Here is a 144,179-nt window from a genome sequence, read left to right as displayed (position 1 = left end):
CCTGTAATAAGGGTCTGAGAACAGAGATTGTCGTACACTGCACATATTGTGAAGTCCCCCGAGGCATCATGATTTTTGAGCTATATTAATAAAATTGACCATTGAATCGACGACAGGCTTTTACGACACCACTATAGTCGTAGTAGACAACAGATTGCTCCACAAAATTTGACGATGTGGCAGACTCTCTTTTCTTCCCCTCGTTCCCTGATTTTCCTGCTTTCTTTCACATTTCTTTCAATTCGTCTGAATCACATCTGTTTGTCTTCTTTCCAACCCATTTCTCTTTCCCTTCTCCCACCCCCAAAGAGTCGAGCTTCATTAGCAACAGCAGTTGGATGTCTGTGTCCCATATTCAATCATTAAAATAGACTTCCTTCGGAGAGATTTGGCCACAGCGAACGGGAAGATTCTCTATACTGCAGTACGATATAGGAATGAAACAGTAGGGATGCAGGATTAAAAATACATCCTTATTAAGTAAGTATAAACTGGCACGGGAGTACCCTCTGCTGCTAAATTCAAATCATGAGTGTTAATTCCACTCTGACATGTAAAAATAAACACTTCAGCAGTGTTTGTATCGGTCCATGCCATCAGAGTTAATTTAACTTTTTCCGTTTTGAATAGCGGCCCTTGAGCCAAATCAAATCAGCTCTAAATGGACTCTCCAATCAACATAAAATGATTGTTATAGAAACAATAAAAATACAAGCAAATTTGCCTTTTTGGAGCACCGGCCTAAAAGTGTTTGGTTTATTTCTAATTTGCTGCAGAATGAATTGATTGCGTTCAATGAAACAACCACAACATTTTCAGGGAAATTAATCTCGAGTCCAGGTCGAGAGGCTCTCAGTATTTAATAATACTGAGTTTGAAATATCACATCAGCAAGTATTTATTAGTGTACAAGACAGGGAATATATATATATTTTATGTAGTGTTGCAGTCAATTCTCCAGTGCTCCATTCAATTCTCAAACCTCATTAAAGCCCGGGTTCTGTTTATTTTTATTGCTTTCCTGATTTGTTGGTTCTTTGGACATTTTAGATTTAAAACTATTGTAAATGGCGGTTCTATGCATCCAAGAGTATTCAAGTACTCATGGGCTTATGATACACGGGCCTATGTAAAGCACAGATCCATGTGATACACAGTGAGACAAATGCGTGTATCAATAGTATAAGTGGCCTCATAAAATGCGTTCTGTTATCTTCTATAAATATAATGTATCTCAGGATCTCAGGCCATTTAAACACATAGAATCCAACTCCCATGTGTCCAGGTTTTAATGTTGAACAAGTCCAGCAGCTCATCAGGAGCAAGTGTGCAAGGGAAAGTGATTTGTATGGGTACTGGATACTCGGCTTAATACATCAATTTTGTACTTGAAAGTAATGTGCTTTTGGGCCCTATTAGAATAAATGTGCATACTTTAATGAAATTAAGATCATGACAGATTTGAAGATTTACTTGAGTAATGCAATATCTAATGTCTGATATTCAATCTTATTCGGATAGTCCTGTGATGATACTCAGCCGTAAATGAGTGTAATATGTCATTTAAAAGTGTGATAATTGTGCAGCATTGCCCATAATCGTCTGCTAGGTCACTTGTTCTGTCACTGTAGGAGTACGGTCCAGTTATCTGGTCATGTGCTGCAGGGGAATATTGAAAGCAAACTTTAAAACTGCACCGCACAGAGCAGCCAGATTAATTGTTTTGACTGTACTGGCTTGTGTGGGATGATTTTAAGACTGTGGAGGAAGTTAAAATGCTAATTATGAAACTCATGAGAAAAGAAACACTTAACTTCTTTTGTAAAAAAACAAAATAAACAACAACTGGTGTATGCTGGTTGCTGTTGTGGGTATGGGATGAGACAGGTGAGTGCTGGCAGGCTGGTGGTGCCTCGTTCCAGAACAAATTGTTTGAGGAAATCTGTGCAGAAGTTCTTCTGCCTGGAGCAAATTTGTCCAACAACATCAACAAAAATGAATTTGATTACAAGAAGTCAATCAAAACCAGACCTGCAAACATCGCCGCCAAGTCTTCGCAGATTCACAAAACCTACCTGTTGAGTCTTAACGCCAAAGACTTTCTTACAGGACTCATTAGCACTTATCATCTGCTGTAATAAACATTTTCTTCACTTCATTCATTTGTATCTCCTGACTGAAATATATTCGATCGTTGATAACACAGTAGGGATCATTGCAAAAAATTAGTGTAAACATCTGTATCGGCATCGGCCCTAAAAATCAAGCATAGATCGGGTTCTACTTTTTTGGTATTGTTGACAGTGCGCTATTTTATTTCGTATTTTTGTGCTTTTAATTGTCTGAAAAGTTGCCCATGAAATATCAGAAGGTTTCTCAGAGTTAGAGGAGTATTATAATCTTGGATGATCACATCTAAAACTAAATATGAACATGGTGGAGATGTAAGTATTTCACGCTTAAAGGGGAACGCCACGATTTTATCAAAGTGCGTTTACAGGCTTTGGGAAGTACTGCTGCATGTGTGCAAAAAGTCATATAGAGAAATAGAAATAGCAATAGAAAGCATCCTGATGTGAAATACTCAAACTGGCATGGTTCGAGCACGGCTCAGAACATTTATGGTGCCCTTCTTTTCTCGCATCAGTGATATCTGTGAGGTGAGGTGCCTGTTTATTGTTAATTCACTTGAATATTTGACCTTCACTGTGCATAATGATGTAAGCAGAGTTTGACACTAAAACCGTTTTCACATTCATTAGCCGAGGGGAGGAAATTGTATCCGTGCTCACCTTAGATATGAGTTTAAAACATACGGGCGAGAGTTTGTGACTATTTCGGAAGCCATTAATGGTCTTTAAACAAGTGGAAACCTGAATCCAGTGCACATATACATTTAAACTTATTATTCATATATTCTGGATGTTCAGATGCTGGAGGAAGAGTAGATGTGGTTTTAAAAATAATTAACCATATCAGACTCTAATTGTCATTCAAGGCGTGGTGTTTGTAAATGTCTTAAAACATTCCTGAAGTGGATCTTTACGCATCCACTTCTCGGTACCTGACAGTTGAGCATCAGCCGTTCGAAAAAAAAAAAAAAGTGCTTCTCGTGTGTAAAAACAAACAGATCGTCTCATCCATTTATTCATGACATCCACACCTCCTGTCAACAGTTATTTCCTATCAAAATAAGATCTGCAGTTATGCAACATAATAAAGCGAATAATTATCTCCGAATCATCATGTTCAACTCCGGTGTGTGAAATCTTCCAGCCGAAAGTGCTCTTTTTCCTGGTTCTGATGTCAACACGGGTCAGCCACCATCTGTCCATCGAGTCACTCATCTGCCAAATGTTGTTTAGTATTATCTACTTACTGGTGGCTCTGGCAGGTAGCCAGCCATTGTTTGGGGATTGTATTTCATGATTAAAACTGGTTGGTGGGTAAAACAATCAAAGTCTTTACGATATATCAGCCTCTGTAACACATCCTGATCATACATTTATATATTCTCTTTGACAGTAATATGGCCTTTTGCTCATGAACTATAGCACTTGCTTGTATTGATAAAGAGGTGAAAAGGGTCATCAGGGAACATGTTTCGGATTTCAATCAATGTCAAGTCTCTCAGTTCGTCTGCCGCACATTAGCTTCCTTTATCTTCCATCCGATTCTACTAATAGATTCGTTTGTTATGCTCCTGTTCACCTTTCCTGAGAAATATTAGATTGTGTGCGATGCTCAGTCCTGTTTTTTTTCCCGGTGTGTTAGATTCATTTAATTGCAATCGTATTTTTTCCTTCACCCTCCCATGTGTCTCTCCAGCATCTCTGCATCGCTGCTATAAAATACTTGCTTCTCTTCTAGTTATCAGCTCTTGTGAGGCTAATTTCTTTTCTTGACCAGACGAGCTGTGCCTATTTCCAGTTAATGCTGCGTTAGCCTCACCTAAGCAAAATGGATGCAACGCAGAGACATTAATAACTCGTCTCCGTCTCGCTCTCCAGCTCACCTTGCCATGATAGGTCATACGCAGAGATGATGGACAGGTGATCTGCGCCGGGCCGCCATGACCTCTACAACCTTTTAGTGACCTTTCGCGACCATCTGACCAGCCGATTAGTGTCTACCCCGTCCCTCTCTGATTAGCCTGAAAATTGGAGCTATTTGGACGACCTTTTCAGCCAAAAGGTCCACTTCCTGCTCCCTCTTCATACACCCTGACTGCTTTTCCACCGCCTTCATTTGCAGCAGTGCAACACACACACACACACACACAGAATCCAACACTCAACCTCAAGCAGCCCATCTCCCGTCTCCCCTTTTTGCTTCTGAAGGGTAACATGATGAGGCTTATCGACCACCACGTTGTTAACCACAGCAAATTTGTAGTTGCGTTCTCCTACATTTCACTGTGTCCTCACTGTGGACTGAGCCTGAGTAGGTTCTTCAATTACTCTTCAGTTCCTGTAGCTGCTCCCACTTCTTACAAACTCCTCCACTTGCTTCTATATGTCTTTCCTTGTTTCTTCCGTTTTCCTCCGACCCAATCACCAGAATAAATGTTGACCATGTACGTTTCTGCAAACCATATATGTATTGAAACTTCACGTTTTATTATGTTGCAATTGTATGTTTCTTTGGGTCCTATTTTCAATTTTATGTTGTTGCAAAACTGTGCTTAGGGTCTTGTTAGGTTTAGCTACATTAGGGTTAGGAAATCATGTTTTTGTTTACAATTGTGGTGGTTTTGTTTTTCAGTTTAGACATTTCCTGTTTCATTTTGAAGAATTTATCCTCATGCGTCCTGTTGTGACATTCCACTTCCTGTCTTTGTCTTTTCCCACCCTTTTTCTGTGCAAACTTTTGGTTCATGTCTGCATTCGCCCTTTATTTATTCTCCCGTGTTCCCTGTGTTCCTGATTTGTTCCCCATGGTTTGTCCTCTATCATTGTATTGCTCTTTAGTTTTCTTGTTACCTGCCTTTCTGTTACTTGCTTGGATTAAGATTTTTGGACTCCAGCTTATGTTATTAACGATGGCTTTTGTCTGAATTTGGATACTTACCTTTTTGCAACTATGACAAAATACCTGGCTTTGTCACTAGGAGATAAGCTGGAAATGTCATGATGTCTCGTTGAAAAAAAACAGTAGTCTCTGTCATGGTTTGGATTTTTGGTTTGGTGTCTTCCTGTTTTATTTTGTAGTATCCTCATGTGTCATGTTTCACTTTCTACTTCCTCCTTTTTCTACTTGTCCTTCTGTTTTCCCGCCCTTTTTGCTCCTCACCTGTGTCCCATTAGTTAATCGCTCCCCGTGTGTTTGAGCCTGTGTTTTCTCCTCACTCTTCGTTGGCTCATCTGCTTGTCTTATCTGTCCCCCAGTCCTGTGTGGTTCTTGTGTCAACCTGCGTCTCCCTGGTTTGTTTAGTTTTTCCCTCACTGATGTATGTTTTGTTGCCTGAGTTTTCACTGCCTTTGCTTTTTGGACTTTTGTCTGTCTGCCTTTGTTGCTTACCTTTTGGATTATTGGATTTAGTTTTGTTTTTTTGTTTTTTTTCTTTCTGACTATCAGCTTCATTAAAGCTCTGCCTGTCTCCTTATCTGCATTTTTGTCCTCACCATTTTGCTACAGTGACAGGGACGGTCTCTGGCTTGGCAGGCATTTTGCCCAGCCGTAACACCACGGTATCTGTTATTGACATGTTGGTGGTGTTATTAGAGCATCATAGTTAATGTTGTTCCAGGGCCCTCATTTCATCTCTGGAGCAACCCATTGTGACTAAATGGGTTGAGTTTAAGACTCTCACTCAGTGGACCAGGGTTTATATCCTGTTTGAAACATATTGTTACATACCTTTTTATTTTCCATTTCTTTTCAGTTTTCTGTGGCTGTTTAGAAAATAAATCGAACGTTAAATATGTGTTTGAAAGGATAACTTCTCCCATGTGCACATTGTTCTGGCCTTTGTCCCAGAGTCTCAAATGATGAGTCAGTTTCAATGATGGTACTGGAGCAAAACCAACATGGCAGTATTACATTGTGTCACCACCATCCCCTCCACCTCACGACTCATATATGTATTGCGAATATGCACTCAAACATATTGTTATAATATCAATACGGTACATATGACAGGTACATATTTGAGCGTATCCGTGGTTTTCAAAAACGTAAAATGAAGTAATGTCATTCTGGCGACTGAGCTGACGACCCACAGAGCTCAGAAAGTAACTTTGCCCTCTACAGCCAATCGACTGCTCAGTTGGACTTACTTTCAGAAGGGAACAATGCCACAGCAGCAGATGGAAATGTTCAATATATAATATAAAGCGGTGACTATAGGCTAGATTGTAAACCGCCAGCAGCGCCTGCCCACACACTGCATTTACTCCTCTGAGACTGAACCCAAATGAAGGAGTTATTTTATCTCCCCAATCCATATCTTTCACTTGTCCTGTCGTTTATCTTTCTCTCCCTGTTGTATTTTATCGCTGTCTATCTTGTTTTACAGGGTTATGGGAAATGAGATACAGAGAGAGAGAGCGAGACAGGGAGCGGGGAAGACAAAGATGTGTGTTTACTGCGGAGCTTTGCAGCAATATTCATGTGTTGGTCCCTGTGGGAGAGCCCGTTGGCCTTCACCTTGAAGTGTGCACATACAGACAAACATGCTCCAGCTCATATACACAGAAACATGCACAGGAGATTTAAGTAGTTGTGCGAGACACATGGGGGCATGCACAACGTAAACCTCATTCTTAAAGGGCTAGAGACATACTTTTTTATTTTTTTAATTAACATTGAGCTGTTCTTTTAGCGATATTTGTATAATGTGTGTAATGTGAAAGAAGTTGCTTCTATAGATGCTAGCCAAATGTACAAACTTTATTTCTTTATGTTTCAATTTTACATTTTATGTTGTGCTTCTGATCTGTTAGGGTTAGACACAAAAAACACTTCATTTGGGTTAGGAAAAAGATCGTGTTTTGGCTTTGAATACTTGCTTTTGTCACCAGAGATAAGGCTGTAAAACATCTTGTTTTCTTGCCACAAAGTTGGCTGCAGAAAGTCCCAAAAGTCACTAGAATTACCCAGTTTTGTTGGTTTAAACTTTTGTCATTTGTCTTAAACTTTTCTCTCACTTGGAGAAATAAATAGTCTCGACGATCCGCCTCCCGTTAAGAAATTCAGCTCATAAACATGTACTCTGAATGTAATATACGTACAGTGTAGAAATGATAAAGAAAATGATGATGATATGATATGAAATTTTAAATTTAAAGTATTCATGGTTTGTAGAAACGCACAATGCCAACATTTAATTCTGGTGACTGGCCTGAGTGATGAAACGACTTATCACCTGAATCCTCAGCTCCACTAAGCTTTATGGAGCTTTATAGTGAGTTTCGGCTAACTTCTTGGCTGTCTGGCCCACAACTTTATTGTTCTGGTTCACTCTCACTACTCTCATAGCATCGTTTCATGCCATGAAACAGCAGAAAGACACAGTTAGCACCTGGTGGGCGGACACAGTGGTACTTTTCTTATAGTTTCAGTTTTAAAAAAGGCCAAGTAATACAGCAGGGTACTTGTGTTTTTTTTGCAAATGTCACTCAAACAAGACTAAATTCTGAAATTGTTGAGAACTATTTTCAGCTGTGAATTGGAACACACTACTCTCAAAATAAACAACAGTGCCACAGTATGAATAACTAATATGTTTTTAAACAGCTATAAAGGTTTGTGACACACAATACTGATTACCCTGATGTGTTCATTGTTTTCTTTGATCTTTCAATGCAATTTTCTAGAATATATGTTGATGATGTACATTTCTGCAAACCACCAGTATGTTTCAACTTTACATTTATATAGGTTAAATTTTCAATTTTATGTTTAGGCACAAAACCACTTGGTTAGGTTTAGGAAAAGATCATGTTTTGGCTTCAGATACCTCTTTTGGTCCACAAAACACAGTTGGAGATGCCTGAGGTAACACCCAGTTTTGTTGCAACAAACACACTGCCCGCTGGAAGGGGTCCAGTGGACAAAACGTGGTGTAGTGCCCTCTCTTCACTCTAAATATATCATGACTTTCTGCACACTGGTGCCCCTCCCATAAATATAGTGGCCTTTTTATTTTTTTCGCCCCTGCCCCACATATGTACTGAGTCTGCCCTTGGAAATGTCACTATCGTACATAGCCTTTGACATTCACATGAAACATGAAACTGCCAACATTTTATTCTGCTGACTGGGCTGTGACTTCATGGGATTTGTTGACAATTAGTAAATTAGACTACTACCAGTCTTATAATTTGAATATTTTAATTGAAAGTATTTAATATCTTTCATGAAAGTGATTATATCATATGTGGCTCAGTGTTTGAAAATAGTTGTGTATTGAGGCTCATGCAGACTCATTTGAGTTTTTGTTTGTAATATCCCCACTCGTCCTGTTTTATGGGCACATGTTGCTACATTTGTTACAGTCTCTCTGTAGTTCTTGGTAAAAACACTGCAGGCCAACAGTGTCACCATTAAAGAGGAAGCTGAAAAAAAGACTGCTGGACAGCGCAATTATCTTCCTGATACGAAAACTGCAAGAAAACATTTGTAAGCTTAGTACATCACCCAACCAATGAGTGCAGCACTCTCTTTGCCGAGCCACCATTCGGCCCCTCACTGCTTCATGCATTTATTCTGCTCGTAAACAGCGAAATACCACAGACCAGAGCAAACAAATATAATTCACACAACTCCCATCTCCCTCCAGTAATTAGCCTCCCCCACCATCTCCACCTCTTCATGTACTTAATATTTCTAGAATACAGCACTGTCTCACAAATTGTTTTAAATAGCGCATCTCATTCTTAACATTTAGCGTTTTTAAATGTCGTTTTCAAACTTCCCACATAATAAGATAATAGTCTTCACTTAAACATTAGCAATAATAAGCCTCATGAATAATTCACACGCAGAGAGACATATAAATCACGTTTAATTGAATACCGCAGGGAAATTAACAGCCAACAATACCAAACAAAACACACAATAACCTCCCTGATAACCTTTGTTTCCATCCCACATTCTTTCGTTATTTTATGCATTAACATTTTCTAGAATTTGGGTTTTAGCTGAAAAACCTGATGATTTTAATAAACAGTGATATACATAAATGTTTTTTTTCTTACAAGAAAAAATAAAACAAACAACAATGTATTCCCAAAAAGGCAGAAAATGTTTTGGTTGTGCATAAAACATGATTGGTACAAAAACTAGCACATTTACATATTACCTTGTGAAGTTTAAGCTGCCATAAGCTGTTAAAACCTCCCCTGCCTCTTCCATGGCTCTTTTTTTAGGCATTGCTTTGTTCCAGCTTTTATCCTTATTTTTTATTTAGGGGGATATTGGAGAGGACAGTTGTTAGCTTAATAGTAAAAAAAAAAAGATCTGATAATCATACACAAAGTAAGATGGAGCTACTCATGAGAGAGATCTGAATTGTAAACAGAAACATAATTTTCTTTTCAGCCATTTGTTTGACACGTTTGAAAATGTATTTGCTTTTCTTGCCGAGAGTTAAATGAGAAGACTGAAACCACTCTCATGTCTGCACTGTGTTGTAAAAAGTACCCAGGGGTCATACCCAAGTAGAAGTAAAGATATTGTAATAAAAAATTACTTTGGTAAAAATGACAGTCATCCATATGAATAGTACTCGAGCAAAGGTCTCTGATATTAAATGTAGCTAAGAATCAGATGTAATTTATGGCAATAAATGTATGAACTTATCAAAAGTACAAGTAAAAGTAAATTATACATATATTAACATGTATGTACTAGATAAGGGTCGACTGCTTATTGGCCTGAACCATTATTGGATCTAACATTCAGCATTTTACCGATTATCTGAATATTGTTTTTATTCAATAGGCAATGACAGAAAATAAATTAAAGGTGTGCTGCTTTGGCTCTGATGCTGATGTGGCATGAAATTGGCAAAGTAACTGGTTTCTAAAGTAATGTAATACATGTAGGGGAGTATAAGAACAGTTTGCCTCAAAAATCTACTCAAAGGAGTAGAAGTATAAAGAAGCAGAAAGTACCTCAAACTTATACTTAAGTACAGTACAATTCATTTCCCCTCAGGGATCAATAAAGTATGTCTGATTCTTATTGAGTAAATGTAATTAGTTACATTGTATCACTGTGTTTGCAGAGTAGAAGAAGTGAAGCTAAAGTCAGGAGTCAATTAGTTCACCTGAGCATAAAGACTTGAAACAGGGGAACAGCTAACTTTCCACCAGCAACTGCACAGCTCAGTAGTCAACAGGTTAAATCTCTTTGTTTGTTTGTATTGAAAACAAAGTTTTGGTATTAAGCAGGATTGTGTGCTGGAGGATTTCTTTGGACAGAGCTGCTCCCAGGCTTTATGCTGAGCTACATTACCAATCTCCTGGTTTGTAGCTTCATATTTAACAGGCATGAAATTGTATTGTAGCGGTGTTGGTAATGCAAATATTGAAATATCCAATATGCAATCAGAAAACGGGCTCTCCACGCACCTTCCAGCAAACTGCAGCTGAATCTGGTGATTCTCAGCTCGAGGATAGCAAACTTTCAAAGGAAAAAAACAGGACTGAAGCGAAGAGTAGACATGAGGCAAACAATTATAGTCAACCTCGAGTAAACTTGATATGAAATTTTAGATTACAAAAAGTACAAGCGCCCCTGTGATAAATATAAGAAAATACAGTAATTAAAAGCAAAAAGACCAACATAACAAAAAACAACAGAAGCCTGACCTCTATTAGAGTTACAAGGTTGAAAGTACAGAACAGTAACAAAACAGACAACATGCAATTTTGCTATCACAGTGTTTATATGTTATCCATTAATTGTAATTTATTCTACTACAAGTCTACATTTCTTTTTTTATTTATCTGTATACACAGTATACTGTGTATACAGTACAGTACATTGGCAATATAAACATGTGTGTTGTGACAATAAAGCCCCTTTGAATTGAAAACATCGATCTCCTCATCTAACTCTCGGCCCTGAAGCAAATAAGCCTGTTTCCTAAAATGTCTCAGCCATTTTAGTTAACTCGATCTATCATATCCTAATGACGGCATACTATTTGTTTACTGTCACTCTGATTCATGTCATTATAAGGACATCAACATAATGCATGAAAAAAACATCTGTCTGTCAGAGAGACTCTTTAAAGTTGACTGTAAAGAGGATAAGAGTAAAAAGCGGCATGTGGTGGTGTTTTATGTAAAAGACACATTTGTAGAAATGGGTAAATAGGAAAAATTCTAATATCAAATGTAGTTGCAGTAAGAGAGACTGGCAGTGAGAAATACAGTGTGGAGACGACATATCAGGAGTAATTAAGTAAGGAGAGGAGTGCTGAGTGAGCTAAAAACACGCTGTCTTTAGCCTTCTCTCTTATTGACCCAGTGGCACCGGCACCAAGATCTGTATCACATTTAATGTAATCAACACTGTGTTTTCTGTCCAGAGTGCACAGTGAATACAGATAAATACCAAGTGGAGTCCAGAGATGTTGGAGAGTAGCAGTTAAAACCCTCCCGGCTGAGGAGTATGTCCTTATATTCCCTCTCCTCATTCTTATTTTAAAAGTTTTAAAGTGAACTGCAATGTCTCTTTTGAAAGAATAAAACCAGGCAATTCTAGGCCAGAACAGGGAAATAGCCTGTAGGGAGCATTGTTTGTCACAAATTCAAACTTTTGACTCATGACTTTTTGCACAATAACAGCACTGGCCTCTCTTAAAAACCACAGTAGGCTGAAGAAGAGGCTGGATGGATTGATGCTTAGAGGCCAGTTCATTTCAGGTGCCAAGTAGTTTGACACAAGTCCAAATCAAGTCACATGTCCTCATAAGGAAAGAATAAAACATGTATTTTTCTGGGATTAAAGCAGATCCCACACTGAAGTAAAAGCTGCCATAACACAACATAAAAAGACAATATTATTATGCTTAATATTTTGTTGGATTGTAATAATAAATGTGCATAAATGCTTATACTGTAGCATGTTGAGATGTGGCTAAACTAATTGTGTGTACAGGTCTTGTGGGGTAAAACTATATGTGAAAAAGCGTTCTTTTCAAAACCTGGTGCCTACATCGCCCACAATGCAACTTCGTCACTGAGTGACATCACTAGAGGCAATTTACCAGAGTACATGCAGCTTCATCTGGAGCCACAAAAGGCTTTATACTACTTTATACAAGCTGTAAACACAAAACTGACATCATTGTGTCACCTTATAAAGGCATTACAGCAAACCTAGAGCAACATCTTTCAGCTCTCTTTTAAGAGGGAAATATCTGGCTCTGTAGCTGCTAAATGCTCCAAGTTTACTAGGTAGTCACTAATGAAGTCTGCCAAGCAAGTAGTGTAGGCTACAGTGGGTTTTAAGAGCTTTAAGGTTAAAAACACACACATAAAAAACAACTACCTCCTACGACTGGGAATTAAGTTAATGAAAGTGAACTAAAAAATAAAAAAATTAAAAACCCACATAAAACTAAAACAATGGGCTGCAAGACACTAACGCGCTTCACAGAGCTGAGGGAAGCTGCATCACTGCAAGCAATTCCATTCACTTTACACGTGTATTTTTTCCATGGTTAATTAAAAATATTAATAAAGGTAGCTTTAAGTACAAGACACATCTTAAGAGTGCAATCTAAAACGGGAAGTGTGGGATGAAATCAGCATGCAACGTGGATAAGGATGACATCCTTCTATCCGAAGGTACCTTAAAACACACATATCACATCTCATTGTGCTAATTAGTGATAAACATTGGCCAGCTCCCACACTGTTCATCTATTCAGGCAGCTCATCAATATCAACACTTACTCTGCAGCCAAACCAAGACTAGGTCAGCTAATTCATCCGTGTGACTGGAAGCCAAGGCAGGCGAAAAAAGAAATGTTTAACCTACCAACAGATACAAGAGAAGCTTCATTTTCAAAGCAGAGAGCTCACATTACCTCTATAATATACTGGTGTCTCCTCTTTCTTTTCCTCACTGCCTGTGTCACCCCGTCTCAATATGTTTCACACTGTTGGAAAAAAAAAGTGAAAATTATTCATGAAAAACCCAGTCAGCAAAATCTTTACTGTATGCAGTCATATAATGCGTAGCCAGAACTTCACTGCAACAGCAGCTCGCAGAAAAAGATATAATACAGAAACCAATACAGTAAAAAATCTTGTTTTTGAGAGCCAAGATGCCTCAGAAAAAAAGGGGGGGGGATTAAGAAAGCATACCTCCTCACATGACTCACATAAATCAAGGCCTCTTATTCATTTCCAAAGACAAACAGCACAACATCTGATGAGACATTGGAAGCTGCAATCATGTTATTTAATGACAAATTCTTGAATCTTGAAGTTGTTAATAATTTTTAATGCTACGAGGCCAGTGGTAATGCGTTGGTTCAAGCGGAGATAGTTTTCCGCTTAAAGGATAATTATGCTTTATTCCAAGTTGGATCCCATTTGCAGTTTTAATCACCATTCCTACCAGCAAGAATAACATCTCATCAACTTCAGCGCTGAGATTTGAGAGGCCGGCGACGTTGCCAAAATGAACCTTATAATTGCCGTCGTACTACGTATTTTTATTCAAGGACCCTTTTCACAGTGAGGTACCTCTAACTTTATTTAAAAAGGAAACCTCTTCCAACACTTAAACAGCCAGACATGTCATTATGCACCATGTCTGCGCATCACTGCCATTAACAGTGAAAGGAAAAAGGGAATGTGCTCCAATGCGTCTCTCTGTCTCCCTCGCTCTCTTTTGTTTTATAACCATCTAACCCGATCTGATAGCAACTAATGAGTGTGATTACTTTAGAAGCTGCTAATAGCTGTAGCTAATCCCCCCCCTCTGCCCTCTTTCATTTCATCTCACTCCGCTCCTCCTGCATCACTCCACGCATCTCTCAGCCCACTGACTCTGCATGCCATTATTATTAGATGTGGGGCCCCTGAATTTCCCCCCTCCTCATCACCTATTATCCGTCACTAACGACAGGAGACAATGTTGTAAATGTCCTACCTGAAGTGGAATCAGCTGCTGTGTGTATGTGTGTGTGTTTGTTGTGACAGTAAGTGTGTTAATGCTCAGCCCAGTTGCCAGGATAACATGTAGGCGGGTAGCATTTCTGCAAACCACTGATGCGCTCACATTTGTGCCATGGACATTTCCACAAAACCTGTCAAGTCATGTTCACATTACATATTTATGACCTGACTTTCATGTTATGAAGTGGATGGGACGGGGGTGGAGTTAATGCTCATTTATGGTCGCCGTAAGAGCCGATGCATTAACCTACATTAGTGGCCTATGCTGTAGTGAGCAGTCATACATGTGTGCTTGCATGTCTGCGTTGCTGATGGCGGTGAGCAGCTTTAAACACGCGACACCTTTGGCTTGCAGCTGTGTCTCTGGGCTAGGCAGATTCGGCAGGCCGAGCTTGAATGACTCGGTTTGGAAAGGCAGAGTTTGCTTGTGGAGGGGCAGCCCGCCCTACAGACATTAGGTCTGTCAGCTCTCCAAAGCCCTGAGACACTCCTGCAGCGAAGAGCCGCTCAGCAGCAGCTGGCTAGTCAGGAGGGACTGCAACAGACAAGGAGTGTGGTGTGTTTACTGGGGAAACTACAGGTCACAATCCCTCGTATTACCACCACTAGGGCTAGGGCGTAGACTACGGCGTAAGGCATGCATTTACTCAGAGGTGGTATAACGAAGATGAATAAATCATCCCTTACAGGCGAGAAGGCTGCCAAATCAGTGACAGACTGTAAAACCACTGCATTTTTTTGAGGAGACCTCAGGACAATTACCAGCTGCATTTGTGGCGACCAAAGCAGGTATTTTAATCCAAAACATGGTCTTTTCCTAACTAAGTGGTTTCTGTGGCAATAACTGACTAGACAAGAAGTGCTGTCACAACATAAAATAGAAAACTGAACTTGGCAATTGGGTTTTAATGTGCTGTTCTCTGACTGGGATTCAGGACGGCAGACTTGTAAAAATAACAACGTCCTGCATCACGGCACCTAAACGGACGTTTCACTTCTTCGGAACTTTTTCACCTTTTCTGTCAAACTTAAAGAGAGGTCCATCTTTCTTTACACGGCCAACATTCATTCCCTCTCTCTCGACTGCATACAAGCAAAATGGGTCTGGGAAATACCTGCTGCGAGTTTTAGATGAGGTGTTCAAAATAAAGGTTAAAAGGTGTTGCTGACTAGAGGTCCCCAGAGCAGCCCGCGGAAATGAGTCGCAATAGAGTCATGTACACTAAAAATGTAAATGTTCTGCCAAAGTCAAAGATCAATTGATCCCATGGTTCTCGGTATTCTCATTAATTGAGATCAGGAGGAGAGTCCCATTTGCGCACACCAATACCAATATTTCTTTTTGAAATATAATCTATATTATTTTGTGTTAATTAAAATCCTGGAAATGGCAGAGGCTCTCATGGTGGAGCACACTTGGAGCTTATAAGTAATGTGTATGAGAGCAATGTATCACTAAGCCTATAGCAAAACAGCTGGTGTACAGTACATGAGCCTGAGGCAGAGGTATGTACGTATGTATGTATGTTTGTCGGTAGGGTGTTAGGTGAGATATGTGTAGGTGCATGAATGAATGTGATAAGGGTGTGGGAGAGGGGTCGCAGAGCAATACTTCAAAGAGGAAAAGCATGGAGAGTCACGACGAAGAACCTTGTCTCAAGGTTATCAGTCATTCCCTTTCTCTCTGCGCATGTTGCACTGTGATAAGGTTAATTAAAGCCACATAACGAGCAACGGAGACATGTGCATGCAACTGTACCGACGCATGTAGAGCACAAGCTGAGCCTCGCGTGTAGGCTGAACTCTGCAGAGAAGAGTCGCAGCTCTCACTCACAAACGCAAAAGAAAGTCTCAAATAGAGAAACTCAATTTTTAGTCTACGTCTGACCTATAAAGTGACTGATTTTCAAATGCAAAGGGACACTGAGTCGAGTCATCACTGTGAAAATCCATTAAGTAGACTCCAACCTTTACAGCATAGGAGAAAGGCAAAGACGATGCATTTAAATATCCTGGTGGTATCCCTATTACTTCATTTGTGTGAGAAAGCATTTGCACAGGGACGCATGGAAATTGCAAAGGCATACAGGAGTGGTGTGTAGGCGACTGTAGAGCAGGAGCAGCATGTGTTCTTGTAAGTGTCCACTTGTTGTTTTGATGAAGCTTCCTGTCAGGTTTGGGCTTCTATCAATTGTGCCTGACTTGTTTGTCTTAGACACACATACACGCACACTTAACACCTCCTTACTCCCCTCCCCTCTTGCTCCCATTTCTCAGATTTGCAGCAGGAATATTATAATATTTCTGTTCCTCATAAATCACTGTGACAGCGAGGGCCGACGTTACACCTGAGTACAGGAACTCCCCACTTTCTTTCCTCTTCCCTACCTTTTTATCACACCCGCTTCTTATTTGCACTCTCTTTCCCTGTGCCTCCCTCGGGGACCGACACATGGCTCCTCATCAGTGCGGGAGAACGTCAACAGCAGCCTTGTCCCCCGGGTCTGTTTTTTAACTCTCCCTAATTGGCATGTGCATCACGACGCAACAGTCGGCCTGTGTGCGCTTTCACGGCAACAAAAGACCTTTAGTGAACGTAACTAGCAGAGCCTATATGTGACACCTATCTCAAACCAGCATCACATCCTTGAGGATGAAAGATAGAAAAAGAAAACAATAACTGACACGCTGAGAGGAGACAGGGGAGCTGAAAACACTTTTATTTGGGAGCTGCCTTGAAGCAGGTCCAGAGACCACACCTATTAAGCAGTTGGTGTCACCCCAGCCTAACTACCAGGTCCCAGCTGGGCTCTTTGATAACATGTAGATGCTCACAAGACTCCTGCAGGACACAGCTGTGTGGGCAGTGATGTCTCTCTTTAAAGGCACAGGCATTAACTATTCATTCTGGCTATGGAAGCCTGTTGAGGGGAAATCAGATGTGTAAGGTGACATGTATTTAACACTCAGCAGATGATTTTCTTTACATGGGCTAAAGGTCCGGAGTGTAAGACTTTGTGGAATCAAGTGGTGAAGTTGCAGATTGAAACCAATCAAATTCCCTATTTTGTTAAAGAGGATTCACATTGCTGACTATATCAAGCAATTGGGGTGTTTTAAGAATAGCCAAAGAGATTCGGATGCATGTTATGATAGACTGTGCAGCTGTGTATGTACAGCATTGACTAAATGTGGAGGAAATTTAGTAGCAATAAAGGTTTGAAAAAAATCGTACAAACCCTACTGGAGTCAGGTTTTGCAGACTTTATAGGACGAGCTAACATCAGCAAATGTAAGAACAAAAACCTTAGGAATGGGCTATGGACAGAATTCAGGAGGAGGCAAACAAAATTTGAGTGAAACGCATCTTTAATAGAGATATTTCACTGCATTTGATTGCTTATAAAATTATAATCCCCAGCAGTTTGGGAATGAGAGTAACAGATTGGGTTCCAGAAAGTCAAGGGAGGTATAACTATGGTGAGCGTAGCTCCGTTTTAGGGGTTGTATTACGAGTAATACAGTCTTGTATTATGAGAAAAGTATATGTCAGATGTGTTTTCTGGTTGCAACGGTTCATTTGATGATGTTATTGAAGAAAATAACTAGTAAAAGAGGTAATTAAGTCTGAAAAGAAAGCTGATGTTAATGTTTTTGGGTGCAATTTTTTTCAATAAAGGAAGTAAAAAATGGAATGGGTAAATGCAAACTCAAAGAAAGCTACAGGAACTGACATTACATTTGAAGTGTTGAAGTCGCCACAGTTGTTTGATGCATTATATGAGCTGTTTCAGTCTTGTTTTGATGGCGGCGTTATTCCTACACAGTGGCACAAGGTCGTTCTTCATGGCCGTTCCAAACTTCATTCTCTGTTTGTCATTACAAACTGGTGCTTTCACATGTTTGTTTAATCAACAAGTCCTCCGAGTCAGTTCTTGCTTTAATCCTTATGTTTCTTATGTATTTCTTTTTTATATTGTGCACTTTTAAGGCAAATTCCTTGTATTTTCCTTTGTATTTGTAATTGGCATAAGCCTGATTCTGATTTTGATCCTGAAAACAAATCACTTTCGGGAAAATAATCTGTGTATTGATCTGACAACACACAGGTTCAGGTGTGGTGAGGTTTAGGAATCTTCACCTGGGCTAAAAGGACCAGTTTGTTAAGGCTATGTAATCTTTGCAATCACAGTGATAATGGTTAGAAAACCACATTGAGTGTGGGTTGGAGTCAGTAAACACACAGTTGCCTTCCATGGCAATGTCCCATGTTTTGTTGACCTATGCGTCGACCTCAACTTCCTCCATCTATAGACTCCACAATAACATCACTCGACCTTGCTCAGATGGACGGGAGTCATAATTACTGCAGCTGCTAGATGGCCTTGTCGATGGCACATAAACAAATGTTTTGTTGAAGGACTGACATCTTATTTTATTCTGTATTAATAGAACAATATTGATCAGTGAAGCGGCCTTTTAGATACAATAAAATCAGCAAAATCATGTGACCTTTTCTGACCACAGAAACATGAACCAGAACATGGTTTACACCATTTACACCAAAATAATTTTGACCAAAGTAAAGGTGGTGAAATGTTCATTGATGATGGGTATCTTATCTCAAGCATGATTCAGGTCTCTGCAAGTTGATTTGCATACAGTAGCAGAAGGAACATTATTGGCTGTCAGGGAAGGTACAATCAGCAGGATTTGTCTGGTGAATGAACACATGTTGGTCCTGGCAAAGATATATATTGAAGAGAAGACGACCGCCCACTCAGTTCAAACAGTCTTGTTGACATGTATAAGAGACCGCACTTGGTCTCTCTCAAGGCAAGGTCAATACAACAGATACAGCCTTGTTGAGAGAGAATGAGTACTTTCACTTTTGATACTTCAGGCACATAAGTTAAAGCCAAAAAATAAGTTTCTGATGCCGGTTTAACTGAAAGATCTGAATGTTCTACCACTGCTTATAATATAGTCAGAGTTCTGATTACAATTTCTGTGAGAAAAATCATTCTACAAATATATGGTTAGCTTTGGGAAGAAAAAAAAATACATATATATATATAACGATGGGTATGGTCCTTCATTGTTACAACTGAGAATCCATCTGCAGACTTTAATAAAAAAGAAAATGTCTAGCCTGTTGATGGTGAAACTCTCTGAAAGGATCTCTGACAAGGTCCCATGAAATTGTGAGAAAGTACAATCCGTAACTTTTTCTCTCCTCTCCATTCCTGCCAGCCTCCATTATGTTACCAATTTGCTCAAGGCAAATGAAATACCAGAAGCCCTTTCAGGAGACGTTAGACAGGGATGTCTTTCTCCATTGTCTCTCTGAGAGCACTAATACAGTACCTCTCTGTTCATCTCTTCAATCTTCATCCTCAGAGTGTCTCCTCTTCTCCCTCCCTCTGGACACTCTTCCTGCTGCAGCCTCCTCCGTTGCGAGCTGGTAAGACTTCTCTACACAACCCAAATGTCCTAATATACAATTCTGAACAAGTTTGGGGTCATTTGTCTCTCTGAATGTTCGGACCAAAAACAACAGATATACTTTTGTTCTTTTTTGGGGGGAGAAGATCAGCAACACTATGCTCGAGTCATTGCTTTACTGCTGACGGAGGAGTTGGACTGGGTTCATGTTTTATAACATATGCAGTGGTTTGCCTTTAATTACTTGATCTTGAAATATCTGAAACATTAAATTAAATAATTGAGCAGCATGTGAAGCGGATGATGGTGTGTGAAAAGAGTGGGATTTCCCATGTTCAATGTTTGATTCCCGTGCGTCTGATCATGAAATTTAATTTCTGGTGGCGACACGGTTTATCCCCCCTTCTAGACTTTTATCAATTCAATCTCTTTGATCTATTTCTTAATGAAAGCCCGCAGCCAAAAGCATCAGGACCACTTGCAATCCACTGAAGTTCTGCGAGCTCTGCAGCAGGCAATGGACTGTGAATTTGAACAGTGATGTATCAGTGCATCATTTTGAAAAATACACCAGAGAATAGTGTTGGGTAGCGCTTCACAACGAAGAAGAGATTTTTTCCCAAATGCGGGAACGAATAATTTGAGGCTACAGTATGTTTTTCTCTTTTCTGATCCCCCTAAAAGATTCTTTCGCTTTTGTTTTAGTCTATCTCAATACAATACTCATGCACATGCTCATATCATCATTGAAGCTTTTATTATAATATTTCATATTATTAGATTGCTAAAGGTGCAAGAGTCTTGACATTATGATGTCATGACTTTATTACAGAGATATCTAATGACTTCGCCCAGGCCTGTATGGGTCCAAAGCTCTTCTGCTGGTCCCCAAGCTCCCAGTCCGTAACTCTAGCTGCACGGTTAACTGAGCTAACTGAGCTAACTAGCTAACGGCAGCTACAGTAAACAGCAGCTATTTGTTTTAAGTATGAGTTCGACAGGTGGCCATTCTTACATATTGCACCTTTAAGACTGAAGCATTATTTTACAAGCAGCTGGAGGTCACTTTACCTGTTTTCTGTACTGTTGGATGTCTCAATCTATAAGAATGCATCATATTTTAGAGTAGAGAGTACAGCTGTCAAATGTACTGAAGCAAAAAGTGCAATATTTAGGTGTAGAAGTATGAGGTTGCATAAAGGTGACTCAACAATTAACTACACCTACACACAGACGCCCGTACCGATGCATTCACTGACGTTCTATTAAAAAAGGTTTCCAGAGTCCAGATATCTGTGTCCATAGCTGCCATGATGGAAATGTCCATACAGGCAGAAATGGTCCTTTAAAAAGTAGTTCCAATTAATTACATTAAACCACACATAAACCAACATACACTACTTAGTTACAGGCAAGTCAAGTTGCTTTCTGATATAATCAATAAAGGGACCTCAGATCTTCATAAACTTACATGTGAGGTATTGTTTTAAGACATGTGTGCAAAGAACGCTCGTATATGACTGAGTGAACTGATATGTTACTGACATTCCTACCAGTTGAGTCATATACTGTGGTTCGTTTTCAGAGATCACAAGGAGTCCCTCTCATGTGAGTCAATCAGAATCGTACTCAGAGCTTTAAATAAATACAGTAGCTTTCAGGTTTCTGGGCTGCTAAGGAGGAATAGTCAGTGAGTCAATGGGTAAACTCATCTTTGAATCAGCAAGGTGTGAGCCTGCTCATTCAGAGCACCAAACACAGCATCCAAAGGAAGAGATGAGACGCTCTGTAACAGAAAGTACCTCGACTCAATAGAGCAACATTATATATTACAGGGGTATTTATAGAGGGTCTACAGATGAGCTCTAAGTCTGTCCATCATCCACACACATTATCTTACATACCACTGATAGGATTTTAATGATGTATCTCCCCCGCTTTATGCTTGATTTTTATTTTATTTTTTTTGCACTGATTATAATAACTGGGGTACTACCATACCTGTTTGCTTTGCCAAAACAATCCAGTCATAGATAAGCCCAATGGGAAAGCAGAGCCTTGTGTGGCTCCAACGTGGTATGATGAATAAAAACATGTGAACACAAGGATCAAAACGTGATAAAAACGTGGGGAGGGGCACATTTTCTGCAAACGGGATTCTGCCTGAAATCACAAACACATAGGAAACTTCAGCTGTCTGAGACATCTATCTTACCATTTAACCAAATAATGATAATGGAGTCACACTGCTGACATTTTCAGCCTCCGACTTCTGCTGCCTCACCTGTCACCTTTGTCTCATGATGACATCCGTCAGCTGCCAACAATACAACAACAAAACAGCCTTTTATCACACTTTTTTCGCACTATGCTTGTCTTGATAGGAATCACAGAGGTGTCTTCCTGAATGCAACGCAGCACTTGAAGATAAACACTTTGAATAGGAATAAAGATGCTCTTTTCTCCCCACGTCTATCTGCTTTTCTTCCAGGGCATTCACATTGTGTATGGCCTACATTGCCAGCTCCAGTGAGGATGCGGAGCAGACAGGACATTCGTCATACTCTTCTCTGTCCTCCTTTATGAGCACACAGACTTCACAGATCACATGGCAGAATGACAGGGACTCTAATAACGTCGCAGCAGAGGACAGCAGCACAGATCCTCGACTGGAGGACACCACCTGCAGGCCACTCTGACCTCTATGAACCCAACTGCTCCCCCTATTTTAGTTCTTGGCTCTGGCTGCGAAGCTTAACCTGCGTGTCCTCGTGCTCCTGCTGTACCATCACACTTCAGCAGCTGGCTTTACAGTGAAAATACATTCAGGATTGTCTCATCGCAGATATTGTAATTCTCACTCTGCGGGGGGATCGGCTGCTTTTAATTTGAATGGTTCAATCTTGAATCACAGCGTTTTCTGAGTTTCATAATTAGAATATTATGCATGACTCCACTCTTGATCATTATTCTGTGCAATTATTTGCTGTGGGTTTGTTCTCTTGTATGCTCGTACCTGTAGGTAGGTTCAGCTTGCTGGGAGCAATGTGCTGCCAGGGAGCTGTGAGGTTTGCTACAGCAGTACATCCTGCGATCATGGTGCACCACTGCCCCCCTGTGGACTGCAGTGAAACAAGAAGGGAGACCTCATTTCACCTCGTAGTCATAATTGGTAACTTCTTTAAGTCTTCTTCAAAGGCAGATTTGCCACAGTGTCTACATCTGCCTGTAGACATTCTACAATTACTAAAGCACATCACACAAAAACGTGACAGCAATCTCAATCTTTTACACAATCCCACTCGTATGGGTTTGTTTTGTGTTTTAGTCTCTCAAATATTACTAAAGATTACATCTAATTTTTCATTTAGAAAGTTATGGGGAGTGCTACGCTGGGTCAGGAACAATAATGAAGTGATATCTGAGAAAACAATCTTGTGTGGCAATGGTCGAGTGAAAGAAAAAACAGTGTCCAGTGTTGTATTGGATGGCAGGCTGACAAGAAATCAGAGACGCTCTGATAATAATTAGAAAAATCTGTCATTTAATCACGGGTATAACAACAGATTTGAACTCAGAGGAGTCTGCCTCAGAGCATTAGGCACAATGAGATCAGTTGATCTGTATTAAACTCTGGACAGTCGCTGTTTTCTGATAAGATATTTCTTCAAAAATCTGTATAATGGGTGGCCAAAAATCTTCACTTCAAGGGCAAAAACTTATTGGTGGGCCACAGACCAAAAGCAAACACTTGATATATGCAAAATAGTACTAAGATCCAAATTTTCCTTAATTCATTGACTTCCTGCACAAAATGTCACTCTACCTGCAGTGCTCAGATTATGTAAAATAATTCAAGGAGACCTGTTATGATTTGTTTTGTTTGTTTTTTCTCCTTTCATTCAGTGTTTAATGTTCTTGTGCATGTAAAAGTTCTTGAAAGTTAAAAAGGTCAAAGTCTGCGCCAACAGAAGCTCCTCTATCCCACAGAAAACACTGCTCTTAAATGCCTCATCAGAAGTCCCGCCTTTAATTAGGTGTCTCTGTGACATCACACTATGCCACCAAAAATTTACATAATTTTTGCCTAGTGGCTAGTTTGGCACGTAAGAATTGATTTAGCACAGCTGCTCTGTTGTTGTTGTTGTTAGCCATGCTGGCTCAGGCGTGTGTGAGCTGACCAATCAGAGGAGAGTGGGTATTCGGGAGTGCGGGCCTTAAAGGGACAGGAGCTAAAACAGAGGGTTTCAAGACAGAGGGGGAATACAGATCTGCAGCACTGGACAATATGAGAAAACTGAGGTATTTTAATGTTTCCTTTTATAGTTAGGGATCTTAAGTATTGATAGAGTATTCTTACCCCAAAAGAGTAAACCAGACATTTATATGATTTTTTTCTTTCTAATTTTTAGTTGTTGTTTTTTTTACTAGAAAATATGGCGGACCTGTTCTAGAATAATCAAAGAAACCACATTGATTTACAAATTGAGTGTAGGACAATTCTAAAATAGATATAATATTTTTCTTTTTACCAAGAAATTATTAAAATATTCCTCACTGATTTCTAAATAGGATAAATCAAACAGAAAAAAGTAATGAACTTATTTAAACTGCTATTATAGATGTGCCAGCTCATTAGTGAACTTATGGTTTTAGTTATAGTGTATCCTGATTCACATTATGCCCTCATGTTATATTTATAGACTCATTATGCACATTATATTATGTTACCATTACCATTATACCTAATGTTGTATATCATATTGTGCTGTAGTTTAGATAATTAGCATAATGATAGTGGGTCATGATGAAACCCTCATTTTAATAGGCTGCTATTTATTTTTTTAACATGATTGTTGTGTTGTCATCAACATTAGTGCTCGGGATGCTGAGTTTTGAATAACAGGAAATATCTAAGTGTGGAGAGTAATGTGTTGCAGCAGCCATTTCTGGAAGGAATTAAAAGTTAAAAAAAATTAAACAGAGGATCAGTTTGTCTACACCAGCGCTCTCTCTCTCTCTCTCTCTCTCTCTCTCTCTCTCTCTCTCTCTCTCTCTCTCTCTCTCTCTCTCTCTCTCTCTCTCTCTCTCTCTCTCTCTCTAAGGGATTGACACATGGCTCCTCACCAGCACTCGAGAACATCAACAGCAGCCTTGTCCCTCAGGTGTATTGTTTTTTTTCCTTTTCACTCCTCCTAATTAGCATGCATGTGCGTCATGGCCAGGCAACACGTGCTCTTTCTCAGCAACAACAAAAGACCTTTACTAAAACCAGTAGACAGAGCCTGTAGATACTGTAGATGAGAGCGTTCCAAAAACTAAAACAAAACATCCTTAGAGAAAACAATCGCTTGTTGACGGAGACCCGGAGAGGACACAGAAGCAGGAGAGAAGACTCTCCCTTGCCTTGCCTTAAGGCCACACCTACGAAACAATCAGTTTCCTTCCTGTTCAATTACAAAGTCCCAGCTGGGTAAACCCTGATCAGGGCTCTTTCATAACACACAAATGCTCATAAGACATCTCAGTAATCATCTAGTGGGTTGGCCCTGGAGCCACGTGTTTTTAGTGTTAAAGATAAGTTAACAGAAACTGACACGCCAGCACTACATTGATTTTAAGTCTAGTGAAAGTCTCAATTTGTTCTATCAACGAAGAAATGGACACAGCCTGTATTCAGAGACTGAGTCTTCAAACAAGTCACCACGATTTCCAAATGGGTGTGATGTCACAGCTATACAGTAATAGATAGATAGATAGATAGATAGACCTAAGGATGCAGAAACACCAGCAGAGCTGTCGTAAAAACATGGTGAACGTTGCTTGTCACGGCGTGTGAGAGCTGACCAATCAGAGCACATTGGGCTCTTCTAGATAGGGGGGCTTTAAAGAGACAGGCACCAAAATGAATCGTTCTAACAGAGGGTGAATAGAGGTGCTGCAGCAATGGACAGTATCAGAAAAATAATGTTATGTTTTTTTACATTAAAGCATTCAAACTTGTTCTAGTCAAAAAGGTATAGACCTCAAAATTAGCATAATATGGGACCTGGGAAAATGTGTGCATATTGGATGCCTAGAAGGTGTGCTGTACTAATGCATCCATGCAGGGCAAACTTAATTAAAGCCTTTCATTTTTCATCCATCATCCATTTTCCCTCTTTGAGTGCTGGGCTTTTATAGCTGTCACTGCTTTGGGCCGTCCCCAAACCCTTAGGAGGACTGGCTAAATGCCAACTCCTGGATATCACTGCTGAAGTGATAATGTGGTGTTGGGGATATTGGCTTCATATGTTTGTCAAAAGAGAATCTGGATCAAAGATAATGTCTGTATTTTTTCTGACAGAGTCCTTCGGGAGAACTGTGCTGGCGCTGAAGTTGAAAGCGAGTCTGATAAGCGAGTTCCTGTGGCCTAGAATTAGCATTTCACTTTTATGTGTGTTGAAAATGAAGTTCTTTGTCGGGGTATTTTTGTCTGTGTTTTTGCAGAGAGATGAAAGATTTAATTGCTCAAAGATTTCATGATTTTTACAGTAGCTGCGTTGTATCACCTGGCTTGTCTGCGATGTCACAGCGAGAAACGTTTTCATCTGTGTCTTTAGGGGTCAGCCTCCCACCAGCTAGCAAAGAGTCCATTATTCTGCCCCAAAAATGCAAGCACACACTGTATCCATTAGTCCTGCATCAGTCAGACAGTAGGGGGAAGACTTTTGTTGTTGTTGTTGTTGTTGTTGTTGTTTGCTTGAATGATTTTCCATCGCTCACAGACAAATAGTAAAGATAGAATGAATTAAGTTTTGGTTCCAATAATCAACTTTCTTAGAAAAGTATGTTGCAAAAGCCCCAGGACGTCTTCAACCAAGCTATCACAAAGTCTGACAGACTTTCTCTACAGAAATGTGTTGGGCTCTACCATGCAATAGCCACACTATCAATTTATCAGCAAAATTCGATCAATCAATTAATCATATGAAAAGTAGTAGACAGAGTAGAGAAGAATATTCAGTGCTTAAGTACAGAAATACTCCAAAGAATCTCCCTCTTATCATGTCAGAGATTTCAGAAGATCTCAGAAGTTCAATTTTGGAGCATTCATTGACAATTTTAGCGCTGTATGTTATAAAAAAGGACATGAGGCATATAAAAAACATGCCAGATTAAATATCCCGGTGAGAACACCTTCTGAAGATCTTTTGTTCAAGCCCCATGAAGTCACCACAAAATGTGTAGCAGGTCATGTAGTTGGTGTGAATGGTTGCAGCATCATCAGTATTTGTAATCATGGTGTTAATCAGAGCTGATGCTGAAGGAAAGCAGAGCAGACAGGCAGTGGTGCACAGGAAACAGGTTTGATGTTAACAGCTGTCAAAATGCAGCCAGATACTGCTGTTTCATCTGATGAAAAATGACTGATGATGTCTGAATGAATGTCTGATGAGTTCTTCTACGCTCTGGTAAACACCTCTAAAGCTACAAGTCCAACACAGAGAGACTATACAGCTTATTTACTCCATCGCAAGGGTGAACTCCGACCTCTGTATATCCTTTGCTCCCTTCTGCATATTTGTACAAAAAGTTTATTGTACATATGTATTGCAATTATTACATATGTACATTTAACATTACTGAAAAATTGCACAGCCCATCTACACATGCATAGATGCATTTCAATACCTACAATACAAATATTTATAATTTCTAACCTTTAAATCTGTATCCTATATTTCTTTAACCTCATATATATCTTTACTCTTAGTCTAATTATAATAATCATATGCACACCACTTTCTTAAGAGTTTCCATCCTGCATTTCACCATATATTTTGTTTGTGTATGCAACAAATAAAACCTTTGAATTAAAGCATCAAGGCCTAACTGAAATTAATTTTATTTATTTGAATTGTATTTAATAGGGACATAAGTTTACAGAGATCATAACTGATGTTCTGCACAGAGAGTTTATAGCTATTGCTAATTTTTTTTTATTCTTATCCCTTGTTGGGCTTTTACATATAAGACAAAAATTAAAACAGGTTTCAATGGTCAGTATTATGAAATTAAAATACAATAAAAATACACTACATCAATAAGATAACAGTGGTACAGCTTTGGTTTGCTTTTAGCCAGCACACCTTGGTTGTAAAAGCTTTTATATCTGAAATGAGTTTGTTTCAGATGGTAATGTGTCAGAGAGATGACAGCCTTTTGTTTTGTTTTTACAGTGGCCTTTCACCATTAACACAAAAGATATTTACAGTAACAAAATATCTTTACTTTTACTCAAGTATGACTTTATAAAACACTGCATTTTATATAATGTATTCTCCCTTTTTACTGTGCAGACGACAGACAACAATCATTATAATCTTAGCAAATTCATACTGAATTTATTTATTTGTATTTACCAACAAGGATTTTAATTTGAAAAGAATAAACGGAAGTGCTGTTCCTTCCTTCCGGCTGGTCTCGTGAGCAGCTATCCTCCAAATGTGTTGAACTTTCGCTACCTTTAACAGCTAACCAACCCTTCCGTGTCGTTTAAATCTCCTGCTGTATTATAGCAGTGTATTTTATCTGACCAGTCCAAGTGTTGCACTTCATGAAAACGAGTTGTTATTCCTTTCTTTCCTCGGAGCTACAGTTGAAACTAACTTCTCCGGCTAGCGTTAGCTAAGTTAGCTAGGCTTACCTCTGAATGGCGCCCCTCCGGGTCCTGTGCATCCACGGGTACCGTCAGACCGGCAGCTCGTTCCGGGAGAAGACGGGAGCTCTGCGGAAGCTGCTGAAGAAACAGGTGGAGCTCGTTTACATGACTGCACCGCACGTTGTGCAGCAAGCCAGCAGTGAAGGTGGGTCCTCAACCTCACACCTGCCCCCACAACACTGACGGGAGGAGGGACAGCTAGCTAGTGACTTTATGTTATTGAAGGTATAGTGGTGACATATGAAGCCTGCTCTCACTTTATTCTACTGACTTCTCATCGAGGGGTTTGGATGTAGTGAAGAAAGTAAACACTTAAACAAGTGAGCAAACTCTGGCGTAAACAGTACTTAATTAATACTTGAATATACTCATGATTATTTTACCAAATTTAGCTCTTTGATGTTTATTAGTTGACTTTTTTCAAAAATGACATTATCATCGGTCTCTTATTATTGACCTTTTAGACCAAGTAATATATTCATCACCTTGATCACCTATAATTAGGGGTAGACCAATAGTGATTATCAGAAATCAAGGAGACTGAAATCTGATATTTGGGACCGATATTAAAATAAAATGACAATCTTTGTGTCAAAAGTAATGTTGTTGTGTAATGTAAAAGTACTGTTGTTAAGTACAATTTTGCAGTACTTTACTTGAGTATTTCCATTTTCTGCACGCTTAGTTACTAGTTGCTTTGCAGATTCAGATTAGCTATTAGATATAGGCTATTAATTGTGACATGTAACCTCTCAGATATTGTTGTAGGCGGGACATTGTGTGAGAGGATGCTGCATCAGAGCCAAAGAAGGACATTTTTAAATTAGTTTATTTTATCTGCAATCTGCCAGGGTCGATAATCAGTCTATCCCTACCTATAGTACATTATGCACATGGTCAATCTGAAAATAACTTCCTTCTTGTATGCAAACTATGTTTAATACTATAAATCCCAGACTTCAGTATGTCACAGGCAGCACTCACAACACAGAAAACAAAGTTTTCATGTTTTCATGCACCAATAACCAGTAATAATGTTGTAAATCAAACAATAAATGTTTGTATTTGTATCCAGATGTAAAGATTCAATTTCAGAGGTGCCTCCCTTTTGGATTTAAATTTAATAGAGTAGAATAACCACTTTCTTCTTCTTTCCTAAGCTCCGGACAAGGAGAATGGTTCAGGTCCTGGACCTGGAGGCGATGAGGACCAGAAGGGTTGGTGGTTTTCTGATGTCCAGGCTCGGAGTTTCAGCGCACAGCAGCAGTGTGAGGAAAGCTTGGGAATCGACGAGAGCCTGATGGCTGTAAGAGAAGCTGTGAAGGTCCAAGGCCCATTTGACGGCATCCTGGGCTTTAGTCAGGGAGCTGCTTTTGTGGCCATGCTGTGCTCTCTTCAGGAGCAGAAACTGGAGCCAGAGTTCAACTTCCGCTTTGCCATACTTGTCGCTGGTTTTCGCAGCGCATGTAAGGAACACCAGACGTTCTACAGTACTCCCCTCTTGATCCCGTCCCTGCATGTGTTTGGACTGGAGGACCGAGTCATACCTGACAACATGAGCAGGGAGCTTCTCCCCTCCTTCCAAGACCTGCAGGTTCTGACCCATCCGGGTGGCCATTTTGTTCCAGCTGCTTCTGCTCACAGACAAACCTACCAGGAATTTCTTAAGAAATTCCAGTAAAAATTGACACAGGCAATAGCCAAAGACACATGCACTTCAATATTCCCAGAGGACCTTGAGTATTTAATATTCTTGTGATAACGTAAGTGATTACAGAGGCAGTTTGGGTAAAAATACCAAGTTCAGTCTAAGAGCTGTTTTTGTTTCTCCTCTGGTGTGATCCATCCAAAACGGTTGAATGACTGGTGTCCTTCTCAGGGAAGATGTCTTCTGACAGATAATAAATTAAGTGATAATTGTTTATCAAATCTTCTCTGGTCTCTGTTTCTGTTTCTGTTGGAGGGTTTGAAATGTTTTTTTTATTGTTTTTAAACATTATTTTTGGCATTTTTTGCCTTTATTGGACAGTGACAGGTGAGGAGTCAGAGGGGAAACGGGAGAGAAGAGGGGTATGACATGCAACAAAGGTTATCGGTGACAGTTGCAGCCATGCGGCATACATTTTAATCATACAGCTACCAAGGTGCTCCTCTGTGCAATATCTTTCAAGTTACCTTTATTGAGACTCCAAGTCTTTGCTAGTTCATGATATTCGAAAGTTTGGAATCGCCTGTATGTATATATGTATACGTGTGTGTGTGTGTGTGTGTGTGTGTGTGTGTGTATATATATATATATATATATATATATATATGTATGTGTGTGTGTGTGTGTGTGTATATTACAAATAGATATTATTTAGTATGAATTGTTTGCATAAAAGGGACAGAGCAGAAATGGACAAAGATACTTCTGAGCAACAGTTAAATAATGATATATATAATCACTTCATTGGTAAAAGAAATAGGAAGATTTAATTATGAATATGTTTCTGTTTCAGTGTCATGTATTTTTTAAACTTAAAAATAGAAATAGAGGGTTACAGTCTAGGGTTAGCACTATTGAAACTAGATTAACAAATATCAGCTTAACATACAGTGAACTTACAAATCACAGTTTAAACCTACTCAGTCTAACCACTGAGTAGACTGCAGAGGGCCCAAAGAAAAACAGGTTAATACATTTATTCAGAGCCAAATGGTACCATTGTGGTTTAGTAAACATTTAGGGTCACTTTGCTTTTCTGGATTGGAAAACCAATTCAAAATATTTTGTAGTTTGGGAGACAGTGACTCAACAGTAATTTCCCCTCACATGCAATAGTGTTGGGACATCGACTAAATGGAAGTTTATTTAATACTTTTTCGGGCCAAAATGTTCAAATTTTAATGATAGATTTGGTATTCTGTTCTTATCGATGTTTGTTGTTCACTGAAGAAAAGAAGAAAAACACAAATACAACAGGTCATTCCAAACTTTTATAAGTGGAATATATTTTAATTCATCATAGCAGGAGAAGCACAAGTTTAACTACTAACATTCACAAAGGCTGTGTTCCAATAAAATGTTTTTAAAAACTTTTGTTTTCCTGCTGTTAACACATCTGTTATGAGAAGATCACATTTAAACCAACTTTTTACCTCTCCCATCCTCTCACAAATGGACATGAGAAGTAACAAAATAACTGATTGCACCATGACATTCTCAGGAATTCTGTGTTGAAAGGAAACTAAATCGAGATGATTTAAAGGCTTCAGTATGCTTCCAAAAAAACAAATGTCTAGTTGCCAAAGTATCTCCACCTGTGTCTGAATGGTCACAAAAGAGGGCAGGACTTCTACGTCTTAGCCTCCTCATGGCTGCATCCTTCAGCCTACTCACTTAGCGCTGTGTGTTTTGCGTGCGCTGGTACTCTTGCACAACTAATCGGACACATCTTAGCAAAGGCATGCACGGTGTTCACTTTCTGTTGCACACAAGGAAACTGACAGAAATTGTTGTGTTTTGAAGAATGAAAACAGCAGACGTGGCTAGCTGCCGCCTAAAGTTAGCTTGATTGCTTCAGAAAGTTAAAACATCGTAATTCGATCCAACCCGCACTTTGTTTGAAGTGTACTGAGGCCTTTACACAGATCGTCAGATGGAAGCAATCATGGAAATTTTAAAAATTTGTTTGGGAACTCGATGAATATTAGGAACACATTATAAATCACTCGTTTTCCAAGAATCAACGAGTATGTTTTTCCATTTTTCCCTGCAGTAATTTCAAAAGTAAAAGCTAGAAAGTGTTTTCCCGTTCATAAAAACAGCACTGCGCCAGGATGGCACTGACATTTCTAGGTTCTGGGAACACTCCGCCATGATTGTGGAAAGTTATGAGAAGAATTTTACATCAGAGCCACAGTGGAAACCTTGATTTAATAAGCTTGAGTAATAATTTGCGTAACATTTTGCAAACTGGTCTTGAGTATTGTGACAGCTGTGTAACAGAACCTCAACAAATAGTCACAAAAAAATTGTCTTTGCACGAAAATCTTTACACACAATTATGTGGTTAGTGAGTCACTTTCCCTCACAGTGAATCTGCACTGCGATGTATGGGAGAACAGTTGCTCTGCCATCAGAGGCGATGTACAGTATCTCCGTGCTTGCTTTTAGGTGTTCCCTCATATACAGGCAGGTTAATGCACTCGCTCGAACGCACAAAGTTCAAGGACATGTTGTTCTTTTGTAGCTGAAAGCATGTGCACGTCAGACTGCGCTCATTCGATTGTTTCCAGATGTGTGCTCTCTCGTCTCTACCTCTTTCTCTCTCTCTTCTTTCCCCTCCCTTTTTGCTTTCATCTCCCACCGGCCTCCACCTCGCTCCGAACTCTCCTCGACATCCTCCTCCCTTCCACATCCTGTGTGTCATCAGCTTTGGGCGCAACGTACCCTCTCGCATGTCCGCTGCATTTATGACAAGGACGGAAATAGTTTTGTTGGTCTGGATTGCTCAAAAGAGCTCACGCTTGATCTAAAGACTGCAGACAACCGTGGGCTGCTTGTGGGTGGTTATTTGCCTTGCTGAGAACAAATTCCTTCTTACAGACCTCCTAATCAATCTGCCTGAATGTTTACATCATGCCACCTGTTTCGACATCTAATGAGCTTCCACTGCCACTCGCATGGACACGCACGCATCATGGCTTCGCGGTCCCGTTTCACCGTCACAGCCATCGCATTCGTTCTCTCCTGTGCTCCCCTGTGGCCCTTGTGTCCCTCCAAGACCTCACAGCAGACACACACACACACACTCACACACATGGTTTTGATAACAACTAAAGACGAACGGAGAGAGTGAGCGAGCAGGGGGAAACAGTAAAAGAAAAACACAGAGGGTCACTCCTGCCAGTAAGTTTTACAACAGAGCCGTGACTCTCTTCTCAGGAATCCATTCCCCCTGTTGCACAACAACCGGGAAATAATGGAATGAGAGACAGAGACAGATGAGGGTGGAGTTACCCTCCCTCCTTCCTCCCCTCTCTCCATCTCCCCTCTCCCTCTCTCTGGCTGTTGCGGTTTAAAAAGGGAGAGTTAAGGGCGCATTCAAGTTCTTCACCGCGATTGAGGGATCACTTTTTCCCTCTTCTTGGAGTGTGGGGGAATGGAGCAGGGGGCAGAGGGGTGTGTCACGGCCCAGATGGGCTCTATTTTGATTATGGAGCGTTTGTTGTTATGGGAGACGGAAGGAGGGGAGGGGCCGCGTGGTGCGTGTGTCTATAAAAGACTTGCACTTAAACTCCAAAGAGCCCGGTCATCCCAGGGCCCAGACTGGGTCCAGACACTGATGACCAACTCCTGCCTTCAGCTTCCAGCTCTGACAGCTCTCACTGGAATAACCTGTGATTACAAGGACTTGAGATTTTATCACCTGACCTACGACTTGTGGATTTACGTGCTTTTTCTGCAGCTTTTTCACCTTTTGTTTTGTACTTTTTTTCATTATTCTAATCTGCAATGTAGGAGAAGATGCCGAGGAAAGAGGGACTGTTGTGTTTGGGTTTATAAGGATTTTCACACCTCTGTGAAACTGAATTCATTTTTAATATCAGTTCATTTAAGTCTACACATCTGTGTATGTGTGCGCTTGCACCTTTAAGTTTGGTGGGTGTGATGTAACTTGGACGCGCTCCAGAGGTATGGCCTGCGTCCAGTATCACATGGGGATTCAGCCATGCCTCTCTGCTTCCTGTTTTTGTTTGTGTGAGTGTATTTGAAGTTGAATTTGCTATTTAAAGAACAGTTAAAGTTAGCTAATGTCATGGAGCTACACGGCGAAGACATCCACGCTGCAGCATTAGTGTGATACCTCGGCCCAAACAGCAGGCAGTGTGTGTTTGTGCGTGTGCCTGCGTGCGTGGGTGTGTGTCTGCATATTTTTCCCCCCATATGGGTGTGATTTGGTCATTTGTTATTCCATGCTTGCATACTCACACACTTCTGGTTTTGCTCCACTTTGTGGTTTTCTTGTTTGTGTGGACAAAGTGTACTCTGGCTCGGGCCAAAGCTTGGCCTGTTTTTTTTTTCGCCCTCTCCCAGTCATCAGGCGATTTATTCTCTATATCCATCCTGTTTGGTCCTGTCACTTGGAAAGCGTCAGAGATTTGATCTCCTGCAGCATCCTGTCTCTGATTGGCCACTCGACCTGCTAAACGTGGGTGTGTCTGCTTCGCCAGATGTGAATATGTTCAGAGGTTGCTGTCGAGTGAGGAGGTACCGAGGTGAAACGAGGACACAGATGAGGCCATCTGAATTCGGGGCAGAGGCCATTTGATGTATGAGGTCATCCGCAGTCGTTTGTCTGCGCGTGTACTTTACTGTTTTAGAGGCCGTGGCTGGGCGCTGGCGAGGAGAACTGTGGTTTGGCTCTTCTGAAGGTGCCTAACTGACACTACTGGGGTAAATATTAGTCATCAGGACTACGGAGGAGGACTGTGGTAGAGTCCAGAGAGAGAGAGAGAGAGAGAGAGAGGCATGGCTTGGCTCACAGATCCAAAAAATGTGAACACTTGCGCAATCTTGTTTGGTTTCAGACAATTATTAGGAGGTTTGGATGGTGAAAAAGGGACATTACATTCATACCGTCAAGAGACTTGGCTCTGCTTGTGTAGCTGAATAATATTTGTAGTTGAACACTGTGCAGGCCAAAGAAAGTGAGGATGTTTTTAACAGTCAAATAGCTCCTGAAGTGATAAAAGTCACAAAACCTCGATTCATTTTCTTTATGGATTTGTGTACGTGTAAGTGCGTATTACGGAAGCTCTGAGGGGCAAGTGAATTTTTTGGTTTTTTTGGTGATCCATTTTCTGATCTGATCTTAATTGTTTTCTCCCGTGTGTTTATGTCTTACAATATGGTGGGGAAAGAAAACGTTTGTGTAAAGTAGAAGGAGTCTTACAAAGAAAAAGTTTTTGTTCTTTTCTTTCTATGAAATGTTGTTTTTCACTGTTTCACACAGCACAAAAATAAGGAATTTAGAAAGATTATGTTGGCAAAACATTTTTTTTTTCCACCAGATCACATCAAGTCATAAACACAGGAGAGAAAATAATTTAGATCAGACTTAGAAAAGGGATCACCAGGAAGAAATCTCACTTGTCCCTCAGGGCTTCCGTTGTATATCAGTGTATATGTACAGTATACACTTTTTTGTCTTGTTATATTTTGGTCCTTTCAGAGTGGGAGAAAGGAGGAGAAACTCAATAACAAGACCATGCCAATAAAGCTATTTAGAATCTTATTGCATATTATGGATGTTTATGATGTAGGATGGATGGATTAATGGTCCGGAGGGAGGGTCGGATGGAGGGATTAGGGAAGAGGGATGAAGGGAAGAGAGAAAGGGAAACTGGGGTTGTGGAAGGATGGCTGATGCACCAGGGGAGTTGAGAATCAGAGTGGGGGAGCCATCTCTTCATACGCTTGGAATTTTATTCAGATAGTTAGTGCCCCCAGTGGTTTCTGTTTTCAGATGAGAGCGAGAGAAAAGAAAAAGGGGTTTGGTGCGGAGGGATGTGTAAACTGAGTCAATGGGGAAGGAAACCGATCATCAATCTTTGTTCCTCAACCTAGTTATAAAACTTAGGATAAACAAGAGTGCTGTGGTTGTTCTCTTAGGTTAAAATGATCAGTGTCAAGTATAATATGTCTATGTAAAGGCTGTTGATTTGCTTTAATACTCGACCTAACCTCCAGTATTGAAAAATAACGTTTGATCACAAAAAACCTAATAGATGTTCACCGGACTTTTCATCTTTGACTTGGGACCTAATGTGCGATGCTGGAAGTGTAGACAGGGTCTGAGGCTGATATACTGATATTTATTTTATATCAAAGGCTTATAGGTTTTGACATTTACGACTATTATTTTGAAATTTTAGCCACATCAACGTTAAACTGTATAAACTATTTACTGAGAAATCCAAAGCAACAATGGGTAATTAGTGGAGTGCTCCTTTAAATGTAGTTTGACCTGTGTGTATACAGTGTGTGTGTGTGTGTGTGTGTGTGTGTGTGTGTGTGTGTGTGTGTGTGTCAATGACCCAGTTAATTAGTTAATTGAGGATGGCTGATACAATTGTTGACTAAAGCTTCATCCCCAATTTGAAAACAGATGATTTTCGAGTTAGTCTGCGGGAAATCGACGTAAGTCTGTAATTTCCCCAAAAGTGACCTAAGTTTGTGTTGGTGTGTGTGTGTGTGAGAGAGAGAGAGAGAGAGAGAGAGAGAGAGAGAGAAGTTTCCCTCTCAGCCCTGAACAGTAAGAGTTTATGTGCTGTTGTTTCTCTGTCAGCACATGAGCTCTTACGGTGCAGGGAGGCAGAGGATAAACAGCTGTTCATCCAACTTATCTCTCCACGTTTTGCTCTTTCTTATCTTTTCTTTGCTCCAGTCAGCCAGCACACAGCAAATGCTGCAATGTATTTTGCCATTTTGGACTAAGAAGATGATGTGTGGTTGAAATGTGATGTTCAAGGTCGCAGTGTAAGGAGAGTGAAATATTTTATTTACTACTGTAAATCTGTAGTTAGTGTGCTTTGTGACAAATAGTGGTAAAGATGTGCTCCTCATGTGATGTTACCAATCATCGAAGTGATCACAAATTCTTATGTTAAGTATGAAGAAACAGGGATTTTAACTATTCTAACTACATTTATATTTCCCATCAAATTCTGTTATATAAGTTTAATATAAAGTGACACATTTAATGTAGAGTTCCTCTTTCACGTTGAGTCAATGTGTATAAAATAGAAAACGTAGTCTGATTAAATTTAATTTAATTCAATTAATACAGACTTATAAATAAACCTCGTGTGTTTAACTTAAACATAAACATTTGAAACATAAAAAACTCTACAATAAACCTGACACTTTATATAAAACTGGTAGTTGAACTAGATGGAAAATTCATATGTAATTAAAATACTTAAAGTCATGTTTTACGCTTTTTTTTTTCTTTCTTTTTTTAGTGTGTAGTAACTTTTTGTTTCACTTTGAAAAACTCCACCATCAAGGATATCTGAGACACACACCGGCCAACTGCCACGCATAATTTAAATTAATAGATTAGATGAATTTAGATTCATTAATATGGACTTATAAATAAAACATATGTGTCCGTTTAACTTAAAGATTTTTTTAATGTAAAGATTTATTATTCATGTTAAACACAAAAGTAATGCATTTTATATTGTTATTCTCCAGTAACATAATCACAAAGCTAGTTTTTTTTATACACATTAACTCAACATTATAGAAAAACTTTGCATTAAATCTGACCCTTTATATTGAACTTTTCTAGTTGAATAAGGTGGAAAATTAACGTTTAGTTAAAATACAAATAAAGTCTTGTTTTAGTGTGTGCTAACTTTTTGTTTTACTTTGAAAAACTGCACCATAAAGGATGTCTGAGACTTCGGACAGCTGCCACACATAATTTAAATTAAATTGATACAGACTTATACATAAACCTTATGTGTTCATTCAATTATTACATATAGAGTTAGGGGAATTTCCAACATGAACACAATATGTTTTATATATTTATAAGTATTATAAATAAACATAAGCATTTCATGTTATGTTATGTTATTATCCTGTAACATAATAGCACATCTAGTTATTTAATTTATACACACTGACTCAAAAGCTTTGCAATACATTTGACCCTTTACATTGAACTTAAGTTATAGAATTAGATAGAAAATGTACATATAATTAAACAACTTAAGGTGTGTTCTAACTTTTTGTTTTACTTTGAAAAACTCCACCATCAAGGTTATCTGACAGTGCAGGCAGCTGCCACGCATAATTTGATTGCGAAATCCACCTTTCTATCATGCTGGAATCTGGAGTCACTTAAAAAGTGTTTGTCTTGTTTTAACCAACTTTTCTACTCAGACGTTAAACGACAACACCATCTGTCACATTCATTACAACTAAAAAAACAGCTACCTTAGCAAGAATAATAAAAAAAAAAACACTGGCAAATGTTTCATGTTTATTTAATTAAATCAGATACACGTTCTGCTCCAAAATACAGGGAAAACTTTAGTGCCTCTGTTTTCAGCAGGTGACACAGACACATCCTGACCTGTAGAGGGCAGAGTAGCTCCGGATATTAGAGAGCAGTGTTTGAGGAAGACTGACCAAGATCTGGCCCATTGTTTGTGTATGTGTTTGTTGTCAGCAAACTGCATGTGTGTGTGCATGCATGAATGTGGGTTAGCCTAGCTGTGTAGGACCCAGTGTGTGGTTTGTGTCTGCCTGCAGGTTACAGCGCAACCTACTGGGAATTCCTGGCTGTGCTGCTTTGAAGTAAGGCTACTTAACAGAGAGAGGAACAGGTGTTGTATGTGGCTGACTCATCCGTTCAGCCCGTGCTCTTTGCATTTAATACTGTACTCAAACCATAAAGATACACATTATGGCCAATAAAGTACAAGTGAAAAGCAATATGTGTCTGAGTGTGTCATTGTGTACTTGGTTATTAGTTAAACATTTTAGTTAATGGATATAAAAGTATAAACTTTATTTTCAAAAAACTAATGAAAAGGACACTGTGTACTTATTGTACTTCTACAGGAAATGTCTTTTTAGTTTTTGTCAAGTTGGTCAAATGGGTCAACACAACAAGCATGAGGAGGAATCGGTGTGTATGTTTATTGAAAATGGGTTGTCTACATGACTGTGAGTCAAAGTGTTGTGTTTGTATAGTAAAAGCTTTTCTGAGCTTAAATCTTTCCCCTGACAAATACCCCCCATTTTATAATAATAAAAAACCTTAAAGGTGCAAGATCTTCACTGACTGATTTTTTTTTTGTTGCAGAAATAGACGAAATATACAAACTCTCTTTGTTTTCATGACTGAGTAAACTAATAAACAAACTGACCTTTAAGGACAACACAGTTTCATACTGTTTTACTTTGTTTATATTTGGCGGACCCTGCCACCTTTCTACCTTTAAACAGTGTTCTGGGGACCTTTTTTTCCCTCTGAGACCAGCTTGTTTATTCAGTTATAAAAGATAAAATATTTCTGAGTTTGTATTAATACCTCATTAATGTTGTAAATATGAGTTTGAATATCTCCAAAACTACATAGTGACCCTTCAAACTAATACTGAAAGTAATAAAAACTTGAAAACCAAACTAAAACTAGCAAATCTGCTTTGGAGACGAACTGTAACAAATTATACTATAATAATACTCTTCTACTTGATTGTTAAATCTGTTTGTCGTATCAGATCGATTAAGTTATGTGTATAGTTGTGATTACACAATATAAAATCAAACAAAAACAGCAATTTTGGTGTCTTATCGAGGGCTTCACACAGAAACTTGCAGCCATGAAGAAGTCAAACTGACACCTACGTGGATGAGTGACCCACTTTCTAAACAAACTTAATTTAAAGCTACGACTTAACTTTTTCCTTCTTCCTTTTCTTTCCTGCCTGATGACACCTGCCCCTAACGACCATGGCTGTAGACTGTTACCATGGTGCTACTGCTAGAGTAACAATCTAAAGCCACGGTTGCCATGGAGACAGCAGGGTGGAGGAGGCGGGGCCGGAGTTGGCATGGTAACTGGAAAAACTGCGAGGTCTCATTGGCTGGAGCGTGGATGTTACGCACTTAGACGACTGCAGGACTCCCCCAATGCAAGCCCACACAGGTTTCCTTCCTGAGCAGGAGAGAGGAGAGAAATCTCCAACATGCATCAGCTATCATGTCAACCATTTTAAAAGAAGTGAGCAGGATTTCCATGGTCTCCAGCGAGCTGTTTGGTGCATTACCAGGCTTCAGTAGCCATGACTGTAGACTGTTACTGTACTGTGACACTGTATAAGCAGTAAGCAGTCTAAAGCCAAGGTGCTGATGCTCTGGCCAAGGCAGGAGGAGAGGGGAGAGAGAAGGAGAGACACTCCTCTTGTGGAGACCTGCATCAACACAAAGAGGAGAAGATACAGGTGTAATCAAACCTGATACAATTCCCAAGAGGTGCTGGTCAATAATACAGTGTTTGACAACCAGGGACATCCCAGTGACCTGAATTGAAGATTATACTGCTACTGCTTTAACCATCACAGTAATATTTCCTCTGAGTTGGGGCTTTAGGTGTAGTTTTAGCACCGACTCTGCATTTTTATTCCTGTGCAGTGAGTTTACAACAACATGTTGCTGACTTAAGTTAAAGACGGTCCAAAATGAGCTTTTGCTGCCTGAGTAAGAATGTAAAACAAGCATACATCAGTGGAGGGGTTTTGACAAGTCAAATGTTCAGTCCTGTGTTATTTCGAAGCTGTAGTGATACACTGATTCTCAAATATGGTCGTCCGCAATCTGGCAGGACAGGAAAACAACAGGAGCAGGTCTGAGAAACAGCATCCAGGGTGGCAACAACTGGGATTTCTGTTTGTTTGTTTGTATTTACACATGATGCCATCATTAACACTACATCTGCAATGTCCAAATTACAACATAGGTCCTTCAATTAATTTAATTATCTAAGCACTTTAGTGATCGGTCAATCAGTCCAGCAAAGGAAAAGAGGGTAAGGTTATTTGTAATAAAATTGTAAAAAATCAACAAGTAATCTCAAACTTTGTGAATATTTATGTGGAAACTCCTGCCAGGATTGGTATTAGGTGTCATCCACCCATTGTTTTTTCCTGTCTCTGACCTAGTTAGTGTTCATATGTATGCATGAAAGGATAAGAGAGCGTGAGACAGAGGAACAACAGATGTAGTAAAGTGTGTGACTATTTTTACATCAGTAAACAGTCTATCAGCTCTCCCTGAGAACAATAAGAACTTTGTTGGGAATTAATTGAATAGTCTTATGATTATGATGATGATGGCTGCCATATCTTCAAACAAGCCAGTGTTAAACATGAATTTTTGAACACTGACCACTGGCTTACGTGTTTACTAAAACTTCAAACAGCTTGGAAACTTTAAAAACCAGCTTCCTTTCTCTTTCTTGCCCTCAACATCCCTACACTTGTGTGTTTTGGGCCCTTTAACACGGAGATGTACCTGATTATGAGATATCTCAGCTAAGTGACTCACGGGGGACTTTTAAAAGCTGTGCATTCATGGTAAAGTATGCTCAAGACGACTAATGTTTGTTTAGTCTGTAAAAACTTTTTCTATCAAGAAAAATCATCAGTTTCACTCACAAAGTTTAATTTAATTCTAAATCAGATAACATTATTGGGGTTTTTTTTATGAGCACATCTCTTAATAGATTCAGAAGGTGTCTCTGCAACAGGTCCCCCTCCACCCCTGTTTCAGCACCACAGCTGCTGGACAGAGACACAGCCGTCGCGGTGGCTCGGAGCTGTCCGCGGTGCTGAACAGCAGAGAGGCAGCTTATGGCTCATGTTTACAGCAGGTTGGAAACAGTCACACGTGATATATTTCAGTTTGCTGTGCTTTTTCAAACACTCGAGTGCATTTTAACCCAACAAGACGTATTAAATCTACTAAGTGTAAACACTAGATTACACATCGTGCCCTAGATTCTCCAGCGTGGCCGTGTCTGAAGTGGAGCCCCGGGCTCTGCGGTCTCTGCTCTCATTACTGACTACATGTCGGTCAGGTGACGCGGAGGCTGCCGTCACGCGTCTCGGAGCTCGACGAGTCACGTGCCCGAGGGGTACGGGCGTGTGACGTCACTTGGCGAGCGAACCAATGGGCTCTCGTCTCATTCTGCCGCCTGGCTTATCAGAGCGCGTGGGCAGCGGCTTGGTCTGGCTCGGTTTCCATGGCACCGGGGAGAAACCGCTCCGTGTCGATTGAGTCGACGGACGGAGATCATAAAAGAGCGAGCCGTGACTTAATAAGTGATCTTCTCTGTTCGTACGTCACAGAAAGACTACGTCACAAGAAGAAGACGTAAGCACTTGGCTGTTAGAGAAGTGAACTGTACTGAGCCACAGAATTAACAGCAATCGGAGTCATGGTGTACTATTATTTCATTTATATATATATATATATATATATATATATATATATATATATTATATAATATATAACATATATATATGTATATATATATATGTATATATATATATACATATATATATATGTATATATGTATATACATATATATATATAACAGTATATACTAATTATACTAAAATATATGTTCTTATATAACAAATATATTAATTACAAACACACAATTAACATTGTCTGATCAAAGTCAGTGCAACAGTAGCAACAACAACGAGTTGTGAATGAACAAGGGGCTTTCATTGACTCGCTCCACCCACTCCTCCCTCGTGTTGTCCGTGCACGAGCCTCTCACACTGCGCATTCACACCCCCGCACGCCGGAGGATCACACTGCGGTGTGCGCGTCAGTGCGCGTGTGCGTGCCTGCGTGCGTGCGTGCGCGCAACGCCTTAAAAGGGTTATAGTAGGTGACTGCGTATCATCTGCAAAGTGCGCAAGAATGACGCAGGGCTGACTTCACCGGCTGACGACGTCACAGAAGTTGGAAAAAAGAAAAAGTTAAAGGAAAACGCCGACCGGAAGTGCATGAGGGGGAGAGAGAGGGAGAGACAGAGAGAGAGAGGGAGGGAGAGAGAGAGAGAGAGAGAGAGAGAGAGAGAGGAGGGGGTGTGAGGTGGGGGCGGAGGCGAGGAGTGGACCGCCACACCGGAAGAAAGTGATGGCAGTAATGACATCACTATCACCGGAAACCTCCGGTGCCACGCGCTCCCGAGAACGAAGAGGGGTTGGCGAGGAGCGCTCACCCACCTCCACACTCCCCCACCCCTCCACCCCCCGTGACACGCACACACTCCCACAGAAACCCGCGTACACACACGTCGCGGCACAAGAGACGTGTCTATGTCTGCGCACGTGTCAGTTTTCACCAGAGGCTCCAAAACAGCGTCCACCTGTTCAGCACTGAACCCGCTGCAACCTGTGTGACAGGTGAACAGCATCACACAACACGCACGGTGCCATATGTGTGGATATACATCTGCACCGTGCGTAATTGGATCAGAGAGCCAGATTCTGACAGCAAAGACGCATTTTAAGGCGATTTTTTTTTTATTTCCGACACATACGAGATTTTCTTTTTTCTTTTTTTTTTCAGGTGGCTGCTGCCCACATGGGAGGGAAAATGAGTCACACTGCAGCAACTTCCAACCGAGTCCAGATGAGAACCGTGTCAGTCAAAGCACTCTATCAGTCTATATGAGGCATCTTAATGGAGGGGGGGGGGTGGCCCTGTGGACCCATATTAGAAGTGATATTTCCTCCCAAGGTTTGGATGAGCTGACACAAAATCTAGCCGGTCGAAACAGAAAATATAACTTACCTCAGTCAAAGTTCCCCGTGTGGCCATGGCTGCGGCTCCTCGCTGTAGAAATATGTCTGTCCTATCTCTAAAACTCGCTGTCTTCGCCAACACGAGACTGTGAGCGCGAAATCTGTGCCACGCTGCCTCCATCGCGCACAGACGCCGCCGTCGTCCCTCTTCTCCCAAAGTCTCTTCCCATACAGACCGGGCTCTCCCATCAACCGTAGGCTTTTTATAGAGATCCCGTAGTAACTAGTAGAGGGAACGGAGGAGGGGGAGGGAGGGGATGGGAGGAGGAGGGTGCGCGGGGGGGGGAGGGCGGGTGGTGGTGTTGGTGAGGGAGAAGCTCATTCAAAGATTCACCTACACATGTACGTGCGTATCCCACGTCATTGAGCGGAGTGCAGCTATTTATAAAGGGGAGGAAAAGTATAGCCTGAATCACTGTGCGGGTCTTAAAAAGGGAGGATGAAAATAGCATGTTTGTTGTGTGTGAGCTCCGTAACAGCAGAGATGTTAAATATTAAAAGCATCGAGCGGGACAGTTCCTGTAATATAAAGACATTCAGGGTCTCAGTGGTGCTCATTAGTGAGTTACAACGCACCTCCGTCTCCCAGTTTTCCTATACCAGCCTGTTTATTACATAATTATCTGCTGTTAAATTTCGCAGGGGGGATGCGTTTTCAGCTTCTCGTTGTCTGATTTTTTTTTTTTTTTTCGCAGAACATGCTGTAATTTCTCCTGTCAGAGGATGTATCTGTTGCTGCGGTGACAGCATCATCCGAGGCATCAACAGTTATTATTTTTTTTTTGCACGCTGGAAATCAGATCAGATAATCATGAGACAATCTCACACTTCGATTCTCTTTCGATGCACTTTATTTATGAGAGAATATTGAAAGAGGCTGGAAATAAGCATCTTGTGGTCGCATATGTTTAAAAAATGTTTTTTATTTTTTATTTTTTTTTACCAAGTGATGAGCAAATCGTGATGTTGAGATTAGGCGATGAATCACTGCAGCTGCCTGCTGAGATTGACTGAAAATATTTGCTGCAGTGCACTGATTTTTTTTTTGATTTTTTTTTTAAATATTGATGTATGAAAAAAAAAAAGTGATCCAAATATCCAGCCCAGATTCTACGTATCCCTCGAAGCGTAGAAGAGGAGATGTGACAGGAGTCGTGCGTAAATCAACCCAGACGCTGTTTGAACTCACAACACATTCAGGGAGATTTGGGGGAGACCCTCGTGCGTAAAGAAGTGTGTCAGACATGCGTAGGCAGGCGCGTGCGGTGAGAGACTCTTGTAAATTAGACGCACTTCGGACACAGGAGGAGGAAGAAGATGCCCGTGGAGTTGAGAAGGCGCGGAGTGGAAGTTGAGATGAGACTTAGATTGGCTCCTGCAGGGGAGGGCAGTAGGCCAGGTGTGGAGTAGTGATCAGTCTCCCGCACAGCACCACCTCCACCTACACCTCCACCTCCGCACGCCTCCCTTGTTCAGGCATTACTGAATGAATTGGAGATGATTCTCCTCTTAATCACTGCGGATTTCAAAAGAAAAGTTTCATAGATTATCAATTAGTTTGCAGCCAGATGCCACAGGTGTAAGAATAAGATCTCCTCTCACTCCATGGTGTAATTTCAAACTTTTTTTTAAATGAATATCCCCTCAATCACATTGAAAATATGACACAATTTGAGGATGTATGTGTCCCAGCACCATTCAGCACTCTTAAAGGAAAGATACACCCAAAATTCATAGTCTCACGTACTGAATTTAAATGAGCTGGAGAGGCAGGGACACAGCCTGTAGTGATGATGAGCTGTTTTGAGCTCCCCCTCCTTCATCACCTTCACTGCTACTTCTCTCTGTTTCTCAAGGTCGCTCTGATTGGGCCTCAACCTTCACCTGGAGGCTGCCAGAGCTCCAAAAGCAAAGAGTTGAGAGGCTGAGTTTTAACCTTGAGAACACATATGTGCGCTAAAATATTCAATACCAGAGATTTATTTTGCTTTTTCTGGAGTTTTCAAACACGTCCCTCAGCATTTCTTCAGTGGATATAAGAAGGCTTTAACAAGAGACATTTACCATCACTTGCTGTAGTTGTTGAAGAAGTACATGATATGTGATCATAAGCTAAACTTTAGGAACATTTTACTGCAGTCCAGAGTGTTGATTTTCCTGCAGAATTGGGACATTTTCTGATTCACACAGCTGAAACGTTACAATCAAATCAAAATCTATGAGCCCACAGGGTAAGACATCAATTAAATGTAAATTGACTTAAACCAAATAGGTACACCTTATGACAAGTGGAGGAAGCTGTCATTGTGATTCAAGAACAAAGCTCCCTCAGAGCTCTGCCTGGATGAACATTTATTTTTATATTAAACAACGAGTGACGTGGGGCTTAAAGGATAAGTTCACCCAAAAGTAAAAATTCAGTCATTATCTACTCACCCCCATGCTGATGGAGAGTCGGGTCAAGTTTCATAGTCCACAGAACATTTCTGGCCCTTCACAGCAAAACAGTGCTGCAGCATTCTCCGAAACAACTGAAGTAGATGGGGACTTGACCATGAAAATAAAAACACATCAACAACAACAAAAATAAAAAACGAAACAGCTCCATACTCTCCAGGTGCCCAGAAATCACAAATTGATTTACACCCATGATATGCGGTTGAGCTCCTGCACCCACTTCAGAGGCTTTTAGCTTAGCAGATACAGTGAAGGTTTTGGCTTTAAAGGATGTAAATTAAGTCTTTTCAAATCAATTTAGGATGTCGGGGCTTCTGGAGACTTGGATTGTGCTGGGCAAGAGGCATGGAGCCATTTAATGTTTTAAAACAAGTCCCCATCTAGTTCAGTTGTTGAGAAGGAAGCTCCAGCGCCATTTTGCTGTTTAGATCCAAAACTTTTTTTGTGGATTACTAAACATCACCAGACTTTTCATGGGCATGAGGGTGAGTAGATAATGACTGAATTATCATTTTTGGGTGACCTTATCCTTTAAGGGCCACACCATGTATCTAGAGTGCCCTGTTTATTTCCCATCAGAGATCAGTGTCACCCCCCCCCCACCCCCCACCTCTCTCCCTTTGTTTCCTATCTGAAAACATCAAGACACCGTGCATCTGAGGATAGCACTAAGCATTCTGGGACTCAATTTTCTTAGATCACGGGCAGTCAATTCAAACACTTGAGATTGGCTTTGAATTGTTGCATAACTGACACACTTTGTAGTATCACAATAGTAAGGTCAAGAATACAGTTGTTTGTTCAAATGTGGAAATCTCTTTGTGGGATTTGTGACATCGGTTCAGAACAATCATATATACAGTGTGCATAGGCGCAGTTTGTTGAGGTGTGTCTTTACTCGCATTGACGCGATATGAATACACGTACTGACCATTGCTCACTTTCAAATCTACATTCATATCCCCGCCAGAGGCAGCCCACTGGGGTGCATGCTTATCACTTCACAGAAAAAGAAACATCCTTGCAGCATGATAAGAAATCAGGACAACAATACACCCACAGAAGAGGCAAGTGCAACATTAGATGTTCTTACATTTTTGTATTTTTCTTCTTTTTTTAGACTGAATTCACCTCAGAAACGACTGCAGAAGAGGAGGAGTGTGAATCTCTCAGAAATGTAGAATCTCCACTCACTGCAACCAAACAGCGAATGTGCTGACGTGTGGAAGAGGGTAAGCATTGTGTGCGTGTGTGTGCACAAGCGTGCACAATCCCATTTCGTCATACTACATCCCACATAAATATTTAAGTGTGTGTGTGTGTGTGTGTGTGTGTGTGTGTGTGTCAGGTGGATGAATGATTGGAATAGTGTGAATGAACTAATTCCTCATTTACTCCTTCCTAAATTTAAAGCTTTCTGTCATTACTGGAACCATGGCACCATACGCACAACACACACTGCTATGGTGTCATGTTTTCGTTATTTTATCTTTTCATCAAATTTTTTGTAGTTCTAGATTATGTATCCAGTTTGTAAACCTTTTGCTCCTTGTGTTGACTCCGAGTGATCAGCCCCCAGGCCGTCAACCGCTTCTCAATATTCAACTTCAATCTCAAAGCTTGTTTGTGAATCAGGATGCAGATTATATCCTGTTCAAAATCCCTTATCTGTCTGTCAAGCCCGGTTGTTGGCTATCTTTTTTATCTCCTCATCTGTATTCCAAACAGAGAATGCAGTCAGATAAGAGAGAAAGAAAGAAAGAAAGAAAGAAAGAAAGAAAAACTCTTCCCTCCCATACACTCTTCTCTCTCCTCACAACCGCCTACCTTGCCTTCCCACCTCCCCTTCTCCCATTCTGACTCATACTGAAATCCCAGTGAGCCTCCTCTCTCTCCCTCTCCCTCTCCCTCCCCCACCCCACCCCTCCGCTCTCATTTGTGTTTTCTCTCCCTTTGATTGCCAAGCTGGCTCGAAACGCAATGAGCTAGGGCGAGAGAGAGAATGAGCAAATGAAAAAGGATAGAGAGAGAGAGAGAGAGAGAGAGAGAGAGAGAGAAGAGAGAGGAGCGGAGGGATGGAGACATGGAGGAAGAGGAGGAGGAGGAAGACTCTGTGCTGCCAAAACGTGCCCGTAATGAGGATTCTGTCAAAGGAGAGCTGAGGAGGAGGTGTGTGTGTGTGTGTGTGTGTGTGTGTGTGTGTGTGTGTGTGTGTGTGTGTGTGTGGTGATGGTGGGGGTGTGTGTCAGAGTGAGACGAGGTTTAGAAAGAGTGGGTGTGTATTGGTGAAACCCCTCTCGCCCCCACGTCGTTCCCTCCACTGTCTCTGTGCTCCTCTTGCCTACAAGATTTGTGAGATCGCAAACCCACATTCACACACAGCAGCAGCTCCACATCCACCCACTCACACACACACACTCACACACACACATGCTTCAGAAGAAACAGATATTGTGAACCCGTCTCTCCTCAGAAACTTTGAATATGTGTGTCTTTTTGAGGTTGCGTGACGGAGGCGGAGGAGGAAGCATGTAATGGCGCGTGTTCCTCCTCGGTGACATGCGTTCGTCAGCCACTGGAGCCAATTAGATGGCTCCAGGAAAATTGCCTTACCTGAGATGGCATGATGAGGTTATTACTGTGATTTCATTACATTTACAGAGCATCTGTGGCAAAGGATGCCTAGACGGGCTGTCCTTTTGCAAAGTCATATGCCATCTCTTCTCGTCTGCTGTAACTAAAACAGTGACTCACGCGAAACTTCACAACATTATGCCAAAGTCATATGCTGAATGTAATTAACGCGCGATGCCAGCTGTATGTGTGTGTGTGTGAGTGTGTGTGTGTAAGCGTGGGCAGTCATTTGTGCATGCGCATGTGTTGGAGGGGGCGTCAGTGTTAGGGTGACTGAGTGAGCGAGTGAGTGAGTGCATCTGTTTGCATGAGTTCAGCATGGGGATCATTTAAATTTTCAGCGCAGATCGCCTGCGATATTTGAAGCAGCATATGTGTTTGTGTTTATGTGTCAAAGCCCACCGCATGACCTGATATCATGTGTACTGTATATCAGCATATGTATATGTTCACGAAGCAGGAGTTTGAAATCAGCAGTAAACTCACTGACCTCCTGCAAGTGGGCCAGTTGTTACAAACTCATACTGCATTTCAATATCAACCAAATGACGTCACCCACCTGTTTGTGGAATACCACTGGGCATCACAGTCATCACCATCTTTTTTCCTCTTTTTTTTGGAGCCAGAAGTGACCATATTTGGACAAGAGGGTGGAGCCTGGGAGGATATCCTGATTGGCTCTGACTGAGAACCCGGCTTCACGCTGTAGTAGTGACCTGTGAATCACAAGGTGGCCCCGCCCTAAAGCTTTATTGCCTTTATTACTCTAAATAGGACCATAATTTACTAAATGAACATCGTGCTGTATTTAAAAGGGTTCAAACAAGCGATTGAGACCTTAAACCCATCAGGAAACGTATTACTGAGGTAGTAATTCAAGTGCGAACAAGGGTCGTTTTCTCATAAACTTACATACAATTGGACTTCCTGTTGAAACCAGAGGAGTCGCCCCCTGCTGGCTTCTAGACAGAATGCAGGTTTAAGAATTCAGTTTTCAAATCTGGAAGCTTCAGCCATATTTTATACAGTCTGTGGTATATAACTCTGCTTTCTAGGGAGAAAAAACAGTCAATTAAAACTTTCTGTCTGCTCCAGTCGCTAACACCGATCTACTCTGAGAGAAACCACTGTGGCTATCTCTCCTTCTCTTGCTCACACACTACACACTGCCCTGTTTTTGTTTTTTTTAAAGGAGCGTGCTGCTTTTGTAACTCCTATTGTAGAATGACGTATGACTCCCAGATTCTACTATAGCTATAAATCATTATTCCATCTTAAAAACAGCTCAAATTTAGTGACTTTGAGCACAAAATTCGTCAAAAATATTTGGCAAACAGTGTGGCTTAACAACATTGCCAGGAAAGGACTCAGAAAAATATGAAATATCATAAAAATATGATATTAACAATAACACTAGCTAAAGTTAGCATCGCTAACGCTAGCTGGCTAACGTTAGGGCAGTACAATATGCTGGCCGCACGCTGTAGAACTCAGCCATGTCTACGTTTTTTCCCACAAACTGGTAACTACCAAGACTGTTGATCGCTGACGAAACACAGATACCACGTGACACCAACTGCTTTATGCTATTGGCTGACAAACGTTGTTAGAAGCTGAAACCAACTGTCTGATTCCTTACAGAGAAAACTTTTTTTTAAATTATTAAGTCATATTCATAATAATGGATGTAGGGAAAAGAGATTCTTTCTCCAAGCTCTGTGCATGTAACATTTTTTTAGTCCCCATATGTGCCTGTCCAACTGGTTCCAGACAGAGGTACCATTATACTGGAGTCCACTGTTGAACACAGTGTTCCTGGCTGCAGCCAGGCATTGCTCAAACGCACAGAACTTCACAGTGAAGATCTCAGACTAAAGTTTCAAAAGATACCAAATATGTCAGGCCGAATTTCAGGGAAAAGTGCAGCCATTAAAAACATTTGGGGGATTGAATTTTTTACTCAGCTTCAGGAAGAGTAAGCAAGCTCGTACAGACAACGGATACAGTCAGACAGTGTGGAAAATGATGGTTTTAACAACCCCGAAGCTACTGAAGGAGAAATAAGGGGGAATCTGTTTATTACGTGCACAACATCGTCAAAAGTAATGAAATTTAGTTTGGGTCCAACGTCTTTGATAAAGCTTTCATTGAATGGGGTCGTGAAATGCAGTCAATAGCTTCCACTGTTACATTCTGCCTTGGAATTAAATATTCTCTATATTCTGCTTGGCTTTCCGCATTGACACATCACTCGATGTACTGCATCTCATATTGTCTTTTCACGCTTTGCTCCTTTGTCACTCCCTCTATCTCTGCTTTTTGTGAATTATACATTAAAATTGAAAAAGACATACTCTAAACATCTAGTGCCAGCTAACATGCGTCACACAAGCATTTGGCCTCAGACTCTCTTTCTCTGTGCCTTTTTGTCTGTCTCTCCTACACGCACGCACACACACACACACACACACACACACACACACACACACACACACACACACGCCTTCTTTCATTTCTGTCTCTCTCACTACTTGAGATGTGGATCCCATTTCAGTCATCTCTCTTTCATCTCCCTGCCATTTTCATTCTCTTTTATTTGTTACCCGTTTTTCAACCCCCTACATTTTCATTCTGCTCCATCCTCATCCACAATGTCCCGCTCTTGTCTCCACCTTTCTCTGCTGACTGTATTCCCCCATCTGTCCTCCTCCTCCTCCTCCACTCCAGTCATCTCTAAAAGTCATCTCCTCCCACCTCCCGGTGTCCCAGTGGGGGGAGACGGAGAGAGTGAGACAGAAAGAGAGAGGGAGAGAGGGAGAGAGAGAGAATGAGATGGGGGCAGGAGAGATCGAGATATGATTGGACTGGAGGAACCCCCTGGTGTCAGAAATTCACCTGCAAAAACTCCCTGCTTCCCCCGCTTTTTCTCATCTGTATTCACAGTCTCTCCTCTCCTCCTGCATCATGCCTCCTCACCTCTCTCCCTCGCTTCCTCTTTCTCCGCTTCTCCCTCCTTCCCTCCCTCACTATATCTCCCTGCCTCCCCCTCTCTGTCCTTCTGTGTCTCTTATCATCCTGCATTGCTCCACCTGCACTGTGGTGCAGCACTGACAATCAGAACTCTGCACACACACACACACACACACGCACAAAGACACACACACACTTACCGACTCTCTCTCTCTCTCTGACACACACACACACACACAGGGAGACACACGCCCACCACTTCCGGCAGCCCCCCTCCCTCTCTCACACCTCTCCACTGCAGACACGAAACATTCTACAACCCCTGGTGTGCAAGTGCTTCATCAAGAGACACTGCGAGCACTACATCAAAACAGGACTCTGCATTCACATACAGTGTGGCGTGTTGTTTATAACACAGAGAAATAACTGTAATTACACAATGAGAATGAGAGAAATAGTTAATGACGTGATGGAGATTTAAACATCATGTTAATGATGAAATAATAATTGTGATGGAATCTTAATTGAACCTTCCTTTCAAGTGCTTTATGTAGAATTCATGAATTCAGAAAATGCAATAAAAAACTAAATAAATGGTTGATAAAATTGTGTCATTATTTCAGTTCTCGCTGGTGCCTGCCTGCTTTATAATTTACTGTAGTTAGACGGAAGTAACTTCTATTACTGTAAGAAGTAATCTACACACTACACAAGTATGTGTAGACCTTCCTGATTACTATTCCAAAGAAGTGAGCCAAGCACCTCGGATGAATAATTTAGTAACATGACGAAGAAACGTGTGTGGAAAAAGAGGAGGTTTGTCTCTGGATGAAGAATCATGTGTGGGAGATTTATAGGAAGGACAAGAGACTCTGGCCCTTTAATTTGGTGTTGCTAGGGAAATGAAGCTGTTTACTCTAGCATCAGTCACACTGAAGACGTCTGCATGAAGATTCCACTCATCGCCCCTCATATGCACATGCACACAGTCACACAGTGTCTGTGTGTGTTTCTGTCATTTGTTTTCCTCCACACGTCCTCGTGCAATATGTCAGTTCACATCAAAGTCATCAGTGGAGACAGGAGAGGTAAAAAAGAAGTGATGAGACATAGAATTTGCACTACATTGGAAATTCTACTCAAACAAAAGTGGAGGAGAGAGAAAGTTTGTTGCTGGGCCAAATACAAATGGTCGGAGAATAGGAGAGTTGAGCTAAAAATGAGAATAAGTAATCAATCCTGACATCTAGTGGATACTGTGTGGAACTGAGGGTGTGTATGTATGGAGCATATCTGTTTGTTTCTTAGTTTACATAATGTGAAGACCTTTAAGCCCCCTTCCCCCAGGACTCATATGTAGGTCAAGGCCTACATAAGAATTACATAACTACACATTTTAGAATGGCACAAATTGTACCAGAAATTTTAAAATACATGCAAGTCATTTTCAAATTAATCATGAGTTTAGTTGAAAGGGTAATAATTACAATCAAAGCAATTTAGCTATGTGCAAGATGGTAACCCTTATATAACCTTATATATCCAGAACAGGCAGCACAAAATCCATACAGCTTTAAAATATTAAAAAAATATTAAGTACACACATAGAGGATAATAAGAGCTTTACACGGGCCTAACACAATACCAGGAATTTATAAATATAAGTAAAATAAGTGAAAAGGTATATTCTGTATGGTTTAAGACAGTAATAAGTTATGTTGTTGTTCTTCATTTGGCTTAGAAAGTGTAAAATAATACTATAATAGCAAAATCTTAATGACAGAAGTTTTAAGTATAATTAAATATTTCAAAATTATGAAGTTTCTAATTTCATTCAAGTAGAGGAAACATCACTAAACTGCTTAAATTGAAAGGGGACCCGTACTACATTACCCGACTGCCTTCGCTGAAACGTCACCCGTTGAATATGTTTGATCCAGCTGGGCCACCATACTTGTTGTGTTTGTTTTAGTGAAAGCAAAGATGGCGAACGAACTCGACAGAGTGCGAATCTCAGCTGCGGAACTCCGAGCTGAAGCGTCGAACGCAATCGTTATTACAGACTGTCAGAAAGGTAAGCGGAAGTGAACTAAATACTTCGACGGCATACATTTGTGAAAAAGTGATAAATTCGAGCGAAGCGGTGTCCCAAGTTGGCTGAAAGTCGCCTACGGAGTTGCTAAGTTTTTAACCAGCTAATGTTGTTAGCTAGTAAGCTAACTACCTGCCCATTCTTTGGTGGCGCGCGGTCTGTTTTAAACGCCCCCTTCAACCAAAACGACACCAGAGCATTTATATGTCGCGGATTTGACACTGTTTTAATCTTCTCCGGACCGTTCGTGCGATTTCTATTTGCGCTTGCAAGTACATTAGTGCACGAAATGTGTTCATTATATTAGAATATAATGTTGAGTGAGTTGGCGACCGATGACATGAGCTCGACTCTTAACCGATAGTTAACGTTAGAGAATTCACTTAGCTGACGTAGACTAATGCCAGTATTTGCATTTCGTTTCCAGCGAAGAGAGCACACGGTTTATTTGAAAAACTATGTTTAAAAAGTACTCGGAACAGAGATGTCCTTTCCCCGTTGTTATTTGTTCATGCCAGTTTCCCATGTGTAGTCTTTCACAGTTTCACACAGGGACTGTTGTTTTGCATTTGGCATTAGTGTAAATAGTGTATTGTTTCGTGAGTAGCTCTAGTTTATGACTATGCCCACATCTGTTTTCCTCATTGACTGTGATTCTGAACATCTGGTTATTAGCTTAAATCTTTTCATCTCCTGTGACCTGTTTCCAAAAGAGCAGAATTTCAGTTGTTGTATCTTGAAGGATGCTCTGCATGTTTCTCTTTTTCAACAAATTATACTGTAGAATATCCCTTTGTTGTGGACCAAACACTGTTAAAACACATGACTGAGACACTCCATTGCTTGGTGACGATTGATGGTTTGAGTCGATCCAGCATGCACTGTTTTGCTGCCATTAGTATTTCCTAGAGCACCAAATGCATGGTGCATTTATAACAGCTTATAATAGTGCCACAACAAATGTTCTTTTCACTCCTGTTTATGTAATGATGGCTACAAACTACAGTGACCAATTGATTAAGTAATTTACTGAGCCCTTTTTAAAAGTTAAACTATTTATTTGAGACCCACTTCTAAAGATTTACACCCTTGGTTTGGTGCTGAGTGCCACAGGCAGAGTAGCGAGGTTGGAAAGTACTGAGAGACAGTCCAAGGCATTGTTGAAATTGTTATTTTCATGTGATTTGTTGACACAAATAGAAACAAGATATGACAGCCTCATAAATCCCATACTCCATCTACTGTGTTGATGACTGACTTTGTTTATCAGCATCTTATTTTCTTCGGTGTGCTTTTCTCTCTGCAGAGGAGCAGCACCACGTACAAAAGCAACAAGGGAGACGTGAAGGAAAGCGCCCTGATCTCCAGCGCTACCATTCGGTAGCTGGACGGCGTCACCTTGACAGTGAGGAGGGAGAAACTGGTCAAAGTGATTCCCTGGCTACTGATTCATATGAGCATGATCAACCATCACAGGTTGAGAAAAAGCGTGTGCCTGAAAAAGTTTTAGAGAGACATGAATGCACAGACGGTGGGACAGCTACTGAGATAAGGGAAGAAGACAGGATGAGAGGCGATGGTAGTAACACTCAGAACTGTAGAAAGGGCAACCAGTCACAGGCTAAAACTGAAGCAAATGAAGCAAAAGGCCTTATCCAAAATGACAGAGAAAATCCAGAACCTGCTGGAGCTGCAAAGCCGACAAAGAAAGCCCGCAAACCAGACCGGGAATTTTATCAACCTGGGAGCCGGAGGAGTATTCAGGGAAAGGACTGTGGAGCTGGAAGAGAGCAGGATAAGCCCTCCCCCAAGAAGCATGACCAGAAAACTGAACCAGAATCCCAGTTGAGTACAGGGGAAAGGGACGGGAACCAAAAGGCATCTCTACATAATCAGGGCGGAAAAGATAAAGAAGTAAAATGTATACAGGAAAATGTAAAACTGTCTAAATCTAGTGAGAAAAACAGAAAGCAAAGAAGCCAAGATATGGAAAAACCTCCATTACCAAATGATGCTTCATTGGAGAAAATTACTCGCAAAGTAGAAAAGCTTTGTGTGAAAGAGAAAGGTAAGGTGGGCCAAGCTGTTGAAGAGCCAAGTTGCATGAGAGGGGAATCAGCTGAGGAAAGGAAAGGCCAAGGGGGAGGAAAAAAAGAGGAGGAGGAAAAGGTAGAGAAGAAGAGGGAAAGAGGAAACCGCAGGAGAAGAGGAGGGGAGAAAGGAAAAGAGAGGAATCAGGATTCCAGAAGAGGAGAAGATGAAGTAGCTGGTGGGGGAAAGAGCGACTGCGGAAAAGCTGAGAAGGAAAGAGACAAGAGAGCATCAGAAGCAGATCGGGATAACAAACCAGGGAAGATAGGAGAGACACACCAAAGCAAAGGAAGAGAAAATCGCAGAGAAAGCAGCAGAGGAGACAACAACAACAACCGACCCAGAGATGCTGAGAAAGATGCTAAGACACAAAGAAATGTAGACAGAGCTGTAGAAAGAGATGATAGAAAACAATCCAATGCAAACATCCCAACACCAACCTCAAAACGCTATTCCAAATCAGATATTCGGCGCTCACGGAATCGAACTTACAGCAGCAGCTCAGCCAGCAGTGTGACAAGCCTGGATGGTCCTGGACTGGGAAAAGATGTAGAGAGTACCAAGTGGCCACGCTTGCAGCCTAAACACAATAACAAAGAGGGAGTGGCTAATAGTGGGGAAGGACGAAGAAGTCATTTACAAAGCTGGACAACCAATGGGGAATCATCTACAGAATCACGAGAAGGGAGTGAGATGAGTGACATTGCAGAAGATAGAAGGAGGAGAAGAAGAGGTGGAGAGGAGGAGCAAAGTGCAGAGAGGCGGAGGGAAGAAAGGAACAGACCAAAGGGAAACAAAGGTGTAGGAAGGGGAATCCTGAGGGTTTCTCTAGAAAAACAGTTGGATAACTCGTCCCATAGTGGGGCTGCGCAACATCGCAAGCAAGGCTTGGTTCCTCGTGGCAGAGGTGGGGGTATTTTGGTGCTTCCAGCCCGCACAGACATCTCTAATTCACCTGAGGTTGGGCAAAGGCTTCTTTTTGGTGGAATAAGGGGAGGAGCAGCTTCTAGGAGCAGAGGAGGCAGAGGAGGGGGAGTGAGACGACTCTGGGATCCTAATAACCCTGACCAGAAACCAGCTCTTACCGGCACCCAATCCTCACAGCATTCATCTCTCCAACAGCCTGTATATCTTCAGACAGGGACTGGATATGGACAACTTCACTTTTTGGACACAGACGATGAGGTAGCAGGCAGTCCTCCAGTCCCGCACGGTGAGCACTTTCGATCCAAGCAGGCTGCTGCCATGGCCTACTACAAATTCCAAAATTCTGACAACCCATACTGCTACCCCATGCCCACCGGCAGCAACCCACATAATCCCGGCACAGCCACCAGCCAGCGCTATCCTAACTCTTATCATGTGGGTTCCTACCAAATGACTCCCACTAACGGTATGTACCCAGGCCCCGGTGTGGGTCAGTTCTGTGGGAGTTTCCGGGGAGCAGGTTATTCACAGTCAGGTGCAGGAGGTGCTTTGTCATATGAAGAGGTGGAGCAACAAGCCAGAGGGGAGTTGGGGAGGCTTCTGAGGGCTGCAGATGCACAGGAGCTGCAGCTAAGTAACCTGCTTTCCAGAGACAGAGTGAGTGCTGACGGGCTGGATCGTATGGCTCAGTTCAGGTGAGGATTCAGGGGAAAAGATGTGTTGGTGGCTTTTTTTGGTGTGTGTTTTATATTTTACTCTTTGGTCTGTAGCTGTGAGTTGCCACTTGGAACTAATTAATAATACACTGAGCAGGACTGAGCCAGTTGGCATACTGAAAATGCACTATCCTGTTATGCCCTCATGTTTTCTAGAGCTGACCTTTTGGGGCTGTATGAGCAGGTCATCCTTACTGACATCGAGTTGTCAGACTCTCAGAACGTGGATCAGGCTTTGTGGAAGAACGTCTTTTACCAGGTCATAGAGCGCTTCAGGCAGCTCCTCAAAGATCCCACTTGTGATAACACTCCTCATATCAGGAACATGCTGCTCACGCTGCTTGATGAGGTAAGGAATGTGTGGTAAATTTGTACCTTGCAGGGTGTCATAAAATAAGGAGGTTTTTGTCAGGGAGGCATATTGGAGGTTTGTGTCTAACACTGAATGTGTGTCCAGGATACGTCTGGACAGATGCTTATCTACTTAGTTTAACTCAGTATATGGGTAAGCACTGTGAGCATTAAACCCCAAATTTGTATGATTGTATGTGATTAGATAATACACACAGTGTGTTTCTTTACAGCCTATGAATCTAGGAAATATTTGTGTCCAAACCCCTTTTACAGTGTTAATTTATTGTAGTGGTAACAGACCACAGTAAATTAATTACTGTCACACTTTTGTAAGATCTTGAACATGAGGAAAACCTGTTAAGTTTGTATACATAGATACATACATAAAAAAATCCATAATTTTATCCTTCACTGTAACTTTATTTGTCTATTGTGATCACTGTCTGTGTTTTACAGGGAGCACTTTTCTTTGATGCGCTGCTTCAGAAGCTACAGACAGTGTACCAGTTCAAATTAGAGGAGTACATGGATGGCATGGCTATCAGGGCTCGGCCATTGCGCAAAACGGTACAGTAATACTCCTTTTAGTCTGCGTGTGCTTGGGTGAGCACTTAACATGTGTTCAAATATTTATATAATAAATTAAAAAAAATAATGATGGGATATATATGCATCATGGAATGAAAACCTAAACTTAAAGCTTTAAAAATGTTTTTTCAAAGTACCGGTAATGTCATATAAACATGTTATACATGTTAAATTTACCGTATGCTAGTGGCATTGTTTTTTACTACTCATTGTTGTTTAAACAATTATGTCCCAATTAAAGTTTGTATTAGTGAATTGCTAAATGGTTTTCTTTTTCCTGTCTTTTTTAGGTAAAGTATGCACTAATCAGTGCTCAGCGCTGCATGATTTGTCTAGGAGATATAGCACGTTACCGGGAACAAGCCAGTGACTCTGCCAACTATGGCAAGGCTCGCAGGTAGGCTGTTATTTGAGCATTCTCTGGGTATTGTGGAAAAAAATTACAGACATATTGAAGAGTACAGGATTTGCATTGGCATTAAAAACAGATCATAGAAATGTGGTAACTCTGAAGTCCAAGAATGAGTAGTCAGGACCAGCCATTTTGCTGTGGGACAAAACACCTGTTTAATTTCTCCCATACAATTTTTATTTAGTCTATATATTTAGAAAATTCCTGTTGCAGTCTTTCTCCTGAGATGCTACCTGCTTAAGAGAATAAACAAGATAAACTATAATAGAGAATATTCTTTCCCAGTTGCATTTGACAGACCCTAATAATTTAAAGGTAGAAGCAGAAAACAAAGGCCAAATCTCCCACAAAATTTCTATGTTTGTATCTCATGATGACATATTTCCATTTTTTTAGCTGGTACCTGAAGGCCCAACAGATTGCCCCCAAAAATGGACGACCATATAACCAGCTGGCCCTGCTGGCAGTCTATACAGTAAGTAATATGTAGCTCAAGTAGGGATGGAAAGTTGAGTTTGATATTTGGCTAAAAAAAGTTTTATGAGGCATAATTAGATCATTGGAGTTAAGCTGTATTAGGTTGTATTGCTCCTGGCATGCCCCAGGGATGATTTAATAGACACAATTTGAGCAATGGTCTAGTCACACCTCCCTCCCCTTACTCTCTTCCCACCTCTCTCACTCACAGAAGCGGAAGTTGGATGCTGTGTATTACTATATGCGCAGCTTGGCAGCTTCCAACCCCATCCTGACCGCAAAGGAAAGCCTGATGAGTCTGTTTGAGGAAGCAAAGCGTAAGGTGAGACACACACTTCTGTCATTAACTTTTGCCAGACGATTTCTTTTCTTTTTTCTTGGACTAAAAATATCTGAAGGTCACCTTAATTCTAACCTCAGTTCATAGCCTTGGCACGGATACACTCATAGAAAATAGCTCGAGTCAAAACCTTGGAAATGAACCATGGTGGACATTAATTGTTGGTTGGTACAAAGTGGTTTGACAGAGGTATAATCTCATAACGTTATTTAGAACAGAACAGAACTATCAATGCAATTTTTTTTGATTGATATCGCATTTATACCTGACACACTTGCTGATTTTATCACGGACCATGTCTTTGAATTCATATAAATATAACGCCCAGTATAAAGACAAATATATATAAAGGTTACCTTATCAGCATAACTGGTCCACTTGGCTATAATTTGGTGTACACCAAGACTTCAGGCAGAGCAAAGTCCTTCTTGTTTACAGACTTTTTTTTTTTCTGTAGGCTGAGCAGCTTGAGCGAAGGAGGAGGCAGGAGCATGAAGGAGGCTCCAAGGGTCCAGCAGTAAGAGGAAGAGGAAGAGGGGAAGATGGAGCACGTGTAGAGATCTGGATTCGCCCCAGCGGACAAGCTGCAACCCCGTCCTCACAGAGAGGAGGTAGTGAATCCAGCAGAGACTCTGAACAGGATGGAGAGCTGGGCAGTCTCAGCGCTAGTGATGTAAGGTCCTTTTCTTTCTTTGGCTCTCTCACAAACACGCACATTGAGTCTGATGCGTCATATGCCTTTACATGGACGCACTCAAAGACACTGGTCTGTGTGTACGCATTTTTTAAAAGTTTTTTTTTTTGTTTTTTTAAAGTTTTATAAAACACTTAAAGACTCTAGTGCCTGCTGACGTCTACCACACTGTTTTATAGAATGTAATTTCCCCTCTCTCTTTGTAATCTAATTCATTATGTCCTCTACTTTCATTACCTTAATTTCGTTATTTCTTCTGTCGTCATTTCATTTTTACTTATTCACTATTTCCTGGGCCTTCGATTCTGAATGCTATCCTTCGGTTTTCATAGTTGTTTTATGTCCAAGGATGTTTTTAACCCCCTACTTAAGCCCTTCTTTCATATTTTGTTATTTGGTCCTTTTTGGTGTGTTTTTCATTTTGGCTCGTAATGACTCACCATGGTTTTATTAAGCAAAATGGACTGTGTTCTCAACTATATGGAGTAATTGGACCTCAGTCCATTTGTTTGCTGCATATTCTGTAAGTTTTCAAAAGTGGGAACAGGATAGACAAGTATATTTCCCTGGTCAACCTCTGTCAGTGCCTGCTTTAAGATATTGAGGGAGTTTAAGCAGAAAGCTGGGAGATATTCTTTCTCAAGCAGGTCCTATGTCTTTCTGGAAATGCCTTCACGGGTTTATGTCCACTGTCCTACCAAGGGGAGACTCTCAGGTGGCATCTAACTATATCAGCCAGTTTGGTTACATCCTAGCTGCATATGAATTGTTTCTGTGGTAGAGCTTTGGTTTAAGATGTGGCTCAGATTGTACACAGCGAATAATTTATCGATGTCAGGAGTGGGTTTCTCTACTGGAAGATCACAATTTTCGTGTCTTATTTTTGTACTTCCCTGTATTAATTACAGTTTGACTGAGGTACTTATTTTGACAGTCTGTATAGCAGTCCCAGCGATTATGTTAATAGTAGCTTAAAATATCCCGCTAACGTGTGGTAGTTTCTTGACTTTACAACAAATCTATTTGGTCTCTTTCCAATATGCTCTGCCTCTGTTCACTATTTGTCCGTGTATCCTGTTGATAGAGGCATCTTTATGTGTATCCTCTTTGCTCTTTCCAGCTTCTGTGGCCTTTCAGTCCATTTCCTCCCACCCTTATTGTTCAAATTCCCGGGTGCATTTAAATGGTGACATCAGCTCCAAAGCTCTCCTTGTGCTTTGTCAATGGATGAAGATGTGTTTTCTTGTCATATGCTGTGCTCCAGGGTTTGTAGCTAAATAAAACTGTTACTAATACTTTTCTTATCATGGCCTTCTCTTTTTTTTCTACAGCTAAATAAAAGATTCATTCTGAGTTTCCTGCATGCACATGGAAAGCTCTTCACTAAAGTGGGGTGAGTGATGTCTCAAGTATTCCAGCCCTTAAATTCATGGACTGAAAGAGAATATGAGTTGATTTATTTATTTATTTATTTTTTGTATGTGCCCTTGCGTCTGTTTTTCTTTTTCTTTTTTTTCTTTTTTCATGAATTTGTATGTTTTCCTGTACAGGATGGAATCCTTTCCTGGAGTTGCGAGCCGTGTTCTACAGGAGTTCAAGACACTGCTACAGCATGGCCCTTCTCTACTGGGAAGCACACACATGCTGCAGATCATCACCATCAACATGTTCACCATACACAATGCCCACAGCAGAGGTAATTCTGCACACACACGCACCATTATTCATCAAACAAAGAATATCGTGTCTAAGCTTAATACATTATCTGCTAAACTGGCAGGGGAACAACTTATTTTTTTATGCAGGTGATGAATATGGATTTCATTTGTTGTGTAAAATGTAACTCTTTTGTAACTTTCTGCCATGTTTGACTTCGGCCATTGAGCTGATAATGGCTCTTAGACCCACTTTATATCTTCTCACATAAAAATTCTAACTCTCGTCTGTCCTTGTCAGGTGAAGAAGGAGAAGTAAGGTCTGTCCTACAGGAGCAAAGCACTGCTCTGGGTCTTGCCATGTTTGCACTACTGGTGCAGCGCTGCACAGAGCTGCTCAAAGATACTGCTGCAGGTACACACACAGTAACATCCACAAGTAGTCGTTCAGTTCATGTTTGGATCAGCATCATTTATCAAAGTTGTGGCACTACACTCGCATCCAATTCACGTACTTTGAAATTAAGGTCAACATTAGTATTTAGGTGTCTGCATCAAAATCAAATAAACTGTTAGAAGACAAAAATGTCCATGCTGTCCCACAGCACATCAGAGTAAGTTATTCATAGAGCTACTTAATAAACAGTGTATTTGAACATGCAGTCAGCTTTGGCTTTGTAGTATCATCTACAGCTCTCTTTTTTAAAAAATACACATTTTTGTAGACTGCTAATTAATGTTGACAAATGTCTTTTTTTAACCTTCTAACAGTATAATATTGTTGAAAGTAATTATTTTGACTGTAAAAAGATGTCTTAACATCAGATGGACTTAACATCTTCAAATAAGCGTAATCCATCTTTATTTGTACAGCTGTGATAACACTTTTTGCATTAAAACGTAATCCTTTATGCCGAATAATTGAAGTTTCCGTTGTTTTTGTTTCATTGTTTACTGTTAAGTGCTTTGTTTAAAAAAATGTTCCACTGTTTGTCTCTTTCAGAAACAGTTCCCATGGCAGATGGAGAGGAGGAGCTGGAGGGCATGGTGAGGGTCTCTGCCTTCCCCACGGACCTAAGAGAACTATTGCCAAGCATCAAGGTCTGGTCTGATTGGATGTTGGGACAGCCAGACCAGTGGAATCCACCACCATGCACTATAGAGTGAGTCCTTTACACTTGCAATAACTGATGCTTTTGGCCACTCGGAGGCAGTGGAAACAAGTAATGAGCAAAAAAGCTGGAGCTAGAGTAGTTATGGAGCAATATTATCATTAATTTGGAGTTGTGCAAGTCCAATATTGACTCTCTTAATTCTGTTTTTGGTCTCTACCAAATCCTGAGGGGGAATAACTGGCTCTTAAGCTACTTAACACTCACCAGCTAGTCACTAACTGAGTCTGGCAGCTGTCTTTTGGTACTGAACAGATAGTGTACAGTGTGTTTTCATTTTTAAACCTTTACACTAAAAACAGCTGCCTGCTGCGCCCGAAAAAGACGCTGAAGCTGCAGATGCAGAGAATAGTTTCCTGTCATCTGTCATTGTCATCATAAAAATATTGATTATAACAGCTTTAAATTACTACCTCAAAGTAATCTGTTTGTTCTTCTGTTCATGGCTTCTACTGATACTTTTACACGGACACAAACTAAGACAGCAGTTCTTTAAAATACTCAGTCCTCACCATCACTTGGGGTTTTTCCTTTCCTCTCTGTCAAGTTGCTGCCCTGATGTTTGGCAGTGTCTGGCTGACCTGTGTAACGTGCTGGCACGCGTCGACCATGAGGAAGTGCCACTGTACAAAGTTGAAACTGATGAAAGTGAGGGAGATGAGGAGTTGACTGTGCTGCAATTAAAGGAGGACAGGCTACTTGCTGGCTTTGTACCACTGCTGGCTGCACCACAGGAGCCCTGTTACACAGATAGACACACTGACATGGTGAGTGGACAGTATTTCATTTCATTCAGGTCAGCATTACTCATGCAGGATTATGAATGCAGAATTATTATTCTTCATTCACCTTTAGAGTGTTTGATTTTACATCATGCTCTTCCTGTTCACATGCACTTACACTTTCATCCTCTCTCCTCAGGCAATAGCAGCAGATTGTAAGAGAGTCACGGTGCTGAAGTACTTTTTGGAGGCTTTGTGTGGACAGGAAGAGCCTCTGTTGGCTTTCAAGGGAGGCAAATACATCTCTGTGGCATCTTCTCCACCTAACCACTCGATGGATACAGGGAGCAGGCAGGACTCTCTCACAGAAAAAGAGGTAACCGTCCTTCGCCTACTTTCCCTCTAGATAACCTCCTCTCTTCACTTAGCACCCTCTGTTCTTTGCATCTCTGATTGCACTCCTTACAAAATTTGACCGACACAATGCTGAAGTTCAACAGGCTGTTGAAAGTAGTAAAACACAGATTTCTGTGTCTTATTCGTGTTTGTGTCTGTTTTTCAGACTGATGACGTCATAGTCGAGGCAGAATCCTCTCTCTCCGCATCTGAAGGAGAGGATGATGCAGAGGACGCGGGAGACAGTGAGAATGACATCAGACAGCTGAAGGCACGACGCCACGCCCTCGCCAACAAACTTGCACAGCAACAGAAGCGCAGGGATAAAATACAGGTAAAACTGACATTTATGTATGTACCTAATAGTAAATATTCACATCAGGAAACCAATTTCTCTTTATGACTGATATTATATAGTTGCAGCCTTAAACAACCAAAATTACCTGTTCAGTTGCCAATGGAATTTAACTGCATGTCAATTTTGATATTAATGCCAGGTTTTTATTATTTAATGGTATTAAGCAAAAGTTAAACCTTCCATTCATTAGGAAATCCCCATAGTCTAGTGTTGAAATGTTCAGATCTGCATTATATGGATTGCAAAAGCATTTCAGGTTATGCAGAGAGAATTTGAAATAATTCCTATCTAGTCATGCTTGTTTCTGAATAGAGAACATTAAGTATAAATTGAGTAGGGCAGGTGTATGCTGTTAAACCATTTTGCTGCAGAGCTGAATTTGACATCGAACACAACATGTGTGTGTTCCAGGCAGTGCTGCAGATAAGCGGGCAGTTGGAGCTGGAAGTGAGGCCTCTGTTTTTGGTTCCGGATACGAATGGATTCATCGATCACTTGGGAGGGCTGACGAAACTCCTTCAGAGTGGAACGTACATCATAGTTGTGCCACTCATCGGTAAGAATGAAAAACAGAAAAAGCAAAGAAATGTAAGAATGAGTATGCTCTCTAGTAAGAGTAATGATGGAGGATTAAATCGTGGTGTTGTGACTTGTTTAAAATGATAAGAATGCCCCATGTGTCTGCAGTTTAGTGTAGAAACAGGAAATCCTTGTTTATGTGTGTGATGCGTGTTCTCTCTCTCGCAGTGATTACAGAGTTGGACGGCTTGGCTAAAGGCCAGGACAATTTTGGTGGAGGGTCAGGAGGGCGCAGCACTGGTAGTCGTGGCAACTACAATGTTAGTGCAACCCATGTGCGGGCCGTGCAGGAGAAGGCCCGGTTGGCAGTGGCTTTCCTAGAGAGAGGATTTGAAGCCAGGGAACCGTGCCTCCGAGCCCTGACGAGCAGAGGGAATCAGCTTGAATCTATTGCCTTCCGCAGTGAAGATACCTCTGGACAGCAGGTGAGAAGTTTTTTTCATCGTTAGTTTTCTTTTCTTTTGCTGGTAAGCAGTGTTACTAATCAAATCAAATGTTTTTCCTGTTTTTTTTTTGGTAACTTTGTGTTCTGTTCTTCCTCAGGGTAACAATGATGATGTGATTCTGTCCTGCTGTCTCAACTACTGCAAAGACAAGGCTAAAGACTTCATGCCTGATCAGAGAAGTATGTAACCTTGACTGTCCTCATTTGTCCTCACACACATGAAAACACTTAAAAATTCTTACTTCTTTTTGCCTCTTCACAAACGCACAGATGGGACAGTGAGGCTCCAGAGGGAAGTGGTACTCCTTACAGATGACCGTAACCTGCGCGTCAAAGCTTTGACCCGAAACGTCCCAGTCAGAGACATCCCCGCTTTCCTGAGCTGGGCCAAAGTGGGCTGAACTAGGCTAAGCTGGAATCAAAGGAGCCCAACTGCTGAAGCCTGCTTGCCACTCAGCCAAGGAGAGAAGACACACTTAAGCAGAGGAAGAGGAGATAGCAGGGGAGAGGAAATGATAAAGAAAGCAAAGAACCACTTCTTATGAAATACAAGCAAATGTAGTGGGAGCAGGGTGGTCTCATTAAGCTTTCCCCCCCCCTCGTGATGAAGTGTGTGTGTGTATGTATGTGTTAAGATCAGCGAGCTTCCTCAGAAAGAGCCACGGGAGACATGATAAGTCTCAGGAAGGCTGGACTGGAAGGGAGTAGGGAGGTAAAAATGGAGTGATTTGATTTGGAAGTTGTGCGGTCCAGCCTCAAGCCTCTGCTCCTAGTTAGTGAGTGTACTCTGCAAGCAGTGTTAAAATTTGAGGCTAATGATAGAGGAGGCAGAGAGAGGGAGAGAGTTAATGGTCATTTAATTGATTAAAGACAGCAGTAATGAAGGCCATAACTGGCACTTCCACAGTTGTCTGTGGGCCCAGTCATGTTTGACTGCTTTGGCCTGTATAGCAGAGCTGAGAGAAAGCTAGGCAGAGAGAAGCACAGCTGGAGGGTCTTTGTCAGGACGATAACAAGTGGCTAATTGTAGCGAAGGTTAACCAAGACCCATCATGCAACCTCAACACCTTCATACAGGTATGGTATTTCCTGCCAAACCAGGAAGTGCCTCATGCCTGTTAGGTAACTTGGGTTGTTTCTCCAGCTTGATGCTAACATTGAGGTTATTTTAAGAAAATGTTTTTAAAACAACAAAAAACATTGATTATTTATGTTTTTGTTGTTTTTACTTGTTTTTGAGCTCATGTGTGTAAAAAGTTTTGTTTCCTTCTCGAATTTCTTCATTTTGTTGACTGATAAAAAAAGCACCTGCAAAGTTTCCCGACAGCGTGAACGCAAGTTATTCATTTCTGCAGTTTGACAAATTGAATATTAAAAAAAACACTACATATCCTACATTCACTAACTATGGGATTTTGTTATTTGAGTGAAATTTCACCCATCTATCACTTAAAACAATATGGAACAGAGCTTTTCAAACACAGTTTGACAGCCACGAGGCTCAGAGATGGTTTGGTCCTTGACCATGACTTTGCAGATACTTTAATATCGAGTATTATTGGTGACTGTTTCACTTTAATGTCTGTTCATCTTTACACCCAGTCTTTTTGTGCTTTTGAGTTCATACAACGTTAACCTTTTCGTCAAATGTTTTCAATCACAATACCGATTCTTCTCTTCAGTGACACTTTATTTCCACTTTTATCCACTTCCGCTATCCACTCAGTTGAAACAAATTGCATTAGGTGCACCACCATAACTGACACACTCAACAAACACTTAACACAAAGGGAGTATTCTTGTTTTTGCTTGCTCTACATTGCTTCAGGAGATTCTGAGTGATACTTATGTTTGTTTCTGTGTGCATTTGAGACTTGTGTCTGGATGCTTAAAATAGATGTAACGTACACCTGTGTCCTCTGTTATGTTGCATCATACATAATTCATCATTTCCTCATAGCAGTTTGATCATATGGATTTAAAATAATGCCGTACATAGAAGTGGCTACCTTGCTTTCTATTTGTCCTGTAACTTTTCAGCCTGGCTTATACAACTTCTGTCAGCAGTTGATGTTTGTGTATTTGTGTGAACCGTCTTGACAGGTTTGATTATTCTGTTCTGGTGCTGCTGTAGTGTTCAGTACTATCTACTGTGTCAAGTGGCACTGCCTCAGTGTTTTAGTGTTGGAGCAATTGTTCACCCATAATCAGTTTAACAAAGATTTCTTTTTCATCTTCCATTATTAAAAATGTTTTAAAGTCATTGTTTTGTTTTGTTTTTAATCATTTTAGTCAGAAGAGAAATATCTACTTTGACTGATATTTTTTATGCCTAAACAAACTAAAGAAACAAACTCTTTGTTTTCATGACTGAATGAACAAACTGACCTTAAAGGACAACACTATTTCGTAAGGTTTTTCTTTGTTTATATGTGGCGGATCCTGCCACCCTTCTAGCGTCAAACAGTGTTCTGGGGACCTTATTTTCCTTTGAGAACAGCTTGTTTATTCAGTTATGAAAACAAAATATTTCTGTTTGTATTATTACCTCATTAATAAATGAAAAGTTGGACAGAAAATATGAATTAGAAGCCATTACCCTTAAATAAAATAAAGTTATTGCAAGAAACTGCATACCAAATGTAACAAAACATAAGCATATAATCTGCTGAAAGTTCTATCTAAATCATTGATGTACCAAACCCATTACATGTGTGCCCTCATGTGGTAGTTGGAGATGACACAGGTGGTGATGAGACCAGTGTACACTTCAATACAGGGAAAGTCTTGATAAATTGATGAAACAGGCAAACACGAGCAAATGTACAGTATAAGTCAGCCATCCTGTAATGAGCAAGATGACATCTGTGGGGAGGAAAAAAACTAGTTTAATGACCGTGATCATTATCCAGACATCCGTCAGAAGACTGACTTGCTCTGGTTCAGTCCTGAAATTCTATTCTTAGAGCTGATGTATGGTATATGGTAATATCTCAAACTCCCAGTGTTAATAATGAAGAGCAAGGCTCAGAGTCAGTCAGTAGAGACAGAATAAAGTCAGCGCTCGGAGGGGTTCACACTATTCACTGTTACATGATATAACTCACTCCATCATAACAAGAAGCTACTGATGCTTCAGCATGCACTCAAGCACCATCATCACATATATGTTTACTATAAGTTTGAATGAATATCGATCAATGGGGTTCATGTATTTACATTATATGTATACTGTTTATATATCAGTGTGTGTGTGTGTGTGTGTGTGTGTGTGTGTGTGTGTGTGTCAGGAACAGAAAGTTCTGCAGCCTATCCATCCATATCATTTGCTCCAGTATACTTCTGCGCCTGGATACAGACCACACAGGCAGGACCTGATTCCCATCATCATGACAACAGGACTACCAAGCAACCAATCGAAGCCCTCCGAGCCCCGTTCTGCGAGCTGATTGGTTCCTCAGCCTGCAGCCTGTTGTGGAATGCCCATCTTTAACCTCTCTGCTGCCATGCACACAGTGCACACGTCCTATATATTTTCTCTTGTAGATTACACCTACATGTGTAATCCTTTGACATATGGCGTCATGTTTATACTGACGTCATAATGAGTTGAAGTAGAAGATTTTAATGAAGAATTGTTGTGTGAATACAGAATAAACAGAGGCTTCAGATACACAAATGGTCACTTGCATGCATCGCTGATGTAAACACGACAGGATTTAAAAAAGTGAGTGTCAGCACATCTGGTGCACATTAATAGACTTGTGTCAGTTCCTGTTGGGGGGTCTGAGTGCAGAGGTGTTAAATTAGGTATGACATCTGCACATTGATGTTTAGTCTGAACTATTACTGCCTACTGAAATAAATGGGTTAGGGTTGGGGATGATGAATGATGAACTGCACGTTGTGGTAACTGCAACCAAATGTTGGTTAGATCTTGCCCATCTTTCCTGACATCTTGAAAAAGATCTGTTATTCCAAGATACACAAAACAGTTTTTTTAGTCTCTGAGTTAACGACTGGCTATTTATAGTAGAGGCCAGATTAAGACTCAAACTGTTAATCAGGTTAGGAGCTCAGTGACTGAAAGTGCATAAGGCTAAACACACACACACAAACAGGGGAGAGGGATGTGTGTAATACCTGGTTATTCCCTGCTCTAAAATATAGCAGGGTTAGGGGTTAAGGGGTCATGTTGTGTTGACAGTCATTTAACTCCATCCAGATGCTTGCAGTTGTTAGGTGGCACAGCAGCACGGAGCTCTGAGACCAGGGAGGGGGCTACGTTTACCCCGTAGGGTACAGTTGCTCTGCAAGCCTCTCCAACCCTGTCACACGTGTACTCTCGCCTCAGTTAAAGCTGACTCTGTCGCTCCGACTCTCCGCTAGTCGATTCATTCGCTCCTCGATGCCTTCACGATGGAAGGGAGGTGATTCTCCTCGCCGCCATTTTTAGGGAACTGCCTATCGAAGAGAAACTTTGCTAGCTACTGCCTAACGTTAGCAGCTAGCTAGTTGGCGAGTAGCCTGCCTGCCAGTTCGCTGTGACAGTTAACGCTTGACAGTCGTTAGCAGGGCTAGCTTGCCTCACGTTGATGTGAATTATCCCTGCGGCCGGTCAGTATACATGACAAACACAACGCTTATTGCTAAACGAGCTAGACTTGAAGTCAGTGCAGCCGTCTACATTGGGTAGGGCAGTTGTAGCGGTTAGAATAGCGAATTAGCATTGCTAACTTATCAGCTAGCGAATTCACACTTTGATTTCTCTGGACTGCATTGCCTCGACTGTGATTTAGCGTCAGCCACCAACTCTGCCGTGCACAGGGTGACTGGATTAATCAGCCGCTTATACCCCACTTCTCATCCGGTCTGGACTCATCTTGACCAGGTGAGTCGGTCGCTAACTTGAGCTTTCTGCTAACTAACGATTGGTAACGCTGGATTTGTTCTCCGGCGCTACATGCTGCAGTGGAGCTTGATTTCAACAGAGGGTTAGCTCGCCAGCTAGCAAGCTAGATTGCTTGCTATTCGCCAGCTAACCAAAAGTTGCTGTCACAACTTGTATGGTCTGTCGCATCGACAGATTTTAGTCTGCCTCACTGGGCAACTTTATTGATTCCTCGTTAGCACAGGGGCGTTTGTTATGAATGCCAATGCAACACATAAGCATATAACATCGATATACGTTGAGCAAGGCTGGTGAGCTAAATTGTCAGTGGGTTGGTTTGTTGTAAATAATGGTAACAGATTTCTTTACCCAACAAGCGTTAGCTAGCTGCGTTAGCTTGCTAATCCGCTTTATGCAACTATCGTTGCAAGCAGTGCCACTCCCTCGTTTTTGTTTTTGTCCACTGTGGCTGTACGTTAAGTGAAACTCGGCTTCGGATGTGTCTGTTTTGGAAGTTTGATCACCTGGAAGGGGACATCATGACTCACACACCGTCTGAATTGTTAGCAGTGTCACGGTAGGTGACATTGGTCAAGCCTCTTTCAATGTCTGTCGCACTTATGTGTCCTGACATTGTGTTTACAAGCGGCATTAGTCAGGAGAGTGTGCCAAATCATTGTGATGATCATTGTGTAAGCGAGCTCGCATCCATCTGCCGCTGATGGCTGTTTTTGTGCACTGACGTGAGTCGCATTCCTCAGTTTTCTGTGTTGATATTGCGTAACACTGGCTATCACTCAGCAAGCTACTCTTCTGCTTGGCTTATCTGTGACTTCGCCGCTTAACTTATGCATGACACAGTGAATCAGCCACACCGGGCTTGAACACAACACTTTAATTGTGGTTAAATCGCGCATAACGCCAGCGTTGTGACATCCAGTTTACCATTCATCTGACCAAGACGCTGCGCTCTGTTGGAGTGATCTGTCAGATTTCATGTCCAAGGTTTGATGGCTGATCCACCCCAACACCTACACATGTGCTTTATGTTTTATGTGCACTGCAGTATGAGCACTCCACCTATCTTTGTGGATGTCTGTCCATGTTGTAAATGCAGCCCGTGGTCTAGATCTGAGAGGCAGGTACGATTTGTCCTCTCCCTCTGGTATCATAGATCTCTGCCAGGCTGCCTGTCCTTGCTTTCCTGTAGTCTCTGTAACCTGTGCCGATCTGCACACCTGTCATTTGTTCGTTTACGTCTCTGCATGCTTGTCAGAACAACAGTGCGTTCACAGGCTGGAACAGCTCCCCTTCTTTACTTTTCAAGGACTGCGAGCTGATGGTGAGAGGTACGCAGCTGTTTATTGACTGTGCATATCTCGGTGCAGGAGAAGCCCTTGCAAAGTTGTGTTTTCGTGTGTGTGTCAGTGTTATATCGGGGGGGTGCTGAATATGGACACACTGCATAATGGATTTAAGCATCTCCCAGGAAAAATGGATTAGACACTGGAGCAAAGCCTGCCCTGCTTGCTAAAGTCTAGATCCAAGTCAGTCAGTGACAGTCAGCTGCTGCAGAACAAGTGCTGGTTCCACAAGATGATCCACTGCAGTGTTGCCACCATATTTGTATTTGTTAGTGGTTGGTGTTATGTAATGTACTTATGAATGGGCCTATTTAGCTTACTGATTGTAACGCTGCAGTGATTTTTGTTATATTGATTCATATTTTTTGGCAAAACTAATGGCTAATCTAACAACCGGTAAACTATGTTGCGTAATCCGACCAACAGGGGCATCAGTGGTTTGGCAATTTAAAACAGTGAGATGATGAAGTTATGGTCCATCCTCACCAAAACTCAAGAAGTAGCCTAGCGCAGATTGTAAACACGATGCACATGAAAATGTCAGTTACGTTTAAGCGTCCAATTGGTTCAGTTGTAAGTAGGGCTGCACAAATAATCAAAATATTATCAAAATCACAATATGACCAAGTGCAATGTCCAAATTTTTAATAAAGGTAAAATGTGCCACAACATACCATTTAGAAATGAAGCATCATGGTGATGCAGAGTTGTCCCGGCCTACCAATCATATTCTCCAGACATGGGGGACAGGGAACTTTTGTATTTGGTACCAATGATACCAGCAAATTGTTTTTGTATTTTTTCCTGCAAAAATGAGAATTTTCTCTGAAAGTGCGACTAATATCACAATATCTGTCAAAATAATCGCAATATGATGGGGTTTTTTTGCATATCATCAGTCTGTCTGGACATATTATTTTGTAAAATGATGGCTAACCCTTCTTTTTTTCTTTCCACTAATGGACATCATAACTTAATAATAAAAATAACAATAATAATAATAATGATTACAATTGTATACTACCGTTTACCGTGAAAACCTGATATTGCTATTGAGATGCTATCGGATCATGAAAATGTCATTTCGGTGCAACCCAAAAACATAAACACGACACAGTGACGCACATGTTTTAGGTGCGTTACGTTTCACTGTGCAGTCGGTTCAGCCGTAAGGAACATTAACATGACACAGCAATGCACATTTATACATCCATTAAGTTCCACCATCCAATTGGTTCAGCCATAAGAAACATGCAACCTGCAAAATTGTTACAAGCGATCAACCTTCCAGAATTGTGTTTCAAATATCCGATTATTGACCCTTCTGCATTGAGAATCGAGATGCTTTTAAGATTTCAACCCTCTGAATCAGAACTGAATTGACTCATAAGGTGTCTAGAGATTCCCACCCCTATAAACGGACTTCCCTGAGCATCTGGTCAAGGTCTTTGAGGCTGGCTGTTGAACAGTTGGAAACCTTCACATATTTGATGAGTCAGACTGAGAGCAAGAAGAAAAAGGTTAAGGGTAGGAACATCCAAAAATGTTACAGTTTATAGAAAAGGTCTCCCTTTTTAAAAAAAAAAAAAAAAAGAAATAGGATGCACATTGCAGATTCAATCTCATGATCGTTATCAGTTTCAGTCTTACATTTTAAACTTCAACAGTCAAAATGACTGTTGAAGTCTGAGTTTCTCCAACACCCATTAGTTCTTCCATCCGATTTGACAAACCACATCCACTAAGATGAGTGGGGTTGAGTATTTGGATGCCTGTATGTCTTGTTCAAGGCGCCACAGAGACGTTGTCTTCTTTTTTAACCTAAGCAGGTCTTGTCCAGAAGAGACGCAGTGTCTTGTTAATGTTCGTGACATTTATCCCAACAGGAAGAGTGTAAATGGAGCTCTGTGAGTGAAATGGGATGGGTCAAATCCTCTTAGTGTTTGGTCACTCCATTCCCCTCTTCTGTCACTTCCTCCACTCACTGAAAGCCACAATCTGTAATCAGTCTGGGAAGCAGGAGCATGGACACCCCACCCTCTATCTTGGGGGGGGGGGGGGGGGGGGATAGAAACGTAGTGTGTAAGCCATTTGAACGAGAGCGCACATGTAGGTCATGAAATTAACATTGTCACTGAGCGCACAGCTGTGATGCTGCAGTGTTGTTTTTGTTGGAATGGGCACTTGACTGATGATCTCGCTTTCTTTTTCTTTATCAAATCTGAACACCTCACTGATGCTGACTGGGGTCACTCTTCCTTGTTTGAGGTAGCACAAGGGTGCATGCAATTTATGTGAACATTTTAAATGTATTGTTATGAAGCTGCATTGTTACAATTTTACACAGAGAGATGAATAAGTATGTTTAATTCATGTGTACCAGTTACATCTGGCTGATACACAATCATTTAATAAGTAGCTACTTCGAATTATTTAGCAATGAAACATTTTCTGTTGAGGTGTGAATTGAAGCAAATCAAAATACCTACTGAGTCCAAACAGTTCTGTAAAGTCCGTTTTAAAGGCCCTGCACACCCACACAGGTGATTTCAGTTTTTCTGCTTGATGAGGTTTCTTTTCAGGTTGACATTCAAAGTTGGAGCTTTGCTGAGGTCAGCTCCCGGTACGTAAAAAAGAGTCAACGGTGTAAGAAAGTTGTCCAATTTTAGCAGGTGCAACAAAACCCAGAGGGTCACGGAGATGTCAGTCAAGTACAATATGCACAGAGGAGGTGTAATAGGCCTAACGGTTGAGTAGCAGGGGTATAACAGTTTGTGTATTGGTCCTGAACTGTGCAGTACAGGACATCTGGAATGATGGATGGATGGATGGATGGATGTTTTAGGCAGGGTTTTAAGAAGGTTTGCCTGACATATATATATTTTGTATATATATATCGTATCCCTGCGTGTTGATAAACCAGCAGACAGCAGGATTGCTCCGTGGTTGCTCCTCTCTAGCTAACCCCGCGCAGCTAAGAGAATTTCACCATAAGGATCAATAAAGTATTTGATTATTTATTATCCGTCTCCATTTCTCTCTCTCTCTCTCTCTCTCTCTCTCTCTCTCTCCCTCTCTGTCTCGCTCATTCCTCTCTGTAACGCCCCTTGTTACTCAGCTTTGCGTATTGTTTGCCTCTTCATTAGGCCTCTCTGTGATTTTTACAGTGCAGAGGAAATCAATTCACATAATACAGCAAGAGAGAATCCATTTTCTTGAGGAGCGAAGCAAAACAACTTTCGGTGCATTTCTTGAACACACTGTTCTGTGTGTGTGTGTGTGTGTGTGTGTGTGTGTGTGTGTGTGTGTGTGTGTGTGTGTGTGTGTGTGTGTGTGTGTGTGTGTGTGTGTGTGTGTGTGTGTGTGTGTGTGCACGTCTTGCAGTCCAGTCTATGCCTTCCAGATTCAGTCTTGTGACTTAGTGTTTAGTGCTCTGTTTCCCTGTGTGTATGTGAGAGAGAGTGAGAGTGTGTTGGGTTTTTTTTGTCTGCCTACACATTGTATTATCCACTATTAGAAATGTACACACAGTCCAACTTAAGTGCAGGTTTCTTTTTTAGAAAAAATGGCACATCATAATGCTACTATTCCATCATATACATTGATATTACCTATTGCATATTTCAGTGCATTTGCCTAGCCAATTATAAACGTGTATTAGTGAGTTATTGTAATGGAGAATCAGGCTTCTTGCGTGTTTTAGCTCACACGATCTGTGGAAAGGTAGTATGATTTGGGGCATCTGACATTATTTTGCAAAATTTTTAAATGGCAAAAAAACTACAAAGGGATTTTAGCAGATTTTAAACTGTAAAATGAATTATACAATTGCTATAAGGAGGCGGACAGTTATCTCAACCAATGTTCAGTATAATCACATCTTAGGTGAGAAAAGTCTTTCAGCAGTTCTCGGAAAAACTATAGAGCTTTAAAAGTATTATTTACATTATTTGGTTGTTGTTGCTGACTTTCATGTGTGTCAGTTTACTGTATCTAGCTGTTTTTTCGGGGGCAGAGCTAAGATATTAATCATTTAGAGTGCAGCAGTGATTTTACTTTGTCAACACTACTTCTAAGCCTTTCTGCCTCTCACACAAAAATCACCAGAAACCTCAACCCATTGAACATTTATAATCAAGTCTCTCTTTCACACACACACAAACACACAGAGGGTTCTGTCTATTAAATCTACTGAATGTCAGATTTCTCTACAGTCACCATTTACCTTTTATAGCTTGAAATCATAATGTCTTTTAAAACTGTTGCATTGTTCTTATATAGCAACTGCATGGTTCAGTGTGGTAAACAGTAAAAATGAGTTCTGATGCGTGGATCATACCATCATGTTGCAACGCTTATTAAGTATTGCTGTCATGCATTGCCCAATACTGGAGCACAGTTTGTTGCTTTGATCATCAGCTCGACAAATTCATGTTATTTTTGCAGACTGTACATTTTTTCCTTTTTCCAGATGCTCTCTAGTTCTCTTAGCTTCTCCTATGACTGCCTATAGGTCTGCCACATTCACCAGTGAATACTTAAGAGCACTGTCCTGTTAAAAAAAAATAATCATTTGAATCCACATTAAGACCAGACGGATAAGATGGCACGTCTTCTCAGAAAGAGGTAGTGCCTGCCTAAAGTGACTGTGCACATGACCAACTCAAGATAAGAGAAACATCCTGAATACTCAGTGCAGTTGCATTAACCTGTCATGCTTCCTGAAAACAACATTAAACTTTTCTACTTAAACAGTCAAAGTTTGGCAGCCAATCATTACAGTGCTTTTCTTATAATGCTGCAAGTATTGAGCAAACTCTCTGTTCATTAGAATCCCACAGAAAAAGAGTGGACCTGGTTGGTGTTACTAAAGGTCGTTACCAGCAGCAGTGTTTAGCTTCTCTTCACTAAGATATTTGTTGTCCTTGAGGGCTGTGTGTCGTTGTATAAGTTTCACTCTTTTTTCTTTCTTTTTTTTTTTCCCCTCAGTCAGCTGGATGGCTTTTTCAGCCGGACGAAACCTTGTGACATTCAGCCAGCAGTGTGGTTTTGGTAGAGCGGCCTGTACTGATAACTGTAGCTGGCTAGGTTAGCGGTGCTGCCGACTCAAAGATAAACCAAGAGAGGAAACTAGCAGTTTTCCCACTGAGTGTTTCTGTAATTGCATATGTGTGGTGTTTAAGTATGAAGGAGGTTGTTGCCAATTTGAGAATTGGCTGAAGACAAGACAAGGACATGAGGTTGAAAAGGGTGGAGTCATACTTTCAGGCAGCATGTTGTCTTTTGATCATACTTTCCCTAACTAGAGGAGAGTGCTTTATATATTTCCTGTCCAGTCTTTAGGTGTACCCCCTGTTTGTGGTCACCGGTTGGAACATGCAGCTGGGTGACAATTCAATATCATCAGTTATAGATTTACGTAGGAATAGTATTCTGATGACACAAAACAAAATGGCAATTGAAATACTTTATGTGATTGTTTATGCGATTTTGTATAGACTGGCCACATGGTGAGGTGCTCTTGATCAAGGCCTTTACCCCCCAACTGCCAAAGTGTTGCAGCTCAGTAACCAACAGATCAGACTGGCAACTACGGATTATTTTCATTGTCGATCAATGTGTCAATTATTTTGTTGATTAATTGTTTGGCTTATAAAATGTCAGAAAATGTAGACAAAAGTCTATCAGCATTTCCCAAAGCCCAAGATGGTGTCCTCAAATGTCATAGACATTAACCTGTTATATTCAGGTTACTGTCAGAGAAATAAGTAAACCAGAAAATATTCATCTTTAAGAATCTGGAATCAGAGAATTGTCAATTACCCATTGTCAGAATATTTGCCGATGAAATTAATAGTAAAAGTTAATGGATCAGTTGTTGCAGCTCTGTTGAGCATGTCATCAAGCCATCAGAAAATTGCGGTGAGACACAAATACTTCTATATACTACTTTTTTTTTAAGCTCATCCTGGCCATCATCTTCCTCTGCTCAGAAGGTTCAAATGTTTACTCAGGGAACAAAGGGTGCTGCAGGTCTGCAAGCTTGATTATGTAATGGTAATTTACTCAATAGATGGTTTGATGGTAAAAGTCACAACCTTGGAATGATTCGCTCATTATTGTTACTGAAAAATGCTGATGCAACAAAACGAGTACAATCAAAACGCACAATGCACACATAACACACATCATTAATCTAACATGCATGGTCCTTGAATTAAGTAGTGCAAAATTGATGCGTCCAGTTTGGAGTGCACAGTAAAAATTGACCCCAGGTCATCTAATTGATCATCTGATGCCGCTCACCCCTCATTACTGTAGGCCACCTCATAGCAATGGACATGAAATCAATCCCTGAGCTGGGACATTTGCATTGTCCAGTCATTCCAGTAGCCGAAGCAATCTGAACTGATGAGGCTGCAAATAGTTGATTATATCAGGGTCGGCTCTTGAAGGTGTGAGCAGTGGACAAAATCACTGTGTTTACAGTACTTAAGGAGCCCCTGACCTTTCTGAAGACACTTTGTGTATGCTCTTTAGCTGGTGATGTTAAATGCCACCAATCAGTTGTCTGGAGCCCTGTCTGTGCCTTTTACCAAATGTTAAACATATCAGTGGGATGAGGGGTGCATATGTGTAATTGATTAGTTGGGGTGTTCACAGGGTGTGGTTGTATATTAACAAGGAACATAGGATGTTGTTACTGGACTGGGATCATCCTTCAGTTTATTCCTCATTCCAAAATAAAAATCATAATAAACTTTGCATGCAAAATACAAAGAGAATGTATATGTAATTTAAAAAGTGACAACATTATGAGCCAAATACCCCTCTTTGTTTTAAATGTTTGGATGTGGCCAAATGTTGTGCGTGAACCCTTGAAGGAGGAAGCTTGTCGTTAATTATGTAGCTGATCAAAGCCAATGAACTGAGCGACACCATAGATGGGAGACAGAGGGCAGGTTGTCCACTAGTTAAGCGTTCTCAGGTGGCGTTGTTCTCTCGGATTAAATAAAACCAAAAGTATAAAATCTTAAAATGGTTCAATATGCTTAGGTGGACTTACAATTTCAATAATCAAGACTTGAGTTGATCATGTTTTAGATTTTGATTTGTGTCGAGAGATGAAAAATGTGCAGAAATGGCCTCTTCTCTTCTTTCAGAGTCTGCCCATCGACTTTTCTCACTGGTATCTTCAATCCCACATCAGCAGAGCAAATTCATGCTGTGCCAGATTAGGATGTTTCATCTTGTCCTTCTTAACACCCCTGGCTTTCTCTCTTTGTCCCCCCCCCACCCCACCCCCTCTGTCCATCTAGGTGCCCATGTGCTGGTTCCTTAGGCCCATCCATTACCGCAGATGAATCTTCAGCTGCTGTGGCGTAGCTCAGCACCCAGATAGTCCCATCCCCTTTGCGTGGGTGATAAGGGACTACATTCACCAGGATGCCCTCCTCTGTAAGGGCAGGGAGCCTGAAGGATCCGGAGGTGGCTGAGCTTTTCTTCAAAGAAGACCCAGAGAAGCTTTTCTCTGACCTCCGAGAGATCGGCCATGGCAGCTTCGGCGCTGTCTACTTTGTACGGCAGATGCATCCTCACACTGACTCACACAAAAGAGAAATGCACTTGAACTCATCTGTGGACAGAACTTATTAATGATAATCAGGGATACAATCAGTTAAATACACGATCACTGTCAGTTCTGAGTCAGTAAAGTCAGACTGTACACAGTCACATGGTGGAGCTGAAGTGATCAATTCTTTGATCCAAATTTGCCTCAATATTTAATTAGCTGCTGTGTTCCTTTCTGTCAATAATACAGTACCTCAAGGCTAGTTAGAGCTAGCAACGGAATCAAATACATCTTAAATTTTGTTTAACACATCTGTGGGCTTAAATGTGCCCGAGTTCGCTTCACGATCATAACAAAATTAAGCTGTTGATCCTCTTTGATAAAGAACAGAAACTATTTGAACAAAGTTATTTTTACCAGCCCGTGGTGGGGTTTAATAGCACCGAGCTACAGCAGAGTGATGTGACTCACCCCAGCAGTCTGATCTGACTTCAGTTCTTGAACACTGCACACAGTGAGGTTTAAAAAGCACATCCTGTCCAGAGAATTAGATGTACTGTATTTTTTTAGTTGAAATGTGTGAAATGATTATGTGTGTTGCTGAAAATCTGTTTCCCAGGCACGGGATGTGCGCACGAACGAGGTGGTGGCCATTAAAAAGATGTCCTACAATGGGAAACAGTCTAATGAGGTGAGAAAAGATTGATTATGTTAATATTATAGTTCAATTCCTCCATAAACAATTCACATCATACATTCACTGTTAACTCTTTATGCTTTTGGTCACGATGCAATGTAAAACACGGCCCGATTAACAGTAGTTTGGCCTGGTTTGATCAATGTAGAGGCTGTAGAAAAAGGCCTTGAGCTCAGCAATCTAGAGAACTGACAGTTTGTTTACTCGGCAGCACTTCTCAGAACTTGCATCTAACTGTGATATGCTTTATTTGATAAGCAAGTGTTTGTAATTTTGTAAAAAGATACTTTTTGGTGTATTTGTGGCCATCTCTGATTGTCTATAGTCTGATTTAATACATTTTTAATCGGTTAAACTCTTAATGCCGATTAATCGATTAATGATCAACATGCCTAGTTCGGACCGTCGGTTGTGCACGTCCTTAGGAAATAACGCTACGCAGCTGCAAGAAGCAGTGCGCACATGAACGATGGAGGCAGTGAAAGGCCCGTATAGCGATGTTACAGGGTCAGGGGTCAACAGCAGCAGGGACAACAATGGCAGGAATTTTCTAAGATAAGCTAAGATGTGTAGAGGCAAGTATGTGAACAACTGCTTTCATGACGCAGCCAGTTGCCTACTGAAACGCGTGGTTAAAAAGCAAGTATATCTCCAGCCATAGTAAGTGCATATTAAGCAACATAGTACAGCCTGTTAATGAGTTGCTGTGTGCATCACTGCAATGCGAGTACTCCGTAGAGGGGGTTTTATCCCGGTGTTAGCAGGGAGCCTTTATTAAGTATGCTGGACGTTACTGGCATGTTGCAAATGCTAGCTGTATATAACTAAGCCTACCGCTCTTCCCCATGTCCATGCAGGATATAACCAGATGCATGCATAACTCAACATAATTACTACAGAATGTTCTTCAATTAAAAGTGACCCTTTTTAAATGAAGATATTCTGATTGCAGCCATTATAGCTGCTCTTTGTGATACAGCCACATTCTGACTGTACAGTGTCTTGATGTATATGTATGGAGTAATCTTGTATCAGAATCAGACAGTCCAGTGCCAGATAAAGCGCTGCTGGGCTACGGTATTAATGTTTGGTGTCATCGTGAGTCCGCTGTAAAATCACCAAACCTGACCATCTCAACAAGGTCACCCCTGTGTGCTCACTTTCACTGTTGTCGTCCCAGGTACAGTTCGCTCTACTCATTATTTCAGATTAGCTATAATCAGATTACACATAATCTGTGAAGAGAATCACCTTACCCACTTTTACACTGAAAGACAATCTTCTGCACACACACAAACACACACAGACAGTCACTTCGAGCACAGAAAGCCAAGAAAGCATTGCCTGATTTGTTTTTAAATCCCTTCCTTCCCCGACAGAAATGGCAGGACATTATAAAGGAGGTGAAGTTTCTGCAGAGGATCCGGCACCCCAACAGTATAGAGTACAAAGGCTGTTACCTCCGTGAGCACACAGCATGGGTAAGTGCTTGTTTACTGTACATGCACAGAATTGGAAGATTATCTCATTCTGCTACATTAAAGGGCCTTATGCATCCTTGACTTTATCTTTCGCTTCTAGCTGGTGATGGAGTACTGTCTCGGCTCAGCCTCTGATCTGCTAGAAGGTGAGCAGTTTTTCCTTTTCCTTTTTTGTCTGAGCACTGACTTTGATGCGTTTTCCTTCTCTGATGTTGATTCCTCCTCAAGCTTTGGTTTTTTTTTTCTCACTCTTTCAGTTCATAAAAAACCTTTACAAGAAGTAGAGATTGCTGCCATCACACATGGTGCTCTGCAGGGGCTGGCCTACCTTCATTCCCACAATATGATCCACAGGTGAGTTATTGTTGCTTTGTTTTATAAGAGGCTTCTGTAAACACCATATCCCCTACATATCTCTCAAACACGCACATTTTTCTCGCTCTCAGGGATGTGAAGGCAGGTAATATTCTGCTGACTGAGCCCGGGCAGGTCAAACTGGCCGACTTCGGCTCTGCCTCCATTGCCTCACCTGCCAACTCCTTTGTGGGAACGCCATATTGGTGAGTGAAAACTGAAGGAGTTATTTGCGTGTGTTAAATATTGAGATGACCAAAATGTTGACTTTATGGAGAGTTGCCAGTTGAGCTGAAAATGGCATTGATTCACAAATTCCTGCCGATATATTCAAATGCGTTGCTGCAGTGATTGTTGGGGACAATGTGAGCTCAGGATTCATGCATCATCTTCAGGGTTATATACTCTCTCTCTTTTGGTGTTATTTATGCTGCTGAGAAACTACTTAGATGAGTCATGAAAAGCACCGTTATTTAATTCCAAAGGATAAAGCCAGGGCCTTTTTAATTTGTAGATTTAAAGTAAAAATCTCTTTTTTTTTTCCCACATCTTAAGAGGTGAGAGCAACTGAAAGTTATCTCTTTCCTTTTTGTTTGTCCTTCTCTATATTCCACCCACACTGTATCTCTCTCCTCCACTTCATCCAGGATGGCCCCGGAGGTGATTCTAGCTATGGACGAGGGCCAGTATGATGGGAAGGTGGATGTTTGGTCCTTAGGGATCACCTGTATAGAATTAGGTAGGTGGCAGTATGTGTGTATTGTGTCTATTAAAACGTAACTGCAGTAGAACAAACATTTTTCTATAAAAATGAGTTTAAACCCCAGAAAAAGCACAGTCTGTGATCCAATGTTAGCAACTCCGTGGCCCTACCATCTGCCTTAAACACAGGGTTTGCAATCGCTGCTTAACTGATCGACAGGCGCTTAAGATACAAGAAATAATGTCAGAAACTACATTTGATTGCTTTGATGTAAGTGCCGTGTCCCACCGTAAACAGCTGCTGCTTCTATTGACTGACTGCCCTCTATATGGTGCATTCAGGGCTGCTTATAAATTCACATTCAAGATTCTAGAGTCAAGATGAATTTGTCATTATGCAGCACAAGATTGTATAATTAGATTTCTGTAAGCAACACACAAACACACAGACTAAATGATAGATAATAATCAAGTCAGATAAATAAACTATTCATGGTGGAGCGTTGAGGATGAGTTCAGGAGTCTCACAGCCTGAGGAAAAAAGCTGCTCAGTGTTCTGGTGGCACGGCAGCGGATACTTCTGTATCTTTTGCCAGACGTCAGCAGGTTGTACAGACTGCGACTGTTCACATGGCTGACTGGTATTGAGATTTTTTTTTTACTTAGTTAATTTACGCTCATCTACATTCCTAGTGTTGATTTAATAAAACATGTAATTTAAAGCAACATTATGTAGAAATTGAGAATGATTTTTTACACTGTTATTTTAAGGTAAAAAGTAACATAATGTTGCTTTAATAAAGAGGAGTATATATATATATATGTATATACTGACTGTTGTCCTTTCTGTTCCAGCGGAGAGGAAGCCTCCCTTGTTTAACATGAATGCAATGAGTGCCTTATACCACATAGCGCAGAATGAGAGCCCTACACTGCAAGCCAGTGAATGGTGAGGTGCCACACACACACACACACACACACACACACACACACACACACACACACACACTCACAGAGGTAAGATATTGTGAAAGTTTGTGCAGAAGCCAGTTGTTTAAAGCTGCTTTAAAAATGGAACAATGCAGCAGCAAGTGTGTGATACAATAATGTTTGATTGTTATGATATGAAAATACAAAACTGGTGTGGAACGCTTTGCAACCCGTTTTACGGCCATTACTGTAATTATGTTACATGTTTTGCTCCATGTTCTCGTTTGCTAAAGGCTATCTGTGCGTCTGTTCTGTTTTGACCCTCCATGTTGTCCTCTTTGTTCCAGGTCGGATTACTTTAGAAACTTTATCGATTCATGCCTTCAGAAAATCCCCCAGGACAGACCACACTCCGACGACATGCTGGGTGTAAGTGCACACTGTAACGCTACGACACAGAAACAGAGAGCAGGGTCAGTGTGTTAAGATGGGAGATTGACAAAGCCCCTCTGGTGATAAATCGCTCTGATGTTTGAGCTCTGTTCTCTCCCCCATAAGCTTCTATTTTGATTCACTAATCCTCTGCTTCCGGATTCACACACACACACACACACACACACACACACTCAGAACATGTACACACACACACACACACACACACAAAGCTTGGTTTTGTAGAAAGAACACAGATGTAATTACTGCAGAGATGTGACTTCTGCGTCCATCGTTAAGTAACTGAGCAGCTGTCACTTAGCTCACTAATGGACTCACTATTGCTAATGGAAGTTGTCCTCAGGGTACAGAAGCCCTGCACTCTGTCTTTTTCAAATGTCAAGTTCCAAAACAATACTTGTTCTTAAACAAAATTAAAGAGTAACAATTTGCTTTTTAACCGATTTCTGATGTGATCTTCTAAAAATCAGACTTCAGACTCCACTTTTATTTCCCAGCAAAGTGCACAGACAATGATGCCAATCTCAGAATAAACTGCTGTGTTTTGTCAGTCTGGGTTTTATTCTCATATTTTGCAATATCTTTGCTGATTTTGACAATAAGTCATCATCTGCGTGACCCACTGTACTACATGGAGGGGTAGAAAATTGATTGCCACGTTGTAATGTAAGCTTCTTTGTGGACATTTTCAGTATTTAGAAATAAAGAAACTAGTTGGATATATAGTTTTATATCATAATAACGATATGTATCATATATATTGCCCAGCCCTAATATATTCTTAATGTAAGAATATATACAGACTGATATATGTATTTAATGATATATATGAAGAGTATAATTACACAGTGCCAATATGAATCTATAATGTGTATTATGATGTAATATATATATATGATATACAATAAATGTGTATATGATAAGTAATAATGTGAATACATGTAAAATAATCATAACAATAACAATCATATGAATATATACAGTCACTCATCTAAATGCACGACAAACTGATCACCAAGGAAATGATTGTAGCGTCTGAGAAATGTAAGCAAATACACAGCCATAAAGAGGAAACAGCATGAGATGTCTTGCCTTAATAAAGTCCTTTCTTTCTTTAGTTTCAGTGCAGAAGCATCCACTTGACATTTTTTGCTTGTCTAGCACTCTGTGCTAACGGGACGGGCTCCTTCTTAGGAAATTCAACATTTTCCACCCATTATGTTTACGATTTGTGTAGTTTATGGCCCAAAAACAACATCACATGTGGACGTCATTCACAAACCTGACTAATAAAGATGAAAATTTCAGAAACACTTTTAAAGGAAATAAGATTTGACTGTGTATTTCTAATGGTCATTGGCCTTCTACTCCTGGGTGTTCTCCGTTCTCAGTGTTCTGTCTTTTCCTTCTTGTCCAGCATGCGTTTCTGCAGCGTGAGCGTCCAGACTCTGTGCTGATGGATCTTATCCAGAGGACCAAGGATGCGGTGCGAGAGCTGGACAATCTGCAGTACCGCAAGATGAAGAAGATCCTCCTTCAGGAAGCCCACAACGGACCCACGGCAGAAGTCCAGGATGGAGACGAGGTCTGTGGAATTTTGTATGTTAGAATCAAATAAAGTAATGGCGCTAGATTTTTTCCCTTTTTGTAATTTTAATTTTTTTTTACATTTGCCACTTTCATGGCATTCCATCGTGCAGAGAAAATAACCAAGCGTGCATCGGGTCGTATGCCTGTCTGTCTGTCTGTCTGTGTCTCTTGTTTCTTTCTCTTGTTCCCACTCCGGCCCTCTCTCTCTCCCTTTCTGTCTCTACCTCTCTCTGCTCTTTCCACTCTGTCTCTAGGAGCTGGAGCCGGGCGGAGGTCGAACGGGAACGGTGAACAGTGTCGGCAGTAATCAGTCCATCCCCAGCATGTCCATCAGCGCCAGCTCCCAGAGCAGCTCTGTCAACAGTCTGAACGAAGCGGCCCAGGACAGCCGCAGCGAGCTGGACTTGATGGAGGGAGACCACACGGTCATGTCCAACAGCTCCGTCATACACCTCAAACCGGTGGGTGAAGTGGCTAATACACACATCTACTTAGAAGAAGTATGTAGGATTATTTTCATTCTTGATCAAAGGGTCAATCCACAGATTTTACACATGCAGATCAGTTAATAATAATGTCTTATGTGGCTCTTTTCTGTTGAATCTTGGTGTACACGGTTGTTGTTGATTCTCTTCTGTCCTGATCTCTCTCTCTCTTTAAACCAAACCTTCCCATGCCCCTAATGCTTCCTTTTATGTCCTGTTAAATACTGTAACAAGATAATATGTTAATTACGCTGCCTTATATCTCCAGGAGGAAGAAGAGAGTTTCTCCGGGGAGCAGGCAGCCACCAGTCAACCCTCTGAGCCCCAGCAAACGCCAGCTCAGGCCCCAAGGAAGCACTACCGCAACAGAGAGCACTTTGCCACCATACGCACAGCATCACTGGTGAGAACACAGTTGCTTATCTCACTTACTAATTTCATTAATTAGTGGCTGTTACACCTACACACACGATGCCATTATCCCTCTTTACAAGCGCCAAGTCAAAATTCTATATTGTGTCACACATGTAATCTGAATTAAGTCGACGGCGCTGCGTCCACATCTTGCAGGTGACGCGTGAGATGCAGGAACACGAGCAGGACTCTGAGCTGCGGGAGCAGATGTCGGGTTACAAACGCATGAGGCGGCAACATCAGAAGCACCTGATGGCCCTGGAGAACAAGCTGAAGGGGGAGATGGATGAGCACAGGCTGAGGCTGGACAAAGAGCTGGAAAGTCAGAGGAACAACTTCACCCAGGAGATGGAGAAGCTGCTCAAAAAACACCAGGCAGCTCTGGACAAAGATGTACGTAGACAAGAAATCTAATTTAAAAAATGGACACTATTAATGGATAATATTAATTTGAATGTCTGTACTCAAGTATTCAGCTTCTCCCTTTTTCAAAACTTGTTTCTAAATTTGAATCAAGTGCTGTTACTTACTCTTACTCAAGTCTTACTCAACATTTTGTTTAGCTGAAAACGTTTACCAACGATGAGAAGAAGTTCCAGCAGCACATCCAGGTGCAGCAGAAGAAAGAGCTCAGCAGCTTCCTGGAGTCACAGAAGCGGGAATACAAACTACGCAAGGAGCAGCTCAAAGAGGTAACACAATCGCACTGCATACATCTTCATCACACAAGCTATGTTGGTTTTGTCCATGACCAAAATACAATAAACAAAACATACGCTGTATATACTTGAACTTTTTGCATGTAGTTAAGGTAAACACGTAATGCCCTCTATGCTTGTTATTTCTTCATATGGGTGCACAAAGATGTGGGTCACAATTGGAGCTTTTACTTACTTATTTATTTATTTATATATAACCTTATTTGTTTTGAGAATGAATTCAGCAGGCGACCAATTCTTACATATTGCACCTTTTTTAATATTAGAAAAATTAAGAAGTTGAAGAGGCGCCCATTATTGTACTCATAAATGTCAATATGCTAAATGCTATAATATCCATCAAATCCAGTAATGACAATGCCCTGACAAACTGAAATAAAACTGAATGTGTCGCAGGAACTGAGTGAGAACCAGTCGACTCCCAAGAAAGAGAAGCAGGAGTGGCTGTCCAAGCAGAAAGAGAACATCCAGCACTTCCAGGTCAGGATCTCTCACACAATATGAACACTTGCCAAGACCAAATGATGTTTTCACAGTCAATAGAACCTGTGGCATTAACTAAACTTGATTTCCCAGCCAAGTACTAACCATGCCAGACCCTGCTTCCTGGATTTGTGTCCCAAAACCTTATTTCCCATATGCATGACAGCACGTCATAAAATGCCACATGGTGTCGATTCTCAGGCGGAGGAGGAGGCTAACCTGCTGAGGAGACAGAGGCAGTACCTGGAGCTAGAGTGTCGGCGCTTCAAACGCAGGATCCTCATTGCCAGACACAATGTTGAGCAGGACCTGGCCAGAGAGGTACGTAGTCGCTCTGGATTCAATGTTTGATTTTATTCATGTGACTGCTGTCACCCAGCATTTCCTTCTCCTTTTCAGGAGCTAAACAAACGGCAGACACAGAAGGACCTGGAGCACGCCATGCTGCTCAGGCATCACGAGTCGATGCAGGAGCTGGAGTTCAGACACCTGGGCACCATCCAGAAGGCGCGGGCAGAGCTGATCAGGACCCAGCACCAGACTGAGCTCACCAACCAGCTGGAATACAACAAGAGGAGGGAGAGGGAGTTGAGGCGCAAGCATGTCATGGAGGTCCGACAGCAGCCCAAGAGCCTCAAGGTAAACGGACATGCCACTCTGTAACTAACCTTACTCCAAACAACACACACTCCCTAACTCGACATCTTTGTTTCTTTCCTGTCTACAGTCTAAAGAGCTTCAGATTAAGAAGCAGTTCCAGGAGACTTGTAAAACTCAGACCAGGCAGTACAAGGCCCTCAGGAACCACCTGCTGGAGACCACACCCAAGTCTGATCACAAGGCCGTGCTCAAGAGGCTGAAGGAGGAGCAGACCCGGAAGCTGGCCATCCTGGCTGAGCAGTACGACCACTCCATCAACGAAATGCTCTCTACGCAGGCTGTGAGTACCTGAAGAGAAGGCCGAAAAACTTTGTGGAACACAGATACGAAAATGCCCTAATTTAGTTTTAAACTCGCCTCCTATAGGAGGAAATTCTCAGTACCTTTGCCAATAAATGATACCCCAACCACAACATAACATTAAGGAGCTTAAGAATGTTGACAAAATGTTTTACAAGAAAATAAGCTACACTTCTCAAATGCATCAATGTTTAATTCTGTCTTAACAACAACAAAATACTGTCAAAAATTAGCAAAATTATTATTTAAATCTGGAAATATCTCATTGAAGAACATGATTTTGTCTTATGTACGGTGCACTAAGTATTTGTCCCATCTTGCCACAGCACATCCCAAAGTAAAGTCACTGGATTTATCAAAACGGGTCCTGCAGATTTCTTTAAAGTCCTTGTGTTATATAAAAAAAAAATCCTCTGTTAACATTATTAGATCCCACAGAAATGCTACCAAATACTATCATTCTGACTCAGATGCAGGATTATTGAGTCCAAAGTCAGTTATCACAGATGAAAATGAGTTATTCTGTATTTCTGACATCCTGTCTTTCTTCTTCGTTTTCCAGCTGCGGTTAGACGAGGCTCAAGAGGGGGAGTGTCAGGTTCTGAGGATGCAGCTGCAGCAGGAGTTGGAGCTGCTCAATGCCTACCAGAGCAAGATCAAGATGCAAACAGACGCTCAGCACGACAAGGAGAGGAGGGAGCTGGAGCAGAGGGTCTCTCTGCGGAGGGCTCTGCTGGAGCAGAAAGTAAGAGAGGCGCTCAACTTCATCCAGTGTCAGGACGTGTGTCTATGGGTTGGGCAGTGACAGTTGTTGACATTAACATACTGGATGTTCATAATGGATGATTCTATGTATTTTTTCTTCATATTTTACTTTTCTTTTCCTTCCTCTTTCAAAGCAGGCTCATGTTTTTCTTATTTTTCTTGAACTCATCTCTTCACTGTGTTCATCTCCCCAGATTGAGGAGGAAATGCTCGCACTGCAGAACGAGCGTCTGGAGCGAATCCGCTCGCTGCTGGAGCGCCAGGCCCGAGAGATCGAGGCTTTCGACTCGGAGTCCATGCGGCTGGGCTTCAGCAACATGGTGCTCACTAACCTGGCTCCCGATTCCCAGGGGGGCTGGGGGGGAGGAGGTGGAGGAGGCCAGGGGGCTCAGGGGGGAGGCCACTGGCCCGGAGGAAGCGGAGGAGGCGGCCACCATAGTCATCACCACCAGGGGGGCTCCAGCTCACAGCAGCCCTGGGGACACCCCATGCTGGCTGGGGGCCCGCCGCCCTGGAGCCTCCACCACCCGGGAGGAGGGAGTCAGAGGGGGAGCGGCGGAGGGGCGGGAGGGGTGAGGAACAGCCCGCAGGCTATGAGGAGGACGTCATCAGGGGGGAGGAATGAACAGGGCATGAGCAGGAGCGCCAGCATCACCTCTCAGATATCCAACGGATCCCATCTGTCGTACACCTAGAATGGAAAATCAACACACACAGACACACACACAAACAACACAGTAATTGTCTGAAAGTAAAATTCTTGTGCACCGAGGTAACACTGTACACAGACAGACACACACCATGCATACAACGCACACTGCACAGTGCTGAGACTGGGTTTTCCTCACCCCAGTTCCTCTCCCACCACCACTGCTCTCTTACATCAGTGTGCTGCTAGCAGCCGTCTGTGGAAGCCCAGAAGTCCAATCCAAGATGGCCGAGGGTCATTTACAGTACGCCACAGTGCAATAGTGTCATTTACTGCAGCCTACAGCGCTATTATGTGTTCGTATTCGCCATGTTAGTCTCTGTTGCCATAGACCCAAAGTGTCATATTCATGGAGTTTATTATCGAGAGTTGTCTGTTTGCAGTACGCTGTTTTATACACACGTGGGGTTAATCTGATGCTTTTAGATGTAAAGGTAGCACAATAGTGAGCATAATGCGAAAAATTGAGTATGCAGTTTTTTGATTAGCATTAAAATGTGTCAGTGTGCAAACTCCTTCAAACCGCTCACGATTAAAGAACAGACATCTCACTGATAGACAGTTAATGAGATTATTGTTAATGTGTAGTTGCAGGCAGATGAGAAGGCTGGAGGCAGGACTGATGATTGAAGAGCATTGTGAGAACGTCGGACAGGTGTAGAAGGAAAATGAAAAGGAGGACGAAGGTTGCCGTAAGTGAGTACCAAGGTGTGTCAAGCCAGAAGTATGCAGTATAAGTGGGAGGCTTATCCTCCACCAGAGAGGAGATCTGATCACCGGGTGCAGTGTTTTCTCGACACAAAAAACCTACAAAGATGCCAAAGGTGAAGAGTCAGATTTGTCATTATCCATGCCAACATACTGTTAATGTATTTAATGAGATTGTGCCAGAGATGTCAGTGAAAGTTCAGTATAATTCTATGTGATGCATTTGTCGCTGGAGTCATTTCTCGTGCACGCTCGGCCTCATTGGCTCGGCTCTTGGGTTTCCACAGACCTCTGCACTTCACTCACACGCGCAATCGTGACAGAGATGGGTATTTCAGCAGCGCCTAACCACCAACTTTTCAAAACTGGTGTTCACTCGTCGCTCGTTTGCATTAATTTCCAGGTCTTATTTGGCACTGTGTTGGTCGGTGAAAGCGATTGACTACGCAGTAAAAACATGGCTGTTGGTCTACCTCAAGATCACCAAGTAGAGCTTCACCACAGGGTGTCATGACTTGACAATGACTTGCACTTTGGCACAGGCCTTCTACATCACACTAAATGTTAATCAGACATATTTACACACACGCACACACACATAGATACAAAAGTTCCTGAATTGACAGTATGTCCCTTTGCACACTTGGCTGATGAATGCATGTACAGAGGTAAATTTTGGGACATAAAAGTGTGAAAAAGAGCGCACTTTTGATTCTTAAAGAGGTCACAGAGATGTAGTGAATGAGCAAGGAGCTGAAAGAGGAGCTTCACCCGCCCTCTGCTGGTTGGTGACTGCTGAATGTCTCAGTGGGTGGATGGGCGGTGGTGCTGTGATCTCCGCTGCCATGCCCCTGCAACCTTCCCCCCCGTTCTGACACCCCGCTCTGTTTCACCCCTGGTGACCCCCCGATGTCATGATCTCCCCGCCTCCCTTCTACCTCCGTTTCCTCCCCTCCTGAGCCTGGTGTGGTATTCACCTCCTCCCTGATCTGTTTGGGAAGAGCTCTTCAAGTGAAAGAAAAGAAGAAAATATATATATATATATGTATTATTATATAAATCTTAAAAAAAAAAAGAAGGATTATAGAGAACTAGAGATAAAGGTGGAAGTCTTATTGTGAAATGCAGAGATTATGCATTATATGAATTTCAGAGGTGAAAATGTACAGGAAACCTGTTAATATTGTATATTTTGAATTTGAAAATATGGAAATCCGATCGACAAATCAAAGACAAATTAACTTGTTGTGATGCGGACACAGTGACGTGGTTTTATGACAGCGGCATTCAAATTTGCGGCCGCTGGGTTTTCACTGTCTTACTTGCAGCTGCGAGTTCTGAAACGTGTTACAGATATTCTGTTGTGACTGATAACAACACAACTCTAGGTCAGGTTGCCTCGAGTAAATGGCAACATTTTGTTTAATGCTGAATGAGGATGATTTTGCACATAATTTGAAATGTAGTTAGGTGTAGCCTGTGCTTTAGCACTGGCTATGTTTTACTGACATTATGATACCCAAATGTAGACTCGCCTGTCTCTTTAGGTTTCTTCATGGTTTTTAGAAGACTCACAGTCCTAAAGTCGAGGTTATAATAATGTAGAGAGGAAGAATTTTATTTCAAAGATCTGTAAAATCTGAAAAACTGCTGAATGGTGTTTGGCTGCATAATCCATATTTGATGCACTCCACAAGCTCCACAAATTCTTTCCAAATTCTTGCACAAGACAGTGAAAATATATCTGTTGTTTGATATCTGCAAAGGGTTACTCTTCGGTGTTGTGGGGTCCACGGTTATTATTTGGACTTTTATTTCTGATTTATGAAACACGCGCCCTCTTTTGTTGTGGTTCTACACAAAGCATTTTCACACTGCACTTAAGTATTTGCCTTTTTTAAAGAAAAAAAAGAAAAAAAAAGACCACCACCTGCACTCAGAATTTACAATACTGTCGTTTTTCTTGGCTCAGTTCTGAAAACAGAAGGAAAAAAAAAACAACAGAGTGTGGTGGTCCCACTTCTTTCTTCAGCCAGTATGCCATTGTACCCAACATCTTTTTATCAGCCCATTTTCCCAGCTCCGTAGTGTTTTATTTACTTTTATGCCAGAAAGGCTCATTTTAATTTCCGGATGATGTCTGCAGAGGGCCAAACGAGTGGTGGATTTTTTTTTATTTTTTAGACCTTCTCTTGTGTTTACTAGAACTCCCAGGTGTTTTGCGAGGCAGTCGGGGCAGAGTCTAGCTTTAGACCTCGGTCACTCTGAACTGGATCAGTTGCACTGATTGCACAAGTGATTGACCAGATTAAAGAGTCTACTGTGATCCCCCCCTCAGTGTGCTGAGGGACGGCTGCCATTGGTTGAAAGAAGGCGGGAGGCAGGGTTATGTCTCTGTACAGTCTGTTTATCAGTATTCCCTTTATCTCTCCTGTCATTTGGTGGATCTTGCTGTTTTATTCTCCGTAGTCCAGAGACCTGTATTAAACTGTATTCAATTGTATAGATTGTGCAAAAAGCTGAATGTCGCATAGCAGAAGAGAAAAGCTATTCCTTACAGATGACAAAGTGATTTAAAATGTATAAAAGAAATTCAGAAACAAAGTTTAGGGGATAAATGTAATATTTTGTTTGTAATTACTATTTTTTGTTGGAAGAGGGCTACTGGATAAAGAATCATCTGTAATAAAGTAATTTTAATATTTCTTTGCCGCATTGTTGGATTTTTTTTTTTTTCTTTCTGATGTAATACATTTTTTATGTTTAAAGCTTAAAATTTCAGCCTAAATTGTTGAATTCCTTAAACTGCCTGCGTTATTGTAATACATGTTTTAATTGTACTACATTACCACACTTCTGTTCAAAGCCCAGCCACAAAAAAATGTGTTTTTAACTTCAAATATTTGTCTAACCCTTCCTTTTTGTTGTCTCGGAGGGGGATTTCGTAAAGCAAACAGCAGCAACGTTGCCAAAATGCAAAATTATGATCCCCCTTTTTTTTTATTATTATTGTTCAAAACAACGGAAGCCATGTTTTCAGAACAAGTGCTTTTTGCTTGTCTTTACCAAAAGTCACCTGTCCCCTTGATTTATTTTACTCATTTAGCTCAGTAAAGATGTAACTAGAAAAGTCTGTTACCGAAAGTGACCTCTCAAACAAAAACCTGACAAGAGGTGCATTTTTGAGCGTGTGAAGATATGTAGTCGATATTTATTTCCTTTTTGGGGAGGATTACATTCCTGTGGCCCAGCCTACTGTATTAGCACGCCATAAACCGAAATTGAAACTATTTGGATTGAACGTGACATCTGAGACATTTATAATGCCTCGATAGACATCAGGTCGGATAGATGCTCCTCCTGGTTAGTCCATTTAATTAAAAAAATGCCATCTTCGTATTTCATTAGACGATGGTTCTTGCAGGTCCATGACTGCACCACTTTACTATAGTTATGCACTAGCACCGACCAAAACAGAAATATTTCATAATGATATGCGTGTGACAGAATATCAAGGAAAAATGAAATATTGTCCAAAGTCAACAACATTTCTATCCGCAGATCTTCCATCTCGTCCTCCTCAGCGTGTGTACGACCTCTTCCAGGTAAAGTTCCCTTCCTCTGCATCCACACCGCTCTGCTCAGGTGTCTGCAGTCTCGGTCTCCTTATCACAGTGGCTCTCCTCCTGCGAGGGGGAGCCATGATGTGGCTGCTCCTGCTCCTCTGCCCAGCCTGACTGTATTCTCCTGGTGTGCCACCCCAGCTCGACCCGTCCCTCTCATCCCCTTTCAGGAAATCAGCCACCACTCTGAAGTACTCCAGAACTGCGATATGACTCCAGTTAACCTCCTCCAGCTCCTCATCTCCAGTCCTCCCCGGCTCCAGAGTGAATCCACAGTGCCCCCCTCTGTCTGTCAAGGCCAGGAGGAAATAAGGATTGTTTTGGAAAAGGAAAAGGGGCAAGGTGGAGGCAGGCGGGAGGACGGGGTCATCGCAGCTGCAGACGCAGAGCACAGGGACCGCCACCTCATCTGCATCTCTCAGAGGTTCGTTCCTCTCCCAGTAGCTGTCCCAGTCCGTGGCTGGGTAGGCCCTCTCGCCCAGTGCCCAGGCCACTGAGGGGGCCAGGCCCTGTGGGGAATGAGATCCTGAGCTCAGTAGAGGTCTGGGGGCCCTCTGCTGAAGCTGGGCTGAAGTGCAGGAAAGAGTTTCCTCAAAGGCTCGGAGGGAGGAACAGCTGAGGGCCCGATCCACATCCAGGACTCCCCTGAAGGAACTTTCATATCTTTATGAGAGCCAAAAATAACATTTTTATGATCCAGTCCATTTTGCATACAAGTCACAACCACTGTTAATTTGTTTGTCTTTGATTCCTCTCACCTGCTGAGCTGCATTTTCCTGTGAAGTAAAGCCCCCCAGTGATACATGGGAGGCATGGCTGTTTCAAACCACAGCTGGCCCAGGAGCACAGGTGAGATGGCTGCAGCTGCTTTCAGGTATGAACTTGACCCAGACTCCCCCAAGTAGGAAAGAAGAATCCCTGAGCCTGAACCCTCGCTCACTGCAACCAGCGCAGAGGACGGGTGGCGGCTGTGGACGTAAACCACCGCCTGAAAATGGAAGACAACAAATATACCGTCATTGTAAGGCAAAAAAACTGAAACACAGAATAAACTTAATGTCAGTTTCGGCCTTGATAACATACCAACATTATGGGTCAATACATTCAATATGGGTCATTAAAGGTGCTTTCTAATGATTACAGGTTTAAAAAAATAACTCAAATCATTATCTCAAAACAAAACTTCAATTTAAAGGGCAACTCCACCAATTTTACACATTAAAGTGTGTTTACAGGTCTTGGGGAGTACTACTGCATATTAGAAAAAAGTAGTGTAAAGCCTTTTGTGGCTCCAAAAGAAGCTGCTGATTAACTCCAGCCTCCAGTGATGTCACTCAGTGGTTAAGTTGCATTGTGGGTTTTGACATATACTGTATATATGTTTGCTCTCAATTGTGAAAATTGGCTTTTATTTTGTATTGTCACATAAGCAAAATTGGCTGAGTTCAGGCAGGTACTGTCATAACTCCAGAGACGGCTTTGCCTTATCATTCACTGATGATTATTCCAGTGAAGTGTTTGTGTACTTTCTAAGAGTGACACAGCACAAGCAACGGATACATTTCTTGCTGATAGAGCCCCAGGCGGCAAGTTCACGTGTCTCAGATCTGATAATGATGCAGATCTTCATGGGAGAAAAATACCAGACACTACTCTGCAGATATGGGATCAGACATAAGACGTCAGCGATATAATCACCTCACCAGAAGGTTACAGCTGAATGAAACTAGCCCACTCTCTTTGAGATGGTGTGATGTATGCTAAGAGAAAGCAAGCTATGGACTGTATCAATTGTGAAAATGAGCCTTTATTTTATAATGTCACATAAGCAAAAGTTCGGGCAGGTACTCTTTAATGTGCTATAACTGACATATGATGTGAATGTCAAATGCGCATGTGTTAATAAAGTTTCTCCATGATTGAGAATGTGTTCCTGTCTAAGCACAATGCTGTGTTTTTATTCCTCCGTGGTGTAGCATCACACTCCTCATTATATACAGTTTGAAAACAAATGATCAAAATCCGTACAGCAGAATAAGAGACACCACCTTCTATATATTCCACACATTCTTCTTTCTTTTCAAAATCTGGCGCCTACATCACCCACAATGCAACTGAGCCACTGAGTGACATCACTGGAGGCAGTAAATCAGATTACATGCAGCTTCCTCTGGAGCCAAAGAAGGCTTTTTACTACTCTTTCTCATATATGCACTAGTACTCCCCAGATAAACACTGTAATGTGTCAAATTGGTGGAGTTACCCTTTAAGTGTACTTCTCCCAAAACATAACAACATAACAAAGGCATGTACACCGGCCATGTTTTTATACCTGCTCAAGATCAGCTGGGTCTCCAAACTCAGTCAGCCGTGCTGTGGTCAGCGGGCACCCCGCTGTGCCTCGAGCGTGAAACACCACCACATAAAAGCCCTGACGCACCGCCTGATGGCACAGTAGCTTTAGGTGGGGGGTCATCCCTCCCCAGAACTGAGGGATGACGAGCAGGACGGGAGGCGTCGTGGTGAAACAGCCTAGCGCCTTTCCCCCTGACTGATGCTCCTTCCTCCCCTCCCACCTCCTCCTCTCAACCCCCCAGTCCAGAGCGACAATACCCCCATCTCTGAGTAGCAGATGGTCTCTAGTGAACTGTAAACTGTCTCCATGTTGTCCACACAGCATGCTGGACAGAGTCTGTATATGGGGGTCTCCCCTGGGCCAGGAGGCCAGTCTCGGCCTGGCCAGAGAGCCACAGTGCCGGAGCAGATATTTGGCCAGCGCAGTAGGTTTGCAGATGAGCCTGGGGCCATCTGAGGCCTGACCTGACCCAGACAAAACATCGGTCCATGGTGATCCAGCCTGATCCGTCCATGCGCTTGTATTCCCGTCCAGTGGCAGCTCTAGGATCAGGCAAATAATGACCCAGAGTCTCCAGGCTGCAGCTTTGACAGCCTGCCTCGTCCAACAGTGTACCCTGGGCCAGTGGGGGGCCAAGCACAGCAGCAGAAGCAGCAGTGATGGAATCAAACAGAACACACAATCCTGTACAAATGATGCCATTGGAAAATACAGGAAATCCAGTGTTTCCTCCGGGAAGTTTTGCTGCGATTTCCTCAAAAACATCTTACCCCCATATTTGACAAACTTCTGCCTTGTTGCTTTTTAAACAAATGTGGAAGTCTAGTCCGATAAATTGACTGATCAAATAAAGAGAATAAAGAGAAGTCTTCAATGAAAGAGAACCGGAGTAGACATGTAAATGGTTGTCCCTCACTCTTCTCCCCCCACAACCTCTCCTCCCTCCATAAATCATTTACAGCAAGCAAACACAGGCCACACAGGGTCTGTCCCCTTAATGTTAACTTTATTGTAGCCCTTTGACCTTGTTCCATATGCCGTTCCTGTCGTTATTTCTTTTGCATGCTTACCCCAGTAAAGAGCAAAAATGTCTGCCAATATATTGCTATCAGATTTTAAAGACATTTGAGATTGCATTGTATTTTTAAATTACTCAAGCGACATCCTTTACATTTAAATGAGAATATTCAAAAGCGTAAACTTCTAAAAGTGTTTTTAATTTTAAATGTACTCAAATCTAAAATTTGAGTAACCTGGAGTAACCTTGAGTCACTTCCTCACCCAACCTGCGAGCATGGGACATGACAAAAGTTTTTTTTGTTGATAGGTTGGTTGAGTTACCTTGAATGAAGGAATGTGCTCCCATTCCAGAAATAACTGTCATACCGTACATCAGCTCCTACTGTCGGGAAATTGAACTGCAAAACAGGTCACCCAACCTGTGAGCATGAGACATGGAATGAATGCAGTCACATATACAGCAGACGGATTTGTGCTTAGCTTTTTCAAAATGGTTTTTGTTGGCCTTTGTATGGCTTAATGCCCACTCTACCAACTGAGCTAATGGGTACCATGCTTAGCTTTATTGAATGGTAATCTTACAGGAGGAGTAAATCTCTCACCATCCATATCTGCCTTTGATTGATATTATTAATGTCTTGGTGTGTTTTATGTTTCACTCTCAGCCCCTATCAACATCAGTTTGTCAATATAATGAATGTGGAGATGTGCAAATGACAAACCAACAACTACTATTGCTTTTATGAAACAGTTTCTCCCACACATATTATTCTGAGCACATTTGCACAAACCAAATTAAAAAAAAAATGCAGATGAGCTCACTGTATTATAAACTGATGCCCTTAATGGCCATAGGTTCAATAACATTAATACTTATAAATAATTATAATAAGGTTTTATTAATGCTGTTATCTAATGATCACAAAGATCAGTTATCTTGTGAACTTTTTTTCTTGTTATCTTGAGAAAACGAGCTTTGGTATCCAGAGATAACCATTTAATCTGGTCTGATTAGTGTCTTACTTTCTTACTTTTACTTTCTTACTTTAAGATTTCTCACTTTCTCAGTCCACATTTCTGCAGGAGTGCCAGAGAGAATTAGCCACAGTTCATAGTGTTGTAACATTAAACCCAGGGTTATCAGGGGATGTCAGAAACTGAGATGAGGGCCAGTACCAACAACAACGTGCAACAACAGGTCGAACAGGCTCAGCACAGTAGTGACTCCACCTCGTGTGTGGAACCTTATAAATAAGGTTGTCACAAACCGTAAACAGCATACAAGACAAAATCAGGACCCACAATTTGATGTAAGTCAGATTTTTAGATTTCAGTATTTTTTATTTTTTAAATTAGAATTTCTAAGAATTTCTGCACCACGTTTTTCTTCCTGCTGTAGAGAGATTTGTTTCAAGAATATTTGGAATATTTTTAACATGCACACTTTATATGAACAATGTAGTCCCTGTTTTGTGTTTTTGATTCTTGAGGATGTAAAAACGTTTACCATATTGATTATTATTTTGAATGTTTATACATTCTTTGCAACTTTGAATTCAATGTCAGTTGAGCTGACAAAGATTTGTGTTAATGTGAAATATTCAGTTGTTGAACTGAGATAAATGAACTGGGTTAGGGCTGATCTCAGTGATCTATACTAAAGCTGTGTTTTTTCATCTCTCAGCACTGAAACAGACCCGGGGTTGTGCAGCGATGTCTCCTGGCTTGGTGGCACTGTGTCTCCTGCTCATGCAGACTGGAGTTTCTGGGTTTGGCATTGAGCTTGATCTTGAGTTTATTATTGATTTTCTTTTCAGTAAAGCAACCAATCAAAAGCATGAAGACATCACTCAGAGAGCGATCTTAGATACCACCTTGCAGGCGTGTCGTGCTCTGGCCCTGGCTGGTGGCAAAGACTTCAGTTTTCCTGTAAGTGTTCAACCCGAATAAATTATACATTACATTTATACACTTATTAATATATGTGATTTGACACTACAGTGTGTGTGTGTGTGTGTGTGTGTGTGTGTGTGTGTGTGTGTGTGTGTGTGTGCGTGTGTGCGCAGCCTCAGCCTTTTACAGCCGAGTCTGTCGCTGCTGCCTGTCGAGCATCAAAATCATCCAAGAGATTCCGCCAAACCATCAAATTAATCCAACGAATGAATCGGCTCGTAGACTCTTCTCATTCCTCCGACCCTGAATACCATTTTGACAATGAAAAGTTTGCAGAGGGAAGGAGAGTCATCACAGATGGACTGGCAATAGTGAAGGCCAGCAACAAGGAAATGAACTTTGAGGCAGCAAGAGAAAAACTTGGAGAAATCTCACACCCTTTACAGGTACTGTCTATTATGTGTTTGGTTCCTGTGTTTTTTTAAATTTTCATACAAAAATGTTGCACTTCAAAACTAAAACTCACTTAAGTTCAGCAAGCAGCATAACAGTGTATTTCCATGAGCCAGTGTGCTATTTTTACAATTTTATTGTACACTGTAATTTTTTTTAAAGTTCTCTTGAAATACATTAGTTAACTGGGTTATCCACAATACTGGCACTACTTCTTACTATGTTTTATCAAGTTACAGGTATCAAAGTAAATAAAACAAATGCTAACTTCAAACAAGAAGGCAAAGGGAAAGGATGAGGGCTGGGTTCTGGGATGGATTTTGCAGTTGGAGTTTTTTGGACTACACATATTTTTCACTTGAAATGACATGGAGAGGCAATCGGTCATATTTAAAGGTTCTTCTGTAAAGCACTCCCTAACTTTGTTAAGAAAAGAGCTTTAGAAATCAAATGTATTATCGGTTTATGTACTTTTCAACATCCTATTAAAAAAGAACAATAAAATGGCTTTTTGAAAATATTGATCTTGTTCTTCTTTTCAAATAACAGGATTTCTACAGTCATAGCAACTGGGTGGAAATGGAAAACACTCTCCCAAACACCAATCTGATCAGATCAGGCAGCAGCATTGGTAACATAGCAGGTAAAGAGCTCATACAATGTCAGTGTTTGGCTGTGTCACCAAAAGAGAGAGAAATGTGATCAGAGAGATCATTTTCAAAACAAAACAGTTTAAAGACTCAAAATGTCTGGTGGATTTTCTCTCCCACAGCTTTAAGCAGAGCAACCTGTCGCAACTGTGATGGAGATGACTGCACGAACAACATTTTGGAGGATATCCTACTGGAGAAGATACTTACCTCCGGATATTTTAATCTTTCAGAGGGCAAACCAGACGGTAAATGTCCTGCCAGTGCCTACCTAAAGAACTGTCTTTAATTTACAGTACAAAGACTATTTAGAAAATGTAAATTTGTCTTTAGGCTTGTAAATAAACTGTTTATAAATCACTGCTCTAAAGTAAAAAAAAAACTGTTGCTAGTTTCTAAAAGCACACATTGATAGGTTGTCCCTCCTCGCACAGGAAAATGCAGCCATGGAGGATTTTTTGATGAATCAAAAGAAATCGAGCCTATAGGTGGGATCAACAAAGACAAGATGAATTCTGAGCATGGACGTCTCCATATGGCAGCAGCAAACTTGGCGGTAGCTGCAACCAGTGAGCTGCTGGAGGACATTCGAGGGGCTGCCGGTGACAAAACATTCTTACAGTAAGAAACCTTTCTTACTGCATGTTTCGGTTATGTACCATAAGGAGGCAATACAGGGTTTGTATGTATTTTATGTCTCTTTTAATTGTCTCTGTCCTTCCCTCAGGATGATGGGAATTTCCAGTAAAGCTCTTTGTTTTGTGATCGACACAACAGGAAGCATGAGTGACGACATTGCAGCAGTGAGGACCGTCACTTCCTCTATAATCAACAGCAAAGTGGGAACAGAAGATGAGCCCTCAGTTTATATTCTTGTACCTTTCAGTGATCCAGGTAGAATGACGAGTCCCTTAATAGACTTTTAATCCTTATTTTTGTCTTAAATTAAATAAATGGATGTTTGTGTTATGAAGTTTATGAATTTGCTCTTTATCTGCTTGCCTTCTGAGCGGTAATTAACTGAAATAAACCTGCAGATTTTTGTATGCTGACATGTGCTTTATACCTGTTGGAAAATTATGATTGCTCAAATAATATGCAGAAAAATATCCGTGTCTGTAAATCATTCCACACCTGAACCTCAGGTTTTGGGCCGCTGATGAGGACTACAGACCCAAACATCTTTAAGAACGCTATAAATTCACTATCAGCAGTGGGTGGAGGAGATGCTCCTGAACTGAGTCTATCAGGGCTGCAGGTGCTGTGATGTCTTTGACACTACTTCAACATCAGTCTCTGCAAAATGTAATGATATGAAAAGAGTTACGTCAAACTACTGTATCATTTTGGTCCTCTCTTCCTCTTACAGCTGGCTTTAACTGGTGCTCCTCCTAATTCTGAGATCTTCCTCTTCACGGATGCAGCTGCTAAAGACAGTCGCCTGAGAAGCACAGTGAATGCACTCATAGAGCGCACCAAGACAGTGGTGAGTATTATTAGTATATCACTGTTAAAAATACTGTCATGGTATGTTTTACACCTCAGCCACTGACCATCCAATCAGAGGAGGTCAAACTCTCAAGACAGGGGGCAAAATCTTCTGCTGAATGAGGCAGCTATAGTGTATATTAGCTTGTAAAAAAGCAACATGGGGGCATTGAGTTTGATGAATTTATCACTTAAAATTTTTCTCTTCTGATTAAAATTTCTTCAGAAAAACTACATAGTGCACTTTATTTTTTATTCATTTCATTTTCTTTTCAGGTGAACTTCATGATTACAGGCGGACTGGGATTTCGTCGTAGAAGACAGATAGGTGACAATCAACAACAACAACAACAACAACAACAGAGTCGGTTAGCGACATCAGATGCCCAGCTTTACAGAGACCTGGCTCAGACTTCAGGAGGTCAGTCTATTGAAGTCACAAAGAGTGAGCTCCCTGAGGCCGTCAGCATCGTTACAGAGTCATCCAGCTCCTCTCTGGTATGAAGGAATGCTCTCATTGGCCATTAATGACTTTTCTAATTGTTTCAAATTGTGTCAGTTGTGTCACCAGTTTCATTTAACCCTCTAGGTGACCCTCCTGCAGGCAGCTAGGAGTCCAGGCAAGGCTGAAAATTTCACCTTCACAGTTGACGAGTCAGTAAAAAACCTCACAGTTTACATCACTGGGAGCTCTGTCACCTTTACTCTCATCAGTCCCTCAGGTGATTCTGCTTTAGAGATTACATCTTTTAAAAGTGGTAATTGAATTATTGTCGATAAGTATTGAAAAGGTATTTTAAAGCCACTTGATGCAAGCTTTGAAATTTCCTGACTTTGACCCCATCTAGTGGTAGTATTCAGTGTCGCACCGAGGTACAGTCACAACAATGCACGCTGCTACTTTACAACTGATCTCAGAAAAATTTCCATTGTTAAAAAAGAACGGAAGTTAGTTTAACACTCAGTCTTTTAACCAGTGTGCTTTATTTTTTGCCCTGGCTTTGCTTTCAGGTGTCTCTCAGCAAAGCACCAACACGACAGGATCATTGATCGCTGCATCCAAGACAGTGGGAAATTTCAAGAATCTGAAGCTAAAAACAGAAGTGGGACTGTGGGAAATGAAAATGGTGTCAACAAATCCCTACACTCTGAAGGTCGTAGGTGAGAAATCCATGATAACATGGATGAATCATATGAGAGATACTTAACTTTATTGTATTTTTAGGTGTAACTATCATTTGCTGTTCAAGGCACATTCATCCAGATCACAAAAGAGGAGTTATGTAGCCAATAGCTATGCACATACAGTAAGGCTTGGTGTTTCGGTGATCCTGAGATTTTGAGATATCAAATACTTTGCCTTATGTAGCCTTATGCCACCAACAAAATATAGTGGAGGTAAATGGATTAAATTCATTCGTTCAACAATAATATGTATTTCCAGTGTTAGCCAGAAAGTGGCTGAATGCTAATATTAGCTAACGGGTTATCAAATATGTTGTTTTACCTTGAAATAGGGCCTGATATGTTCATCATGTACCCTCGTTGGTTGATTGTCCTTTCTTGTGACTTTTGTTATTTGCAGGTGAGAGTTCCATTGATTTCCTGTTTGACTTTTTGGAAGCATCACGTGGCCCATTTGGAGGTTTGGAAGTCATAGACAATCGTCCCAGAGCTGGTAAAGGAAACAGACTTCATGAAAGACATATGACGTTTCATTAACTTCAGTATATTTCAGCGCATTCTCTCTTTTTCTGAAGGTTTTAATGGTAGTCTGTTATTGACCGTCACCGGGAGTACCTCCGCCACGGTGACAGAAGTGATTCTGGTTGAATCATCGGGGTCAGGAAATGTCAATGGCAGTGTGAGAGCTGTGGGTGGAGGAGACTTCTTGGTACAGTTTAACAGGGTGCCATCAGAGGAGTTTGTGGTGCTCGTGAAGGGGCAGAACAGCGACGGTTCCTCCAGATCCTCGGGGAGCTTCCAGAGGCAGTCATCCAGCAGCATCCGAGCATCGACTGTGACTGTTACTGTTGTAAGTAAAACTACTTCATCTAAATACCTGATATGACTTGGTTGCACTTACTTATTATTATTTTACAATAAAAGGTGCACAGCTAAGAGATGGCAGCCTTTTGAGTAAGTTTAGCTACAGTGTGAAAAAGAAATACTAGGATTATGTTTATTACGACTGATAAGGCGAGAAAAATATGCTCTTTTGCAACAGTGAGGTCAAAAACTTCTGGTCAGTGTTATTGCATGCCTCCTTAAGATCTCATATGTCATCTATATTTTAAATGACTAATTCTCCCACTTTCCTTCCATTTTGAGGCTGATACAAGTCGCGTCTTAGCACCAGGAGAAACATTTTCAGTTCCCTTCTCTGTGGAGACCAGCGGTGCAGGAGGAACCTTCACTATCCGAGCTACCAATGACCGAGGGTTTACTTCGACGTTCCCCTCCAGTTTAGTCCTGGACACTGGAGGTAGTGCTAATGGTACCGTGAACCTCACAGCACCTGTTACCACTACGTCTGGTACCGACGTCACCCTGACCATTGAGGCTGAATCTCCAGGAGGAGCAGACACCAACTATCTTGTGATGCGTCTCACTGTCCTTAAAACGGTAACTCTCCAGTTGAAATGTGATGGCAGTGAATAATCATTCTAGCTTTTTCTTTTCTGACTTTTTCTTCTCCTCATACTGTAGGTGACTGATTTCACTGAGCCGCTGTGTGAGCTGCTCAGCCTGCAGTCCAACTGCACTGAAGACTGCAGCTTGTCCACATGGAAGCTCTCAGTTCAAGTGACTGATGGGGCTAACGGGACAGGTATTGACCGTATTAGCCTCAGACAGGGGAATGGCACCATGAACACCAGCCTGGCCGCTGGCAACGAGAACGTAACGCTGGTGTCCTACACTGCATCTTGCTGTTCCCCTGATGTGGAACTGCTGCTTGTTGATGGGGTGGGTAATGTTGGCTCTTGTTCCTACAGTGTCCGGCAAACTCCCACCAACAGCTCACAAGCGCCCCCACAGACTCCAACAGCACCTGTTGGGTCTTTTTCTACCAAAGCTGTTCAGTCTTTTCTTCTTTGCCTTGGAATCACGATCCTTGGGCTCAATTTACCATTTGAAATGGGAATCAACTGAATGTTGACATATTAATGTTGGGAAGAGTTACATTTAGAAGCTCTCTTGACTTTGGAAAATCAAATACATACTCAGTTGCCAGTTTATTAGGTATATGTAGCTTTAAATGATGCAGTGTTATACAACAGCACTGCAATAAACCCTATGAATTAGTTTGCCGTAGTTGAAAGTGTACTATGGCAAAGCCTTAAACTGTAACTCCACCAATTTCCCACATTAAAATGTGTTTGTTGAATGCTAACGTTAGCTAATCAGTTATCAAACCTGTGGTTTTACTTTTAAAAATGGTCCGATGTCCCTCCGGATTAAAATATCTGTTGTCTTTACAGTTACTAATAAATAAGGACAGAGTGAAATGACAACTTGTCAGGTTGCCTACATTTATATGACCTGCAGCCAAGAGCACAGCAGTACGACATTGGAGCTTCCCATCCTGTGTGGGATGTTAGAGGAAAATTGCCACCATGTGAATATGGTCTATAGACTGCTTTTCCAAACCTGGTGCCTACATTACCCACAATGCAACTTAATCACTGAGTGGCACCACTGGAGGCAATTTATCAGATTACAGTCAGCTTCCTCAGGAGCCACAAAAAGCTGATACTTTTTCACACATTGTACGCAGGTTTTCACCCCAAGACCCTGCAAAAACACTTTAATGTGTAAAGTTGGTGGAGTTACCCTTTACAGTTTACATTCAGGAGGCTGTTGTTTGTTGTGTTTTATTGTGTTAGACTGAGAGGTGTTTTTTAATATTTGGTCTACCTTTTTGACATAAATGGATTTATGGGCAAACCTCATAATCTGGCAACTGAGTGAATGTACAACCAGGTGATTAATACTACTGTAGAACCAATGCTAAATCTTTAGCTATGAAATGTGGACTGCATGTACTCTATGTATCGCAGGGGGATTGACGCCATTGTCAAACTTACTTTAAAAGCTTAATGGGGCTGTGATTATGTAGCGATTAAGACATTAGTCACATAGACATGTTGGTTTGATTACAATACATAAATCAAGATAAGATCAAGATTCTCTGATATTAAGGTGTGGACTGCTATAGTTGATTGAATTTTTGTTGTTGTTTTTGATCATTTAGAGGGGCAGTGTGTGACAATTTTTAGCAATTTACATGTATTAGTTACTTTTTTATTGACCATGTGTGAGAAGATTTTATCCTGATATGATCCATTGACTGTCTCTCACGGTTGCCTGTACAAGCCTGAGCGAGATTTGTTTAAGTTGTTTAATGCTGCTGGACTATGGATTTCTTTGTGAAGGACTCGGGTTGGATTTTACGCGACAGTCCAAAGGATGTGACTTCATAGATGTTTGTCGAGTGCCTCGTCTCAGTGCCTCTCTGTGCTCTGCTAACAGAGAGCGACAGTAGCTAACGTTAGTTTAGAAATGGAGTCTGCTGAGATAAACAATCAGTTCCCCAAAGCTCCTTTTAAAATTAGAGATACATATGATTTGAGGCTTGCTTCTTGCACAGAAAAATGTAAAGGATGACACAATAAAGCTGAAAAAAAAAGTTATGTCCACTCACTCACTGTATTTCTTTTGGGAGAAAGGTGACAGAGGGAAAAAACTACATTATATATCTGCATAATTGGTCACAAGTCTTGTAACAACAAGTAAACATGCACTGAATCAGCATCAGTCTTAGAAATGCAGCAACAGGTAATTATTCACACTAAATAAATCAAATGTTGTCAGTGGTTGTTATTACTAAATTGTGGCATAGAAATGAAAGAAGGGTATGTGTAGAAAAGGAAACAATCACTAGTCCAACATAAGCTGTCCCATTGTTTCATGAGGGAGCAGCAGACAACAAAAATGACTCTGTCCTGAATGTAACAGTTTGCTGATGCTGTCGTGCTGACCTTTGTTTCACTAAAATTCAACTTGGATCCTTTTTCTTTAGGTGCGTCCACTATTAATGTTCCCATCATCATTTAATTGAGCACTTCTCTAAATTGGGTTCTTTATCCTGTTGCATGAAAACACAATACGGAACTTGGACACTGAATTGGTGACAGTAATCTTGGGTGTCTACTTTGAAACTGTGGTGATTATATACGTAGATCTTCTGTGTGTGTGAAGCATCCATGTTTTACAATTCGTAGCTTCTTCATGTTCTATCAGAATCAGCTTCTTTGGGCAAACATGTGAATGCATGCAAGGAATTCAACCCCATTGCCAGAATAAATGGCCAAGTACGTTTCTGCAGTTGGTTAGGGTCAGGAAACACAAAATCACCATTGGAAATGTCTGAATCTCTTCTTACAAAACACATGGCTCTGTCGCCATTAAAACCGCTGGAACTGCCGACAGGTGTCCTTCTTTTCCAGCCTTGTCGGCTTGCAACGACGCCACCACCCATCCCTCCACCTCTGCTGTGGCAGGTGGCCAATAAGCATACAATGTGAACCTGAAATGCCACGTTTGGTACACATGTCAAGCTCAGACATTACTGTGGTATGTAGAAACGTTCACTGCTAACGTGACATCCTGGCGACTGGGCTGAGCGAATTTGACTGTTTTTTGTTTTTCTTAATGAACTTGCACTCTCATAGACATACAGCAGTAGTCCAACAAGAGTTACTTGTTACTTGTAATTATTCACTAGAATAATACATGTAATATGCTGATAACTTCCATTCCCCTGAACTAACACTTATTTAATTCCTTTAAGTCTTCACTACATATGTGACATGAGTCTGCACAGACACGGATGTAAACTGAAACTGAAACAACCACCATGCAGTTTTTTTCTTAAGAAGAATGTAAAAAGACATGTGAACAACCAGGAGGTTTGTACCAGTCACTCCCACACAAGAATGCTGAGTGCCCTTGTGTACGCAACACACACACCTAACAGGAAAAGGTTTCACTATCCACTCTTTCAGATATTCAAGATTTATACAGTACCAGTGTTTGCCAGATCAGCTTAGTGCAAAGATTTATTAGAAGTTTATTTGCTGTTTAGCCAAGGACTCCGAAAAACTGAAATGTTTGCAAATACAGAAGACATATAGATTGTTTCACAATTAAGCTAAACATCGACTCACAAAATTAAAAAATAAACCTCAAAGTGAAAGATGGTGATGTGAAAGGCGCTTTCATGGCATCGCATTGGTATTGCCTTTATAACCAAACGGACAGTAACATTTTCATGCCAAAGCAACAGGTAGAACAAGTTCTTCAGTGACCTCGCCCTTCTCCATGAAGCGCTGTAAAGCAGGTGTTGACACAATAATGATAAAGTGCACAGGAGGACCTCGAGCCCTAAGGTACGTTTCTCCTTTGTCTCATCCATATTGGTAATGCCTGATCAGATTTTCATTACTTTATGCCAGACCGTTGTTTTTAAATATGTTCTGTAAGACAAGAAGAAAACCTTTATGACAAACCAAAGAAGTGAGTTGAGTGAGTTTAAATAGTTCAATGATCATGCTTTGATTTTGAGATTTGAGTGTGATTTACACAGCTCATGTGAGTGAGTGAGTGAGTGAGTGAGTGCTAGAGCTTTATGGGAAGGCTGTGTGTAATCATAAATGATGTTTGTCACATAACATAGGTTGTTGTAGTTAGGAGTGAGCTGGTTGAATTTAGATTATTATTTTTGTTGTTTTTAGAGTTTAAGTTACAGCGCTGGTGGAATCCCAGTGTGTTAGTAATGCGGTAACACTTCATCAGAATCAGAAATTAGATCTAAAACATTATTTGGATGGAGATCATAAAGTTTATAAAGCTTTTCATTGTTTGTTAGCAGTAAAATGACTATTACTAAAGCTAAATTAAAGATAAAATTACCATTTATTATAATAGTTCTTGTGAAGTGTTACTCTAAATGTTGGCAAGAGATTTTATGATCAGTTATAGAGTCAGTGATATCTCTAGTGAACATTATAGATAAAAGTCTATTTAAGCCCAGCTCTCCCAGTTATAAACCAAAACATCCAAGCACCTATCTTTGAGCCTAACAGGTGATGAACCACTGAAGGAGTTAAATAAATGTGTTTCTGTCTTCCTCAGAGTATTGGTCAGGTTGAGGAGCGATGTCTTCAGGGCGGGCTGTGTTGTGCGTCCTGCTCCTGCTCACTGGAGCTCAGGGGTTTGGGATATTGCCAGGAGATTCTCTGAATCACCTGGAAATAACCGAGAGAGCGATTTTAGACACCGCCGTGCAGGTGTGCCGTGCTCTGGCTCAAGCTGAGGGGACAGACTTCTCTTTTCCTGTAAGAATTCACCTCAGTGATTTATTTTTTCCCTGAAATAAATGCATGACGTGTAGTAATGTTGGTATTTGACTGTGTCTGTCTGTGTGTAGTCACAGCCCTACACTGCAAAGGGTGTCGCTGTGGCCTGCGGCGCACCAAAGTCTTCCAAGAGTTTTCGTCAAGCCATTACTTTCATCACGCTGATGAATATACGCGTGGACATCCGTCATGCCCTCAATGCAAGCTTCCACTTTGATGAAGAGATGTTTGTCCAAGGAAGGAACATCATCACCGAGGGACTCATGGCTATCAAAGCAAGCATCAAGCTAGAAAATTTTGAGGCAGCGAGGCAGAAACTTGGAGAGATTTGTCACCCCACGCAGGTATTTATCATTGTTTTTTAAACTAATGCTGTTTATTGAACGCTTGTAAATAATTCAAATGACCTTAAGCTTCATTTTCTATTGTGAACTTGAAGGACTTCTACAGTCACAGTAACTGGGTGGAGCTGGGGAAAAAAGTCCCAAACGCTAATCTGATCAGATCCGACACCAGCATTGGTAACATAGCAGGTAAAGAGATGGTACAAGGTGATGTCTCGCCGTGTTAATAATCAGATGGCAACACTGGAGAGGAATGCAATTTGGATGTGATTGCAGAAAAAAAAAAATTCACAGAAGAAAACGGTTAAAAAGTTGATTTGTACTTCTGCAGAAGAAAGCAGGGCGACATGTCGCAACTGTGATGGAGACAACTGCACGAACAACATCTTGGAGGACATCATAGAGGGGCAGATACTGACCTCGGGATATTTTGGGATTGTGCCTTTAGTCTCAACCAAACCACAAGGTAAATGATTGATTCAACCTTGAATGCCAAAGCATTATACTTTCAGTCATAATGTCAAAGAATTTGAATCGAACCGAAATGTTCACATGAACGTATAGATATGTTCTTAAAGGGTAAGTCCGCCAATTTTACACATTAGTGTGTTTAGTGGCGAGTACGACTTCCTATGTGGAAAAAGTAGTAGAAAGCCTTTTGTGACTCCAGAGGAAGCTGACTGCAATCTGATAAATTACCTCCAGCGATGTCACTCAGTGTCTAGGTTGCATTGTGGGTAATGTAGACGCCAGGTTTTGGCAAGCTGGTTGAGCATTGCACTCCTATAACACCGCAGGACTCATTATGGACAGTTTAAAAACAAATGAGAGTCAGAGATATCAACCCTATTTTATTCCAAAACATTCTCCTCCATTTCAAAACCTGGTGCCACTTTAATGTGTAAAATTGGTGGAGTTACCCTTTAAGAGTCCACTTTTGATCTACTGTAACATTTCCTTTGAATTGAACAGTAGTTAATTCATCAACACATTCTATTATGTGTGTAACATTGCAAAGATTTTATAAAATGAACTAAACCATAATACAGTTTAATGTCTGTGTGTAATATGTCCTTTTGTTTATGCCACATCTGGCATAATGTCTCAGTAACGTTGCAGCAATGTTTCAACTACATAATACAGTCCGTCCTATTAACGTCATTGCACTTGTATTATCTACTGAGCCTTAAAACCTGTTTTATCAGAACAAAATCAACAGTTTAAACCCAGTTGTTTTGTGAGTTACATAACAGCTGATTGAAATCAGAAGCCATCCTCCATATAGGCCTAATGTTTCACGGTTTTGTCTGTGCAGTCACATCGTGTCAAAGGTTTCAGGGTTCAGGTTTCAGCGTTAAAGGTGCCTTCAGGAAAAGCACGAAGTGGACAAAAAACAATCCTGAATCAAGGTCCACTTACATCCTTTTTTTCTGGAGTTTCAAACAAACATTTCTACCACTAGGAATCCCTCAATTAAGACAAGAAGACGTACGTACTGTAGTCTTCATTGTTAAACAGCCACTATTGCTGATTAAAATCAATGTGACTCAGGCAGAAATGTTCATGCAGATAATGTTTAGTCATGCCTCGTCCACTTTCGAGGGCACCAGGCGACCAAATGAAACGGCTCGATACCTTGAATAAGGGTTTGAACATTGTTGGGAACATTTGGGGTAAAGTTTTTGTTGGTTTTGACAATTTAATGTAGACATTTTAAATAGTATGCCTTTAATTTTATCACTGCTCAGTTAAATTCTACTTTTTTTACAAAGTAATTTGGATGCTGGTTTTCTCAACTTTGTTTTCAATGTTTTAATTTTACCTAGAAACTGTCTTTTAGTACAGAACAGTGACATCTGGTCACATTTTGCAGTATGCAAGCCAGCTTATCGAAGAGGGCAAAGACAGCAGATTTGCTTTCCCAATCGAATACTGTTTCTTTTTACTTCAAGTTTTTGCACTATGGACTGCTACAGATGTATGACCAAGAGGGTCAAAGTTCACGGCACAAAGTAGTACGTCCTCATTGTACGCATACTGCCTGCAACAGTATTTGGACAGCTGCAGCAGGTACAAAGAGTAAAAAGAAGAAGTGTGTGATTTGGAGCGCAGCCTCGGGCTCTGTTCATTCACATTGTGGCATCTGAAAACTGATCTTTGCATCGTGAACTTTTCTGTTGGAGCTTTGTTTCGCCTCCTCTATTGTTGCTGCATTTTGCCCTGTTGTGTTATTTCTGCCTTGGAGAAATTTTCCACCCTCTCCTCCTCCAGATGCACTGTAAGGGATATGCCCTCACCTTGTTGCTTACTGCACTGAGTCATCTGCCATCTGTCTGCAGTCACATTATCATGGTTGTTAGCTAATATTCATGAGGTGATTCAAGTTAAACATTTTTAAACAAGTTTCAAAGAGTTGCACGCGGTGGTCTATCGAAACAAGTATTTAACCAGTACAGTACTTGTCTGAAAAGTCTGATATGATTAAAAACTAAACAAAATGTGTATATCTTGGATAGGAAAATGCAGTCACGGTGGAGCAGTTGATCAAACAAGTACCATCGAACCTATAGGCGGGATCAACAAAGACAGTTTCGGCGCCAGCCATGGACATCTCCACACAGCCGCAGCAAATATGGCGATAGCTGCGACCAGTGAGCTGCTACAGGACATTCGAGAGGACGCTGGTGACAGACCGTTCCTAGAGTAAGAAACCCTTCCTGCGTGTTTCAGTTATGTACTGTCAGGACGTTTAGTACAGTTTTGTTGATCTCTTCATTTTGTCCGTCTCTCTCCATCCCTCAGGATGATCGGAATCTCCAAAAGATCCAGTAAAGCTCTTTGCTTTGTGATCGACACCACAAAAAGCATGAGTGATGACATTGAAGCAGTGAAAACCGTCACTTCCTCCATAATCACCAGTGAAGTGGGAACAGAGGACGAGCCTGCAGCTTACATTCTCGTGCCTTTCAATGATCCAGGTAGGATCTTAAGGATGCTACAAGTTTGTCAAATAATTTATTTGGTGAGGATAAAGGACATAAACAAACTTCTTTCTCCTGTCTCCACCTGAAACTCAGATGTTGGGCTGCCGGTAAAGACGACAGACTCCAACGTCTTCCAGACTGTTATTAATGAACTATCAGCATCTGGAGGAGGAGACGAGCAGGAGCCGAGTCTTTCAGCGCTACAGGTGTTGTGACCTGTAGCTTCTACTATTTTAAAATCTGTCCCAAATGACTAATGTGTAAACAACTAAAACTATCCTCGCTGTGCCATCTTCTCTTCCTCTTACAGCTGGCTTTAACGACTGCTCCTCCTAATGCTGAGATCTTCCTCTTCACGGATGCAGCTGCTAAAGACAAACAGCTGAAGAGCACAGTGACAGCACTCATAGAGCGGACCCAGTCAGTGGTGAGTCTCTAATCAGTGTGTCAGTATGGACAAACACATGTTTTACTTTATTTCATGACATCTGTTTGGATTTTTTTTTATTGTTTTTGTTTTTGTAATAATTCCCTTTTATTTTTACAATCAACCAAGTCAATAGACTTAACATTGGCAATGTACGTTTCTACAAATTGCAGATGTTGAAACTTGAGCGTTCTTTATGTTGCAACTTTAAATTATTTATTAAAAAAACAAAAATCAGTGGTGGAAAAAGTATTTTGATCCTATACCTGAGTAAAAGTAGCAATTAAATGTACTCAAGTATCAAAAGTACAAGTAAAAGTAAATGATACATACATTAACATGTATGTTTATAGACTACTGGATCTGACATTCAGTATTTGCCAACATTATACTCAACTGGCAACTGGGCTGACAGTTAACAACGCTGGTCTGTGATGTACTGTTGTGCATCACACACCAGCTGTAGCAACACCTTTGGTGGGACTAAATTCAGTGAAACACTCCTGAGTTTATTTGATTCCTCTGATGGGACAAAGAGCCAGTCTGGCCCAGGAACACTATAGAGCTGCAACAATTAGTGGATGGACAGAAAATGAATGGGCTGCAATTTTGATCATCTATTAAATGTTTTTTCTTTATAAGAGAAAATACCAAAGTTGCATGGTTCCAGTTGTGTTTTTAGCTGATCTCTTTTAAGCGTCACCCTCTTTAAACTTGGTTACACCAAGTTTTATGCTCAGATGACTGATTTGAAGTTCAGTGCTAACCATTACAACATGGATCCACTGCTTGTATTGCGTTGGAGTCCTATTTTTTTTATAAACCAAATGTAAACTGAATATTTTTTAGTTTGGGACCGCTGATTGAACAAAACTTTCTCACCATTTCCTGACATTTGATATACTCATTGATTGATAGAGAAAATAATATGCAGATAAAAACATTTTTTAACATGATAAAGAAATTATGATTGTATCCTCTTTGGAAGAAGTCATTTTTTGCACTTTATACTCACATTAATGTTTATTATAGACCGTACTTACCTTTCTTAATCTGTTTCATTCCCTTTTTGTCCTCTTCAGGTGAACTTCATGATTACAGACTCGGCGGCACTCAATCGTAGGAGACGGCGTGATGACAGGCAACAAAAGAACAGGATAACAGCATCAGATGTCCAGCTGTACAGAGACCTGGCTCAGACTTCAGGAGGTCTGGCTATAGAAGTCACAACGAGTGAGCTCCCTGAGGCCATCAGCATCATTACAGAGTCCTCCAGCTCCTCTCTGGTAATATCACAAAGATCTCACTTCGAGTTACTTCTGTCAAAGATTTCAGCTAAGTCGTGTGTTTGATGTACCCCCAGGTGACCCTCCTGCAGGCAGCCAGGAACCCAGGAAAGGCCGATAACTTCAGTTTCATGGTTGATGAAACAGTAACAGACCCGACAGTTTACATCACTGGGCGCTCCGTCACTTTCACTGTCATCAGTCCCACAGGTAACACTGCGTTTTCTCTTTATGAACGCTCTAGTTTAGGCTTTACATGTATTAATTTACCATCAGTATGTCATTTTGTGTCATCACTATATGATTGCAGAACATTGGCAGTCTCTGTTCTCCCCTACACCACATTTTACATCTGCAGGCTTTTAAGAAATGTGCTTGATTGATTTGGACGTAAATCTGTTAATTACAGTGGAATCGCTATGATTATTGGACAGAGCTGCAACAATTAGCTGATTCATCGATTTTTTTCTATAATTTCTATAAAAGCTTTCAAAGTGTTATTCATTTTAAGACAAAGATCTTGTTTGTGGCCTCAAACATTAACTTGCAGTTAAATTATTTTCCTTATAATGGGAATAAATATTTTGATGATGTTTAAAACTACAAGTTATCAGTAATTCTTGTGCTTATTACTGTTCTTTGTTTGAAGGTGAATCTCAGCAAAGCGGCGACACGACAGGATCACTGATCACTGCAACCAAGTCGGTGGGAAACTTCATCACTCTGAAGCTAAAAAAACAAGCTGGACGATGGGAAGTGAAACTGGTGTCAGCTGATCCCTACACTCTGAAGGTCACAGGTGAGAACTCCTTGATTTGATCACATGTGAAAAACATGGCTGCTCTCCATGTTAGCTCAAACTGTGTCCTCCTTAGATCCCACTAAAGCTACACATCTACAGATATTAAAAAGGGCAGTATGTCGTTTTGTTGAAGAAATTCAAACTCAGAATTTTAATATTTACAATATTAATGAGGTAATAATGCAAATCTAAATGTTTTCCATAACTGAATGAACAAGCTGTTCTCAGAGGAAAATAAGGTCCCCAGAACACTGTTTGAAACTAGAAAGGTGGCAGGGTCCGCCAAACGTAAACAAAGTAAACCGGTATTGTGTTGTCCTTTAAGGTCACTTTGTTTATTCAGTCGTGAAAACAATGTGAGCTTGTTTATTAAGTTTGTTGAGGCATACAAATCAGTCACTGAAGATCTCTTCTCCTCTGATTAAAATGTTTTTTTCCTCCCATTTATTTTAATGTACAGGTCAGAGTCCTATTGACTTCCTGTTTGACTTTGTGGAGGCATCGCAGGGCCCAATGGGGGGATTTGATGTTCTTGACTCGCGTCCCAGAGCTGGTAAGGGAAACTGTTCAGATGTGAATTTAATGATTCACTGATGTAACATCACATCAAGTCAGAGATGATACATTTTCTTTTTCTGTAAAAGGTGTCAACAGTAGCTTGCTGGTGTCTTTAACGGGGAGCGACACCGCCACGCTGACAGAAGTTGCTCTGGTTGATCTGTTGGGGTCAGAGGAGATCAAAGGAGTTGTGGAAACACAGGGGAGCGGAAACTTCCTGGTTCACTTTAACAGGACACCATCGGTGGAGTTTGTGGTGCGGGTGAAGGGGCAGAATGACAGCGGCACCTCCAGAGCTTCAGAAGTCTTCCAAAGGCAGTTTGCCACCACCCTCAGATCCTCCAATCTGACTATTACTGTGAGTCCTCGTCCACAGGAACATAAAAGTTTAAAGGGACAGCTCACCCCTAAATCAAAAACACAGATTTTTACCTGTATTTATCATCTAGATTGTTTTGCTGTGAGTGGCTGAGTTTTGGATTTCGGCCCTTGGGATGTCTGCCTTCACTCGAATGTCGTGAAACTAGATGGAAATCAGCTTGTGTTGATCAGCTTGAGCACCACAAAGTGCCATCTAGTTTCAGGAAATTGGAGAGACATAATCTCTTCAATTTCGGCCAATATCTTCAAAACTCGGCAACTCACACCAAAACAAACTAGATGTATAAAAAGCGCTACAGGTTAGAAGAAACAAATGCATTTTTGATTTTGGGGTGAAGTGTCCCTTTAAAGATTTACATAATAATAGAGTGTTAAAGGGCTGAGTTTTACTCCTGATTCCCTCTGTATTAAGGCTGATTCAAGCAGCATCTTGACACCAGGAACACCGTACACTGTGCCCTTCTCTGTGATGACCAATGGGATGGGAGGAAACTTCACCATCCGAGCCACCAACAGCCGAAGTTTTGACTCGACATCTCCAACCAGTTTAATTCTGGAAGCTGGAAAAGCTGCTAATGGCACAGTGACCCTCTCAGCCCCTCGCACTACTCCATCGGGTACCGACCTCACCCTGACCATTGAAGCTGCGGCTCCGGGGGGCGGAGATACAAACTATATCATGCTGCGTATCTCAATCATTAACACGGTAATGACTCACATTCACTAATAAAATTCTCTCTGAAGTTTCCTGGAGGAACAATGTCTTTGTAATCAAGTTATGTTAGCAATTAAGCGCAGGTTTTTTCAGTTGGATACCTATTTTCCCTGCAGCAACAAACTACACGGTTCCTTTTGGAAAACTTTTGTAAACTATCGTGAACTTATCCAAAAATTACAGACCCAGACTTTATCCACTTTCTCTTCTCCTCATAGTTGACGGATTTCACCGAGCCAAGGTGCGAGCTGATCAGACTGCAGTCCAACTGCTCTGAAAACTGCAGCCTGTCCATGTGGGATCTCTCTGTCCGGGTCAGTGACGGGGCTGACGGGACGGGAGTCGATCGTGTTAGCCTCAAAAAGGGCAACGGGACCTTCAACACCAACCTAGACGCTGGCAACGAGAACATAACGCTGGTGTCCTACAGCGCGTCTTGCTGTGAGGCTGATATGGCGCTGCAGGTTGTGGATCGGGTGGGTAACGTCGGCTCCTGTGTCTACACCAACAGGGAGGGTTCACAGTCTACTCAGTCTTTCTCCACCAAAGTCAAACAAGAGCTCCTTCTTTGCTTGAGTGAAGTGGTGTTAGGGCTCCTTATAGTGACAGAACTGGGCTTCTGGTGAAACAGTTAAAGCTGCATTAATCTATGTTGACATTGAACTGGCTGTGTGTACTGTGGAAAGTTACCTGAAGTGGCACCCACAACTATTTACTGTGCAATTACAGGATTATTCACTTTATGGATCAGTCTCTTTGATTTCATCAACGCAGTTTGTAGCAAAGAGCTGTTTTTAAGAAAGCTCTGATAAGTCCACTGTATGCTAAAGTTGCAAACTGACCCAGAGTCATTTTTGATTTTTGCACACCTGCCAACACTCCAAGTCTCCCTGTTTTCAACCTTTCACCTGCTGTGCTTTCGATTGTTATTCTCTCCGGTTATTATCTCGATTTCTTGGTGGTACAAATCAAAAGGGTGTTTCTCGGTTTCTGTGTGGGATGTGTGTCGTGGTACCTGGCAGAGGTGAGCGCTCGCAAACGATCCTGCCTGATGTGCATCTCGTCGCTGCGCTCGCTCAATCCGTCCACTCCGCTCAGTTTAACACTGAAAATGGATAAAACAGGTCCCAAGAAGAAGAAATACACTTTTAAATTTCACTCCACTTGGTGAAAGACCTTTTTTCAACAACAGTTTTCTCCCATATCAGTTGCTTCCACTGGAGACTGTAGTCGTACATCATTTAATCCTCAATGCAGCAATGATGGCTCCTCACACACTGTCTCACAATGTTTGCACTTGATATTTTTGTGATATAAATTTAGATGTTGACTTTTGATCGCTTTTCTGTACATTGTTTGTTTTTAACTGTGAGTTATGCATTGATGACACTTCAAAAGTAATTTTACTGTCGTGAGCCATTTACAGTACCCTAGAAAATCTCCCTCTTTTCTACAACTTGATGTTGGCAGGTATGTTTATGATAAAGCCTTTCGAGAGCATTGCATTTTTTTCTTTGAAGAAATATCAATAATATAGCCTTGGGCACTTCTGAGGCGCGGGTATGGACCAGGTTCAGCTCTCAGAGAACTTTACTATACGCTCCCTGCCCAGCAACAAAAACTTAGTGAGTAGCTGGTTAAGAAATCCATAAACTGGGCTTAGGCAGTTATTTGCTGATTAATTATCCATACAGGGTAAAATTTATAAATTCATGTTGGAGCTTTGTGTCTCTCAGCTTGTTGGATTTCATTTGCCCCCGACTGGCCAAAACTGATTAATGCAGCTTTACGTCTTAAACTGATTATTTGGCAATGCGTGCTGTTTGTGCAGCTATCATGAGGCTTATTTCTGCTGCTATTAAGGTCATTTTTCCTCTTAAAGAGGGTTCATGATGCCGGTTGTGCTCTGACTCTATTCAGCAAATGTATTTCTGAATGTGTGTGTAATGTTTCTGTTTGTGAGCCAACCTGAATACCAAAATTGATCAAAGAAATCCTGCTCAGAGGTTTCCATACATGCCCGTGGATGCAGGCAGATTGGGGATAGCTGGGCTGCATCCACATGTCTGGACTGGGCGACAACAGATGAAAGAGGCAGGCATTTTTAAAAAACACTGTTTTTATTGCTGTTATAATGTGTCTAATGTATAATCCTTTACAGAACACAAAACGTTTTTGCTTTTCACATTTTGCTACAAGTTCACAATTTCTTCTCCTGTTACCTTTATCACTATTTACATTTTGAAAAGTTTTCTGAGCGACTTATTTGAATAAACTGGTCAGTGATCGTCTGATATGACGAGTCAAATACATGTGGTGATGTGTATCTTTATTTATGATTACGTGTGTGTTTAGTAGAAGTGCAAGTATAATTTTCACTATGTAGTCTGTCAACCAAAAAAAAATGCACTCCAGGTAGAAAGTCTTTCTCTGGCATTTAATTCTTGCAACTTTTTGTCTACTTGTCCTTTTCTCGCAGGTTTATCAAACAGGTGATAACAGTGTTGACTTTCCTCAGACCACACGTCCCTCTTACCTACAGCACCCTCATTCTGCTCCAGCACTCTTCTCATTCTGCACAAATCAAAGTAAAGCTGGGGAAATATTCAAATAGTTTTGCCATACAATTAGAGAAGGTGGTTCCTTGTGTACGTAAGGGAAACGTGTTTCTATAATCGAAGTGATTCTGAAATTCTGACCAGTTCTCCAGTAGGTGTGTTTTCACGCCTGTCAGTCAGTGCCATTGGTGTACTGGGAAAGCTTATTCTCCAAGTCACAGATTCTCTTCTCCTGAGACAAAACTGTGGCCTTCAGATTCTGAATCTCCTCCAACAACCTCTCAAGCAACTGAGGCTGGACAGGAGAAGAGTGGAGAAAAGGAAAAAAGGGAAACAGGAGGAGAAAGGAAAAAAGACAGTGACAGGGGAGGGGAAAATTAAGGGTAAAGAAAAAGAGGAAAAACAGGTCAAGGACAGCGAGCATCTAAGGAAAATAAACCAAAACAAAGAAGGGAGCTTTGGGGGGAAAAGTCGTGGGCAGGTACAAATAGAGGAGAGATAAACAGAAAGTGTCAAACAGAGAGACAGATGTTCTCATTCAGATTACGGGCTGCAAAGCTTAAGAAAGTCATAATATTGGATTAATATTATGTGATTTATTAAATGTAGCGTAACAAACTTTATGTGACTTTATGAGGTAATAAAACAACACAACTTACCGGCAGACTGTTGGTGTCCAAAGTGGACATGCTGCGTCGGGTGGTGGGTCTGGAGTCCAGCACGTTCTTCTTCGCCACTTTGAGCTCTCGGCTCTTCGGCGGAACATAGCCGTCCCTCAGCGACACCAGAATTGGATCTTCATCACGCCCGTCCAGCCACTCCTCAGGCTCCATGGCGGGCTCAGGCCCTGCTGTGTCCGGGTACAGGTCGTCCTGGAAGAGGTCCGACTGTGCAAGAAGAAACAGATGTGGTTTTGTTTTGTAGCGTTCACTCAAAATCTGTCTATTTCTCTGTCTTTTCTTAAGGGGTAAGTGAAGGAGAGATTCAAAGATTAAAAAGTAAAAAAATAATTGAATAATTTCAAGTCCGGTGGTGGAAATAAAAAAGAAAGAGCCTTTACTTGAGTAAAAGTAGAAAGGCCACACCATAAAACTTCTCCATTACAAGTAGTGGTGGATTAATCTATAGGAAGTACGATTTACAGACTGGTCATACTAGTACTTACTTTTCTGGGCACTGTCATTGTGATGGGCTCACACTTCTTGTCAAGGAGCTTGAATAACCTGAGAGGACAATAAAGAGACGAGACAGATGAGAGGAGGAACCCATCAGTTGTACTTTTATTACACATCTGTCTATCAGTTTGTAGTTTACAATTGTAGGCATAAAGTAAGATGATATCGTGCACTCTGCGATCATCGTCAGATTTGTCCTCAAAACAGCTGGATCTGAGCTTCATATCCACCCACAAGCAACATCTGCAGGCATCACATCCTGTCCAACAAATGCTGTAAAGCTGTATTCTGGTGTAATCAGTGTCTCACCTAGCGATCTCACATTTGCTGACATCCACACCTCTCTTGGGCATGAAGCCCATCCCTCTCTGGGGCTCCTTACTGCTGAAGGTGTTGAGGTAGTGGACGTACGGCGGCTCATCTGTGATCTCAAAGTAACGGATACTGCTGTCCCCCTTCACAAACACAGAAAACAACCATGAAACATGTCAGTAACCCATATGACAGTGTCGTTGTCAAGCCTGGAGTTATAATGGATCTGATGAATCACTAAACCAGTGTGTCTGTACCTTTCCACAGAGGTAGACCATGTTCGCGTCTGCATCATAATATGGTAACAACACTCCATTACTTGTGTCCAGCTCCAAGAGTGCAATAGGTTCCTCAAAGTTTGTCTGAGGAGAGTAAAAAACGATGGAGAAAGCTCAGCAGTGCGCATGTATTGTTCTACATCTTTAATATTCGTGAGCAGCACGTGATATTTAAATAGTTTCTTACAGGGTCCCAGAGTCCGAGCTCTCTCTGGCTCATCCTGGTGAACCCTGTGGTGAAGATGTTTCCGTCTCTGGTGAAGATGGCTCTCATTGGCCGGATCCCCTCATGTGGAGCCAGACGTTCCTGTTGGTCAGCGAGGAACAAGAGCTAGTTCCTTAGATTCTTCAGTTAGATTATTTCTCCTAGAATATACTCTGAAATAATTGTTTGAGAGCTCAGATAGTGGTGTTATTGTAGAATTCATTATACTGTGAGGCATACAGTATATTTATTAGTATTTTCTACTCACTCACCGCAACCACCTCCCGCTTGCGGGGGTCGCACACGCGCAGACGTCGGTCCTTACAGGTGGTGCAAAACAAGCTGCCGTTTCGGTTCCAGCTGATGCTGTAGATGAGGTCCGGATGGTCGTCCATGGAGATGAGGGGCTCGCCGGTGCCCACGTTCCAGATTATGACCAGGTTATCACTGCCTGCAGGGAGAGCAAACGATGAGCATCTGAATGTACACAGACTCACAAGTCAAAAGACCAGAATGCTTTGAAGGAGACTAGGATGTGTGAGTGTGTCCTACCCGCAGTGAGTAGTATGTTGCGTGCGGTGGGGTGCCAGGTGACGATGCCGACACGTTTGGAGTGTCCCTCCAGGACCACGACGGGGTCGGTGATGGGGCGGGTCAGTGAGTGATCTGGGATCTGCCACACCTGGAGAGAAGAGGGGTGAAGGAAAATCAGAGCAGCCCATGTACGTTACACAAGAAGTGTTATCTGTCTTATTATTGTTCTTATAGTACTTGTACTACAGTAGTTGAAGTATAATCCATTTCACCAATGTAATCCTCCTGGTGACAAATAAGACTGCAATTTGGTTTTGTTTTGCTCGCCTTGAAAAGATTTGATTAAGGAACACATCTAAAGTGTTTGAAGAAATAGAAAACAAATACTTGGATACTGTATCAGAGTATTTTTACCTCCTTCACTCCAGGCCCACATCTTTAATTTTCCATTAAACTCAGCACACTGCAATGATTCACAGTGCAGCGGAGTCATTATAATTGGTTTCCAAATTTACCGGCAGTGACTGCTGTATCAGCCAGCGACACCCACCCACTACTTTCCACACCTGTGTTCGACTCCAGAAGGCTACTTAATAAACTTGTCCAATGAGTGGAGAAAGCTGTTGCTCTCAAAACTGTGATCAACAGCACGTACATTGAAAATATAATAGCATGTGTACATTTTTAACATTTCTCATTAATGTCACTAAATGTTCCAGCAGTTTGTTGGAATGCGGCCTTTTCAGTTACATAAGCCGGTGATTGATTGATCCACATATGCCCGAGAAGACGGACACAAATACACACACACACACACATGCTCCTCACACACACACACAGACTGTAATGAGCCTGTTCAGATGACACAATGATCACTCTCTGTGCACTGAAGAGAATGACATCACAGTTATGGCCTCTCTGCTCCACGCCGGTAACACTGCCAAAACTGGACAGCTGCAACTGTCTGTCTGTGAGCTGGGCATCAATAAAGCACACACACACACACACACACACACACACACACACACACACACACACAAAGGCAAACACACCATGCTCAAACAGCATCCGAGCAGCTGTTGCCATCAGAGAAGCTGCGATTCAATCATTCGATCGCACAAAGATTCCTGCGACGTCGCTGTGAACAAGTGTGGGCGAATGTGACAACTGCGCTCAGGAGCAAACACATGCTGAGTCAACAGACGTGTTGTCATCACACAAACAAAAATGTTAGCACTGACACATGCTGACACACGAGACACATCTGTGAACACACACAACTATGTAAAGTGTCATGTATTTTATCTCTTAGGCCGACAATAGTTGAAAAGATAAAATGTAATCATAAAATACAACATTATTTATCAGTGCAGCTTAATTTTGTAGTTTTATGATTATGAAAGAAGTAAATTAATTGGGCAAAAGATTTAAAGATAAGGAAAATAACATCCCCAATCCAGATCACCAAGGAGTTGTCACAGTTAAGTGACGCACGTGTCCTTATTTGTGTCAGTGGAGCAGCTCATCACTCACTTACCTCACAGACACCGAACCTGGTTCTCATTTCCTGCTTCGTGTCGTAACTCATCACTGTCATGAGCATTTTCTACTGATACTTTCTTCAGTAACATAATTTAATGTTAAATTTAAATTTTTAAGTAAAATCGGGTGCTTATAAAGGCAGAATGTGAGGAAATTAAAAATTGAATTAATAAAGGGGGGTTATATAGCAGGTCCTAGATGCCATAAGGGGATTTTACAATCAGTTCACTTGTCATTCAGCTTCACAAATTAAAGTGTAAATTATAGTTTTTATTATTATTAGTTTTTAAGTAACAATAGTTCAACCATCTGTAGTCACCTCCTGCAGTCCAGGCCTCACAGTGACCCCTGCTGACCGAACTCAGTCATGAGCTTCAGGGCCACAGATCGCTGCAGTACTGAAGCTTCTGATGTCTGTCTTTACTTCGACACTCAATAACAACAGTACAGTTTGTTTAAAGGTGCACTCTGTAGTTTAAGGGAAGAAATTTTAATAAGGAGAGAAAGATCTGCACTGACTGATTTTTTTTTATTATGCATAAACAAACTGACCTTAAAGGACAACACAGTTTCAAACTGTTTTACTTTGTTTATATGTGGCGGACCCTGCCACCTTTCTAGCTTTAAACAGTGTTCTGGGGACCTTATCTTCCTCTGAGAACAACTTGTTTATTCAGTTATTGAAACAACTACATAGTGCCCCTTTAAGATAGAACTACTACAAGGTTTGTTTGTTATCTCCTACCTATGCTGCAACATGTGCATCTATTAAAACATTTTAAATATTTCACTTCCCATCATATTTAAATTCAGACTACACTGTCACCCCTAACTTGCTATTAGGTTTTGTCCAAGTAAAAGGAACCGCAGATTTATAATCACCAGACTGATGATGATTATCAAAACTTTTCTCCATATCCTGTGAGTACATATCATACTGTCCATGTGCAGCCTCCAGGATGTTTTCTGGTCTGATAGAAGGACACTGAATGCATATCAAAACACTTAAAGAGGCTCTATGCAACAATTTATAGCAATTAACATGTATTAATCACTTTTTTATTGGCAATGTGAGTGTATTGTAACGTGGCGTGAAACACGAGACCTTCCCCGTCTCCCTCGGTTGTCTATACAAGCCTGTGGACCATTTGTTGAAGTTGGACTGTGGATTTCTTTGTGAAGGACTCTGGATGTGACTTTATGTCCGTTCTCGAGGGCCTCGTCTCAGTGCCCCAGTCTGCTCCGCTAACAGAGAGCTACAGCAGCTAACGTTAGCGTAGAAATGTAGTCCGCTGACATAAACTAACCACTGGTCTCCAGCACAACACAGAAGTTGCACAGACCCCCTTTAATGTAGGCACAGCTATGTGTCATTGAGCAGAGACATGAGAGTCAGGAGAACACGTCATATTGTAAAAAAAAACAAAAACATCCCACTGTGCCCAACATTTCCACTTTTATATACACACACACAAACAGGGACAGGTTGGAGCAGCAGGATTAGCAGCTGCGTTACAATGACGAGGCTGGTTGCAGACAACAGACAACAGAATAAGGCGAGCGGACTGATGAAGAGACAGAGATGAGGTGGAACAGGTGGGTGGACAGGGAGACGGACGGACAGACAGACAGGTAGACACAGCAATACCTCGTCTGAGTCACTTCACCCATCCAATAAGCAGGCAGACGTGATGAAGGCTCAGGCTGTGATGACCTCCATGACTGCTATCTGAGTCACCCAACAACAAACTCCTCCACATGCATTTGCAACTTCTCTCTCCCACCCACATCTTTTTGTCTGCACACACACTCAAATACGTATATGGCATATAAACACACACACACACACACACACACACACACACACACACACACACACACACACACACACAATCTCATTACCATTGCAGTACAGTCCTCTGAGCAGCTGGCCAGGATGTTGTCGTCATGAGGACACCAGTCGATATCGAGGACGGGCCCAGAGTGGCCGATCACCAGCGGGTAGTTTTTGTCCACACGACCTGACTGCAACACACGGCAGCAGTGACACACAGTTAGGACGTAGAAAATGGAGTTTAAAAGAGTAGCAAGCACCGATTTGTAGTTGGGACGCTGTGTTAAACATGAATAAAAACATATCAAACATATTGTGTTCAACAAAACAAAAGGTTTACGAAGTGTTCCCAACATCCTTTATACAATTGCGCGTTTCACAAAGCGGTGAACCTTGCCCCATAATTGCTTGGATGCCCCTTTCATACCCAGTCATGATACTATCACCTGTCACCAATGAACCTGTTCACCTGTGGGATGTTCCAAACAGGTGTTTTTAGAGCGTTCACAACTTTCCCAGTCTTTTGTTGCTCCTGTCCCATCTTGTATCAAACATGTAAGCAGATATTTTTTTTGTTTTAAACAGTGCTCCAACTTTTTTGGAGTCAGGGATGTAGATAAAAAGCAGGCTAAAAGTGAAATGTTATTTATATTTTAAAGTTTCATTGCAATGTGAAACGGGTCCAAACAGTAGTTGACTAAAAATTCTCACGGTTCATTTAATCTGAGTATTTTAAGGACTAGTTGTGCAAATGGACCTTGGGGAAAGACAAGTTCTCTCAACTGCTGCTTCCAAGATCAAGAATTAACTTTCAAACTAAATTTTAAAGCCAACATGAACAACATGGCGTAAAAGAGCAATATCTTAACAACCCTGTGGTGAGATTATTGGCCCAAACTACAGCCGTACATGTTTAAACGGCCATTGAAATGCTGTTGAAAGAACAACGGATTTATCCTATCAGTAGGTTGCGTGGCAAAAAGTTGCTGTTTGAACCATACTGACCCTCCACTTCTTGCCCCTTGTGCTTTTAGAGGGCAAGAGATATAAACTAAAAAAGAAGTGTTGATAATTACATTTTGACACATGGTCCCCTCTATAAGTGAGACTGTTTTTGGGACCCTGAAGAAGTTGCCCACTTTGGCCACTTGGCAATCCAGCCTTAGAAACCTCTTAGTTCAATATAGTAAGACAGATACCAATGTGAATGTTCTGGTTGGCTCGAGTCTCACAGTTACAGGCTCTATAATAGAAACAGGTCATCCAGTGTTACTACTCTGAGTTTGCAGAATTTGACAACCAACAGTCAGAGTTTCGTCTGAAACGATCTCTGATATAAACAAGGGGTGTCAGTGAAGATCCTCAACATGGATCCAAAAAAGAAACCCCTCAGCTTCATGGTGGACTTCCAGGAAACAGACATAACCAGACATTTTAATATGACACAAACTAAAATCATTATGCTCTTTCTAGGTTATTCCATGTTCCCCTGTTCCAACCATGTGAACATGTGTATCAACTTCTGAGATATCACTCCCTCCACACACACACACACACACACACACACACACACACACACACACCCCTAGAGAGGTGTATTTATAGCTGAGTGACGAGGCGTTGAAAGGGGAGTTTTTCTTGTGGCCTGTTGGGGACCCGGAGGGGGGGGATGGAGGATGGAGAGCACGTTGGTGTGTATTAATAGCACGTCTGTGACTCCAGTACATAATCACATCCATTTCCCCGTGTCTCCAAAACACTGTACGTTACTCATCCAGCTCCTTGTCAGTAATTACCACTGCTGGCATGCTGATGAATCTGAGCAGGGATGAACTCGCTACAAACATGACATTTCTAAATTATAATTGTTCAGCTCAGAAAATGAAAGAGTGTTTATTGCTCTCTTTATTGTCCTATAATAACACGACGATAATTCAATTAAATTAATTTTTTGAAAAATGTTCACATTTTTCCAACTCAATTCGATTTTGGTAATGCTGCACTGTGATTGGTGGTTGGTATTAGCAGCCCGGCTCATGTGAAACCTGCTGAGTGAAGGCATCTCACAGGTCAACTAAAATGCTGCAGACGTGGCTGCAACTGCTGTGGCTACAGCAGTTGCAACAAACTGGACAGACAAGGAAACTGCCAACGAAAATGAATAATTTCACACATAACAACTGAAAACTTTACTGCAGTATTATTGAAATCACTTTTGTGATTAAATATGTATTTTGAACTTTAGTTTTTTTCATTATTTGTGACAATTAAACAGTGTTGTGACAATACACCTTATAATTTCATATTATATTTATATTATTTATTTCTGATTGGTCAGCTCACACAAGCCTGAGCCTCTAACAACAACAGAGCAGCTGTGCTAAATCAATTTTCGCGAGCCAAAGTAGCCGCTAGGTATAAATTATGCGAATGTGTGACATGATGATGTAGTGTGATGTCATAAAGTCACATAATTAAAGGCGGAACCACTGACGAGGCGTTTCAGGAACAGTGTTCTCTGCGGGAGAGAGGAGCTTCTCTTGGTGCTGACTGTGACCTATTTAACTTTCAAGATCGAACAGGTCTCCTTTGATATATTACATTATATTTGTTGGTATAAATCAATGTATGCCTGTTCCATCTATTTATTTTAGCCTTTAAAATCGATAAAATGTAATAAACAATCAAAGTAATCGATTTCACTTAGAAAGACCGGATTAGCCGGTTTAGTTTTGTCTTTCTGATGTGCATCGTTTATTTTAAGACGATGTTGTTATCCTCACGAGGCTCCACACCAGAACGTCAGATCTGTCTCAACCTGTTGCTTTTTCTGTCACCGTATGTCTGCTTTAGCAATTATGGAGTCCTTCCCCCAAGCCTTCCCGAACATATACCCTCTGCTATTAGAGGGAAGAGCATACTCGAATCAGACTATTATACTACTTCAAACAGCCTTAAAACTGCACCGTCACACTGCTGATACCAAGACTTGGCACGGTTTTCTGAATTACATTAACCTTATAGGCCCGTCCTCTGAGGATTTGACCCCAGCTGTCTGCCAAAGTCTTTGGGCGTCCTTTTCTTCACCACTACAGCCTGCCGATTCTTTCACACAACATCGATTGTGTTATAGCTGCTTATAGCTAAACATCACAAAGCATTTAGTTACTGAGACGAGCTTTTAAAGTCAAGAAATCTAAAGCCACCTCTGTGTGCATCTATAATATTGATACACAATAATCGTTCGTAATAATCAATAATAAACGATACACACTGATACAGAGGTTTGATTTATCTGCCTTCCATGACAATGACGAGCTCAACAATAAAGCCACCTGGTGAACACTCTTTCAACATACTGACAATGTGAAAAAATTAAAATCAGCATTTGGTCTCATCCTCATTGGCAGATTGACACGGACACTGAACTCATGGACACTCTCTCATGTTTCGACTTGGTGGCTTTACTGACCTTAGAGAGGGGCAGGACCAGGAACGCTCCTCCTCCGCTGGACTCAACGATGACCGCCAGGAACTTTGGGTTGACGGCGCAGAAGGAGCTGTCCCACGTCACCTTGGAAACCCGGATGTCATCGTAACCCTGCTCCGCCTTGACGTTCTGGCCAAAGACGTGGCGAAACTTGCTCTGCCGCACGATGCTGCGACTCATGGCTGCGGCGAGGAGAGGAAGATGGGAGGATGTAAAGATGAGGAGACGTGAGATAGGAGAGGATGAACAGAAAGTGATGGAGTAAATAGCGGAGGAGGGAAGGAGAAGAGGGATGAAAAGATGGGAGGGACGGAAACAAAAAGATGAGAGGTGGTAAAAAGTTGGGAAATTGATGGTCAAGAAATAAAAAAAGACATGCATTTCTTTTACAAAAAAAATGGCGATCTATAAAAGAGTCTGAGCAGATCGCATCCCTACAATGACAAAGAAATTTAATAGAAAAAGCAACCTAATGAGTGCTGTCTGAGGCAACAAACCTGAACTGTCTGTACATCCAATGCTTTATGTCTCTTTACGGCACTGTACAGTCTGTCATTGTCTTTGTCATTGAGGCAGATTGTTGAACGGTGTTTATAAATGTTTTCTTGCTTAACAGTAACAGCATCTGTTGCTTTGAGCAGCTTTCTCCTGTGTTTTCTGTCATCTGTCTTCAGGTTTGAAGATGAATCAGTAGCTCTATGGTGCTGTCAAGCTCCGTATTTTGAAAAAGGACAGCACAGTTTGCTTTTGTTTGATATTTTCTTCAATCGGGTAAAGAGCAACATAAAACAGATGAAAGATTCTGGCTGACATGCCAGCAAGGACTGAATTTATTTTGTTTTCTGCTTCACTCGTGATGAGGCCGCTGACTGACAGAGGCCTAATGTCCATTCACGCTGCATATCCATCAATGCGCTTGGAAACCTTTTTTACTCAGTCAGCTTCTTTGTGTGAGTGATGGGGTCAAAGTCAAGGTTTTCTTCTGTGCTCTTTCAATTAGAAACATGTGAGGTCATGTACTTCCATGGACCAATCAGAATTGTAGGACAGCTGATGACACGTTACTGTCACTATCAATCGAATCTGATCAAACCAAACCAGCACAGGGTGTTAAAAGTGTTGCAATATATAGACATTTTAGTTTAAAACATTAAAAAACTAAATTAATCGTAAACAGAATGTAAAGAAATAACAATTTTGATGTTATGTCAAAGACGTCTATGTATTGTGTCGCAGTTAGCATGCAAACAAGCTAGCCACAGCCCAGCCTGTCTCATAATACCACTTTGTAGTCCATCAGTATAGCTCAGACCTCTGGAGGAGGCGGGCACTGACTGGTGTCCGACCTCGCTCTCGTTTCCCTGCATGAACACACCTTGTCTTTGTCATCCCAGGAGTGAGAGTCCGGGTCAGAGCTGTTGTAAATCACCTCCATACTGTCATCAAACTTGCCTCTGTCGGTCTCAGTGGCTGTGTTTCGTTCCAGTCCGGTTTCTAGGCCTGATGGCAGCCTCCTGGTGGTTTAAAAGCTCCTGTGCAAGCAGTGAAAACACCACCAACTCTCCGCCATTGCCCCGATCTCCAGGTCTAGACCGCTAGCTCCACAGCTAACTAAGCTGACCAGCTAACAGCAGTTACAGTTAGCAGCAGTTAGCGGTTACTCAGCTGATATACTGCCCTCTGCTGGTTTGGAGTATAAACTCAACAGGTGGCTTATTCTTAAATATTGCACCTTTAAACTCTTACACAATAACACCTAAAGATTGTATTGTTTAAATATCGTGCTGTCATTTTTTATACTGTTTCTTTGTTTGTTGCTGTCCAGTTTTCAGTGGCTTTAAACATCCGTTGGCTTTTCTCTGATTAATGAAGTCTGTAATGTGTTTTTAGGCTGTTTGTTGACTGACATTTCGCTGTTCTGCGGCTGTCCCAGGCACCGGGCCAGAGGGGCCGTAATCCTCCGAAACACAGGAGATATTCTATAACAGTGCCTGCCATCAGTGCAGATATTAATAGTTGATTGTCCCACCAAACACTATGTGACAGCCAAGCATCAAAGACAAACACTAAGACGCAGAGAGCAGATAAAAGCCTCGGAGAACTTAAGATATGACACATGCAGTCCCAGAGTGTAGCACGGCAGTTACATTCAGTCACACTCATGTGATACAACCCCTGTGAGAATATGTAGTTTGAAACTTATCTAACATACACTCTCAGACTGTGCTGGCTTACATAAGGCAAAAACTAAAAACCCACATCTAGAAGTAGGCCTGCACCAGTCCCCAAAGACGCCTGATGAATGCAGAAGTTCTTCCTCTTGTTTAGTGGATGACCATGAACTCAAACTGTCTTTTTTACAAATAAAATAAAACATAAAGTCCTGCTGTCATCACTCTCACACGTGGAATATTCTACATTTAACCCCAAACTGAACCTAAGGACTGTGGGATACACGACTCGACCAGGCTGATGAGAGGACAGAAGCGCCGTCGTCGTTCCTGGAAGCTCTCTGTTATCAAGAGATTTACATTCCAGTGACCACTTCAGGCGGGACAGCTGTGGGGCATTTCAGGGCAAACACAACATCACACATGCTATATTCTGATTTTGCAACTGTGTCAGAGATGGTTTGATAGTATTATTAATGTAATTACATGTTTTTCCATCCTAGGAGTCAAGACAAGAGACAAAGGAAGAAGAAGAAGCTGTCTTTCTGCCACCACAGCACGAATCAAAACTACCTCTGCCTTACTTGTCTTATCTTAATGGTTTAAAGCCCTTATATTTCTCATTTCCCATGCCTTATCATCTGATTTGAACATTAAAATACCTTGATCATGGGTTGCTTTTAAAGGATAAGTTCACCCAAAAATCAAAATTCAACCATCTACCCCACCGTTATGCTGATGGAAAGTCATAGGGCTGTTAGAGCCATTTTATGTTATTTTTTTCAGTTATTTTTTACGTTTTGAAACAAGTCCCCATCTACTTCAGTCTTTTAGGTAAGTGCTGCAATGCTGTTTTGCTGTGAAGCTCCAGAAATGTTCTGTTGAAAATAAAACTTGACCCGACTCTCCATCGGCTTGAGGGTGAGCAGATAATGACTGAATTGTCATTTTTGGTTGAACTCCCGACCGATGTCAGGACAGCAGAATCACTCGCCATCTTCCGCAAAACACTCAAGACTCACTCGCTTCACCTCAACCCCACATAGCATGACTCCCAGGGGCGTGTTGGTGTTTACACGGCTTGCACAGGAGGTTTGGACCGAGGTTTTCAGGCACAGGGCTACTTCAGTAGATATCTCAACAACACAGTACATAGACGTCTTTAACATACCGTCAAAACTGTTGTGTCTTCTCATTCTGTTGATAATTTTGGTGAATTTTTATTATTTTATTTTTTGCAACTTTAAAGTTGACATGAATTGTTTACTATCTCAAACAGCGGCCTTATTGAAATGGAATAAGGGGGATTTGAACAGAGAAGATCTTTCAACAATCTAAGAAGTTGTATATTTTGGGAAACCGGTAATATTTTCAATATTAATGAGGTAATAATACAAAATCAGAAATATTAATATTTTCCATAACTGAATAAACAAGCTGTTCTCAGAGGAAAATAAGGTTTGAAGAAGGAAAGGTGGCAGGGTCCGCCACCTATAAACAAAGTAAAATGGTGTGAAATCATGTTGTCCTTAAAGGTCAGTTTGTTTATTCGGTCAGGAAAACAAAGAGAGCTTGTTTTCTGTTTGTTTGTTTGTTTGTTTGTTTGTTTGTGCATATAAAAAAAACAGTCAGTGACGATCTTTCTCTTCTGATTAAAATGTCTTCCCCAAAACTACATAGTGCGCCTTTAAAAAAGTTAAACGTTGGAAAAAAATCTCGGGCACGCTCCTTTAACTCTGCCTCAGGTTAATGAGAGAGCCCTCCTCTGTGGCGCATGGCGCGGCTCTGGAGAGTCGAGACAGAGCGAAAGAATGACACTGCCACTTTCCTAATATAGACATGACAAACTGCGCTGTCCCACCCGGGCCGGCCGCTCCTCCCACCCGCCGGCCTGATCCTAAATAGTCCCAGAATGAAGGCGACGCACTCTGTGGCGCTTCATCGCTAATGTACGTAAATTTAACCGGCCAGTGCGCACGGCCCGCACAAACACACATAAACGCACACAAACACGGGGGACATGGGCTGCGAGGGGGGCGCAGGGGGTGTGAACGAGGGAGGGAGGGAGGGAGCGTCCACTGTGCAACGTGCTTTTATAGGTAGCCCACAGCTGCCATGCACGACCCAAGAAAAGTGCACAATCACACTGACTGTACTGACTCGCTTTCCAAAGGTGAGGACGCGCTCGCTCCTCTCCAGCAGTGCAGCAGACGAGCTGACGCACCCCCTCACCTCACTGCAGCACCGACACTGACACACATATTAGGAAAAGACAGTCCACAAGACGGCTCACCTCAGGTTTTGGGGAGACCCCTCTTCCCTGGACAGCTCTCACGGTGTCTGTTGTATGTCCTCCGCCTCCTGCTCCTCCTCCCTCTGCTGCTTTTATTCCTTTTTAAATGATACTCCCCGTGGTGCGTTTTCCTGGAGTCGGTGCGGACTTTGCTGAGGAGACGCACTGGACAACTGCGTGACGCTCCTCGGCAGGGAAAGAGAGAGGGGAAGAGTACCGGGACAGAGCAGGGAGAGAGGAGGGTGTGGGTGGGTGGGTGGGTGTAGGGTGAGTGCCGTCTATTTTGGAACAGGCTCTGTCAGTGCAGGGAAACGTGACGCGCGCCGGGCACAGAGGGCCGGCGCGTCCCCGGGGGTCAGTGCCACAACTGGTGGACTCTATAATAGAGGAGCTGTGGCTTAAAGGATTGTGGGATATTAGACAGGTAAATAAACCACAGCCTGATGCTGCCTTCAGGGGCTCCACTTTAGTTGAAGGTTGAGTTTTCTGATACGCAACCAAAAGTTTTTTGTGTGGCAAGCACCTGCAGGTGGGGGGAGCACGCTGGTTTGTAGAGCAGGTTCATGTAATTATCCAAAATGTGTACTTAAAGGTGCATTATGTAGTTGTGGGGAAGAAATATTAATCAGAAGAGAAATATCTTATCTTTTTTATTACTAAACAAACTAAACAAAGAAATTCTCTTCACTTTCATGACTGAATAAACTGAATAAACAAACTGACCTTAAAGAATTATAGTTTCATAGTTTTACTTTGTTTACATGTGGCGGACCCTGCCACCTTTCTAGCTTCAAACAGTGTTCTGGGGACCTTATTTTCCTCTGAGAACAGCTTGTTTATTCAGTCATGGAAAAGATAGATATTTCTGAGTTTGACTGTCTTCTCCAAAACTACATAGTGTCCCTTTAAAGACAGTATTTGAGTAAATGTCACATTCCACCACTGCAAGCTCGCCTGCTGACGGATACACGGCTATCACCTGTTGTTGTGTTTAACTCCCTTTTGCCTCCACTAATAGCGTGAATGAAGATAAAGAACTTTGACCAGCTTTGTATTAGTCGTACTATTTTGTGCGTAATCAGTCTTGGATTCAACACTAAACATACCTGGATACCTGAAGAAAGAACTGGGGTCATTCTGTGTTCCTTCACTGAAGACAGAGGTCACTGTCGCTCACAAAACAGAGCTTTATAAAGTCCCTCAGAGATCTCGTGCTCCCTGCTGCTGGGACTGATGCGAGGAGCAGAAATAACAGAAAATCAGAGGAACGGCCCGCCAACATTTTTACTGTACTCACTGGGTTTTATACTCTGTGTGTGTGGTGAACTGAAGCTTCAGACTTACCAGCAGTGACAGTAAAAAGTTTGACTAAGAAGAACACAGAATACCAACATGTCGTATAGTATGTTGTGTTATGACTGCAGTCGAAAAGACATCAGCTATGAAGATACATGACAAACTTTACTGTATATCAACTCAAGTGTTCTTGCAAAATTCTGCATTTAAAAAAACGTTGAAAAAAGATAATTATAAGTTTTATTATTAAAAAAATATTTTATTTAATCATGGGAAGAGATTTTCTGGCTCAAATGTTTATAATGTAATTTCACGTCACTGTGGCCGAGCCTTTAACATCACCGACCTGAAAACTGATTTGAAATATCGATTCTTTTTTGTTTTTTGAAAGATTCAACTCTTTTTTTTAACAGAAGAAAAGTAAATTATCTCAACAAAACACTATAGGTCAGCAAAATGTTTAGTTTAGTCCAGATCTTATGAGTTTAAGTTTGACTTAAAACTAAGTTCATTGCTTTGAAATTATGAGTTTACTCAACTCTTTTTTCCGCCTTGTGGTATAATTTGAGTTTTAACAGTTTCACCTGCAGTTTTCTGCAATCGAGTGCATTAATGTGAACAGTTTTCATTGAAACTACTCTCTGTTGACAGTATGTACTGTGGATTATAACTCAGAAATGAATCATAGAAAGAGACTTTGTGGCTCAAATGTTTTAAAATGTCATTCAACATGAACAGACTGAAAACTTCTGTAAGTTTTTTCAAGTAACAGAGAAAATTCTCGCCTCATTAAAGGAAAAACAATCACTATGCTGTACGACGCATCGTGAAAACAAAATAAACTAAAGAAGAAACAAGGAATCATCGTCTGCCAAAGAGCTGAAACGATTAGTGACAGATGACAGATCTATATAAATGTAAGGCTTCTCTGCTTTAACCTACTTTACCTTTATCCACATAAGCAATCTGAAGAGGTCACGATCTGGGAAACTGCAATGGACATTTTGTTTGACTATTTTCTGACACAAAACACAACCGCTAAATAATCTCTGAATCTTAAAACATACCGTCATCACCCATTGTTTAAATCATCACTCATAAGCATACTCGGTATATTACTGCACACAGACTCACAGCGAAACACTCGGTAACTTCCATTGTTTAATGGTCACAGTTGAAGCACAGGATATAAAAGTCTATTTACAATGATAGTTTAAAATAAAACAAAACAAAAGTCAGTTTTTGACAACACACACACATACCCAACAGCTGCTACCACCTAAGCATGCTCCCCAAAAGTAGCAACCACACATTTAAAAAAAAAAAAAACAACATTAAAAAGAAAAAGGGAGTAAAGTGCATGTATGACAGACCTCCCTGTACAGACATTTCTGATAGACTGCAGAGAAGCTTCACTTGCCAGTCACAGGCACACTCCTACAAATGTGTACAAAAGAGAAAACGCTCAATTAAAAAATAAAATAAAATGTACACACCCACATGGTAAAGTTGTGCTACACAGTCGCACTCACACATAGACACAAACCAGATATAAAAACATGTACAGCTCCTAAAATGTCAACACTCACAATATAGACCTTTACATCTCAAAGAGAACACGGCAGAAAACTCACAAATATACACTCTGCCTTCGACTCCCAACCCCCCGAACCTTCCCCCTTTCTCCCACACAGATATACATACAGAAAATGTCGAGTTTTGAGTGGCATCGGAACTGTGAGAGGACACGAGAGAGATGAGTTTACTTCAGTTTATCGAGTCGTAGAGGTGAAAAATGTTGCTGACTGACATTCCAGAAATCCCGAGCCTGACGTTTGTGCAGGTCAGATTTGGTTCAGACTGACTGAGGTATTGTGTAGTCAAAACAAACATTTAAAAAAAAGACAAAACAGCATGCCTCTTCTCTTTGCATTTTGATTCAATGAACAGCTGCGTCACCAGCTCTGGTTACTTTTCTTTGGGGGGAAAACGCTAATCGGTTTCAAACTGAGCTGCTGCTGCTGTGCAGACACAACCCGCGCTTAAAACCAGTCGTAAGGTAGCAGAATTGATTTTGACTGGTACTATGTGTCAGTATTTCAAGTATTTCTGCCAAATGAATAAAGGTTTATCCTCACTTGAACCAAATCTGCAGGTTTGAGAGTCTGTTTGAGTGTAAAAGTGATTCATTTACCTCAGATTGTACCAGAGGAACAGCTGTATCATTTTCTTGTCAGCTCAGCACAACCAGCATGTATTGATAAATAGACATGAATGCACATGAGAAGAGGAAAACAGAGGCTACATTCCACCTAATATCAGGTCAGACTATTCAAATCAACCAACAGTGATCAAGTAAATATCAAGTTGATGATGGTTAGAAACCAGCAGTGATGTAAAGAGTGAGTATGTGCAGGCTCAGGCCTGTTTACATTTTGTTTGATTGTTTTTGCTGCTTTTTGAACGTCCTCTGAAGGTGTTTACACCACACAGCGTCTCTTCCAATTCGACTCATCGTTTTTAATTTCAATTGACCAGAACCGTCATAGCCTTGTCACTGTTCTTGCACCGAGACAAGTGTCTCATAGCGCAGATTTCACAGGAGCTCTTGGCAGATCTGCAGGAAAAAAACAAAGTACTTAAAATATCCTTTAAGGCAAGAGGCATTGGTTTGTGTTGCTGAATAAATCTAACATTAATTTCCATTTCTCACAGGTGTGCATGATCTCTCTCGCTCTCGCTCTCACACTCACACACAGACACACACACAGTGAGGGTTACATGGTGTGGTAAAGGGTACTAACAGTTTTTTTCCTTAGCCGCCTCAGGGGATGAGTCCTTCCATATTGCTGCCTTGTTGTCATGAGTGTCGACCCAAAAAATTGCAGAGAGTCTTGGTCAGAGGTGGGGAGCTGTCCTCCCTGCAGATTTGATGGTGGAGATGATGGAGGTGGTGAGGTTTCTGCAGCGTCGGAAAGCCTCTCCGCACCAATTTCGTGGACTTCTGGCTGCTGGCCGGCTGAGGAGGGAGAGTTGTGGACCCGTTGCTTCTTGGACTCGTCGCTGACGGTGTGAGTCGGAGGTTCTGCTGAGGACGGAGCTACGGAGGAGGAGCGGCTGAGCTCCCACTCGCTCAGGTCGTTGGCGAGCAGCTCCAGACAGCCCAGTTTGGCCAGAGAGGCTGAGCGCTTCATCAAGGATGGAGGGGTCAGTCCCGCCTGGCGAATCCTGGCCTCCACCTCTCTGACCCTCCTCTGGACACTGCTGCCTCGCTTCTGAGGGGCTCTACTGCTGAGATCAAACACATGGTCCACACGTCTGGCCTTGCAAACTCCGTCCCCGCTCACCTGCTGCAGGAAGGCACCCAGCTCGCACAAAGTCTCCCATGTCTCCCTCATGATAATGTCACTATAGGGTCCCTCTGTGGAGCAGTCCCAGTCTGTGCCTGATTCGAGCTCCGTCACGCCCTCCAGACACAGGAAGTTGACGGAGGCGAAGGGAGAATGAGTGGAGCGGTGGAAAGAAGAGGTAGAGAGCAATCTAGTATCAGCAGGCTGGAGTTTGTGTGCTTTTGTGCTTTTGTTATCATTTCCTAGTGCCTCCGTCTCGACTTTAACTGATCCAACCTTCCCATCATCCTCCTCGTGCTCTGCCTGCACGCTGCTTACTACTGACACCTCCAAGCAAACTGATGCATCCTGGGTACTGGTTATGGCGTCGGGCTGGACGCTGGGTGGATGCTGCAGAGAGCAGGAGGAGCTGCCGGAGAGGGACGGTGGAGATGACGAGGGTGATGGAGTCTCGTGCTCCTGCTTCATTCTTTGCTCCAGCTGTCGTGTGACTCGCCGCACGGACCCCCTGGTCCAGTCGCTGTAGAGACCAGCAGGAGCTGCGTCCTCCTCGTCTTTGTTTTTTACTTCGTCTTTGACATTCTCAGCTTCCATGTGTGATAAAACATCTCCATCATCTATTTCCTGGCTGGACCTCCTTGATTCCTGGTCTTCAAGGCCCTGAGGCTCCAATTGGCCAAGAGGTGAAGCCTCTGTGTGCCCTGCAGGCTTCAGTCCTGTGACCTGCACAGGGACGGTATTTTCCTAAAGGAAAGAAATACAAAATAAAAGTGTTAATATATTCTAGAGCTGCAATGATTAATTGATCAATCTATTAATCTATTTTTAGATTAGTTGTCTTAATCGGTTTAATAATTTAAAACAAAGTCACATTTCTCAGTGACTGACAATTGTCAGCAGATTAATTGATAATGAAAATAATAATTAGATGCAGACCTGGTATAGTCCTTGTAACTCAGAAGACATTCAAGTTAAACCGTCAGCCGAGACATGAACTCTACCAGGAGTATTTCCCTTTATGCCACCAGGTGGCGACCTTGGACTTAAAACAACAGCCAAGCTGACCACATTTAACTACTGTGGGTAGTCCTCCAAACACCTCCAAATAGCCCCCTAAAATTACATTTTTATCTGCGAATCATTATTGTATCATTGCAGCCCTAATCTGCACACTTATCTCCATTGCAAACACCTAAACTGAGGCCTTCATCAGAGCCTGGGAGATGCTCTGAAGACAACAACAGTTTGGGGGTTTGCAGTGGAAATAAGTTTGCAGCAGTTCTGCAGTAGCCTCACCTTTCTTTTCTCTTCCTCCTTCCCCTCACTGGTGGAGAGCTCCTGAGGCAGTGGTTGCTGTTCCTTCCCACAACTCTTCAGCTGGCAGCTTTTACCATCTCGACTCATTCCCTTAAACTTTTCCCTGGCACTGAAAAAGTTAATGTGATCTGCACTGTGGCCCAACAACACCTGGCCGTCTTGTGGAATGGCACTGGGGTAGCTGATAAAATCACTAGTGGAGGGAGGATGGGCCGCTAAGTCGTCCAAAGACAAGCCACACATCTGCTGGTCACAGTCTGGGTTTTTGACAGGCACTGGTGCAGACAGACACTGGGGGCCAGCCGGGTGTGCGCTTAGTGCTTGTGTTGCCATGGGCTCAGGCACTGACACTAGCATTGGTTTCATGACAGGCAGAGAGCAGGACAACGGCCGTGGTTTGATAACCTCATCCAAGCAGGTGGGAGTTGGGGACGGGGCAGGGGAGAGGGGGACGTGATGAAAGGATGGAGGCGGGTGAGGCTGGCCAACTACAACACTCTGCGCAACAGTCACCATGTCTGTCTTCTGGAGCTCAGGCACCACAGTGGCGGCTCTTGGCTGGGACAGAGGAGGTGTTGGGGGCTGCTCCTCGGAGTGACACACACCGTTGGAGAGCGGGGGAGATAACTGAGACACAGAGGACTCGGGACAAGGGGAGTCCAACTGGCTGATTTGGACTACAGCAGAGTGAGAGGGAGCCTCGATACTTCGAGTTTCAGCTGCCACCCCCTCTGAGGTTGAAGAGCTGAGCTGATTGATGCCAGTATCAGGCTGGCTGGTGGAGTGTGCTGGTTTGCCAGTGCTGGTCGAAGTTCCCAGTGAGTCCAGCAGCTCTTTCACAGAGGGGCTGGCCGTGCTGCTGGCCTGGTTATGGGGGTCGGAGTGACCCAGACTGTGCGGTTGGGCGTGAGATTTAGACAGCGGCTCATGGTGTTCAGAGAGGTCGCTGTCAGAGTGGGAGCGCCACAGTTTGTTGTGCCTCTGCTTGCTGTAAGAGGAGGAAAAAAAAGGAAAAAACACCTTGTTTTAGAGTATTTTCATCTCACTCCTATCCTCTTTATGCAGACATTTATACATGAACAAGCACATACTTGGTTTGCAGTGTTTTGCTGAATATGTTGTGATACAGAGAAATAGTATGCTCATTTGAAATGCACTTTAAATCTGCACAAATCAATATTATTTATTAACAATGGAGCAAATAACTATACGTAATGTGTAACATCTTTTCACTCTATTTGCTATATTTTTCATTTTACTTCCAGTTAGTTTTTGGGGTTTCATGTGACTGAATGTTAACAGGTAATTTGATAAAAATTTAAATAATGTAAAATGTTATTTTAAATGGCTTTGGCTTTTTTTTACTAACCTGATGTGTGACTGCTGTTACTTTGTCAGTGTTTCTCCATGTGACTGTTCTTCCTTTCCTTTGTTTTGTTTGACTCGGTGTCATTGTAAATGACTGTTTTGATTGCACATGCACCAAACAATCTGTCAAGTGCGACTAAACATTTATCAAGCCTAGTATGCACAGATTTTTTGTTTGTCGAGCACTTTAAACATCAGCACTATGTCACTTTATTTTTTTAAACAAACGCATCTGCACCTTTTTTAAATGTTGGATGCACATTTAAGTCATCTATAAAAATTATGCAATCGAGCAGTTTTAAAGTGGTTTAGCCATGTGTGCCTTTATGTTTCATCCAGATGAACGGTTTAATCTCATTAGCTTTGCAATCATGCAGTCTACGCCGCTTTGTGTTGTGTACGCCCACAAATCCACATAAGATCTATATGAGGGTACCTGGCCAGCAGTATGCCTTGATACTCTTCCAGCTGTCGCATAAAAGAGGGGTTCGGTTTGGTCACAGCTCGACGCTCCTTGACGTAATCAAAAGCTTTTTTCAAATCCCAGCCGTACTCCTTCATGGCGTACGCGATCACTGTGGCTGCAGAGCGACTTATTCCCATTTTACAGTGCACCAGGCACTTGGATCCAGCTTTCCTGGAGTGGATATGAAGAGTCAAAAATTTTTCATCAGTTTTTCAAATGGATCCAACTCCTCAAAATGGAACATGCAGTCATGTGAAACTCACTTGGCTCTTGATATAAACTTGTAGGTGTCGTTCCAATAAGCCAGCAGGTCGGTGGCCTCCTCGTCGTAAACTCGGATGTTGTGGTACTCAAACACACCGGGGAAGAAGTTATCAATCTCCCTCGTTACATTCAGGATGTACTGAACCCTGAGTGAGAATCAGACAGGAATTGAAATATTTTCACACAAAATTCAAAGTTCAATTTCATTCAAACAACATGATTGTTAATCATATAATACTTCATGGTTTTATCGACTTTCGTACAGTTTGTCCTGTGTCCCCCTCCTTACCCGCTCTTCTGCAACTCCTCCAAATTGGATGCATTCCACTCAGATCCCTGCAGGAAACAAAAGCAAAAGTCAGACTAGTTCAGAGCCTTCAGCTGAGCTTTTCATAATGCTTAAATCCCATGGCCAGGCCTGCCTGACGTCCATGTGCACAAAATAAACAAGAACAAAATACATTAAAATTAGGAAGAAATTAAAAAAAATCTTTTACCAGGTTCTCAAGACATGAATTAAGCCTGATGTACAGTACAACTAATGTTCATACAATTTACTTAAAAGAACTGAGATGCTCTCTATTGTAAAGTGTTGTAATTATTTCATATGTGATCAGTTCTGGCAGTTCTTCATCATGTGGATATCAGTGTAATGAGACAAACACTGGGGCCAAAGGCAGCAGTGGTACTCCAGTGACATTCTGAGTCAACCTACCAAGAAGACGTGATCAAAGATCTCCGTAGGACTGTCCATCTGGCCCAGGATAACAATCATCTCATTGTCGATGAACTCCTTGAACTCTCGAAGGTTGCACGTCATGTGCATTTCCAGCTCTGTTCGGATCTACATTCAGCCGAAGAGCAGACAGAAACAGATTAAAATCTCAAAGCAGCAAATCCAAACCTAAAAAACAGGCATTAGAAGTTCAAATGCTGATGACTGAAACAGAACATAAACATGTAATTTTTCTAACTTTTCCTCTGGACCCAAATTTCAATGTTCATCTGTTTGGAGCATCATCAAATCCAGCATCTGAAGCAGCGACTCACCTCTTTGCAGGTGACATTCTCGAGGTCTTTCTGCATCATGATCTCCCTCAAACTGGTTTTGATCTGACGCTCTGTCAGCTCTCGTTCTGTCGGTCTGCAGAAATACCATGACGTTGAAATAAGATAAGTGCAAGTCCATTTCCATATATGAAGTGTTACAGATGACATACAGTACATCATATAGAGGAGACATCATACCAAACCTACTATATGGTACTATGTGTATTACACTCAATCATGGAACGGTAGGGATTTATTTTCCAATACACACAATAAATAATCACGACCATATTGAAATGATCTTAAAAGGGAGAAAATAAGAAATGAAAAGATGATCTTGACACTTACATATCAGAGAAGAGCACGGGCGAATCGGCACGGTGTGACTGCACGTCCTGCATGGCGTTCCACTCGTTGATGCGTACCTGGTCGGAGGAGACCCTGCTTTGATAGTAGCTGACCCAGGTGAGGAACAAGCTGCCTGGGAAGTAGTTGTGACAACGAGCCACCTCGCATGCCTTATGGAGCGACTGGAGGGCCGACCTGCAGGCGATGAAGGGGGCGATGAGGGGGAGAGCGTTTGAGAGCATGACAGAAAAAGAGACTTTCCAATAAATGGATACCAAGATGAACACTTGCACAGAATAAAAGGGCAGACATCTATTTCTTCCAAGGCGTGTGATTAATGGAGTGTGACTCACCACATGGCCTGCACAGAAACGGGCTTGAATACATGCACTCTGCTATCCGTTGACACACTGAAACCCCTGTGAGCAAGAAGAAAGAGGTGAAATTAATAAAACACAGCCAGTCATCTTAGCAGCCCAGTGTTTAGTGTGTGTTTGCTCTGTGATTTACTTACCCATCTCCATCGAGATGTATCAACGTGTCGCTCCATAAAGGCAAAACCAGCCCAACAGAACACGAGCTAGGAGGGGGAAAAAAGTAAGCCTGCATGTTACACCTTTCTGCACAATATCAAAACAGGAAGGCACATGTCCACTCTAATTACACCTGGTTTTTAAATGCAATCTGTATCTGGACGTGAAAATGCGCAGCTTACATAAAATATAGGTGGAGTGACCAAGAAATTAAGCTGAAAGAAAGTGATTTGACATCTATTCTGTGCCATGAAAGTGACAAAAGGTGTGTGATTCAACAGAACGGCAATGAAAGTGGAAAATAAATGATTTATAGTAAGAAAAAACAGGAGCACGAGGGTGTGTGTT

The 144,179-nt window shown here is 41.5% G+C and overlaps 8 protein-coding genes across 12 annotated transcripts in view; 5 read left to right on the top strand and 3 right to left on the bottom strand.

The window, feature by feature from the left end:
- Nucleotides 1-28,036: 28,036 nt before the first annotated feature.
- ovca2 (OVCA2 serine hydrolase domain containing) lies at nt 28,037-30,225 on the top strand. The gene is made up of 2 exons (XM_084372955.1): nt 28,037-28,441; nt 29,457-30,225. Exons 1-2 carry the CDS (start codon nt 28,288-28,290, stop codon nt 29,975-29,977), a joined length of 675 nt encoding a protein of 224 aa, XP_084229081.1. The 5' UTR covers nt 28,037-28,287; the 3' UTR covers nt 29,978-30,225.
- Nucleotides 30,226-53,733: 23,508 nt separating this feature from the next.
- smg6 (SMG6 nonsense mediated mRNA decay factor) lies at nt 53,734-68,031 on the top strand (the record flags this gene model as incomplete). The annotated part of the gene is made up of 19 exons (XM_084374610.1): nt 53,734-53,824; nt 55,149-57,555; nt 57,733-57,925; nt 58,387-58,497; nt 58,809-58,915; nt 59,327-59,405; nt 59,619-59,729; nt 60,205-60,420; nt 61,773-61,834; nt 61,992-62,137; nt 62,398-62,511; nt 63,100-63,259; nt 63,816-64,035; nt 64,190-64,366; nt 64,553-64,720; nt 65,156-65,300; nt 65,492-65,748; nt 65,867-65,948; nt 66,039-68,031. The coding sequence occupies 19 exons, from the start codon at nt 53,734-53,736 to the stop codon at nt 66,167-66,169; spliced, it is 4,977 nt and encodes a 1,658-aa protein (XP_084230736.1). The 3' UTR covers nt 66,170-68,031.
- Nucleotides 68,032-70,016: 1,985 nt separating this feature from the next.
- Nucleotides 70,017-93,751, top strand: taok1b (TAO kinase 1b). 3 transcript variants are annotated; one of them, XM_084372823.1, is made up of 21 exons: nt 70,017-70,385; nt 79,343-79,601; nt 80,216-80,287; nt 81,673-81,774; nt 81,875-81,920; nt 82,032-82,128; nt 82,221-82,334; nt 82,776-82,867; nt 83,686-83,779; nt 84,108-84,189; nt 85,631-85,798; nt 86,058-86,264; nt 86,557-86,691; nt 86,859-87,095; nt 87,266-87,394; nt 87,818-87,901; nt 88,106-88,225; nt 88,304-88,543; nt 88,632-88,844; nt 89,427-89,609; nt 89,824-93,751. In XM_084372823.1, the coding sequence occupies exons 2-21, from the start codon at nt 79,470-79,472 to the stop codon at nt 90,322-90,324; spliced, it is 3,048 nt and encodes a 1,015-aa protein (XP_084228949.1). In that variant the 5' UTR covers nt 70,017-70,385; nt 79,343-79,469; the 3' UTR covers nt 90,325-93,751. The 3 variants fall into 3 exon arrangements, with proteins under 3 accessions (XP_084228949.1, XP_084228947.1, XP_084228948.1); XM_084372821.1 differs by having other exon boundaries at nt 70,017-70,659; XM_084372822.1 differs by lacking the exon at nt 70,017-70,385 and adding an exon at nt 70,907-71,236.
- Nucleotides 93,752-94,626: 875 nt separating this feature from the next.
- LOC311269529 (protein ABHD15) lies at nt 94,627-97,727 on the bottom strand (the record flags this gene model as incomplete). The annotated part of the gene is made up of 3 exons (XM_084373717.1): nt 94,627-95,332; nt 95,428-95,657; nt 97,002-97,727. The coding sequence occupies 3 exons, from the start codon at nt 97,725-97,727 to the stop codon at nt 94,627-94,629; spliced, it is 1,662 nt and encodes a 553-aa protein (XP_084229843.1).
- Nucleotides 97,728-99,758: 2,031 nt separating this feature from the next.
- Nucleotides 99,759-107,206, top strand: LOC311269049 (von Willebrand factor A domain-containing protein 7-like; the record flags this gene model as incomplete). Its single annotated transcript, XM_084373028.1, has 15 exons — nt 99,759-99,974; nt 100,112-100,384; nt 100,941-101,034; nt 101,164-101,289; nt 101,476-101,662; nt 101,769-101,935; nt 102,187-102,299; nt 102,411-102,527; nt 102,806-103,027; nt 103,119-103,251; nt 103,541-103,690; nt 104,115-104,207; nt 104,290-104,564; nt 104,861-105,154; nt 105,239-107,206. 15 exons carry the CDS (start codon nt 99,759-99,761, stop codon nt 105,680-105,682), a joined length of 2,904 nt encoding a protein of 967 aa, XP_084229154.1. The 3' UTR covers nt 105,683-107,206.
- A 2,543-nt stretch (nt 107,207-109,749) lies between these two features.
- Nucleotides 109,750-118,530, top strand: LOC311268904 (von Willebrand factor A domain-containing protein 7-like; the record flags this gene model as incomplete). The annotated part of the gene is made up of 15 exons (XM_084372850.1): nt 109,750-109,929; nt 110,022-110,294; nt 110,390-110,483; nt 110,626-110,760; nt 112,811-112,997; nt 113,097-113,272; nt 113,372-113,484; nt 113,589-113,705; nt 114,788-114,991; nt 115,069-115,201; nt 115,641-115,790; nt 116,254-116,346; nt 116,438-116,709; nt 117,145-117,438; nt 117,666-118,530. The coding sequence occupies 15 exons, from the start codon at nt 109,750-109,752 to the stop codon at nt 118,071-118,073; spliced, it is 2,829 nt and encodes a 942-aa protein (XP_084228976.1). The 3' UTR covers nt 118,074-118,530.
- A 774-nt stretch (nt 118,531-119,304) lies between these two features.
- Nucleotides 119,305-134,056, bottom strand: coro6 (coronin 6). Its single transcript, XM_084374053.1, has 11 exons — nt 133,840-134,056; nt 129,358-129,557; nt 125,954-126,076; nt 122,528-122,657; nt 122,248-122,426; nt 121,958-122,077; nt 121,750-121,854; nt 121,490-121,635; nt 121,171-121,228; nt 120,665-120,892; nt 119,305-120,300 (listed from the first exon to the last, which is right to left on the bottom strand). Exons 2-11 carry the CDS (start codon nt 129,553-129,555, stop codon nt 120,178-120,180), a joined length of 1,410 nt encoding a protein of 469 aa, XP_084230179.1. The 5' UTR covers nt 129,556-129,557; nt 133,840-134,056; the 3' UTR covers nt 119,305-120,177.
- A 2,227-nt stretch (nt 134,057-136,283) lies between these two features.
- The window catches only part of ssh2b (slingshot protein phosphatase 2b), a 21,869-nt gene continuing 13,973 nt past the window's right edge, over nt 136,284-144,179 (bottom strand). For 2 of the 3 annotated variants that reach the window (XM_084373139.1, XM_084373137.1), the window contains 10 exons: nt 143,813-143,878; nt 143,652-143,717; nt 143,299-143,493; nt 142,951-143,044; nt 142,616-142,744; nt 142,190-142,236; nt 141,900-142,046; nt 141,607-141,807; nt 139,782-140,790; nt 136,284-139,229 (listed from right to left, as the gene is read on the bottom strand). In XM_084373139.1, coding sequence (XP_084229265.1) covers nt 137,913-139,229; nt 139,782-140,790; nt 141,607-141,807; nt 141,900-142,046; nt 142,190-142,236; nt 142,616-142,744; nt 142,951-143,044; nt 143,299-143,493; nt 143,652-143,717; nt 143,813-143,878 — 3,271 coding nt within the window. In that variant the 3' untranslated portion in view covers nt 136,284-137,912. The remainder of the gene's footprint in view (nt 139,230-139,781; nt 140,791-141,606; nt 141,808-141,899; nt 142,047-142,189; nt 142,237-142,615; nt 142,745-142,950; nt 143,045-143,298; nt 143,494-143,651; nt 143,718-143,812; nt 143,879-144,179) is intronic. The other variant, XM_084373138.1, reaches the window with a different exon arrangement.

The sequence above is a fragment of the Pagrus pagrus genome (genome assembly GCF_965226575.1).
Source record: "Pagrus pagrus genome assembly, chromosome: 14".
NCBI classification, from domain to species: domain Eukaryota; kingdom Metazoa; phylum Chordata; class Actinopteri; order Spariformes; family Sparidae; genus Pagrus; species Pagrus pagrus.
This window is presented reverse-complemented; position numbering and strand designations above follow the sequence as displayed.

Coding starts and splice junctions, on each gene's coding strand:
- ovca2 (XM_084372955.1), top strand. CDS start 28,288: ATGGCGCCCCTCCGGGTCCTGTGCATCCACGGGTACCGTCAGACCGGC. Junction 28,442..29,456: donor GCAGCAAGCCAGCAGTGAAG/GTGGGTCCTCAA, acceptor TTCTTTCCTAAG/CTCCGGACAAGGAGAATGGT.
- taok1b (XM_084372823.1), top strand. CDS start 79,470: ATGCCCTCCTCTGTAAGGGCAGGGAGCCTGAAGGATCCGGAGGTGGCT. Junction 82,335..82,775: donor TTTGTGGGAACGCCATATTG/GTGAGTGAAAAC, acceptor CACTTCATCCAG/GATGGCCCCGGAGGTGATTC. Junction 88,845..89,426: donor AAATGCTCTCTACGCAGGCT/GTGAGTACCTGA, acceptor TTCGTTTTCCAG/CTGCGGTTAGACGAGGCTCA.
- coro6 (XM_084374053.1), bottom strand. CDS start 129,555: ATGAGTCGCAGCATCGTGCGGCAGAGCAAGTTTCGCCACGTCTTTGGC. Junction 126,077..129,357: donor TGGTCCTGCCCCTCTCTAAG/GTCAGTAAAGCC, acceptor CGTGTGTTGCAG/TCAGGTCGTGTGGACAAAAA. Junction 122,078..122,247: donor GCAAGCGGGAGGTGGTTGCG/GTGAGTGAGTAG, acceptor GCTGACCAACAG/GAACGTCTGGCTCCACATGA.